Raw genomic sequence first — 138,278 nt, 5'->3', positions numbered from 1 at the left:
AGGCTCGACCCCTGAGCACAGACCCAGGAGTAAGCTCCGAGCACTGCCAGGTGCGGTCCCCAAACAAAACTCAAATGACGACTGTGTGCCAGGAACCCCCCAGTACAGGGCGTGCCTCATGCCCCCCACCCCCTAGGCCTTCAGACCAGACCCTTCGCCCAGCACCCCCCAGCTCTGTACCTCAGTTTCCCTTTGAGAGGAACCAGGGCTTGGTGGTGAATATCCTGCCGCCTCTGATTGCTGCTTTAAGAGGTGTAACATTGGATAAGCTCCATTTAACAGGCACAGCCGCATTGTTTAAATGATTCAAAGACAGACTGCTCGCCCCCCACCCCCAGGGTTTCTGCTCCAGCCTAGCCTGCAGTGAGCAGGAAATAAGGTAGGATGGAGGCAGCGGCTCCCAGCGAGGCCCCTGGCCGCCTGCAGAAAATCAGCTCCAGCCTTGCACCCCGCCCATCACACCCCATTATTCCTTGCTAATTGCGAGCCTGGTATGCAGGTTAACTCTTGGAGGACTTTGCTGGCCTTGCCAGCTGCCCCCTCCCCCCGCCGCGGGGTCTGCCTGTCTGGGAGGCGGGTCTCAGAGACAGGGCCTGGGCCTGGACACTGACCGGAAGGACGGGCGGAGGTGGACAGCCTGACAGCCTGAGATTTGAGACTGTGGATGTCGAATGGGGGAGAGTGGACAGCCCGCTCTGAGGCAGGGCCACCACTGTCCCTGGGACCCCCACATTAAAAATGACCTGCCCGTGGCCTGCGAGCCGAGGTCTGAGTGGTCAGATCCCTTCAGAGGCAAAGTTGCTGGCCCCAGGATGGGCTTCTACCTGACTACAGTTCTCAGGGACAGACAGGGCCCTGGGGGAGGGGAGGCATTTAGACCAGTGGGCCCAGGTTCTCTCCCCTTTTGCAGACCTGGCCAGAATCCACTGCAGGCGCTGCTGATCCCACCGGAGTCTGGGGTGCAACCCCCCCACAAGTTGTAACATGAACCCCATGATCTGCAGCATGGGGGGAGAAGAGGCCGGGAGCGCGTCCATGCAGTCAGGACTCTGCACCTTGCAGCGAGGTTGAGGTGTGGGCAAGTCCTGGTGACATGTTTGTGACTGTCTTGTAGGCAAGAAAATGTTCTGTCGGAAAAATAAAGTGTGTGTGTGTGTGTTTCAGTGTGAATGTGTATGTGTGTGAGTGTGTATGTGAGTGTGTGTGAATTGTGTATATGTGTGTATGTGAGTGGGAGTGGGAGTGTGTGTTTGTGTGTTTGTGTGTGTGTGTGTGTGTGTGTGTGTGTGTGAGTGACATGGTCCTGCCATTGGTGACAACACCCAGCATGTTCTCTTCCCTGTCTCCATCACAAAAGGCTGCAGTGGGATGGACAGGAGTGAGTCCTGAGCACAGAGCCAGGAGTCAGTCCTGAGGACAGAGACAGAAGTGACCCTGAGCACAGAGCCAGGAGTCAGCCCTGAGCACAGAGCTGGGAGTGAAATCTGAGCACAGAGCTGGGAGTGAAATCTGAGCACAGAGCTGGGAGTAAATCTGAGCACAGAGCTGGGAGTGTGCCCTGAGCACTGCGGAGAGTGGTGGTGGCCCCAAACATCAAGAAACCAAGAGAAAAAAGCCCTGCCGACCTTGACCCAGCCCCGCTGAAGGGCGAGACAAGAGCTGAAGCACCCGCTGGAGGCCACGGGGCCTGAGCTGGGCGTGTGGCTGGACTGTCCAGCTGACTTTCCTGGGAAGGGTCGGTGCCCTTAGCTTGTGCCTGCCGTGGATGTAGACCCCCACACAGGGTCACCCGGGGACCCCACATAGTAGAACAGGCAACACGTGGGCCTCCCCATTAGGACCTTCCCTAGGGACCTCCCCCATAGGGACCTCTCCACAGAAAACCCCCCATAGGGACCCCCATAGGGCCCCCCTGTCCCAGCAAGGGGACAGCAGAGCTCAGACCCCCCCACCCCAGTTCTCCCTTCCCCACAATGAGAAGCCTGAGCTCATGAGGCCTGCAGCGGGGCCCTCGGTGCCGTGTCTGACTGTGCCTCACCACCCCGTGCAGCTCCTCCAGCTTCTCAAACACTTTAATGAATATCCAGATGTTCAGTTTGTCTGCTATTTTACACACCTGGGCACCTGCAGGTGTCTGACAGTTTCCAGCCTTGGTCCAGGGCCCTCCCCGCCCCACGGCTGCTGCAGCCAGCACCAGCACCTGAAGTTTGTTTTTTTTATTTTTTAAAATTTTTATCTTTACAAAGTTGTTCATAATAATTTATTACATTCAATATTCCAACACCAACCCCACCACCATGACACCTTCCCACCACCATTATTTCACATTTTCCCACCACCACGCAAGCCTGCGCAAAAGGCAGGTTCTAAATAATTTATTTTGTGTTGTTTATTATGATAGCACAACGGGTAGGGCATTTGCCTTGCACGAGGCCGACCCGGGTTCGATTCCTCCGTCCCTCTCGGAGAGCCCGGCAAGCTACCAAGAGTACTCCACCCACACAGCAGAGCCTGGCAAGCTCCCTGTGGTGTATTCGATATGCCAAAAACGGTAACAAGTCTCACAATGGAGACGTTACGGGTTCCCGCTCGAGCAAATTGATGAACAACGAGAAAATAGTGCTACAGTGCTATAGTTATGAATAGATGGCTAAAAGTGATTCAAAAGAGTTTCCTTAGAAGAAAGTGTGTGAAGATTGTTGTATCTCACCCTGGAGACATTGAGCCCTTGTATAAGAGATTACTCACATGCTGTTTTAGGTTGGGACTTGTGTGCTAATATATATTGTTCTTTTGATCGAGATCAGTTGCCTTCTGCTTTACACCCCATCCACTGTACTGTGCTACGTCTGGTACATCGGTGGCTTAGAGAAAGAGATGTTGTGCAGCTGTGAATGCAGCCACACACCCAGGAATTCTAAAATTTTAAACAGGGTGATGCAACTGGAGTTAATTTTTTAACTGGATGGTGAATTTGGGGTCTGGAGGCATCTTTGCTGCATGTTGCTCTCTTCTGAGATTTCTCTGTGAGTCTCTGGGTTGTGGCTATTTTGATGGTGCCAGTTTGTGGGCGTGACCACCAGGCTTCCAGAAGAACAGAGAGATGGGGGGAGGTTGCCCATTCCCAACTCTATGAGGGTCTGGAGATTTTGGTCACAAATCCTGTGTTTTTCAGCAGATTCACTTCCAAGTGTGAGGCTTGGCCGGGTGTGCAGCGGCCAGCTGTGAGCATGGCGGCAATTGTGTTCTAGAGGTTATTGGCTGCTGGGGCTCTGTTGGGGCCGGTGCTGGGCTCACCCACCCCATCAGGGGCACCCCAGATGAGACTCAGGTGGCATCTCTGCAGCTGTGGCTCTTATTTCTGTGAGTCTTTGGGTCATGGCGGTGAATGAGCTTATACAGTGCCAGAGGCAGAGTTCATGGGTGTGACTGCAAGGCTCTTGGAACACCTGAGTTTTCTAACACACCTACCTTGGCCATCCTCCTGCACCCCAGGATTCGGAAGATCCCACAGCCCTACTCTGCTCGCTCACTCCAGGCTGAGGCTGCACGGAGGGGCTGGGGGCCGGAGGGGGAGCGGCTTGGTTTCTCCTTGTCTTTAAACCGTCTGACACCCACAGTTGTCACCAAGCCAGACCCCAGCGCACAGCTGATGCTCCAGGTCTGGCCCAAGAGGGGGGTGGGTCACTACAGAAGGCCAGGAAGGGGGCCACACAGCTTGGGTCTGCTGAGGCCACTGAGCTCAGAGCAATTTGCAAAGCCCCCCCAAGAAACATGACCAAACGCACTGGCCAGGGTTAATATTTTTATTAATTGGCTGTGCTTGCAGCTTCCCAAAAATCTGGTGTACCCCACTGGCCTCTGCCCGGCCCCCCCCCCAAAAACCTCCGCCTGTGCACCATTCATCACGAGAGCCGCCTCCAAGCCCGCCTCCAGCCCATCCATCACGCGGGCCCAGCCTGCGGGCGCTCCCTGAGTTGTTGCATTTGGGATTAAACGCAGGGCTGGGGTGGGGGGTAAAATCAACCAGGGTTCTATAAATACAACTCCTCTGGCTCTTGTGAAAGCTCTGGGGGTCACAGGAAGTCTCTGGCCTCGTACACGCCACTGAACAGAGAGTCGGTTTGCTTGAAATGTCTAGCCAAGATCTCACTTTGCCCCATTAATACTAAATAAATAATTTCCACAGAAGCTTGGGTTTTGGTCATCTTTGCCAACATTTTTGAGAAAAGGGGCCAGCACAGAAGCCTTACATGTATGTGTGTGTGTCATGTGAAAGCCAGAGAGCTTCAGTGGGACCCAGCAAGCCCCCTCCGCCCCAAGTTCCATAAGAGATAAAACAGCTGGCCAGCCAAGCCGGGAAAAAGGAGCCGGCCACCAGGGTCGGGCAGGGCCGCTGGCCACAGGAGGAGGACGTGTGCTCCTGAGGAGAGACGACTCACTCTGGGACCATCCCCAGGGAAGAGGCCCTAGCTCAGTCACAGGGTGGCTCCAGGACCCCCACAGAGGGGACAGGAGGATTTGAGGAGATACTGGGGGCAGGCCTTTAGGGTAAACCCACTCGGGCTGGGAAGATAGGACAGCAGGAGGGTACTTGCTCTGTATCCGACTCACCCGGGTTTGAGCCTCGGCATCTCCTAGCACCTCCTAATCACCTCTAGGAGAGATGCCTGAGCACAGAGCCAGGAGCAAGTCTGGGCCAGTCGAGTGTGGCCCCCAAACAAACAAACAAAAACTCCTTGCTGGCGGGGCTGGAGCGATAACACAGCGGGTAGGGCGTTTGCCTTGCACACGGCCAACCCGGGTTCGATTCCTAGCATCTCATATGGTCCCCTGAGCACCGCCAGGAGTAATTCCTGAGTGCAAAGCCAGGAGTAGCCCCTGTGCATCGCCAGGTGTGACCCCCCCCCCCCAAAAAAAAAAACTCCTCGCTGACAGGCCTCTGCTAAGGCGGGCCTGGGGACCGGGCCTCCCCAGAGGGGCATCACAGAGATGGGTGACGGCCAGGACCGCAGTCAGGCCCCTGGGGCAGGGCAGGGCTCGGCCTGGAACTCTGCATTGCAGAAAAGGGCGGCTGGAGCCTGTCTCGGAGCCCGACCAGGACCTTGCACACCACATTACCTCTGTTCACTCTGGGGGCCAGCCAGCACCCTCGTCCGGAGCGGCCGAGGAGACAGCACCTTCTCACTAGGTTTTGTTGGGGGCCACACCTGGTAGTACTCAGGGCTACTCCCCGTCTATTGGGCACTGGCCAGGGGCTTCGGCTGCTGCTGGACACACCGGGTCTCCTGCGGGCTGCAGGGGCAGCGTCAGCAGCCTTGGCTCAGGTTGGCCTCCTGGAAACAGTGAGATGCAGGCGACTCTCTCCCGTCAGCGGTGGGGGCCCGGCCTCCTGGGTCTCATGGGAGGTCCTGGTGCTGCTGTCTCGGGAGTGTCCACATGGATCCGACAGTGGCGCAGAAGGACGTGGCTGAGGCTTCGCAGGCCTGTGCCAGTTGACCAGGAGAGAAGCTTCTGGCAACCTTGTACTGGAAGAGTCAGCTATGAGGGGCCAGCGTGGGGAGTAGCACACGCTCACCACCTCTCACCTCTGCACGCAGCTGCCGGGGCCAGCACGAGATCCCCTCTGAGGGGAGAGGCCTGGGTACCCGTGGAGGGGCTCACCCCACCCCTGGAAAGAGGTCCCCAAGGGGGAAGCATCCCCTACCCACCTGGGGATGGGAAGACGGGGACGGCAGGACGGTGGGAGACGGTGCTGCCTGCTGGGCCAGAGCAACTCAGGAGGGTCAGCAGGGTCCACCGGGGACAGGCTGGCTGGGCCTGGTGCTGTCCCGAGGTCACTCATAGTCCAGCTACGTGTCAGGTCCCCTCCTGGGCTGCTGGGACGCACGCCCTGGGCAGTGTCATCGGTGCTCCCGGGCACAGCTGCGCCTTGGTTGGGCACAGTCTCGCCTGCTGCCCAGCTCTGCTGCCTGGCCAGGTGGACAGCTGTCTCCCTGCGGCCATGGCCGGCTGGCAGAGTCCAAAGCGCCCCAGAGGGGCCTGTGGAAACAGCAGGTAGCTCCTGGGACGCCCGGGCCTCGGGTCAATATTTACCCAGTAATTCCAGCAGGCAATAAACAGCTTATGGGCAGCCTCCCCGCACACCCCAGGCTCCCGCAGGGCCGCGCTGGCAGCACAGAGAGAGCCAGCCACCCTCCGCCAGGAGAAGGGGAGCCCAGCGGCACCACTCGGGGATCCCCACATGTGGCCATAGGGGGCACACGCGGCTACCCACGTGCCCGAGTCAGCCTCGCCAGAGCCCCAGCCCTGGGGGCCCCCCTCAGCACGGCAGCCTCCATACACCCACCTCTGAGAGCCTCAGAGGGAGCACTTGATCACACAGGCGTGTAGTCGGGCACAAGCCTGCACACATCTGTACCCACACACGCGCCGATAGGCCTCTGCAATACACACATGCCTCACTGCACGTATGTACCCGTATACACATCTGCACACATGCCTGACTGCACGTATGTACCCATGTACACATCTGCACACACACCCACTCCCAGGTGCCTCTGCTCACTTTTGCACACGTGTGCCTGTACATGCACATGTGCATCTACACACACACCTGCACACGTGTGTGTCTGCACACACACACCTGGCCTGCATCACAGCCTGCAGGAAACTCGCTGTGTGGCCCAGAGACTGGGCCCGGCGTGTGGAAGTGACAGGCCACACAGTGTCCGCAGCGCCCCCAGACCGGTGAGCCCCCACCCCGGCAGTGACTGAGTGCAGGTTCCTCCCTCCGCTGTCCCCAGGAAATGCCTTCCTTATTGTTGGAGAGTGGAAGGTTGGGTGGACCCTGTGCCACAGCCCAGAGCAGGCAGGGGCCTGTGGGCAGCCGCACCCCAGGTGCAAGATTCTGAGGGGTGTGGGCAGCTGGGAGTACCCCGGGAGACTGGGGAGAACAGGGAAGGGAGCACCCGGGGTGCAGGAGTCTGGGAGAGTAGGTGGTGGGAACACTCCGAGGTGCAGGAGTATGGGGGGAAGCAGGTGGGTGGGAGCACCCTGGGGTGCAGGAGTCTGGGAAGCAGGGGGTTGGGGCACCCTGGAATGCAGAAGTCTGGGGGGAGCAGGTGGGTGGGAGCACCCTGGAGTGCAGGAATCTGGAGGGAGCAAGGGATGGGAGCACCCCGGGGTGCAGGAGTCTGGGAGAGTAGGTGGTGGGAGCACTCCGAGGTGCAGAAGTCTGGGGGGAGCAGGTGGGTGGGAGCACCCTGGGGTGCAGGAGTATGGAGGGAAGCAGGTGGGTGGGAACACCCTGGAATGCAGAAGTCTGGGGGAGCGGGGGATGGGAGCACCCTGGGGTGCAGGAGTCTGGGGGGAGCAGGTGAGTGGGAACACCCTGGGATGCAGGAGTCTGGGGAGCAGGGGGTGGGAGCACCTGACCCCAGTTTCCCGTGCAGGTGCCCTGGAGTCATTACAGGACACATGTGGTGTGTTCCCTTGTCCACTGTGGGTGTCTGCTCCCTGTCCCCAGGTCTCAGCAGGCCAGCTGTGGGCTGTGGGGAGATCTGCAGGTGCGAGATGTGGCGTGCAGAGGACAGAGGCTGGGAGCAGAGAGGACAGACCCGGACATGTCTTGCCTGGTTCGGTTGGCCCGGCAGGACCTTATTAATATTTGAATGGCCGTTGGCAGGGGGGAAAATGGTCCCCAGCCCTGCTTGAGGGGGGAAATGGAGAAGCCAAGGGTGTGGGTGCCGGGTGCAAAGACAACTCAGATGCCCGTTTTGCAGAGGAGGAAACTGAGGCTTCTGCCCCCGCGGGTCCCGCTCACCAGGGGCCTCTTCCTGTTCTCTGAAACAGCTGCCTCCCGCCACCTCTGACCCACCCATCAACCACTCAGAGCGTCTCACAGAGGGGAGGCGCTTTCTGTGTGTTTCCTAGGTTCTTCCACAGGCCCGTGTCCCCTCCAATCCATGTCGAAACTCTCCCCCCACCCCCTCCATGTCTGGAGGCTGAGTGGGCGGGTGCCCTTGGGGGGACCAACATCCTTGCCCCGCCTTGATGACTCAGCAGGACCCTGCAACCCATTGAAGGCCTCCTGCTCCTGAGGGGCAGGACCCTGCTCTGTGGGTTTCTGTCCCCAGGGAGGACACTGCTGGAGGGCAGGGGTGGGGACCAAGGTCTGGCTCCACGGTGAGAGCCCTGTGCTCTGTGCTCTGTGCGGTGTCCGGTTTCTCGTGATGCCCACGGCCCCGAGAGTGGCTGGCAGAGTCCCTCAGAGAGGAACCAAGTGCACAGCTTCCTGCTGGGGGGATGGGGGCGCACAGGGACGGAGAGCTGGACGGCCCCCACTCAGGGCAGACAGGCTGAGGGGTCTACCCCCTGGAGGAGCTGCTCAGCTCTCTCCAGACCTGTAGGGCACGGGCCTGGATCACCAAATCGCCACCCGGAACCCTCTCTGGCCTGGATCACCAAATCGCTACCCGGAACCCTCTCTGGTCACAGCGACCTGGCCAGCACCCAGCTGGGCGCCTCCTGCATCCCACTCAGGGCAGATGACGTGCCATCTCGGGTCCAAAGCAACAGGACAGCGGGGAGGGCGCTTGTCTTGCACAGGTCAAACCCAGGTTCAACCCCCCAGCACCCCATGGGGTCCGTGAGCCCCCCAGGACTGAGCCCTGAGCACCTCTGGGTGTGTGCCCAAACACAAACAGCAAAGAACCAACAGGAAATAGAGAGCCATGCCACCTTACGGGATGCAGGGGTGGAGAGTGCATTCACGGTGCTGGACAGCTGCCCATACCCCTGTCCCAGAACCACATCTGTCCAGAGTGCAGTGCCCTTTCTAACCCCCGCCCTTGGCACCCCCACTTCCCTGCCTCCCTAGCTGACCCCAGGCAGGGCTGGACCATGGCCATCTTTGGGCAATGAGGCTCTTCCTCTGACCAGTACTTCCTTTGGGGCTAGAAGAATCCTTAGGGGCCCCAAGACTGGGCTTGGGCAAGTGTCACTCTGTGAGGGTCTGGGGCCCTAGCTTGGCCCTCGCCTCCTGCTCAGCAGCCCCCCTGGGCCTTCCATTCACGTGGAGAAACTGGCTCTACGGCCAAGCCTCTTCCCAGCTGCCGGCCCCCAGGCCCTCAGTGTTGTGGCATTGTTCTGGGGGCTGCTCTCTGTAGGAGCTGCGTGGCCCCTCGTCCCCTGGGGACTGAATTCATCCCAACTCCTCCAGCTTGGCCCCCCCCCAGAAGCACCCAGAGCCTCCCACCTGCCGGGTCTGTGAATTCTGGAGGTCTCGCTGCTGGAGCTGGGGCTTGGCTGGCCGGCCAGTCCTGCCCCCTCCCAGCTGGCCAGACTGTGGGGCCAGCTGCACCCTGACCTCCTGGGAGCACCCAGGGCTGATTGCGTCATGCGCACCTTTAGACCGAGGGTGCCACATACACAAGGACGCTGCTGTTTGCCTTGGCGCCGCCTCCCACGCCTGCTTTAGGGCACCATAAAAGCCCAGGATCAGAAGGAAGGAGCCAATGGCTGTTGGCACTCCCCCTGCAGGGCAGCCGTTGGGAGGGTCCTGCCAGCCAAGTTCAGAAGTGAAAATGTCACCTTTCACCTGAATAAGGAGGGGACCCAGGAGGCCTCGCCCGCCATCCCGGGCAGGATCTGCACAGCCCGCCTTGCTGGCTTCTTCTAGAAAGATCTTTCCCCAGAGCCAGTGGGCCAACGTGCCAGGGGGGTGGGGGGGGGCTTCAGGGCACATCTCCGCCTCCCCCTTCATTCATCACTCCCAGCTCTGGCTGTCCTGGCACGGCCTCCCATCCCGTGGGCCCACACAGAGTTGAAAACGGGGTTGGGGACTGCCTCTGTTCCAGAGGGGCTCTCAGCGCAGACAATCGGCAGACTCTAGGTGGTCACAGTTGCTAGTTGGGCACCGGAAGCCAGCGCAGGATTCCCCTCTGACCGGCCGAGACGCAGCCACGAGGCAAAGTCAAGGGATGCAGCAGATGAGAGCCAGAGTGACCGCAGCCCCCCAGGTTGGCTTGGGGTCTGGGCCGGCACGTCCCGGCCCATGCAGCCCCCACCACCACCATGGTCCTCCAGGGGACTATGTGGAGCTGCTGGGCTGAGGGTGGCAGCTCTGGAACCCCCAGGAAGAGGTCCCGGTGGCCACCGCCTGCCCACTGCCCTGCTATCCACCTGAGTCTCAGGCTCTGCTGAGCTCTATCCGCCGCGCCCTTGAACCTCACAAAGCAATCGGACCCGGTTTTAAGTCTCCAACATCTTAACGACTTCCCCTGCATTGAGCGGCCCGGTACCTGTTCTTCGCCGGGATAGTCTAAACAGGCATCTTAAGAAGAAGACATTTATTGCCAAGCCCATCGGAGATAAGGGAAGGTCATCTGTCTGCCGAGAGGCTGGGGCAGGGCCCGAGCCCACGTTGTCAGAGCGATTTTAGCACAGACCCTGGAGACACAGGCTCTCACACACTCGAGATAAGGCCGAGTTTTTATAGGCCTTGGAGGAGTCGCAGGGAGACAGGCCTTGCGGGCTGGTTGCCGGGGGAGATAAGAGGAATATATATTTTGTTTAAGCAAACCTGTCCTCTGGCTGGAAACTCAGAGGAGAGCATCCATCAAATCCTTTTCTGATTTACACGAGTCCCTGATCCCCCCTCTCCGATAAGGACACGTGTAAGTCAACACTGGTCTGCTGTGATTGGGCATCACCCGCCCACACACTGGACGCCCTATCTGGAGACTCTGTCACACACTCCCCCAGCTTTATCGGCCCCATAGGTGTGATCGAATGGCCTTGTGTGAGTGTGTGCAGGGGGGCACACTTCAGGTTGTGTTGGGGTGTGTGTGTGTATGATCAGGCATATGTGATATATGTGTGTGATTGCGTATGATGGGGCAAATGTGCTGTGTGTGTATGATCGGGCACATGTACTGTGTGAGTGTGTATGATCAGACATATAGGCTGTGTATGTGTGCCCATGTATGATCATGCTGTGTATGTGTGTTCATGTGTGTTTGGGCTATGTTGTGTGGATCCATGTATGATGGGGCATATGTGCTGTGTGTGTGTCTGTGTATGATGGGGCATATGTGCTGTGTGTGTCTGAAGATGATGGGACACATGTTCTGTGTGAGTGTTTGTGTATGATCAGGCAAATATGTTGTGTATGTGTGTCCTTATATGATCATGCTATGTATCTGTGTCCATGTATAATTGGGCTGTGTTAGGTGGATCTGTGTATGATGGGACATATGTGCTGTGTGTGTCTGTGTATGATGGGGCACATGTGCTGTGTGTGTCTGTATATGGTGGGACATATGTGCTATGTGTGTATGACTAGGCACATGTGCTCTGTGTATGTGCGTGTGTGTGTGTGTGTGTGTATGTGTATGTGTGTACGTTGGCTCCAAGTCGTCATTCATGCCTAAGCCCTAAATAACATCATCATGGAATGCCACTTATGAATGTGGTCCCCTAAAGAAATGCTGCAGGGAGACAGTGACGTGGATTGCACAGGGGAGCGGGGCAGGTGTCGGAACATGATGGATCTGCCAAACAACCAGCCCCGGTCACCCACAGCGTCTACCCTGCAGAGATCTCGTCTGTCGTCCATCACTCCGAACATGGGGGAGCCAAACCCCGGGCACCATGATAAGAGGCCGCTGCTGCGGTAAATCATCCCACACCCCAGGCCTCAGTTTCTCCACACATGGAAGGGAAACGTCTATCTACCAGCACGTATCTATCATGAAGATGAATGAGCTGCATTATGCCAAGTGATCGTAACACAGGAAGGCTGGTGGATTAAATAAAGATTTACAGAGAATCATGTCCGAGTGATGGTTATTTATGACGTGCCTCCCAAAGGCAACATGTCGTGTCTGCGAGGGGCCCCTGGGAGAACCTATTTGTAGTGTCACATTTTCCTGATCCAAAACTAAACAAGTGAAGAGACCCTCTTCGTCCTCCGGCAAAAGGGACAGTCAGGAAGGCTTCGGTCCGCCTGAGTCCCAGGGAACTGCAAGCTGGCCCTTCTCCCTGGATTCACTGCAGGACGGCCGTGATGAAATGCCTGTCCTCCTACGGGCACACAGTCACCCTGTCCCAGGGTGCCAGCCGTGCCAGACACCTGGAGATAGAGCACACCAGAGGTGCTCAAGGCTTACTCCCGGGCTCTGTGTTCAGGGATCACCCCTGTCCGGTGCTTGGGAGATCCTATTTGGTGACATGGATTTAAACTCGTGTCAGCTGCAAGCAAGGCAAGCGCCTTACACTCTGTACTATCTTTCTGGTCCAAAGCAGCCTTAACAAATGAATGAAATAGCTGTATTGGGGCTCAGATTTTACCTTAAAAATTGGCCTTTGGGGCGCATATGCTGCCTGAGCGCATATGCTGCCTGTGCCCACGTGCCCGAGCACATGTGTCGCCCGCATCTCCCCCCTTGAGATGTGTACTTTCATGCTTTCGTGTCCAGTGCTAGGATGTGTGTAGAGCTACCTCCACCCTTGGAGAAGCCCGCGTTCTCTCTTGAGCACGTTACTCCTACTGCTCTCTCCCACTTATCCCTTCCTCCTTCCCTCAGAAACCTCTAAATAAAATCTGTTACTTCACTAAAAAAAAAAAAAAAAGAAAGAAAAGAAAGAAAATTGGCCTCTGGGGCAGAAGAGATGGTGCAGTGGGGGTGGGGGGGGCACTCACCTTGCACAAAGTTCCATCCCCAGCATCCCAGGTGGTTCCCTGAGCATCGCTAGGACCGATTCCCGAGTGCAGAGCTAGGAGTCAGCCCCAAGCACCACCAGGTGTGGCCCTAAAACCAAAACCAAAATAATAAATTTTAATCACTTAGTATTAATAATAACAATAATATTACTGCTCTGACTAGTCAATTAGCAATGATGCATTCTCCTTGTGAAAGTTTTTTTTTTTTTGGAAAGTCATGCCATTCATGGAGCTTATAAAGCAAAAGCCCTCCCCCCGCCTCCCCAGCCACATAACCGCAGGCTCCCAGGGGCCCAAACAGCATAGCTACAGCATCTTGAACGTGTGTGTCTGCGTGAGGTGCTTTTTTTCCTTTAAGTTGCCCTCTCCCCCAGCCACCAGAAGGGTGGTTTGGTGACTCACGGAGCAGGGTGACAGGGTGACAGAGTTCGGCACCTTCCGAAGAGAAGACTTGGCTCCAGAAACACTGACTCAGCCTCCCTCCGCCTCCTTCCCCTCCGGTCCCAGTGCTCCTCCGTGTTGGCCTGTAGACGTGGCCACCAGCACTTGGAGCCTCCTCAGAGACATCGTGAATCAATGGGGCTGAGCCTCCTGAGCGAAGCAGATTCCAGGCAAGGCGGCACTGGCAGGCCTGACGCCCAGTCGCCTGAGTTGCACGTCAGAAAGATGCCTGGGAAATCCTGGCTTCACAACACAATTCAGCTCTCAGGTCAGGAGTGTCCTCGTGCACAGCCCAGACTTGGATGCGCTCACGTACATGCATCAAGGACAAGGACCTGCCCTCTGCCACTGTCCCCAGCAGCACACATGCACTCCCAGACAAGGACCTGCCTTCTCACACCATCCCCACCAACACACACCCGCCCACTCTTAACCCCCAAGTGTATGCGTCCACTCTCCATATCAAGAGTCAACAAACAAAGATAAATTAAGTTTGAATTTCAGACAAACAACAGATTGTAATTTAGTCTAAATGTTTTTAACATCACTTTTTACGAAGTTTGAAATTATTTTAATTTGGAAATAGAAAGTACCCTGTCACTGTCACTGTCATCCCATTGCTCATCGATTTGTTTGAGCAGGCACCAGTAACGACTCTCATTGAGAGACTTATTGTTACTGTTTTTTTGGCATATCCAATACGCACGGGTGGCTTGCCAGGCTCTACCGCACGGGCTCGATACTCTCGGTAGCTTGCCGGGCTCTCCGAGAGGGGCAGAGGAGTCAAACTCGGGTCGGCCTCATGAAAGGCGAAAGCCCAACTGCTGTGCTATTGCTCCAGCCCTAGAAAGCACCCTAGAAGGAAAAAAAATATATATATATATATACATATATGTAGATTTTTAGTTCATAAACTTCTCAAAGTCTCACTTTTCCAATTGTCAGATGAAAAGCATTTCCTGTAAAGGCATTCAGCCATCAACAACGGAGTTGTTAATAGGGATATGGATCAATTTCACAAAAAAAAGCTAATAATTCTGTGATAGCAGATCCTATCACTGTTGTGATGGCAACCTTCTGGAATTTTTTGCTCTCAGGTTTGGTGCACCTTTTTTTTTCTCTTTTTGGGTCACACCTGGCGATGCACAGGGGTTCTTCCTGGCTCTGCACTCAGGAATTACTCCTGGTGGTGCTCAGGGGACCATATGGGATGCTGGGAATCGAACCCCGGTCGGCCGCATGCAAGGCAAACGCCCTACCCGCTGTGCTATCTCTCCAGCCCCTCAGATTTGGTGCATCTTTTAATCAGGCGAATTGAGTCCTTCACAGGCTGCTGTCTGGGCTCTGCAGACCCATTACCTGTTCCCCATGTCTGCCACTGAGCCAGACGCCAGGGACCCGGCACACAGTCAGACAGAACAAGCTCTATCTAGGAGTCACCACCTCCACAACAGTCATTTCTGAGAAGGAACCCTTCAATCGTGTATTTTATCTTCTTGCTCATTAACTTTGAAAAAAATCCATGGAAATTTCATCCCTTGTTTTCACCCCAATTCGGAGTTTTTGATGACAATCTGAAAGACTGTTATTATTTGATGTGTTTTAAAAATGAATTACAGGGGCTGGAGTGATAGCACAGCGGGTAGGGCATTTGCCTTGCACGCGGCCGACCCAGGTTCGAATTCCAGCATCCTATATGGTCCCCTGAGCACCACCAGTAGTAATTCCTGAGTGAAGAGCCAGAAGTAACCCCTGTGCATCGCCAGGTGTGACCCAAAAAGCAAAAGAAAAAAAAAAAGAGGGATCTCATACACACACTCAAAAATAAATAAATAAATAAATAAAATGAGGGATCCTTCACTTAAAATAAAATAAAATAAAATAAAAATGAATTACATTGTGCTGTGGCCGAAACTAATTTTAAATTCTTATTTCAAGTTGAAGTGGTCTGGGGCTGGAGCGATAGCACAGCAGGGAGGGCATTTTCCTTGCACGCGGCCGACCCAGGTTCGAATTCCAGCATCCTATATGGTCCCCTGAGCACCACCAGTAGTAATTCCTGAGTGAAGAGCCAGAAGTAACCCCTGTGCATCGCCAGGTGTGACCCAAAAAGCAAAAGAAAAAAAAAAAAGAGGGATCTCATACACACACTCAAAAATAAATAAATAAATAAATAAAATGAGGGATCCTTCACTTAAAATAAAATAAAATAAAATAAAAATGAATTACATTGTGCTGTGGCCGAAACTAATTTTAAATTCTTATTTCAAGTTGAAGTGGTCTGGGGCTGGAGCGATAGCACAGCAGGGAGGGCATTTTCCTTGCACGTGGCTGACCCGGGTTCAATTCCCAGCATCCCATATAGTCCTCCGAGCACCACCAGGATTAATTCCTGAATGCAGAGCCAGTAGTAACCCCTGTGTATCACTAGGTGTGACCCAAAAAGAAAAAAAAAAAGTTGAAGTGGTCTATTCTCAGACATTGTTTTCTTAAATAACATTGCATGTGTTATTTAAGTATAGAAAAGCTGACTTTGCTTATAAATATCAGTTATACCAAATCCACAGCCCACAGTGCTCAGAGACTTCCTGGTTCTGTGCTAGGGAGTGACCCCTAGTGGAGTGCAGGAGACCCTATGCCGGGCAGGGGCCATTGAACAGAGATTGGTCTCTCGAGCCCTGAAACAGACTGATACTTAAATGCAATTGCTGAACGTGAGTAAAATAATCACTTGCTTCCTTCCAACCTGTAGAGAACTTTTTCTTTAAGCCTAGCTTGTCTTCTCTTCCTTGTCCTTCACCACTTAATATCCAATTTAGATCCCTCTTCTCAGTCCTGATTCCTGAAAGATTGCTTGCAAATCCCCACTTTCCCTTCCACTTTCTTTTTTTTTCTTTTTTTTAAAAAGTCTAATGAGAACACCATGATTTACCAAGAAGTTCATAATACAGTTATTTCAGGCAGTCAGTGTCTCAACACCAGTCTCCCTCTGAGCCTCCTTGGCCGAACCCAGTAAATGGCCAGCCAGGAAAGCAGGAGTGGGGTTTGGCGATTTCTCCCCAGCATCACACCAGACCGTAGAGGGAGTCTGACTTCTCAGCATATGGAGACCAAGAGGAAATGGCATGAAATTTTCTCAAGTGCTAAAGGAAGGAACTACCAGAAAGGACAAAAATCTCTATCAACCTTGGAGCTCTGTTTCTAGCAAAATACCCATCAGGGATGAGGGTAAATTAAGACATCCTCAGATGGAACAAAACTAAAATAATTTATGACCAAAGACTTCCTTTAAGAGAATGGCCAAAGGAAGTTGTTTAAATAGAAAGGAAATAGTAAAACACAGGATCAGTGCAAAGAGAGCTCAACAAGTTCAGCACACACTTTGTACGCAGGAGGCCCTGGTTTGATACCCAGCGCCACCTGGTCCCCTGAGCACAACCAGGAGTGACCCCTAAGCACTGTAATGTATGGATAAAAAGGAAAAAAAAACCTGAAGAAACAAACCAAAAAGCAATGAATCTAGGAACACCAGGAAGAAAGAACAGCATGAGTAGGAAAATGGTTAATAACGTGGACGTTCTTTCTCCTTTGATTTTTTTGTTTACTTATTTGTTTGTTTTCTTTATGGGTCACACCCCATGATGCACAGCGGTTACTCCTGGCTCTGCACTCAGGAATTATCCCTGGTGGTGCTCAGGGGACCATATGGAATGCTGGGAATTGAACCCGGGTCAGCTGCGTGCAAGGCAAATGCCCTACTCATTATGCTACCGCTCCAGCCGCTCCTTAGAATTTTTCAAAGGAATGAAGCAACAATCAACATTGGTATGGTTTTAAGTGCAAGTAGGGGAAATATTTAGGTTAATCATACTTAAGTCAGAGAGAGTAAAGTGTAACATAAAGGGAAGTAAGGATTCTACACTTCTCTCAAACTGGTAAAATTCTGATAACATAGACAGTGATAAGTGATTATATATATAATGTAATATACAGAATGTAATGCCTATGATCCACTAAAAATGTAGTACAGGGATACATTCAAAAAACAATATAGAAACAAAACCATTAGTGGGATAGAGTCAATGTCTCTATGGCACTCCACCCAGCCGCAGCACACACACATTTTTTTTTCCTTCTTCAAATGTTTGTGGAATCAATATGGAGACTGTATCCTGGGTCATAAGACAAACTTCAACAAATATAAAAGAATGGAAATCAGGCATATCTCTGACCATAATGAAATCAAACAAATCAATAGCAGAAAAAAAATAACTAAAATATCTCTATATACTTGGGAACTAAACAACACACTTGTAAATAACCCCCGGCTTAAAGAGGGAGACTCAAGAAAAAGTTTAAAAACTGTGTTGAGTTGGATGAAAGTGAAAATACAGCATAATGGGGCTAGAGCGATAGTACAGCCGGTAGGGTGTTTGCCTTGCACACAGCTGACCCGGGTTCAATTCCCAGCATCCCATATGGTCCCCTGAGCACCACCAGGAGTGATTACTGAGTGCAGAGCCAGGAGTAATCCCTGTGCATCACCAGGTGTGATGAAGAAAAGAAAGAAAGAAAAGAAAGAAAGAAAGAAAGAAAGAAAGAAAGAAAGAAGAAAGAAAGAAAGAAAGAAAGAAAGAAAGAAAGAAAGAAAGAAAGAAAGAAAGAAAGAAGAAGGAAGGAAGGAAGGAAGGAAGGAAAGAAAGAAAGAAAGAAAGAAAGAAAGAAAGAAAGAAAGAAAGAAAGAAAGAAAGAAAGAAAGAAAGAAAGAAAGAAAGAAAGAAAGAAAGAAAGAAGGAAGGAAGGAAGGAAGGAAGGAAAGGAAGGAAGGAAGGAAGGAAGGAAGGAAAGGAAGGAAGGAAGGAAGGAAGGAAGGAAGGAAGGAAGGAAGGAAGGAAGGAAGGAAGGAAGGAAGGAAGGAAGGAAGGAAGGAAGGAAGGAAGAATATACAGCATAAGAAGTTGAAGGGACGGGCTGGAGAGCTAGTACAGCGGGAGAGGCGCTTACCTTACAGATGGCCAGCCTGGGTTCAGATGGTCTGCCCAGCCCAGCAGGACTGAACAGAGGCAGAAGGAGGCTCTGAACACCAACACCCCAAACAAACAAACAAACAAACCAAACCCCAAAGAACTTGAGAGGAGCAATATTAAAGCAATGCTAGAAAGACACACAGCAAAAGATCTTTTTTTTTTGGTTTTTGGGTCACACCTGGCGATGCACAGGGGTTACTCCTGGCTCTGCACTCAGGAATCACCCCTGGCGGTGCTCAGGGGACCATATGGGATGCTGGGAATTGAACCCGGGTCGGCCGAGTGTAAGGCAAATGCCCTCCCCGCTGTGCTATTGCTCCAGCCCAAAAGATCATTTTTTTAGAAGAAAAGTCTCAATTCAGTAAGGTAAACCCCCACCTCAAAAAACTAGAATAAGAGCAAAATAAACCCAAAGCAAAAAGAAAATAATATAGGCAGATACCACTTAAATTGAAAATAGTGCACAAGGAGGCTGGAGAGATAGCACAGCGGGTAGGGCGTTTGCCTTGCACGCGGCCGACCCGGGTTCAAATCCCAGCATCCCATATGGTCCCCTGAGCACGGCCAGGGGTAATTCCTGAGTGCAGAGCCAGGAGTAACCCCTGTGCATCGCCAGGTGTGACCCAAAAAGCAAAAAGCAAAAAAAAAAAAAAAGAAAGAAAGAAAATAGTGCACAAAATAAATGAAATAAACATTGGTTCTTTGAAAGATGAGTAAAATTCACAAAACTAAATTTTGAAAAAATAAAACAATATTGTCCAAATTAGTATAAACCAGGAGCTATTATTCCAGACCTTGCAACCATAAAAAATGAGAATGCTATACCCAAATGTCCAGTTTCAACAAGTGGATGAAATGGACCTACCACACACTTAATATGAAGCCAAACTTTTTTTTTTTTTTTTGCTTTTTGGGTCACACCCAGAAATGCACAGGGGTCACTCCTGGCTCATGCACTCAGAAATTACCCCTGGTGGTGCTCAGGGGACCATATGGGATACTGGGAATCGAACCCGGGTCGGCCGCATGCAAGGCAAACGCCCTACCTGCTGTGCTATCCTCCAGCCCCTGAAGCCAAACTTTTAAATGATCCTATAAGTCTTAGGAAAATTCAGTTGGTAATTAAAAATTTATAAAAAAAAAAAAAAAAGAAAGAAAAAAGAAACCTCAGACACAGATGATTTTCTGGAGAATTCTAGCAAATTTTATAAATGGTGGGGGGCGGGGGAGATACCAATTCTATACAGTCTCATCTAGAACATAGTAATAAAGGGAACATTCCACTGTGTTGTATGGCACTAGTATTGCCCTAATTCTAAAACCTAAGAAAGAGGGGCCAGGGAAGGAGCTGAGAGCATGGTGTGCACGCCTTTGCATTTGGGAGCCACAGTTTGAATGCCGGGCATAGCGTGGTCCCTCAGGCACCACACCGGGGGCCCCCTCCTGGGAGAAGTACACAAAAAGGACCCTGTGGCCAATCCCTTCATTTATATTCACTAATACAATTCAACATCACATAAAAGAACTAAAATCCATGACTGGTGAGATTTATTCCAAGGATGCAAAGCTGGGGTAGTCCCTGGGAATCAGGTAACCCACCACGCTAATAGGATAAAGAGAAATGCGCCCTGGTCTCTGGCCCTTGGAGCTAACTTCCAACTTGGAGCTTTTCCTAAAAGCTCTCTGTGTAAAAGTTATCGAATAAGCTTAAACCCTGGAGTAGGTAACACAACCTGAGCTTCCTGGGAGCTTAAAGGAAGCTTGAGATGACCATTCCTGCTCACCCCCCCACAACACATTCTCTTTTAGCAAACCCTTGTTTCTAGAAACCCTGAATGACAGTTCGTGCCGAAGGACCTGCCCTTTCCTGCTGCTACACAGATGCCCAACAGGAGGTACCCAAAGGGGGCTCTGATTTAATCAGACCCTCCCAGAGGGGCTCTGCCAACCGTTGTCGGCAGTCACTCTGGACACTGCATCTTACAGAAGGAGTCGACACATTTCACAGGCTCCAGGCGAAAGTCAAACATAATGTCCTACAAATTGTCAGACTCAGTCTGCCTAACTGGGCTTCACGCAGGCAGGAGTGGCCCCCAACCCAACACCGTGACTGGTGAGATTTAGTCCACGATGCAGAGCTGGTTTAGTCCTTGGACATCAATGTAACCCACCACACTAGTTGGATAAAGACAAATGGTCTGACCTAGCACCAGGCTGTTTCACTCGGGGCACTGTGGAGGGGGTCAGATGAGGTCCCTCCTCACCCAAAAGGACACCCCAGCAGCCAAAAACCTCTAGAACTCAACCACCACCATGCTTATGGACACTCTCCACACATTCAGGTCGAGCCTCACCCACAAGTAAACCTACCCCTGGAAATCTCATACCCCATACCACTCATACCCCAAGAGTACCGCACCATGTTTGATGGGGTTTAAAGTAGAAGGCAATTGGGGCCGGAGCGATAGCACAGCGGGTAGGGCGTTTGCCTTGCACGCGGCCGACCCAGGTTCGATCCCCGGCATCCCATATGGTCCCCCAAGCACCACCAGGAGTAATTCCTGAGTGCAAAGCCAGGAGTAACCCCTGAGCATCGCTGGGTGTGACCCAAAAAGCAAAAAAAAAAAAAATTTAAAAAAAATAAATAAAGTAGAAGGCAATCAATCTTAGAGGGAAATATATTTTCCTCCATCCCTCTCAGAGAGCCCAGAAAGCTACCAAGACTATCTCACCCGCACGGCAGAGCCTGACAAGTTACCTGTGGCGTATCCGATATGCCAAAAACAGTAACAACAAGTCTCACAATGGAGATGTTACTGGTGCCCACTCAAGAAAATCGATGAGCAATGGGATGACATGATACAGTGATATATATATATATATATATATATGTATGTATTCAGACAGGTAGCATGTGAAGAGTCAAGCCATGTATTGACGAGTACTGGTGGCAGATTCTTCAGGTGTTCGGGTCTGACCTTGTCTGGACCGGGTGCTGTATGCTTCTTTACTGATGAAATGGCATGTCAGATTTTGGAGGGAGAATGCTGGAAATGACATATCCATCCTGTGGAATTTTGTATGTGGGCAGGTGGACACGGCTACCGAAGAGATCCGAGTAGAAGTTGTGGATAACCTTCTCCATTGCCCTTCTGGAAGATGTAATAGATCCATCAGGACATCAGAGGGCAGTCATCTTGGTTTTATAGTTGGCGAAGAACAGGTGGGCATTTCGAATACTTTTCCCGGCTTCTGCCGCATCAGCCAACAGTGTTGCTCTTCTCTTCTTGAGGTCTTCCTTTATCATTTTCTCTGCACAGTTTTTCGAGCCCAGACATTAGCTTGTGATTGCCTGAGGCTCACACCAAACCACGTTGGTGAATGAGCTTGAGAGTTTCCAAAGACAGGCATTTTTTTGTGGCTTTCTCATTCCCAGCATTCTTCGCACAATCATGGAGGTGCTGAACCAGTCAATCGTAATCCTCGTCGATGTTGTCAATGACAGCATCTTCCCATATTGCCGCAATAGTGCCAAAGAGCTTCCAGTTGGTGGTCATTCTGGGAGTTCTCTTCTTAAACTTGGCAACCCTTTCTTCCCACTTCATGAAGTAGAATTTCGAACAAAGGAGATGGTGGTCTGATCCCATTTGGAATTTTGGGACAACAGCTACATCAGCCAGACAAAAACACCGATTGAATATGATGTGGTCAATTTTGTTGTGGAACTGTCCACTGGGAGACTTCCATGTCCAACATTTAGATTCGGCCTTCTGGAACTGTGAGTCACCATGATGACTCAGTCTCTCACCCTGTTCGTTCCATTCTAGGCTGTGGGTCCTAATGTGGAGTTCTTCTAGGTCCTATCTTGGCATTAAAATAACTGACAATGACCTTGTAGAAGGTATGTCTTCTTTATAGAACTTCTCCAGCTCCATGCAGAACTTCTCAATTTCTTCTTTGTCATATTTGGATGTTGGTGTGTAGACGATGAAGATAGAAACTGCCGGCAATGCGCCACACCTATTCAAATGTAAGGGTCTGATTCAGGTTGTTAGGCATTCAAAAGAATTGACGCTCATGGCCAAGTTTGTGTTGACGAGGACACCGACACCACTGACACCTCTACTGTCACATGTTCTGAGGAAGAGTTCTTCTCCAGTGTCAAAAATGGAATGATGTGATTAATATCTTCTTGTCTCAGTCAGTCCAATGATGCCGTACTTGATCTTCTGCACTTGCACTATCAGGTCCTCGATGGATGCTTCTGATGCTAGCGTATGTGCATTGAAAGTACAGTCATTTTAGTCCTTCTTTGTTTTGACAGCCTATTTTGGCCCTGAGATTTTATCAGCCTCTCCTTATTCTTCCTTCCCAATGCTGCCATATTGGGGGCTCTTTCAGAGTCAGGGGAATGAGGTCCATGATTGTTACTGCTTTTGACATATCAAATATGACACGGGTAGCTTGCCAGGCTCTGCTGTGCGGGCAGGATACCTTCTGAAGCTTGCTGGGATCTCTGAGAGGGACAGAGGCTTTTAGGGCAGGCTCTAATCATCATTACAGGTGCTCCCAGTCTTCTGAATGCAAGCTTTTGGTCAGTTGGCATGTTGTAACAATCTGCGCGCTGACAAACACACACCTGCCTGCATCTCTGGGCAGCACCTGTTGGTTCACTCTTCACTGGTTGTCACCCACCTCCCACCTTGATGAGGTGGTGAACCATCAAGGAGAGTTGTCTGTGATGAAAACCCTCGCCAAAATGGGGTTTGGAGGAACTTTCCTCAAGATAGTCGAAGCCATCTATCACAAGCCTACGGCAAGCATTATCCTCAACGGGGAAAAACTAAGGGCCTTTTCTCTGAGATGAGGCACAAGACAAGGTTGCCCACTCTCACCACTCCTCTACAATATAGTACTGGAAGTACTTGCGATAGCTATTAGACAAGAAAAAGAGATTAAGGGCATCCAGATAGGAAAGGAAGAAATCAAACTCTCACTATTTGCAGACGACATGATACTATATCTAGAGAAGCCTAAAGCCTCTACTAAGAAACTCTTAGAAACAATAGACTTATACAGTAAAGTTGCAGGCTACAAAATCAATACCCAAAAATCCATGGCCTTCATATATGCAAACAATGAGGCAGAGGAAAGGGACATGAAAAAAGCAATCCCATTCACAATCGTGCCCCAGAAAATCAAGTACCTTGGAATCAGCTTAACCAAGGAAGTAAAAGACCTTTACAAAGAAAACTACAAAACCCTACTCCATGAAATCAAAGAGGACATGAGGAAATGGAATCATATACCCTGCTCGTAGATAGGGAGAATCAATGTTGTCAAAATGGCAATACTCCCTAAAGCATTATACAGATTCAATGCGATCCCTATAAGGATACCCATGACATTCTTCAAAGAAATGGATCAAGTAATCCTAAAATTCATATGGAATAACAAATGTCCAAGGATAGCTAAAACAATTCTTGGGAAAAAGACAATGGGAGGCATCACCCTCCCCAATCTCAAACTTTACTACAAAGCAGTAACAATTAAAACAGCATGGTACTGGAACAAAGGCAGAGCTGTAGACCAATGGAACAGGGTGGAATATCCCTACACACAACCCCAAATGTATGATCATCTAATCTTTGATAAGGGAGCAAGAGATGTGAAATGGAGCAAGGAAAGCCTCTTTAACAAATGGTGCTGGCACAACTGGACAACCACATGCAAAAAAATGGGTTTAGACCTTGACCTGACACCATGCACAAAAGTCAGATCAAAATGGATTAAAGACCTCAACATTAGACCACAAACCATAAGGTACATTGAAGACAAGGTCGGCAAAACCATCCACGATATTGAAGATAAAGGTATCTTCAAAGGTGACACGGAACTAAGCAATCTAGTAAAAACAGAGATCAACAAATGGGACTACATTAAACTAAAAAGCTTCTGCACCGCAAAAGATACAGTGACCAGAATACAAAGACTATCCACAGAATGGGAAAGGATATTTACACAATACCCATCAGATAAGGGGTTAATATCAATGGTATATAAAGCACTGGTTGAACTTTACAAGAAGAAAACATCCAACCCCATCAAAAAATGGGGCGAAGAAATGAACAGAAACTTTACCAAGGAAGAAATACGAATGGTCAAAAGGCACATGAAAAAGTGCTCTACATCTCTAATCATCAGAGAGATGCAGATCAAAACAACCATGAGATACCACCTCACACCACAGAGACTAGCACACATCCAAAAGAACAAAAGCAACCGCTGTTGGAGAGGATGTGGGGAGAAAGGGACCCTTCTTCACTGCTGGTGGGAATGCCGACTGGTTCAGCCCTTCTGGAAAACAATTTGGACGATTCTCAAAAAATTAGATATTGAACTCCCATTTGACCCAGCAATACCACTGCTGGGAATATATCCCAGAGAGGCAAAAAAAGTATAATCGAAACGACATCTGCACATGTATGTTCATTGCAGCACTGTTTACAATAGCCAGAATCTGGAAAAAACCCGAATGCCCCAGAACGGATGACTGGTTGAAGAAACTTTGGTACATCTATACAATGGAATACTATGCAGCTGTTAGAAAAAAGGAGGTCAAGAATTTTGTAGTTAAGTGGATGGGCATGAAAAGTTTCATGCTGAGTGAAATGAGTCAGAAAGAGAGAGACAGATATAGAAAGATTGCACTAATCTATGGTATATAGAATAACAGAGTGGGAGACTAACACCCAAGAACTGTAGAAATAAGTACCAGGAGGTTGACTCCATGGCTTCAAGGCTGGCCTCACGTTCTGGGGAAAGGGCAACTCAGAGAAGCGATCACCAACTATAATGTAGTCGAAGGCCATGCGGGGAAAGGGAGTTGCGGGCTGAATGAGGGCTAGAGACTGAGCACAGTGGCCACTCAACACCTTTATTGTGGGCCGTAGAAGATAAATAGAGAGAGAGAACAGAAGGGAATGCCCTGCCACAGTGGCAGGGTAGGGTGGGGGGGAGATGGGATTGGGGAGGGTGGGAGGGACGCTGGGTTTACGGGTGGTGGAGAATGGGCACTGGTGAAGGGATGGGTTCCCGAACTTTGTATGAGGGAAGTATAAGCACAAAAGTGTATAAATCTGTAACTGTACCCTCACAGTGATTCTCTAATTAAAAATAAATAAATTAAAAAAAAAACAAGGAGAGTTGTCTGAATGCAAGGTTCCATCCCAATGGAAAACCAGCAGGACTGTTCTGTTGTACAAGAAGGCAGACATCCACAATATCAGCAACTACCAGATCTGCCTGTTGTCTGTTGTTTATAAGTTGTTCACTCAAGTCATCCAGAATAGGATTGGCATAACACTAGATGAAGGACAACCATGCAAGCAAGCTGGGTTCTAAAAAGGATTCAGCACGGTCAACCATATCCACACAGTGACCAAGCTCATTGAGGTTTTGCGAGAGTTCAAGATGCCGTTCTGTTTAATGTTCATCTATTTAAAGAAGGCCTTTGATTCTGTTAAGACTGAAGTGGTCATCAAAGCCCTAGCCAAACAGGGCATTCAAACTCAGTACATCAGGATCCTCCATGAGCTATATTACAGATTCACCACCAGGATCTCACCATTCTACAAGGAAGTGATCATTGACGTAAAAAGAGGGGTTCGGCAGGATGATACCATTTCACCAAAACTCTTCAGTGCCACCCTCGAGAATGTTATGTAATGACTGGAATGGGAAGGAATGGGAGTGAAGATAGATGGTCGGTAAGTATACTACCTTCACTTTGCTGATGACATCGTTCTAATAACACCAAACATTAGCCAAGTGGCACGAATACTGGCCGACTTCAACTGTGAGTGTGGAAATGTTGGATTGCAGTTGAATCTCACGAAGACAATGTTCATGAGAAATGGACTAGTTCCTGATGTTCCATTTGCTCTCAATGGAATGAACATCTCTGAATACAGCAGTTATATATACCTAGGTTAAGAACTCAACATGATGAACGACCTGGCACCTGAGCTGTGCAGGAGGAAGAGAGTGGCGTGGAACGCCTTCAAGAGTGTCAAAAAAGTTGTTAAGAGGATGAAGAAACTTCGGCTCTGGGCAGATCTTTACAGCTTCACCATTCTTCCTGCACTAACATATGCCTCATAGACCTGGGCCTACAAAAACAGGTTGAGAATGCTATTCGGGTCTCCCAAAGAGGAATTGAAAGAGCTCTACTTGGAGTATCACATTTCACTCAAGTGAGAGAAGGAATCCAGAGTTCTGACCTCCATCGATGATCAAGAATCAAGGACGCTGTCTCGTTCGCCAAGGTGTCGAAAATCAGATGGGCCAGACAAGTAATGAGATTTGGAGACTACCACTAGACTAGAGCTGTTACCGACTGGATTCCACGGGATATCAAAAGAATGCCTGGCCACCCACCTACGAGATCGTTAGACTTCTTTGTCAAGACCCTGAATGAACAGTTTGATGCTCTTCATGTTCCTGGAGCAAGCAGATGCCATTAGGCTACACTAGCACACAATAGGGATGAGTGGAGACATTACTGGCACCCGCTCGAGCAAATCTATGAGCAACGAATGACAAGTGATGCAAGTGATATATATATGTGTATATATATATACACATACATATATAAAAGCACACAAGGCTCAACCCTTAACAACATATTAGTAATCTCTTATAATCTCTTAATGGCCCTTGGGTGAAATACAACAATCTTCACACACTCTCCTCTAAAGAAAGTTTTTTGGAGCATTTTCAGTGGTTTATTCATAACAAGCAATACAAAATAAATTATTTCAATTCTTCTTTGGGGCAGGGGTTTGGGTTTGGGATGGAAACATCCAAATATGGTGGTGGGAAGATGTCATGGTGGTAGGATTGGTGTTTGAATATTAAATGTAATCAAATATTGTGAACTACCTTATAAAATTTTAAAAAAAGACGAATGTTCTGAGTTAGGAACTAGCTCAAAGGGCCAGAGAGCACTGGGAGCACACAGGGTTAATCCCCAGCATGGCGGCACCAGGAGGATCCCCTGAGCACCATCAAGTTTGGCCCAACATGAAACAACTATATCTGTGTATATATGTCAGTTGGTACAGAAGAAAAAAAGATTTTGACAAAGGTTAACACCCATTCAAGACTTTTTTTTTTAAATAAAGAAAAGAGGGGGCTGGAGTGATAGCACAGCGGGTAGGGCATTTGCCTTGCACGCAGCCGACCAGGGTTCGATTTGTGACCCAAAAAGCAAAAATAAATAAATAAATAAAATAAAATGAAGAAAAGAAATAGAAGGAAATTTCCTGCACCAGATGTAAAGAGCAGTTTAGAAATCCGGCAGCTGATATTATATATAATGGTAAACATTTTGTCTAAGATTAACCACAGACAAGGATTTCTGCTCTCACTTTGTATTGAACACAGAACTGGAAGTTCTAGCTAGAACAATAAGGCAAAGAAATGAAAGAAAAACAGGTCAGAAAGGAAGAAATAAAAGTATGCCAATTTACAGATGCCATAACCATCTACATGAACCCTCACCCCTGAGAATCTATCAAATATTCTTTCAGAGAAAGAGGGTTTGGGCCACACCCAGTGGCACTCAGGGGCTATTCCTGCCTCTGTGCAGGTGAGTGAGCCCTGGTAGTGCACATGGGACTCATGAGGTGCTAGGGATTGCGGCCAGGTGAGCAGCATGCGGGGTGAGTGCCCTCCTTCTGTGCTGTATCTCCAGCCCTAGAATGGATGCTTAGAACCAATTATGCCAGCTACTTGCTGCATGCCCACTCAAAAGTCTATAATACCTTTTCCCCTTTATTTCACTTACACTTTTAAAATATTCTACTGGGTTTTGTACTCACCATACATGTAAACTAAATTTAAAATACAGCATTGCTGGGCTGGAGTGATAGCACAGTGGGTAGGGCGTTTGCCTTGCACTTGGCCGACCCGGGTTCAAATCCCAGCATCCCATATGGTCCCCTGCGCACCGCCAAGGGTGATTCCTGAGTGCATGAGCCAGGAGTGACCCCTGTGCATTGCTGGGTGTGACCCAAAAATAAAATAAAATAAAATACAGCATTGCTTATTGTTGTTAAAATTTTAAATACTTAACTGTAAATACGTATAAGCAAGCTCAAACATATATAGGACTTGGCATACTGAAACTTCCCTAATGCCGAGACCTGGGAGATAGTGTAAAGGCAAGAGCTCATTTGCATGTAGACGCCCTGGGTTTTATCCCCAGCTCTGCACCCGTGTTAACCCCCCCAAAACTGACAAGATTCTGATAATGAGATTCACAGGACTGGAGAGATAGAACAGGAAAGTGTTTGCCTTGCATGTGGCTGATCCTGGCACTGCACAGGAATGACCCCGAGCTTAGAGCCTGGTGTGAGCCCGAACATGACTGGATGTAGCCTCTATACAAAATCAAACTCAGAGCTCAATGGAAGTGGATGCAGACACCAGAAATTAGCCCACAAATGTACAGTCAAATGATTTTTGGCAAAAGTGCAAAAGCAATTCAATGAGGGAGAGATAGATATTTTTTTTTTGGCTTTTTGGGTCACACCCGGCAATGCTCAGGGGTTACTCCTGGCTCTGCATTCAGGAATCATTCCTGGAGGTGCTCAGGGGACCATATGGGATGCTGGGAACCAAACCCGGGTCAGCCACGTGCAAGGCAAACACCCCACCCGCTGTGCTATCGCTCCAGCTCAAGATAGATCTTTTAAGAAATGGCACTGGAGAAATTAATTATCTGCAGGTAAAATAAATGCTTAAATAAATCTCACACACCTTATATAAAACTACCTCAAAATGCAACGTAGGTTTAACCAAGGATGTGGTTCAAGGGGTGGAGCTCGTGGTCAGCTTGGGCAAGGCCCTGGGTGTGACCTCTGACACATATGTGCCTGTAGATACTAGTGGGCATGTCCCTGGGGGCCCCCAAGCACTGCCAGACCCCCACACCACTACAAGTGACCAATCACAACAGAAGAAAGAAAAGTCAATAAATTGGACTTCATCAAAATCTAGAACTTTGTCTTAGTGGAAAAGGGAAGTTACAGGAAGAGAAGACATGCAGACCACATGTCTCACAAAGGACTTCATACCTGGTGGGTAGGGCATTTGCCTTGCATGCGGCCAACCCGGGTTCGATTCCCAGCATCCCATATGGTCCCCTGAGTACCGCCAGGAGTGATTCCCAAGTGCATAAGCCAGGAGTAACCCCTGTGCATCTCCAGGTGTGACCCAAAAAAACAAACAAAAAAAAACCCACAAAGGACTTCATACGTGGCATGTATAAAAATTTTCAAATATCAACAGTGGAAAAACAAATAAACCAGAACATGTGAAAAGGGGACTGGAGAGATAGCTCCATAGCCTGAATGCAGACTCCATGAGGGGGCCAGGTTTGACCCCTGAGCCCCCCTAGGAGTAACCCCCAAGCACAGAGCCAGGAGTAGCCCCTGAGTACCACCAGGTATGGCCCAAAACAAGAAAACAAAATATAAAATAGGAGAAAGGTATGAATAAGCATTCACTTCACGAGGTGCGGTAGGATAGAGGGTGTGAAATGAGCCATCATTGCCGCAGCCTCCCCTGTGTGTGCAGCCTGGAGACACACATCCCACCAACTTTGGTTTTAATCATTGGCAGGGTGCTGGGTTGGGGCACCCCAGCAGCAGTGCTCAGGGGCTACTTCCAGCTCTGCGCTTGCTGGTCACTCCCGCAGTATTTAAAGCCCATATGGTGCAGGAATTGAATCGGTGCTGACCGCATGCACGGCAACACCGTGAACCAGATCCTGTGTCTCCCCCCACCTTCGGAACCCCAATACAGATGGGTTTTTCATCATTATTCCTGACTGAGAAATCTCAGAAAAATTCTGAGTTCTGACTCGGCCCTGGGAAAGAGGAGCCAGATACTGGCAGCTAGGGGAGAAAATCAAGTACTGAGACCTCCCAAGAGCCCTCTAAAAGGAAATTCCCAGAAGGCCCCGCTCCTGAAGACCCCAGGTTCGAAAGGAGACATCAAACCCAAGTCACAGTTTGCCTCAGCCTTTTCCCGAAGGGCAGGAGATTGCAGATGTGCACATGTGGAAGCTCGGCTCTTCTGGAGATTTCTGCACTGAGTGCAGACCCTGAGTTGCTCTGGGGGCCGGGCGGAGGGACTTGGAGGCACCGGCACTGGCAGGGGTTCCTGCATGGCCTCCAGAAGCCATTTCTGAGGAAGGAAGGAGTTTTGCCTCCGGACTGAAGGTGAGCAGTTTCTGCTGTTCCAGGACTGGGGTGTGGTGAGAAGATAATTTCAGAAAATGGGCCAGCGGGTCTGGAGCGATAGTACAGCAGGGAGGGCATTTGCCTTACACACGGTCAACCCTGGGTTCCATTCCCAGCATCCCATATGTTCCCCCAAGCACCACCAGGAGTAATTCCTGAGTGCAGAGCCAGGAGGAACCCCTGAGCATTGCTGGGTGTAACCCAAAAATAATAAAAGAAAAAAGAAAAAGAAAGAAAATGGACCAGAGTGGCATTTCCACAGTGTGCGGCTGACCATGCTCACCCATGAAGGCAGAGCTCTGTGTCGTAGCCTGGGGCTGGGCGACCTCTATGCTGCGGCCTCAAGCAGGAGGAGGGGGGGAGACGGCAGAGCAGACTTGAAACGCAGCTGCTCTTGCCACCAGAAGTCAGCCCCTTGGCCTTGCAGGGAAGCGAGTGCTCCCCGCTGCCGTACAATTCTCAGAGGACGCACAAGTGATGTTTTCTACAACGTTTGAGTTGTCAGAGCTGCCTGAGAAGCCTGGTGGTGCTCCCACTGTCTGCTGAGCCAGGAAGAGGAGGAGCCTGACAGTGTTCCCACTGTCTGCTGAGCCAGGAAGAGGAGGAGCCTGGTGGTGCTCCCACTGTCTGCTGAGCCAGGAAGAGGAGGAGCCTGGTGGTGCTCCCACTGTCTGCTGAGCCAGGAAGAGGAGGAGCCTGGTGGTGCTCCCACTGTCTGCTGAGCCAGGAAGAGGAGGAGCCTGGTGGTGCTCCCACTGTCTGCTGAGCCAGGAAGAGGAGGAACCTGGTGGTGCTCCCACTGTCTGCTGAGCCAGGAAGAGGAGGAGCCTGGTGGTGCTCCCACTGTCTGCTGAGCCAGGAAGAGGAGGAGCCTGGTGGTGCTCCCACTGTCTGCTGAGCCAGGAAGAGGAGGAGCCTGGTGGTGCTCCCACTGTCTGCTGAGCCAGGAAGAGGAGGAGCCTGGTGGTGCTCCCACTGTCTGCTGAGCCAGGAAGAGGACGACCCTCCTCTCCAAATTTCAGCTCTACACACGACAGGACATTTCCTCCAGAGCCTAGAGACAGAACGGCCCACACATGCTTCCCACCAAGTCCACCAGCATCACTCACAGCTGCCCAGGGTCCCTGGAGGAGTGAGTAGACAACACAAGGGATAGGATTGGGCCTCGAGAGAAGGCCCCAGGCATCCCCAGCACGGTGTCCTCAGGAGCTCAGCCTGAAGCAAAGCCGGTTTGCTGAGAATCGCCAGGAGGGGCCTGCACCCCCACTCCCAGCCCCATGAGAGTAGGTGACAGGAGAAGGGAACTCTGACACACCGGCGTCATGGGCGAGAGGCAAGGACAGGTGCCATGTTCGCCCTGTGCTCCCGAGACCTCTCCGAGAGGGAAAGAGGGGCCGTGCCAGGAACCGCTTTCAGGGACCAATGGCGAAGGGCACCCTTGTGTGAACTGTGCCACTCACCTGTCGGCTCAAAAGTGGAGAAGTCGCGGGGGCTGGAGCGATAGCACAGCGGGTAGGGCGTTTGCCTTGCATGCGGCCGACCCAGGTTCAATTCCCAGCATCCCATATGGTCCTCTGAGCACCACCAGGAGTGATTCCTGAGTGCAGAGCCAGGAGTCAACCCTGAGCGTTGTCGGGTATGACCCAAAAAAAAGCAAAAAAAAAAAAAAAGTGGAGAAGACAGGGAAGGGGTGACAGCGTGAGCCCCCAAATGTAAACCTAGAAATAGGGGAGATGGGACTGGAGAATTAGCACAGAGACTCCAGTGCCTGCCTGGTGTGCCCCTCACCCTGGTTCAGTCCCCTGAGCACAGAGCCAGGAGCAGCCCCTGAGCACTGCTGCGTATGGCCCCAAACATCCAAACCTTAAAACAAAACAGGTAGACGCATGCGTTGGTCTTTCTTGTATTTTATCGTAACCTTCCCCCGTTGGTGAGGGGAAGCCGGGGCGAGGCAGCAGCATGGCGCAGACAGGCCCCCAGGACGGGGTGCGGCTGGCTGCCTCTCCAGCCCTCACTGTTCAGGAATTTTAATGATCTGACGCCACGGGGAGTTTTACACGAAAATCTTCCTGTGGCATAGTTTCTACAAGTCATTTGGCAGCAAAAGAGTCTACAGGCAGATAACAATAATAGACACCTTATCCATCACACAGGCAAATGTTCCCGAGCAAAAGTTCTTGGGAGAAAAGAATTCATTTCACCCTGGGGTTTCCTGGTTTTCCCGGCGCTCGTCTCTCTCGTTCCTTCTCCACCAGGCATTTGCGGTTCAGTTTCTGGCAGTTCACTGACCCTCATCTCTCTCGGCTCCTGCCTGACGTTTGGAAGTCAGTAAAAACGTGTCCATTCTCTCCCTACCTTGTAGAAAGTGCCCTGGACACTGGGAAGTGTAGTGAAATGCAGGGACCTGAGGCCACAGGCCAGGCCTCATGTCTCTGTTTGGCTGTCTGGGGTGAGAGCTGGCTCACAGCCTCCAGCTGCTGCCCTGTGTCTCTCTGGGCCTGGGTCTCCCGGGGGGGCTGGCAAATGGCTATAATGCTATTGCTTCCATGAGCAGGAGCCTTCAAGGATGGTGCAAATCGGCACCTCACAGGGGCTGGAATTCTGAGTCTGTCCAGTGCCTAAAGATCGGCCGGTTTCTTTATTGCCCATTTAGGAACCAGTTGATCTGGAAACCAAAATGGACTCCAGCCCTTCTGGGCTGCAGGACGAGCTCTAAGCAGCTCCCTGGCCACTGAGCTCACTAGGTCTCTGCCTCCCCCTAGGGTGAGGGGCCTGGGAACAACCCCAGAGCCAGTGCTCCGAGGTTCCACAAGGCGAGAGGTCTGCGCAGTCGTTCCTCCCCGCCCAGTGCACCCGGGACCCCAGGAAGCAGCTGAGGGGGGCCAGGGTGCCTCCTGCCTGCTCTGGTCTGGTCCTTGCAGAAGCGTCTCTAGAACCTTGCAAACACAACTTTTTCAAAAACGTCCAACCAGGACCTCATTCCCTAGCGAGGTTTTTTTCCCCTGGTGCACATACCAAAAAAAAAAAAAGAAAAAAGAAAAAAAGAAAAGCGGCTGCTGAATTAATGAACCACTTCTCTTATCTGTTTTTCCTGTTATCTAATTCCGAGGGGAAAGCTGGGAGCTCTGAGGGAGCCGGGAGACGACTCCTAACCTCCCTCCCACCCGCCCACAGCAGCCCGGGAGTCCTGGGAGTCTGCGGCCCAGGGACGCGGGACGCGCCAGAGCCGGTGAGTCTTTCCTGGTCCCTGTGACTCTGAAGGACAGGGGAGGGCGGGAGGTGCCCAGGAGGGCGCAGGGAAGCAGCAGGGGGTCTGGCGGGCTGTGCCCTGTCTGTCTCGGAGGATGAGGCCTTGGGACTGAGAAAAGGGTGGCCGGCCACAGAGGCAAGGCCTCCCCCACAACTCCAACCGCCTCCCCCCTTCCTCTCTCCCTCTCTCTTTCTCTCTTTCTCTCTCACTTTCCTTTCTTATTCTCTCTCTCTCTTTCTCTCTCTCTCTTTCACCAACTCAGTGGCATTTTAATTTTTCCATGTCGTGGATTAGCTTGCTAACAGCCAAAGATCGTTGACAATGGTTAGTCTGTCAGTTAGATCTAGTGGGTGCCGGGCCCTCTGGCTGCTCCCCTCAGCCCAGAGGCTTTCCCTGGAATCCCTGTCGCCCCTGAACCTCGGAAGCTCTGCCCCTGCCTGCCCCAGTCAGCTCCCAAGCTACCGGAGGCAGTTGCCTCCGGCCACTTGGCTGGGCCTCAGGGCCTCTAGTATCGGGTATTTCTCGGCCCCTTCAGAGGCCTGGCCTGACTCCTTGGTGCTGGGCACAGTTTCCTGTTTCTTTCGGAGCTGGCCCTGTGACGGGAGGGCACCCCAAGGCCCTTTTCCTCCCACACTCCAAGACCAGTTTGGAAGCGAGTGGCATGCATGGGAAGCACCCCTGCTTTCGGTCTGTGCAAACACGCACTGGGTGGGTCTCAGAGAAAAGCAGTTGCTCAGTGAGGGAAGACCCTGAGGCCCTGAGGAGAAGAGGGAGACAGGTTCAGGGGGGCACCACTTCACGCTGAGACCAGGTTCAGGGAGGCACCGCTTCATGCTGAGGAGACCAGGTTCAGGGGGACACCGCTTCATGCTGAAGAGACCAGGTTCAGGGGGGCACCGCTTCATGCTGAGGAGACCAGGTTCAGGGGGGCACCACTTCATGCTGAAGAGACCAGGTTCAGGGGGGCACCGCTTCATGCTGAGGAGACCAGGTTCAGGGGTCACCCCTTCACACGGCCCCGTGAAATTGAACCCCAGGTTAAATCCCAAGATGGGGCTTTCTCACAGGCTTTGACTCTGGTCTCCTGAGGCTTCTAGAACTGAACAGTTTCGTGCCAAGTGATCAGGGCAGGGCTCTGCTCTCAGAGCAGGTTCTTGCTGTGCAAGAACCCGTCCCTGGCTTCCGGCTTCCCTCTGCACCCCAGAGCCCTGAATCCCAAAGGGACTCCCAGCCGCCCTCCTGGTGCTCGCCTTCCTGCACGCTGACTGGCACGCTCTGTCTGCCAGCACATGCTCCCCGGGTGCTCTCCCTCCTCCCTGTGTCCTCCCAATGCAGGGAGACAGCAGGAATTTTAGCAGGCTCTGGCTTAAGGGAAGTGTGGCTCAGGAGGGTCCTAGACCCTGGGGTTTGTCACCAAATACAGGACTGGGTCATTCTCCTCTAGCTACATTGCTGTAGGCTAGAAGGATAAAGTCACACTCTGAACTTAAAAAAAAAAAATCACTGGAGTTTTTTTTTTTGTTTCCTTTTTTTTTTTTTGGCTTTTGGACCATATTTGGCCACACTCAGGGCTTACTCCTGGTTCTGTGCTCCCAGATCAGTTCTGCAGAGACTGGGGACCATATGCTGTGCTGGGTGCTGGGGATCAAATCAAATCCTGGCTGGATACGTGCAAAGCAAGCATACTTCATTGCAATTATTTTTTTTAGCAGCAAGGGTGTTATCAACAAATTTCACTTTGAATGAGTTGCCCTCTGGGGAGAGATTTTGCTTTGGTGAGTGGAGTTGGCAGGTCCAGACCTTGTAAAGAGCCGTTTGTGTGGTCAGTGTTTGGGATATGGTAATAAGTTGTTCCTTATCCCGGTTCTGTTTCTCCAGCCCACTTAAACACCCATTTAAAATGACTTTCTAATGCCTTACTAATATTTGCCAACTGATTTATGGGAGGGAACCTCACAGTCCGCATGAGCTCAGGGCCGAGCTGCCTTCTGGGTGGGGCCGCAGGGCTGGGGGGCGCGGAGCCAGAGACGCGCAGACTGGAGAAATCTTAGTGATCCATCTCGGGTTGTCTAAACACAGCACCGAGCGGAGATCCGACGCAATTATCCCAACAATTGGGGGAGGGCACAGGTTCTCTGGACGCGCTGCTGGCCGGGCGACACCGGAAAATGGCCCTGGCCAGGGCCTACTCCACCCGCTCCCGCGGAGAGTCCACGGCTTGATCTGGGTGTTGGGGCAGTCTGGAGGGGAAGGAGCTTTCTAGAAAATCTTAAAGGGGCCCCGGGCCGCGTGCGGGGGACGGAGGAGCCCCTGGTCATCCCCCGGGTTGATAACTCCACGGGCAAATCTAAGATCTTCCAGCCCAGCAGGGAGCCACCCGGCGGGTGCTGGAGAGGGCGCGGGGAGCGGGAGGAGCCGGGGCAGAGGCGCCGCGCTGCAGACCCCCGCGCGGGCGCGGCGCACCCCAGGGATCCCCGATAACCCCGGGGGAACACTGCCCAGGTTGCAGGGGGGTCGCCGGCACGGAGGGGCGTGGAGGGAGGGATGAAGCAGGACCAGGCCGGGGGAGCTGGGGGGGGGAGGGCAGGGGGGGTCGGTCCGGAGACTGCGCCCACTCGGAACCCTCCGTATGGGGCTAAAAACCCCAAACCCGGTTTCCGCCGAGGTTTTCGTCCCGCTTCTCGCGGAAGGAGGAGGAGGAGGGACACTGACAAGGGCTACCCGGGACTACACGCCGAGAGGAGCCAGAGCCCGCGGGGAGCGCCAGGGACGCCGGAACCCTCTCGAACCCGCGCGCGCTGCCCGCAGCTCCCAGCCCTGCAGCCCTCAGCCCCGCGCGTTACCCACAGCCCCCAGCCCTGCAGCCCCTAGCCCCGCAGTTCCCCAGCCCCGCATTCCCCCAGCCCCGCACGCTGCCCGCAGCCCCCAGCTCCTCGCGCGGCTGCAGTCCAGGCTGGGTGGGGACGAGGCGGCAGCGCGTCTTTGCTGAGCAACGACCCGGCAGACCCTGGCGGCTCTGGCACTCGCCCCCCACCCAATCTCGGGCTCCAGGACGCAGCACGGGCAGCAGGGCCCTGCGTGGGCCTCATCGGGCTGCTCCGCACGCGGTATCCAGGCAATGCCGCGATGCGCCCGCAAAGCGCCAGGGCTCTCCGCTTTCCCGCCAGGCCGAGAACCGCGGGGGTCTCACCCCGACCCTCTCGCATCCAGGCTCAGGGAGGCGGCTCTGGACCTCAGTCCCCGCTATCGGCGAGCTCCTTCGTCCCGCGTTCACCGCCCCCCTCCCCCCCCCACACACACATACACACGGCTCACACCGGGCACCACCGCTGGCCACGGTGGCCGCAGATGCCCGCACGAGGCGGCAACGCCGGCTCTTCCCTGCCCTCCTCCTGCGCCCCTGCCCGCGCGCCCCTCTGGGGCGTCTTTTTTCGTTAGCCTCGTGTCTCCCAGGGCCGGGGTTTTGCCTTTCTTGTGCGCACCCTTGCCCCAACCCGCCCCTCCGTGCCCTCTCCCTAATTCTGTGCCAGGCTGGGGTGCTGTTTTGTTTCTCTTTCCTCAGCCCTCCGCTTCCTTCGTTCCCCATCTGCGCGCGTCCTTTCTCCCCACGCCGCTGCAGCCCTGCATCTCCGCGGAGTTCTACTCGGACCCCAGCTCTGCGTCCTCAGCGGGATTCGTTATGTTCCCCGCAAACATAACATCCCCTGGTCTTTCTGGTCGCAGGCTCTCGAGCTTCCCCATTAACACGTCGTGTGGGGCGACCCAGAAGCCTCCCCTGGCTGTTCTTTTAATTTCTGGGTGCTCAACTGCCCAGTGATTGTTTTGGTTGTCTTAAGGGATTTCTTTAGTTTACATTTCTAAATAAATAGTGTACAGTGAAAGCATTTTTCAGGGGTGAGGGTATGTCTAAGGAGATTCGTTCACTCTGAAACATGACGCAGATTTCCCCTCTTACTTTGTGGAAACTTTTAACACCGTGCCTATAATTTGTGTTTCCAGTAAGCAAAGATTTACTAGGGAAATGGTTTGTGCAGATAGACAAATTATCATTGTCTGTGAGCTAAGATTCTATTTGCTTTTTTATTAGATCACTGTAGTTCTAGCATAATAATGATAGAATAGTGTCTTCTTAGAAACACAATTCTGAGCATTTGTTGTTATATGTAGAATTTGTTGTTACAATGTATGTGGGAAAATGGGGGAGGGTGGATGTCTGCGGCTGCTCACAGGGGTATTTTTTATTTCCTCTAACAGTGCTGCTGGTCAATGGGTCCTTTCTGCTTTCAAAAATAACTAGAGACCCAAAAATAGCTTATATAAAAAAAAAGATTCTTAAGAAATGTCAATCTTGGGGCTGGAGAGATAATACAGCAGCTAAGGCACTTTCCTTGCACATGGCAAGCCTGGGTTCGATCCCTAGCACCCATATAATCCCCTGAGTCCCACCAGGAGTAATTCCTGAGCACAGAGCCAGGAGTAACCCCCGAGCATGGCCAGGTATGGCCCAAATACAAACGAAAATAGAAATCTTAAAAGAAACTAAAGGCACCCTTCCTTAAAAATCAAAGTCCTTCACAGAGAGAGGGATTCAGGAGGGTGGCACTTCTCTGAAGATTCTAGAACAAGATTCCCTGGCTCTGGCAATGGGGGAGAGCCCCCCTGGGGATGAAGAGAGGAGAGTCTCAGGCTATCTGGAGACCCAGCGGGCAGGCGCTTGCCTTGCTCTCAGCCTACCCAGGGCTCATCATGATCTCACACCACACGGTCCAGGTCCAGAGCACTGCCAAGAGTGCCTCTGCCTCTCCTCTCAAAAATGAGTAAATAAAAAGAAGTGACTCTTGGAACTTGAGAGCCCACTTGCTTGAATTCAGCCGAGATCCCCCTCCCTCCCTGCAGTGAATGCAATGCTGCAGGGGGTGGGTGGTGGTGCAGCCTCGGGTTCAGGACTAGCTCTGCAGGAGGTTCAAGGTGGGGGCAGCTGGGGGGCCCTGGATTTCTCCCTGCAGTCTGGCCTCTAGGTTCCCGGGCTTCGTGCTCACCAGGCTGCCTTAGAAGGCTCTGGGGTTTGCTCCAGCCGCGATAACAGAGGGGTTTCCTATCTAATCTGGACAGCAGCTTGAACAATCCATTAGACCGAGGCATTTATCCGGAGGCCAGGAGGAGGAGACTGGGACCCGATGCCTAGCTCCCCTGCTGGTGGGAGGTGGCGGTGCAAAGCTGCCCCTTTGTGTGGGCTGGGGGAGGAGTGTGTGTGTGTGTGTGTGCATGGGGAGGAGTGTGTATATGTGTACATGTGTGTGTGCTCCCATGCATGTGTGTATGTAAGATTTTTCTGCAATCCAACAAGGCACTTGCCTCCCACTGATGTGTATGTATGTGTGTTTTGAGCGTGTGTGCGTTTGTGTGTGAGTGTATGTTTGTGTGCGTGTGTGGTGAATATGTGTGTGTAGGGTGAATGTGTGTTGTGTGTATGTCAGGAATATGTGTGCAGTTTGTGTGGGGTGTGTGTATGTGTGAGTGTCATGAGTATGAGTGTGGCGTGTATATGTGTGAGTGGAAGTGTGAATATGTGTGTGGGGTGTGTGTGTGTGTGTTTTATGTGTTGTGAGTATGTGTGTGGTATGTGTATGTGTGAGTAGAAGTGTGTGGTGAATGTGCAGGTGTGGTGAGTGTGTGTATTTTGAATATGTGTGTTGTGTGCATGTGTGAGCGAAAATGTGTGGTGAATGTGGGGTGTGTGTGTATGTGGGGGTGTATGTGTGTATCATGAATGTGTGTGTGAGAGAGACAGAGACAGAGACAGAGACAGAGAGAGACAGAGAGGGGGCAAGAGTTTTCTCCAGATCAGGCACTGCCTCCCACTGGAGGTGTGAAGTGTGATTCTCGGAAACAGCCCCAGGACCCTTCAGGTTGGGGGATCCCATTTTCTTTTGGGAAGGTGAGTTCACTTCCCCACCCAGGAAAATGGCCTGTGGAAGCCTTCTTTCCACCAGTGGGACGTGGGAGACTTCCATCCACCCACCTAGCCTGTCATTCATTCATTCATTCGGCAAACATTTACAAAGCTTTCCTTCTGCCTGGAGCCAGGCATTGTGCCTTGTACTGACAGGTTAAATTATTTGCCCAAGATGAGGACTTGCTGGCCAGGCGGCTGGGCGGCCCCTAAACCAACTATTCCTGTCCCGTGACTGCCTTCCCGGAGAGGTTGGGAGCTGGAGGGGCCCAGAGGTTATCTGGTCCGGCTTTCCATTCAATGCAGGAATCCCTCCCCAGCGGGTGGGACAAGGGCCCTTTCTCTTCCCTCCTTTCTCCACTAGCCCCAGCTCCTGAGGGGGCTCCCTGCAGGGAAAGCGGGAAGGACCCAGGCTCCACAGGGGCTTTGCCAAGGCCAACAGAAGCAGCCCCTGGTCACTGCGGAGTTGGCTCACAGACACACAAATTCCCAAACGAGACCTAATGGCTCCTTCCCAGGGAAATGTGCCGGCCTGTCCACTCAATGCTGGAGCCAGGAGGGCTGTGGGCAGCACTGCCACCTCCCCTTCAGCCTCAAAGCAGGAGCAGCCCGATGCCAGGCGCCAGCTGAAGCACGGAGACACCTGCGAACCCATAGTGGGGGTTGCTCCCTTCATTGCAGCTGGGGCTGGGGGTTGCGGCCAGGACAGCAACAGCACCATCACCTGCAAAATTAGCTCATGGGACTTTCTGGAATGTTCTAGACATGAGACAGGTGGGTGTGCTTCCAGAGAGATGAGGATGCTGCCTTTCCCAGAAATAACATTTTTCCCTTAGGTATGGCATGATCACTCCCATGTGCCAGTCAGAAGCTGAGAAGCTACAAAAAGCAGTTCATCCCAGAGAACATTCTGGAAACTTTAGCTCTGCTAAGTACCAAGTGTGTGTTTCCCCGATCACACTAAGAGTTTAGATGGGTGTTAGAAACCCGCCTTCCCTGCTAGCGACTCTTTGGCAGATCAGTCAGCATTTCTGCTTCACATTTCTGGCTTTCCTTACATCCTCACAAAACTTAGGGGACAGATGCTCCCTCCACCCTTGGGGGCTCCTCCGTGGGGCACCAGGTCCCCTCTACCTATGTGGGCACCTCCATGGGGCACCAGGGATCCTTAGCTTTGTTTTGCTACTTAGCCGGTGACTTCAAAACACTTCAGAAATCCAACTTTTCTAATGAGGTAGAGATTTACCTGAGAAGCTGAAATGTGTTATTAAAATTATCTGACCCAAACTGACATGCTGCCGGGGTATAGGGTATTCTCGGTATGACTCTTCTGGAAGATGGTTTGTCTGTCCCCACGGCACTGCCAGGGCTCATATTCTTAGGTCTATTGTATCTAGTTCCGGAGACCTGCCCAAGGAAATCATCAGAGGTTTACGAGATGTCTCACTTAAATGAGACATCTCTCAAATGATGTCTCACTTATCTCACTTACTCCAATGTGTTTTTGGGGCTGGAGCAATAGTACAGGGGGTAGGGCGCTTGCCTTGCACATGGCCAACCTGGGTTCGATTCCCAGCATCCTAATATGGTCCCCTGAGCACTGCCAGGAGTAATTCCTGAGTGCAGAGTCAGGAGTAACCCCTGTTGTGACCCAAAAAGGGAAAACAAAACAAAACAAAACAAAAAAGTATGTGTTTTTGAAAAGGCCATGCCAAACACTTATTTATAGTAAAAATAGAAAATAACCAAAGTAATATATAGTATAGATGGTAAGGAGTTTGCTTTGATCTCTGGCACTGCAAGGAGTATTGTCCCCCTCCCCTAAAAAAAAAAAAGAAAGAAAGAAAATAATCTAAACTTTGAACAATAAAAGTTTGGTTAGGTTTGCTTAGATCTCTCAGCTATGTTAAATCCATAGTGTAATTTTCAACTTGTTTCTTAAAACATTCAATGATTCTAAAATTTCTCAGTATAATTTTATTTCTTGAATATCAAAATTTTAAATGTAAAAAGTAGATTGCAGATACTATAAAATGTAGAACTGAGGGCAAAGAGAGGAAACATCTATTCTCAATGACTTCTCAATGGTTCCTTCTGGGTGGTGGATTAAGGATGGATTTTGTTTTTCTTAACTTTCCCTTTCTCCCTTCCCCTCTCCCTGAAGTGAACTACAATGAGTTCCTGTTTCTGTGAAGTTAGAGAAAAAACTTGGGAGAAACTGGGAGGACAGACTAGGTGCAGGGAATGTCTTAAATCCTTCTATTTTGATTTCATGTGCTTAAGACAGTAGAGCTTATCTGGCGTAGGGAATTTGGCTGTAGAGTTCTCAGAACTCAGCAGACCCGCCCAGTCCTGGCGCTTGGCTGGGTGATGTGTCCACACGGCCACCCCACCACCTCCCCTTCAGCAAATGTTTTCTCAGCATTCAGATTGTCTCCCCGATCACTTGCAACCTTGAGTGTTTCAGAAACAGAAAACAATAGTGGAGGTTCTTGTAACTTTTTCCTCTTTAAACTCCCTTTGCTGGCAGAAAGATGTGATGGAATGTCAGGCCAGGCCAGGTGCTGGTCCAGCTGCAAATAGCCCCTGACTGTTGAGGCCTCCAGGGAGGAGGAGGAGGCAGGGAGGAGGTGGGCTAGCAGGGGGGGAGGGGGAAGGGGGGTATCTTTCCCCGGATGGACTAGAGAGTTGGCTCCAGTGCCGGGAAGGAAGACCCTTGTGAAAGTAAGAAGGCTCAAGGCTCAAGGCTCGCAACCAAGTAGAACAGCCACCAGACTAGATGCGTCCCAACTGTTAGGGAAGCCGAGCATGGGTTTGGGAACTGGAATTATTGGGGGCCCGAGTGATGTTGTAGCTGTCAGGGTGTTTGCCTTGCACACAGCTGGCCCAGGTTCGATTCCTGGGTCCCATATGATCCCCCAGCACTGCCAGGAGTGCAGAGCCAGGACTAACTGCTGAGCAAATCTCCCCATGTAGCAAACAAACAAACAAACAAACAAACAAAAAAACACCAACAGGAAAAATAAAAGACCCAACTTGGAATTGTTCTAATTGCTGGTTGCAAGCAACCAGCAGTTTGCAAATAGGACAGCTACCAGACCCCTCTGTGGGGCCTCCCCAGGAGCGGGATGACAGGGAGATGGCAACACAGAGAATCAAAACCTCACCTTCAACGCAGGAAATCATCCCAAGATCCCACCTGCCTCGCATGTAATGTAACTAACGATAAAAGTAACCTGGCCTTACAGACCAGTGTTAGATTGTCATTCATTATTAAATATTCAGCAAGGAAGCCACTGCAGCCTGAAGGGTGTAGAACTTACGGCCCTCCTTTCTCTTTAACCCTCGTTTTATTTTATTTTAGTCTTGGGCCACACCCGGCTCTGTGCTCGGGGACACTCCTGGTCTTACCCGGAAGACTGCTCAGGGCCAGGGGCGGCACCTGAGCCTCCTGTGTGCAAATGTGGGCTCTGCACCATCGACCCATCTCTGGCACTGAGCTTCGTCCTCAGCTTTGGGGTCGGCCTTTGCTCTTCAGCTGGTTGGCTAGTCTGTGTTTGGAACATAAGTAGAATTTGGGCAGAACTGCAGCATTTTGGTCAGTTCATCTCCCGCCTCCTCCACCTAAGGACCCAGGATGGACCCCAGCCAGGCACAGTGAAGCCACTGTTCTGAAGGCGATTCACATAGGTATGTGCTCCCCACACAGAGAATCACAGCCGGAACTCAACCCAGCCCTGACCAGACCAGGGTGACCCTGGCCTGGCCAGCACGCAGCCCAGGGCAGTGAGTGTGAGGAGGGGAGCCAAAGAGTGTGAACAAGAGGGGGTATAGATATCTATCTGCTGCCTCCAGCTGGGGGCTCTGGGTCCATGTAGTGCACCCCCTCGGGTGGGCTCAGTCAGGAGGAGGCCGCGTGGCTGCTGGGAAGAGTGTTATGCCCGTTTGTTGACGAGAAAGCACTGTCGGAGCTGTGTTTCAAAGATCACAGCCCTAACAGAGCAGACGAGACCCAAATGCCCGTCACCAGCCACTACGTCCCCGTCCCAGGGAAGCCAGCACCCAGGAGGGGTCTGCACTCCTCAGCTCAGACCAGGGGTCACCAGCAGGCATGGAGAAAGCCAATATTGGCTTCCCCCACTCGCTGCCGCAAAGCTTCGTCCTGCAGGTGGGGCCCAGGGAGGCGAAGTGATTTGCCAAAGGTCACCCGTGAGTTAGTGGAAAATGACCAATGTCATTTTTAAAAATTAGTCAAAAGAACTGCCTACCAAGCCCATTTTTATGGCGTATTTTAAGCAGGTTAATAAGTATACCAGGCACAGCTCTAAACCCAACTGAGTAAATGCTGACACTAGTTTATAGATTGGACAGATAAGTAGCAATAAGGAATTATTCATCTCTCATTTATCACCCAGCCTCTCCAAGGTGCAAGTTATAAAGGGAAGCAAATAGCAGTTTAAGAGCCCACACATGTGAGATCAAGACAGTGAAAATAAAGTGGTTTCCAAAGCCAGATACCGGCAATGCGGCGCCTGAGGTCTCCCGCGGTGTGAAACGGAAGGAAGTGGTCGGGAGCCCTGGCCTTTGCCCATGGTGCGTCCCTGGTCCTCTGTGTCCAGATTCATCCAGCTGTCCACCTGTTCCTCCTTCTGCGCGCATAGGGAGCACCTATATGTGCAAGGCCCTCAGCGTGGTTAAAAGCAGGAGACTGACAGGAGCAGGGCAGGAAGCAGCTCACAGATCTGTACACGGCTTGACCCTCACAGACGGCGGGGCTATAGAGAAGAAGTGGTAGCACAGGAGCCAAGGGGTGCGGGGAGCAGGGCTGCCCCCAAGAGCACCTTGAAGGCTCCTTGCCATGGCCCTGCCCTCACAACCTGTCTTCCTCATGAGAAAGCAGTAGAAAAAAGAGTGAATCGAAGACTCTAATCAGAGCTGACCCTGTTGGTCTGTTCCTTAAGCACAAGCCAAGTGTGGGAGAGCTGGGATCCCGCAGACTGATGGACACGTTTCTTCCACAGGAAGTGAGCACGGGATTATTGGGTTCTTGCATTTTGTGTTGTTTGCTCACTCCCAGTTTGGCAGTGGTGGACTGGAGGCCAGGGCTCAGCATCAGGAACAGTCACATACTCATTAGGTCACTGTTTCCACAGAGAAACGGTGAGGCTCCTCCTATGCCCTGTTCATAAATACGGAAGCTTTTCTGGAGGATAGAGAAGGTGGAGAATATAGCGGTGCTCAGGGATCACTCCTGCCAGGGCTCCGGGACCATTTGGGATGTCAGGGATCCAAACCAGGCTGGTTACCTGCTGGAGAAGCACCCAAGCTCCTGTACTATCTCTCCGGTCCCATGGAAGATACCCACTCAAAACTCTGCCTTTGTAGATGAGAAACCACCCCAGGGGTTCGAGATGAAGAGACAGAGGGTGGCCATGGAGTTTCTGTGGCGTGGTGTGTGTGTGTGTGTCTGCGTGTGTGAGTGTGTGAGTGTGTATGTGAGTGTGTGTGTGAGTGTGTGTGTGATGGCAAGGCAGCAGATGCCCTGGTAGCCTCCTGAATAGTGAGTACAGCCTCCTGCCAGTGTGAGAGGTACTGAGTGCTCCTGTGGGCTCGGGGCAGCTTTAGCAGAAGGATGCAGAGAACGCAGGACACAGGGGACCCCAAGTTTGGAACGGGGCCTGAGACCTGACCTTGGTCTCCTGCAGCCACTGCATCCCCCCACCAGGAGCAGGGGCTGAGGTGGGTTCAGTCTCCACCTTCCTGCAGACAAGGGAGGGCATGGAGCAGCTCTGCAGGTTCCCAGACTCCCTAGCTGCCTTATCACTAATCCTCCCCCTCCGCGATTGCATCAGCTGAGGAGAGCCTGGCCTTGGGGTTCAGATTTATAGAGGGGAGAGATCACTTCCTGCGGCAGCGTGCTGAAATGCAGGAGCAGGAGCTCGCTCCCAGTTCTGCCCTCAAACAGCCACAAGACTCTGGACCCCCCTGTACCCAGACCAGCTTGTTTCCAACACGAGTGCACTGGTTCTGGTAGCCACGGGGTGCCACACTGCCCTATGTCAGTGTTCACAAGGGGATGTCCTGTGGCCTGTCTATCAGGGCCCTGGCCACGCAGCTGCTGCTGAGGCCAGAGGAGCTTCTCCATGCTTGCCCAGACCAAGGGACCAGGCCCTGTTGCATGCATGCCACGTCCCTGCCACTGCAGTACCCACCAGCCAGACATTTATGCTGGAAGAGAACACTCTGGTGATGCCGTTGTTCCCAATTCCATTCAATGGCTTCCAGAGACTCTGCTCCGTTTTAGAGATGGCAGAGAGACAAGATGTGAAACTCAGGATTTCTGTCTCAAGAAGCTGTGTGTGTGTGTGTGTGTGTGTGTGTGTGTGTGTGTGTGTGTGTGTGGTGTGTGTGGGGGGGTGTTGTCCATCCAGACTGACACGTGGAAAGATCAAACAGAAGTGCTCAGGGCTGTAGGACCTGGGGGGGAAAGGACTGATTCTGGAAGGAGAACGGAAGGGAAGTGATTTTACTTTAAAAGCAAGCCACTGCAGGGGCCAATGAGACAGGACAGCCTATAGGGCACTTGCCTTGCATGTGGCCATTCTGGGTTCATTCCCTGGCATCCCATACAGTCCCCTGAACCCTGGCAGGAATAACCCTTGAGCATCACTAGGCTGGATGTGGCCCCAAAACGAAACAAACAAAAAATAAGCTACTGAGAAGAAAGCTTTATTTCCTCTTATCCATGCTCATGGCTTTCACTACCAGCCTTGTACACAGTGGCATTATTTGGGTTTTGGAATACTTTCCTGTAAGTCTTGCCTCTCCCACCTTTTAAGCTGACAAGTTACTTAAAAGCTTTGTGCCTTGAGGAGCCAGTGGATGTTTGGAAGGGCTGGATCCGACATGCCTGCAGACCCAGTGCCCAGTTCTGGGGTTTGATGAGTATTTCCGAGTATGGCCTGTGGCCCCAGCACCATTGGCGGTGGGGGTGGGGGCACCACAGCAGCAACATGGGAAAGCTTCCTGCCTTGTTTCTGCACCTGGAGTGTGGGTGCTTGGGAGGAGCTCAGCTTCCGGGTAGGTTGAGTGGATGGGACTTGTCCTGCATCCTGAGGAAGGTCTGTCCCTGTGCCAGATGCTCACCACATTGTCTGGGGCTGAGGCTGAGCTCAGGCCTGAGGCCAGAAGTCAGGGTGCAGAGGTCCGAGGGCCTCCAGCTTAGGGCAGGGATTTTCAGGCAGGCCACTCCAAAGTCGGGAGGTGGGGGGCGGGGTGGGGGGCAGAGGCAGGACAGAGCCAGGGCCACCTCCCTTGCTGCCCCACCACTGACCCTGGTCTTCAGTGAAGCTTTTTCCAGACCTGAGCCTAGTCTGATGGTGCATGGGACCCTCACTGCGGGCTGGCCTGGACTCCGTTCGAATGGACCGCCCATTCACACACCAACCTCGAGCCACTGGCCCTGTACGCAGTGACGTGTGCGGTCCTCATCCCAGTGGCACTGCAGTCAAGGTGGCCTTGGCGTCCCCCGGACGCCAGAGGCCCAGGACAGCCTGCCCTTGCGAGGGGGAGGGGGGAGGCGGGAGGTCACAGCCGCGCGCGCGCGCTCGTCCCGAGACCCACTGTCCGCCCGGGGTGGACAGGGTCCCGCGGTGCGCGCCCTCCTGGACGGGAGCCCCCTCGTAGGGGCGGGCGGCGGGCGGCGGGGAGGAAGCGGGGCCGGGCGCGGGGCGCCAGGCGGGGGCGGCGCTTCCCACCGCGGAGCCGGTCAGGGCGCGCCGCGGGGCGGGGGCGGCCGGCCAGGGGCTGACCCCGAGCGCCGCCGAGTCTGCGCCCGCCTGCCCGCCGCCCCGCGCCCGCCTCCCGCCGCCCGGGTTACGCGGCGGCCGTCAGCGCGCACCCCATCAATAAGGCCTGACAGGTCGCTGGGCCGCGGCCATCCATCACCGCGCCGGGCACCCCGCGGGCCGACCGGGTGCACGTTCCCGGAGAGCCCACGCGCCGCGTGGCACGGAGGCGGCCCCTCGGCCCGTAGGCGCGAAATGGGTTCCACCCAGCATCCCCTTCCCCATATGCGTTCTGGCCGCGGGCTGGGACTGGGGCGCCACTGGAGCCACCTGCGGACCTCCCGCGCGCCAGGCAGCCCCGCAGCAGTCCTGGTGACTTTCCAGCCCGCTCCCACTCAGGACTTTCTGGCGAGCGTTTAAGGAGCCGGAGCCATCGCAGACGAGGCCGAGTCAGGGGCCGGGCAGGCCTGAGCCTCCCCCACCCCCAACCCTAGAATGCAAATGAGAGTCCAGATCTGATCCCCAGCGCTGGGCACTGGTGTCTTGCCCGAAGCCCAGCACCTTGCAGGGCCCTTGTCCGATAGTCCCGTCTGCCGTGGCCTCCCATGTGAAACGGCATTAAAGGGGAGATTGATGAGGGCCCTGGAGGTGCCTGTGCAGCCTCACAGGCACAGCCAGGGCGTGCGGGACTCTGCCTGCTTCCCTCTCAGAGCTTGGTGGGTCTGCCCATCTGCACCAGGAATAGGTACCACCTGGAAGGGGCAGAGCACACTGAGGTTGGAAGAGCTCACAGATGCCCGTATGGTTCCGTTACCTGCACAGCCTTTGATCTGCCCCTGGCCACAGAGTGGACATCACATCCACCATGTTGGCAACTCCAGCCCCGCACTGCGGCACCCCCTTCCCCCTCAGCCTTTACTCCCTTCACAGCTCCTCATAGCTGGAGGTGGGGTGAGAGTAGGAAAGCCTTATTCCAGCAGAAACACAGTTGATTTTTTTGTTCTGGCTTTGTGACCGTAGGATTTTGTTAGCTGGTGTGTTGGATTTTTAATCCAAGTAACAAGGGAGAGAAAAGCAATGTTAAATCCAATGACTTAACATTGATTGTCCCTCCATGACCCGTGGTTTGGCTGTAGTTAGAAGCAATGACATTGGGGTAAGAGAGATCAGTGGGTAGGACGGTCACCTTGCAAGTGGCTGACCTGGGTTCGATCCTGCCACCCTTTCTGGTCCCTAGAGCACAGCCAGGAGTGAGCACAGAGCGAGGAATAACCCCTGAGCATCGCTGGGTGTCGCACCCAAAACCAAACCAAACAAAAACAAGCAAAGAAACAAAGAAACAAAGACATTGTCCTCATTTGTGGGAAGGGGTAGAAGCCACACACACACACACACACACACACACACACACACACACACACACACTGAAGAGGGAGCAAAGCCAGCCTGTGGCCAGGTAGCCCGTGGCTTCCTGGTCCTCTGTGAGGTCTGATAGACTCTGGTCGTTGTAACTCAGCTGTGGGTTTATTTTAATTTATGGGGAGTCCTCCCCTGCAGTGTTCAGAGATTGCGGGGAGGGGGACCCCTCTGTGCAGTACTTGGCCATCCTTGGTCATCCCGAAAGGATAAGTCCGTGCTCGGCCGAAGGACATGGTACTGCGTGGGCCACCGTGCCAGGTGGGCTGAGCTGGCTCAGGTCCACTCTCCCACCCCACGGCCCCACAGTGTGGCCGGAAGGGGCATCGGGAACTGCAGCCCCCTTGGTCAGCATTGAGAACCCTGTCTGATTCTCCTTCTCAGCTTTTACCCAGCACTGGGGCGTGGGAGGGCCAGATTTCACCCGCATTTTTCACGAGTCCGCACTTTTCACTGAGTCGTGTGGAAATCGGGTCTAGCTCCCAGGGGCAGACTCCTTTGTCAGGGCCAGCCCTTGGCATACACTAGCCTTGAGGGACCAGCTGGAGGAACCGAGACTGGCCAGGGCCAGGCTGCCCAATGCTCTCCTGCCAGTGAGTTGCTGAAAGCAATTCGAGCAACTCTGAGCTTCTGCTCGGTGGTTGCTGCCTCTCGGGACTGAGAACAAAATCTTGCCCTTTCTGTGGCCACATTGAAACAGGAGTGCAGGTGCCAGCTGGACAATGGAGCTGTGTCCAGAGGGGCCTCTGCAGCTCTTCCAGCAGGCCACACCAGGAGAGCCCAGGGAGGAAACAGCATCTTCCCCTATATAAATCATGAGTCTGAAGTATCTGAGTGGGAGTGGAACATGTACCAGGGGTGTGGACTCTCTAAAGTGTGTGTGTGTGTGTGTGTGTGTGTGTGTGTGTGTGTGTGTGTGTGTGTAAGAGGAGCCAGGGAAGAGAAGGAGAGAAGGAGGGAGCAAGGGAGGGAGGGAGAACAGATAAAAAATGGGTACTTCTCAAGTGGCAGCAGACAGGTTTCTCTGTGATTGGGGGGGCCCCCCTGGCTGGGGCTGGGTGAAATGGAGTTGGTTTCCCTCCTCCCACTCCAGCCCACCCCACGTGGAGTGAGGGGTGCCAGCCAGCCCCGAGCACCTCCAGGGAGCTCTGTAGGCTGGATCCCCATTTGGGTGGGGATGCGGTGTGGGGAGGATCAGCGGAGCACTCCTGGGAGCTCTGTAGCTCCCTTCACAGTATCTGCCTGAGGCTTTTCTTTCTCTGTTTGTTGCCCTTGGCGTGTGCCCCTCTGTGGCAGAGGACATGGCTGAAGGGGCCCTTTAAGGGCACAGCACCCCAACCAGACCCCCATGGTGGTTAGGGGGATGGGGACACTGGGACTCAGGGGCCCTCCTCTCTGCCTCTGCAGAGTCGGCTCCCGACCCCTCCTTGGAAGAAGAGATTTTTCCCAGGACCCCTCTGGTTGTGGGAGGAGGTGGACTTGCTGTCCCCGGGCAGGGGTGACGGACTGGCAGACGCGATGGCGCTGCGCCCCTGCCCCCCTCCCCAGCGGCAGGCACTGTTTTCGCACTTGGGCTTCGCGCTTCCTCGACACTTTCCTGTCTCTCGCTGGCCGCGCCACGGCCCGGCGCCTGCCTGGGCGTCTTCTCGCTCGGGGTCACCTCGGGCTGGGCCCTTCGGCCAGGGGAAGGGTAGCGGGGGAGGGGCGCCCGGGCGGAAACAGGTTGTCACTCAAACGCACACGTCCCGGGGCACGTGGGGTGGGGTGCTGCTCACCCCAAATCTCCACTGCCTGGAGGGAGAGGGGGAGCCCTCCCCAAGGCTTGCCCCCATCTCTGCCTCCTTCCCTCCCATCCCTGGGCCAGCTGGGCGCCCTCCCTCTTTCCTCCAACCCTCTCACAGCAGGGAATCCCTCCTCCCTGCTGGAGTCCAGTGGGGCAGCCTGAGGCCGGGTGCTCAGTGCTGGAGCGAATGAAGGGACAAAAGGACCATCCTGGCTCCCTCAGACCAGCCCCCTTACCCCAGCCCTCCTCCTTCCCCAGCCTTTTTCGACTTCCTCCTGTCTGTCCGGCTGTCCTCTCTCCCTCCCTGCTCCCTCCAGGTTTCCGTCTGGCTCTCTGATGGGCTGCCTCTGAGGTTCATTGTCTGCCTGACCTGGGGAGTTCCGTGGCTTAAAGCTCATCCGAGGCCACCCAGTCCCACAGTGCCTGAGAGTCCCTTCTGCCATCCCTCCCAAGTATCCTGGATTTTCACGGCGTGGTCCTGGGGGAGTTGAGCTGTGGGCGTCTCCTGGTCCCCTTTGAGGGTTCTTCCTGGCTCTAACTCCTACCATCCCTCTTTGCGACAGTGACCACCTTACAGACGTGCATTGGGCATAACTACCTGCCATCGTGACCAGAGGACCTCACTTCTGGGGGCAGAGCAGGGAGGGGAGTGGAACCTCACTGATGGGTGGGTGGGGGAAGTCCAGGCAGAGCCCCTGGCTGGTGGTAGGAGGCACAGCCTAGGACGAAGGATGTGTCAGCTGGGTCCCAACTCAATGGCAGGAGCCCGAGGGGGGAGCCTCCCCAGCGGTCTGCAGGCCAGAGCCGACCGTGGCCGTGGCCGTGGCCACGCCGGAAGTCCGGCTGCTGCGGTTTCCCAGGGCCTGGTGTGCTGGGGCCTGGTGGAGTGGAGCCGAGTGCAGGGGCACTGTCAACGCCTGCTCCGGCTCCCACAGAGAGGCGAGACCGGCTTTGAGTCCTGGCCACCGCTGGTGAGACAGAGAGGTCCCCCCCACTCCAGAAAGCCGCTGGCGCCAAAGGTGCTGGAAATGCCCTGCTCCCTTTCGCTTTTCTTTCCCTCCTTCCCCACCGGCTGGAGGCCAGGAGACACCAAGATGTTTGACCTACAACTGTGATTAATTTTCTAAAGGACGTGAGGGAATGCTTGGAAAGAAAAGCGAAGGTCCACGTTCGTTCTAAGAAAGTCCAGATATTGAATTGGGCCAGGAAAGTCACAGCGAGGCAGTGTCCGGAGGCTTCTCAGCAACCGACTTGGGCACCTGTCCCCGGTGGCCGCGTCCCTCTCGGGGTGCCTTCCCGGGGCGCAGGTGGGACAGCTGTACCGTTGGCGTACGGGGGTCCCAGGGGGCCCGTGCGTGCGTACGCCCCTGCAGAGGGCAGCGTCCTTCACGCCCGCGCGGAGGAAGCGGCTCCTTCGCTCCCCGCGGGCCCGGCGCTGGAGCCGCTTCCCGGGCAGAGCTCGGTCCCGGTCTCGGGGCAGGGGGCAGGAGGCAGGGGGCAGGGGGCAGGGGGCCGGGCCGCGGTGCCGCCCGCGCCCACCAACACATCGCAGGGTGGGAAGACCGGGAGCCCCGGGGCAGCGAGGGCCTCGGCGGCCTGGAGCTGAATTCGTTGTGCGGGTTTCCCCGGCGCGGGCCGGCCCGGGCGGGCCCCGCGCTCCCAGTCTCGGCTGCAGGGGACCTGGCGGCGGCCGGCGCGGGCCGGGGTGGCCAGGCAGGAGGCGCGGGCGCCCGGGAAGCTGCAGGCCGGGAGCGGACGGGCGGGGTTTCGTTGCGGGCGGGTCTCGGCGCCCTCCGCGGAGAGGCGTCTACGCGGCCAGGCGGGAATCGGGGAACCAGTGCCTCGGGCCGGCCGCCCTCCTCCCGCCCCCGCTCCCTGGAGGCGTCTTCTTCCCGCAGGGGCTTCCCGGGCCGCGTGCGCTTTGGGCACCTCGCCGCGCTCCGCTGCGTCTCCCGCTCGCCCGAACTTGAGAATGTGAGCGGGTGGCTTAAACCAAGACTTATTTATTTTGGCGGTGAGGATCCATCAGAAGCCTTGGCCTGGAGGGAAGAGACCCGCAGGTCTCTCGGTGAACCCGTTGTTCCCCGTTTGAGCGTTTTCCAGGGAACTGCAGCTGGAATCTGCTGCCCCGCTCACAGCCCGATCTCACTCGCTGCGGCAGGAATCGATTAATTGTGGGGGCCTGGAGATCTCTCTGCCGCTCCCTTCCTCCTCCCTCGCTCCCCCCATCCCACTCTCTTTCTCGGTGGGCCACACTTCGTAGTGTTCAAGGCTACTCCTGGCTCTCGTGCTCAGGAGTCGTTGTTCCGGTGGTGCTAAGGAGACTGAAACGGATCAACTCCCCTTAATGCAGGCAAGGCGAGATTTCTTTTGTAAGCAAAGAATAGCTCTAAATAATTCTTTTTTTTTTTTTGGTCCCAAATCTCTCAACATGACCTCTCTTTAGCTATCAGGCCACTAGCAAGAAAAGGGGGAGAAAAGAGATGTTGAGAGTGTTAAAATCATCCCATGGACGCTGACCCAAGAAAAGATGTAGGCACTGGGTAGAGTGGGGTGGCCACCTTCGGAAGCAGACCCAGGGACACTTTCTAAAAAACATCCAAGAGTTTGAAACTCAAGACCCCCCCCCCCACACACACACACCCCGCGGTGGGCTTCTGAGCGGGGACAAGCCTGGGAACATCGATAAACCTCTTCCCGCCCAGTCTGCAAGGCCTTGAAATGCTCCCAGCTCCTGGCAACGCTCTGTGGCCAGGCTCCGGCCTTCCTAGTGGGGGGTTGGGGAGGGGGGGCACTGGGTAGGGAGGTGGGTTAAGGAAGGAAAGAGGGAGGAAGCCGGGAAGCAGAGATCTAACCCCAAAGAGTAGATCACTCGCCATTCCTCCTCTGGGCCCTCCTGGAACTGGGTGGAAGTCGGGGCTCTGGAGTGGAGGGGGGAAGTCACAAAATTCTCTGCCCTTGGGTGCATTCTCAGAGAAACGATTCTTTCCTGGAATACTGCTATGGGGCATCGGGAAACAGTCCAGCCCGCCGGGAACACCAGGTCGGGAAAAGACTTAGAAAAAAATAGGTTCTTCTATGGTGGAGAGGGGGGTCTCACCAGGGGCACACAGGACTGGGTCTATCATTATCCTCCTTATATGCTGTTCCCACTAGGACAGCTGGAAGAAGCCCCCAAGTGGGCGGACAGCCGTGTCCTTGGCCTTGGAGAAGGACGCTCAGCTGGCGGGTCTGCCAGACGCGAAATTTCAAGGCTTGTTGTAAAAGAATTCACGGCTGCCCCAAATCAGCCCTCTTGGGCCTTGGAGGCTCGACTTGGAGAGGGAGAGTGACCAGGACCACCCCCACGCAGGAAGCCCAAATAGCCACTGAGACGAGAGGCCAAGGCAGCTTTTTGTCCCGCTGGGTCCAGATTTTCGTGTTTGGGAAGATGTCAGCTCAGGCTACAGGCCTCGCGGTTCTAGCGTCTTTCGCCCACAGAGATGGGAAGGGGGGCGGGGGTCGCTTACTGTAGCGCGAGGGTCGTCCCTTCCCCCGCCATGTCCGAGTAGGGCCAGTTAGTATCCTCGGGACCTCCTCCCCCACGCGGCTCCCAGATTTGGCATCTGCGATCCAGATCAGACCTGCAGGAGCGCTGGGAAAGCCGGCGGGGTTGGGGGGTGGTGACAGGGCCTCGGGCTTGGTACTCGCTGGGCGCCCGGGCGGAGCGGCGCTCAGCTCTTCCCTGGGATTTTCCCGAGACTCCCCACTAGCTGGCCCGGAACCCTTGGGGGGTTTCCTTCCCCCGCGCCCGCGCGTCGGCCTCCTGCGCACCGTCGGGGCTCCGGTCGCGCCGAGCCAAGCCCACGCCGGTCTCCCGCCAGGACGCGCCTGGGCTCCGCAGGGGGGTCTCCGGACCCAGCGTCCTCCGCGCTCTGCGCCCCAAACCCAGCACCCGGCGGGAAGGACGCGCGGTGGGGCCTGGCGGGGTGGGGGCGAGCGTGAGAGCCGCGACCGGCTGTTATCTGGGGCTGAAGGCTGCGGTAATCGATGGGTTATTTTTACGCGGTAATAGGGCCCTGTGATTGCTCTATTAACCTTTAGACCTGTCTGAGGGACCCGGGCTCGCAGCCCCGCCGCGCTCCAAACCCGGTCTGGCCACGCTCCGGGCCCCGCTCGGGAGTGTGTGGGGGGAGGAGAGGCCTCGTCCCGCAGCGCCGTGGGGAAAAGGGGGCGCGCGTACTGCCGGGGCTCCCAGAGCGGGGGTGGGGCTGCAGCCGGCCAATCTGTCCGCACGACCCCCGGGGCTGCCCCTCACGAAGCTGGGCTCTCCGCGCACGGCTGCCGGCGGTCAGTCGCGGGGGGCTGAGTCCGGGGGAGGAGGAACTGCATGAGCACGACCCTGGACGCGCGCAGCCCGCCGGGTCCCCCAGGCGACCCCCGGCCACGGGCGATGGGGGGCCGCGCGCGCCCGAGGAGGCCCCCTTTACTCCCGGGACCCCGCCCCTCGAGCGTCGCGCCCGGGTCGGGGCCGGAGAGGGGAGCGCGGGGCGCCGGGAGCCCGAATCAAGGCCGGCGGGCGACGGCGCGGGCACGCGGGCTGCTTCCGCGGAGCGCCCCGCGCTGGACTTTGCCTGCGGCCCCGCCGCCCGCTGCCCCGCGGCGCCCCCGCCCCCGGCACGTGACTCCCGCCAGCCAGTCAGCGGCGGCGAGCGGGGCGCGGGGGCGCGGGCACCGGCGCGGCCGGGGGAACTCGGAGGCGGCCAGCACTGCGGCCGCCAGCGCCCGCCGCAGCCGAAGCTCCGGGTGGGCGCGGGGAGCGCCCGGCGCGCCAGGACGCCGAGGCCAGCAGGTACCGCCGCCGCCGTCCCGCCCATCCGCCGCAGGGCGCGGGGAGCGCTAGCGCCTCCGGGAACGCATCCGCCCCGACCCGCCGCCCCGGGAGCCGCCGCGTGGCCGGGTGCCCTCGGCGCGGGGAGCGAGGCCCCGCGGCCCGGCCCGAGCCCGGGGACGCTTCGGAGTCGTCGCGTGTCCGCTCGGGGCGCGCCGGCCCCGCCGAGTCACCCGGGCCCGGAGACTGACCGCTGGGCTCGGCGCTGGGCCTCCCCGGGGCGCGAAGGGACGTCGTGACTTGCCCCCAGGTTGTGTCGGAGGTGGACGGCCAGGGACCGCCGCGGGGCTCCTGCGGGATGGCACGGGGGCCTCCCGGAGCTCTGAGGATCCCGGGGTACAGGGGCAAGGCCGCCTTGCACACCCTGTGTCTGGGGGGTCCCCCGATTGGGCCCCGTCTTGCCCAGCGCCAGGGGCCAGGAAGACCCTTTTCGGCGCAGCAGGCCCCGAGCCGAGGTCCGCGAGGAGGCCGGGTGCACGGACGCGACGTTTGCGCGCTCCGAAGGAGTTGAAAAAGGGGCGGTGGGCTGCCGGGGCGACTGCGGGCCTGGCCCGGATGGCTGAACAGAGAGGGATCGGGCGCAGGCCCGTGCGCCCCTGGGAGGCCAGGCCTCTTCAGCCCCGGGGGAGTTGGCGGCGCCTAGACCCACTCTGGTTTGCAGAAACGGGCCGGTCGTGGTTCGGATTGTGTTACGTTGTCTTGTACTTTCTGCCCAGCCCTGCGCCGGCCTGGAGGAGGTCACGGGTGGGCCACTAAAGGCAGAGAAGGTGGTCTTACGAGGGTGCGATTTGTGGCATTCGGAGCAGTTGCTTTTAGTTTGTTGAGTTTTTTTTCCCCCCACCCTGTAAATGAGTTTTAGGCCACCCGGGGAGGTGCGTTGGTGTGCTTGGAGGGGTCGCTCCAGGCGGTGCTAGGATGATCCGACCGGCCCTCCGCCAGGGACCGGCCCTGGGGGCTTGCTGGTTTTCAAGCCCATATTTTAGCATATGTGTCGAGAGAGACTGGAAATTGGGTTTCAGAATTACAAAGCTTCCCAATCAATTTCCACAGTTGCAGGAACTGAGTATTACAGAAAACACAGTGAAACAAGTTAAGTATATATTTGCTCTGTAAAATTAAATATGGAACATTTCACCAAAGTGGACCTCTTAATTTAATTTTTGAAGCTTCAACATTCCTATGAGATATTAATAGTTGGCCTTCGCTTTCAAAGGGGAAAACGCGATCTCAGATCTCAGTTAAGGTTTATTATTATTATTATTATTATTAATCCTGTAATCAAACATACTGGAAAGAAATGTTCATCAAACCAATAATTCATGATATATTTTGAAAACTAAATAATAAATCATTTAAGACTAATATAACCAAAGTGACACAGTATAGTGCTATTAATTTCACAATAATTTTATTAGTAGCACTGCAAAAATGAAATGCACTTTATATTGGAAGAGTTACATAGATTAGAATTAGAATTCTGATGGATTAGAATTGAATTTCTAGAATTTATTATAGAGGTGACAGTTTCTTTTAATGCAGCTGAGATACTTTCTGTGGCATGTTAAGTTACATAGTAATGCTTATATGTGACTTTATTTGTGCCTGTTGTAACAGTTTCATAAAACCTAGCTGTACATACATTAAATAGATTAATTTAAATCCTCCCTCATAATGACTACAAGGTAGATTCCTTGAAAATGTGCCTCTTGCAATGAGAAGACAGGCACGGGTTTAAATAATGCACCTGGAGTCATTCAGTAAGTGGTGGAGAACTTTTTTGTCACGACTTTGGCATGACAAGGAAAGTGCTCTTAGCCGGCAGGAGAGATGGGTGCTGGCGGGTGCCTTCCCCAGAGCCTGGAGTTTGTGGGGTTCTAGAGTCCATCCTCATGTCCTCTAATCATACTAGAGCTTAGACAAGTTTTCCAGTTATTTGGTAAAATGTGGAGAGGCCTTTGGGCCCTGTGGGCTTCTAGAGAAGCAGGTGCTCCAGAGCACAGACTCTTATTTGACCAGAGAAGTGGATGGGAAAGCAGAACAGGGTCGGTGGGTAACGCTGCTGTACTTCACCCCCCACCACCATGGCTGGGGGTCTTCTGAATGAGGCAGTCCTCTTTGAAACCCCTTCTGAGACCTTCGGGACCCAGGAAGTTGTTCTGTGCAGTGACCTTACCCTGTGTCTCTCACTGGACTGGTTGCAGTATTCACCCTGCAAAAGTGGAAACCACAAGTTATTTGCAAGAAACATTTCTATTGTTGGGGCCAGAGCAGAAGCAATACAGCGGGGAGGGACATGTGAGGGACCCTTACCCAGCACATGGCCAGTCAGGGTTTGGTTCCCGAGCCCACCAACGGTGAGCCCCGAGCACCACCAGGTATGGCTCAAAATCAAAAAGAGGAAGAAAAAGGAAAAGGAAACGTTGGTCTCAATAGTTTCATGTCCCCGTGCTGTAAGGTCTGAGTCACGGCCGCACGTCGGGCCGGTTCAGGAGCACCAACCCTAGGATAATTTCTAACCAGCCAGAGAAGACAATTCGTTGTTTCTGTTTTGAAGGGTCTTAGACCTCTGCTGTTTCATGCTGTTCCACGGGCAGCTGAAGCTTTTCCAGGCTTGTGCATGGGGGTGAGAACAGGGAAGCTGAGCGCTGGAGGTTGCAGACCCTGCTCAGAAACCCTGGCCCCTGGGACTTAAAACCTGCTCGAAAATCATCTAAAAATTAAGTGCTTCCTGAAGCAAAGCAAAAGAGCCCCGACTCACAACTTACACCTGGCCCCGGATCCGGGATGCCTGGTTTCTCTGCAAAGACGCGGGACCCGGGTCGGCCTGTGGGAAGCGAGCCTTCTCGGTTTTTTTCCCGTTTTTTTGGGCCGCACCTGACTGCGCGCGGGGCTCCCTCCTGTCTCGGGGATCACGAGTGTGGGGGAGCGGTGGGGGGAACCCTACGGGGGCGCGAGGGATCGAGCCGGGCCGTGCCGGGCGGGCGAGCGCCTTCCCCCGCGGCCCTGCCTCGGCCCATGCTCCCCCAGGCCCGTCTGAACGTGTCTCCTCTGTGTTGCGCCCCCAGGACCGCACCGTTGCGTGGAGCCCGTCGGACCCTCGGTTCGGGGCGTCGGCGCCAGCCCCGGCTCCGCACGCCGAGTCCCAGGCCGCGGGGCGGCCCGAAGAGGAGCGCGCGCGCCGCCGCGAGCCACCCGCGCGCCCGGAGCGACAGCCGCGGAGAGCCGGAGCCCCGCGCCCCCCAGCAGCGGCCGGGCCCCGCGGGGCGGCCCGGGGCCATGTACCAGAGCCTGGCCATGTCCAACCACGGGCCCCCGCCCGGCGCCTACGAGGCGGGCGGAGCAGGCGCCTTCGTGCACGGCGCGGCCGCCGCGTCCCCACCCGTGTACGTGCCCACGCCGCGGGTGCCGTCGTCCGTGCTCGGTCTGTCCTACCTGCCGGCCGGAGGCGGTGGGGGCGCGGCGGGCGGCGGCGCGAGTACGGCCCCAGCGGGCGCGGGGCCCGGGGCGCAGCAGGGCAGCCCGGGCTGGGGCCAGGCGGCCGCCGAGGGTGCGGCCTACACGCCTCCGCCCGTGTCCCCGCGCTTCTCCTTCCCGGCCACGTCGGGCTCGCTGGCTGCGGCCGCGGCGGCCGCTGCGGCCCGGGAGGCGGCGGCCTACGGCGGCGGCGGCGCGGCAGCGGGCGCGGGGCTGGCCGGCCGCGAGCAGTACGGGCGCGCTGGCTTCGCGGGCTCCTACTCCGGGCCCTACCCCGCCTATGTGGCCGACGTGGGCGCGTCCTGGGCCGCCGCTGCCGCCGCCTCGGCCGGCCCCTTCGATGGCCCCGTGCTGCACAGTCTGCCCGGTCGCGCCAACCCCGCTGGCCGGCACCCCAACCTCGGTGAGTACCGGGCGCCCCGAGGGCGCGGGCGGGACGCGGCGGGGCAGGGTGGGGGGCGTTCCCAGAGTCCCTGGAGGGCGGGCGGTGGAGAGGGTCACCCCCTACCCCTCCATCTCCGGACACCCTGAGCCAGGGCAGCGCCTCTTGATCCCCCCACTGAAGGGGTGGCTGCGGGCGGGGATGGCTGGGCCCTGCGTACTGGCCATCCCGAGGCTCCCCATGGAGACCTCGCGGGTAGCAGACTGGTGCCTGGCTCTGGGTCCCCCAGATCTAGGCCATTTGGCGGCCTGGTAGGACCATTCCGCTGGCAGTGTCAGATGGTTTACCGGGGGTGATGGGGGTCTCATGCTGGCCACCAGGAAGGAGCCAGAGTTGGTGCTGCACGTGGATGCCCCAGCCCATGTCGTCCAGCCTCAGGGGACTGGGTCCCTGGCGGGGCATCCCCTGGGGCCTCATTCGCCCTACACTTGTCGATTTGGCAGGAACCAAAGTGTGGGGCTGAAAGCCAGGGGCTTTCGGAGGGGAGGGCAGAGGGGGGTTGGGCCGCTGGAGACAGTTGGCATGCACTGACCACCTTCCAAGTGCTAAGCCCCTTGGCGTTTGTTCTCACTTTGCGGAGGAAGGCCTGACCCTTGGGCTTTCCAGTCCCCCTCTGGCGTGGAGGGCTGGGGCTTTGAAAGAGTTTTTAAAGGACCCTCTGGGCCTGGTGGTGGGTCCCAGCCAAATACACATCCCCTGGCATCTCATTGACCCTGGAGGTGGCGCCGAGCTTGAGAGCCAGACGGCACCCTGGGGAGAGCCGGGTGGCTGAGGCTCCTGCCTCTGGGGGTCCAGTGGAGATAACACAGCACCCATCTCCATACAATGGAGCAGCCAGCGGGCTGCCTGCATTCTCTGCGGGAGGGGTGGATGGTCTCCCCTTCTAACTAGGGGCTGAGGTGACCCTGAGACACTTGAATCCTGGAGTGAGAATTTGCTGTTTGATTAGTGGGAAAGAGATGCAAAATCCAGAGGCTTCTACTCACCAGTACTGCCCTAGCAATGACAAAGGGAAGTGATGAGAACTGTGTGTGGTGGTGGTGGTGGTGGTGGGGTGGGGGTTACCTCCAGGGTGCTTCTGCCCAGTGAACACAGCCCCCAGCCAGCCCACCACTGGAATAGCTGGGAGTCATGTGTGGCTTCTTCAGCTTGTACTGCAGGCTGAGTGGAACGTGTGAGGGTGAGTTCCCTTAGCCAGGCTGGGGACGCTGCGGGGAGGATGGTGGATCCCCTGGGTGCTGGTGTTTGGCGTGGGCAGGATACAAGCCCACCTGCCTTCCTTCGGGTCTCCTGAGCTGGAGGGTTTGGGCAGCGTCTGTCTTCTGCCCTGTGTGTGTACTGTCTCTTCTGTGAAACGTAACCCTGCAGTAGTGGGCCGAGGGGAAAGCTGGCGCGGTGGTTCTGTCTTCTCAGAACCTTCTGGAAGGCTTCACCTAAGGCCTGACATCTGCGTTTGATCCCGAAGGGTAAGCACGCCTTAGCCGGGAGTCGCGCTTGCACTGGAATATGAATGTTTATGTCTGCGTGTGCCCTAATGCACTGGCATCTCCAAGCTGGTCTTTGTCCAAGTAGCTCTCCCAGCCAGGGGCCAGAGGACCCACTCTAGGCCTCAGATGATAATCCTGGGAATGGGGGCTGTGGTCTGAGACTAGGGGGCCAACCAGCAGGTCAGGGGGCCCACAGGAAGGACATTTGGGAAACGGTGGAGAAACGCTGGTTTTAAAAAGTGTATTTGTTGCCATAGGCAAAGCGTCTCCGGCTTAACTCATGGGCTCAGAAACTGGTTTTCCTTTTGGTGAGAGGAAATGAGCGGCCTTCCTGCCCCGTGTCCCGCTGACCGCCTTCGTGGCAGCGTTAGTGAGTGGCCCTGTGTGGGCTATGGGAATGAAGCAAATGCAGACACCCAGGAGAGAAGGCGTACGAGCCCCTGGGAAGCCGCCGCCGCCCAGCTGAGGTGGATGTGAGACCCGCCCTGCTGGCCTGGTGAACTTTAATTCATTCCAAGTTCAGCATGTGCTGTGCCTTGGACTCCCGTGGAAATCGCCAGTTAGGCACATTAGGGGAATTATGTGACCTTACCAAGGGCCGGGACAGAGTCTTACTCATATTTAAGTGCCTGGCACATGCTGGGCACTTAGCAAATATTTGAGCAGAGATGTAGCAGGGAATTGGCTCAGTACTCACGTGGGCACGCCACAGACAGTGGCTGCCGGAGAGGCTGACCCCCGAGCGAGCAGCGGGGAGCGAAGGGATGAGGGGAGGGAGGGCTGCCGACAGAGCCCACTTGGTGCCAGCATGGCTGAGCACAGCCCAGTGCTCATGGCCCAGGACCCGAGCTAACTTGGTAGCACCCTGGGCACTGGGTGACGGCTCTGCCATCAGTTTGTGGCAAGGACCAGGGTGAGGCCCACGTCTGGGTCAGTGGACACAGGAGCTGGGGTCCTGCGGCTACCTCCTTGTCACAGCAGAGACACGGCATCTGACTTGGCAGCGTGTCTTAAATCAGGGCCTACACCACCTTGATGTTGATTTTCAAGACGAAGAGTCCTGGGTCCAGAGAGACAGGACAGCGGTGGGGCCTTTGCCTTCCATGTGGCCGACGCAGGTCCATTCTCCAGCATCCCATGTGGTCCCCCTGAGTTTTCCTGAGCACAGAGCCAGGAGTATTCCATGAGCATCACCGGCTGTGCCCCCCCCACCCCCAAACTGAAATAAAGATGAAGAACTTCACTGTGTTTGCTGAGTGAGTTCGGGGTTGGGGCCATACCCGGTTGTGCCGTGCTCAGGGGCAAGCCTGGCAGTGCCCAGGGACCATGAGTGGAGGAGTAGGTTGTTTGCAGTAGACGCTTCTGGAAGATCTATGAAAATAGATTCTCTCGTGGAATGACTGTCCTCTTGGGTAATAGAGGAACAAACCATTGTTCTGTTTTCAGAAGCGCTCAGAAATTCTGAAGTATTTTAAGGGTCAGCACAGTGAGATCCGCCTCTGGGTTACCCAGATGCCCCCCTGAAGGTCGCACAGGGGCTTCGCAGTGTTCATGGTACCGGGCAGTGGAGCCTCGGGGGCCTGTCGCTTATCAGCGAGCCAGTGTGGGCCTTTGTGAGATCAGCTCTAAAGTGGCCTGTTTGGCTGGAGACCAATTTGTCAGTCTTTGAGAAACGCCAAGTTGTTTGACTTTCCGGTCACCACCCTGAGCCGGTCAGTGTGAGCTGGGCTGGTCTGTGTGCTGGGGTGACAGCCAATGACGGGGGGCGGTGTGTGTGTGGAGGCCCTGGGCTGAGGCGTGTCCCCGCTTCTAGTCAGTGCTGTCACCCGCCTGATGTCCCACTGAAAGATCAGGCCCATTCACCCAACACTTTTTCTTGGTTTTGGGGTCACACCTGGTGGCTCTGTGCTCAGGGATGACTCCTGGAGGGCTCGGGGAACCATATGGGACACCCAGGGGATGGAACCCTGTCTCCTCATGCAAGGCCCAGTGCCCTCCCCGCTGGCCCCTCTTCAGGCCCTTTCTAAGCACTTGGGGGGATTACACGGAGGGGAGTTTCAGTTCGATGCTTTTGTTCTGTTCCCCCTGTTTTCTTGTTTTTACTTAAATAAGGAAACAGACCTCCAAAGTGTGGGAGATAGAAACCATGGGGTCTGCATCGGCCTGTCCTTTTCAGGAGCCCCTGACGATACCCCTCCAGTCCCGAAGTCGCTGCTCAGGACCCAGAAACGTCATTTGTAGGATTTCTGCAGGTCTGCTTGGAGTAAAACTCAGACAAGACCTGGGGTGCCTGATAGGCATTCACTGGGATTGCACCTGATCCCTGCAAACAGCAGGGTGTTGGGTCAGTATGAAAGATTAGGAAAGGCATTACATGGCATGATGGCGTTTTTTCTAAGAGGTTTACAGACTATATTTATGCAAAGGAAAAAAAATACAAATGTATTTGAACACAGATGTTTTATATCTGGAGATATCAGCAGGAATGTGTGACATTGCCTGCTCTGAGTGCGAAACTGGGGGCTGGAGCAATAGCACAGCGGGTAGGGCGTTTGCCTTGCACGTGGCCGACCCGGGTTCGATCCCCAGCATCCCATATGGTACCCTGAGCACAGCTAGAGGTGATTCCTGAGTGCAGAGCCAGGAGTAACCCCTGTGCATCGCCAGGTGTGACCCAAAAAGAAAAAAATGAGTGCGAAGCTGTCTTCTCGGGGGCAATGCTTGGAGCATTGCTGTGGTGCTGTGAGGCTAGCCTGGTCTTAGCCACGTCAGCGGGCCTGCACTACCCTTTGAGTTGGTCTGGCCGTCTGGTCCTTCTCAACCACCTTAATCATTTTTATAGGAATTTTTGTCATGCTTTAAAAATAAAATAACATTGAACAGTAATTAGCCAGAAATTAAAAATGATAAGGAAGTTAAAAGTTTTCAAAACTTGTTTTTAGTATGGTAGAATGGTTTGTGAGACAGATTTTCAGAATGTTGTAGCCTGCCAACCTCAAGCTCTCTGTCCAGTGCCCGGTCACTCCTGAACTGGACTCCTTGTCCCCTGTGGGAGGGCCCTGCCCTGCCCTGTCCCTGTGAGCCTGCAGCTCCTTCCTGCTCGTGGCCCTGTAAGACTCACCGCCTGGGGCCCCGTTCATTGTCTGTCAGCAGCAGCTGAGTCCTTCCCCTCCTTGCTTTGTGCCTACGGTATCTTTTTCTCTCAGATCGGGGTGACACACAGCGCCTAGGCCTCCTCAGCAGTTCCTCAGTGGGCTCCGGCCACCTCCATCCTGCCCCTGCCGGGCTCCCACCCAGCCCTGTCACCTCACCTGCGGAGGGCAGCTCTCTCGGCCCACCTAGGGCTGGAACCAGAAGTCACTGGCCATCAGCCCCGGGCGGAGTGGAGCAGGTGTTGGAGAACCAGGTGACCTTCCTCAGGGCAAGGTCAGGCTTGAAAGAGGCGTCTCAGCCGCTTGTTTGCATAGGAAAGAGGAAGAAGGCAGCTTTCCGGCTGCTACCCTAAGCCCCGAGGGTCTTTCCTGGGGCCTCGGAAATGGGAGTGGGTTGGGAATAAGCATCCCTGGACTGTTCCAGGCACACACATTTTATGGAGAAAGCAGGAGTGGAGGGGCTGGGCAGGCAGCACTTGCACATGGCCAATTCCTGTTCCGTCCCCAGCACATCCCCTGAGCACTGCCAGGAGCCACCCTTGAGTGCCACTGGGTGGGGCCCCGAAACCCCTTCCCATCCTGTCCCACCAAGAAAGCCCAAGTGGAGCTAGAGTAGAAATAACCTCTGGTCTCTTTGAGTTCTACCAAATAAATGCATGAGTCAGGCGACATTACGGCTTGGCTAATGGCCACCCGGGGTCTGCAGGGATGTCTGGGTCCCCCTGGGACTGTATGTGCGACTCTGTGAGCCTAAGGGACGCACCTGACTCCAGCCCTCAGGTGAGGACCCACTGTCCTGCGCACCAGAGCTGCTGGCGTGGGGCTCAGCTCCACCTCAGACTTCCCAGGTCAGCTCTGCCCCGTTCCTCTCCCATGTGGATGGTCTTCTGGGTCACCCTGCAGGACCCTGTCCCCGCCGCTCCCCCCAGGATTTATCTAGAATCCCTTCGCTCCCGATTCGCCCCCCGACTGCAGCCGAGGACAATGCCACGTTCCCCACTTCCCCGAAGAGTCTCATGTGCCCTGGTTTGGGCAAATCTCAAAAATGGCATATTTATTTATTGACTTATTTATTTTCCTTTCTTGGTGCTTGGATCTCCCCTGGCTGTGCTTCAGGGCATACTCCTGGCTCTACTCTGATCTCTCCCGGGGGCCTTGGGGGCTTGGGGCCCAGGGGCCCAGGCCTGGTGGTGGGCTAGAACCCTGGCCACTGTGTGCGGACAGGAGGGCCGGTGCCATCCCCTCCCCCATGTGTGTCCTTTGGTCTTAGAAGGATGGTGACGCCCTGCTTTCTCGGTTCTGCTCCCCTCCCCCAGTGCTCCTTAAAGTGATTCTGGGCTTTATTTGTTCATTTGTTTGGTTTTGTTTTGGGGGGGTCACACCCCGTGGTGCCTAGGGATTACTCCTCACTCCTGGCGGTGCTCAGGGCACCCTATGGGGTGCTGGGTCAGCCGGTACCAGGCAAATGCTCTCCCCACTGTCCTATTGTTCAGGCCCCAGAGTGATTTTGTTTTTAGTAAAGATGCGACTAGAGCACAGCCCGGTGGCCGGCCGGGAACGAGGGCCCCTGGGAAGCTCTGACTCTGGGTTGATCTCACTCTGTAATCAGAATCCAGCCGGCACCATGGCTCTTATCTCAATGAGTGGAATCTGATTTTTTGGCCTTTGGCATTTTGCACGAGGCCAGCAGTTGACTTCATGTTTCTCGCTGTCTTCTCCTGTCCACCCCCAGAAGGACAGGGACAGGCAGGAGCGCTGTCCCCAGCTTTTGTAGGTCATTGGCTGCTCGAGAGTGGCCTGCAGGTCCTGCATTCTCTCCTGGACGGTCACCCACAAACTGGAGGTTGGAGCCTGAGAAATCCAACTGTGAGGATCATGACTTTGTGAGCGCTGGAAGGCCCCAGTCTGGGCCCACTTTGGGCTCCTTAAATTTTAACCCAGGGCCAGAGAGCCAGTGCGGGGATAAGGTGCTTGCCTGAAAGCCGCTGACCCTGTCTCAGATCCCTGGCACAGCGCTTGGTCCCGCCAGGAGTCAGCTTGAGCACAAAGCTGGAAGTCAGCCCTGAGCACAGAGCTGGGAGTCAGCTTGAGCACAGAGCCAGGAGTCATCCCTGAGCACAGAGCCAGGCGTCATCCCTGAACACAGAGTCAGAGTAGCCCTAGAGCACTACAGGGTGGAAGAGTGTAGCCCAACCGCTTCCACCACCACCACCACCCCCTCAAAAAACAAACTGAATTCAGTCTTTAAACTACTTTTCAGTCTTGCTTTTTTTCTTCCCAGTTTAAATCTCCATTTCTACTTCTAGAAATCCAGTCAAACTTTATCACCTCCATTCAGAATTGATCGATAGCAACTGGTGAGCAGGTTAATTATAATCGCAGAATAAACGCTGGAGTCTCAAAGTTCACCACTTGTGCAGTGTTCCAAACCCCTCAGGGACCCTGCCAAGCCTCTCATTGACCCCCTGAGCAGGTGTGGGGGCTTGACCCAGCAGACAATCGGACCTGATTCGGGACTGCTCATTTGGTTGCTTATCGGGAGCTTTTCCTATCTGACGATGTCTGTCATTTCAGATAAAACAAGTTCAGTCAATTGAGTTGGGAAATGGCAAGTTACATTTTCTCCTGATAAAAGTTTTCTAGTTGTTGTTTTATCAGATTGGGTTGAAATTGTATGTGTTTCTGTCAAGGTCTGCAGTGACCTTTTGAGATATTTTATCAGGTATTAGGTGGGGGGGGGGAGAACATTTTTTTTTCCTTTCTTTCTTTGCCCTAGCAAAGAATGACCTTACTTCCAAGATCATAAATCAAACCAGGCAAAGAGAGGCAATAATATAAGTTATCCCTCAAAATTGAGTAGGTGGGGAAAACAAACAGCAAATACAACCTTCCCCAAGCCTCTCCAGGGAACTTAACTTGACCCGGAGTAAAGAATGTGGTTCTCATGAAGTGTAGGCTTGCTGGGGAAATCCGGCTGACTTGCAAGAAAGGAGATACTGGCGAGGCCAAAGATGGCTGCAGGAAAGCTTTCCTTTCCAAGGAACGGTCAGAGGACTCGGCAGCAGGTGCGGCCGTCCCCTGAAGTGAAGTTTCTTTTTTCTTTACTGAATTCCATGTCCATCGAGCAGGAGGGGACCTGTGACGGGCTCCCACAGTCCCGTGCACGCACACCAGGCAGTCTGGCCACCCCGAGAGACCCATTGGAGGCACCATGCCCGGACTGCAGAAGGTCCCTGATCAAGTATGGCTGTGTCTGTGAGTGTGTGTGTACGAGTGTGCACACATGCATGTGTGTGTTTGCGTGTATGTATGCTGAAGAGGTCATAAAAGTAACTGGCTAGTCATTTCAGCATTGAGGAAAGATTTTATAAGATTAATGACCCTGGGGACCAAAGTGCTTCAACAGGGGTAGCGTGATTGCCTTGTGCTTGGCCTGCTGGGGTGATTTCCTGGCCTCTCTGGTAGTGATCCCTGAGCACAGAGCCAGGAGTGATCCCCGAGCAAAGATTCAGGAGTGATCCCCGAGCACAGATTCAGGAGTGATCCTCGAGCACAGAGCCAGGAGTGATCCCCGAGCACAGAGCCAGGAGTGAAAACAGTGGGAAAACAGTGTTTGCACACTCCTTTGGGTTTGCTACTTAAGTCTGTAACTTTTCGTGTCCCTGGTGCTGGGGGTCCCCCAGCTCTGCTGGTGTGTGAATTTCCAGGGGCCCCTGTGATGGCCTGGCACTGAGGCTCGGGGGCTCAGAGTCTCCTGAATTCTGTGAGATTAAGAACGGGGACTGGCACTTTGGGGCTGGGCGGGCTTCCCTGTAGCAAGGTCCCTGCGTCTTTGCCCTTCCTCATTCCCATGAGCCGTGAGCCTACCACTGGGGTCTGTCTGCCTATAGTCTGTGCCCTTCTTCAGCCGTGGTCTCTGCCAAGGCCCAGGGGATGGGCTCGTTTAGCTTTTTCTGATATGAAATTCAAACCCTTGACCCCTGAAATGTAAAACAGATTTGGGGAACCGCAGGTTGCAGAGTTGCCCTGAGATTGTCCCGCTGGTTTGGCAGCCGGGTTGGAGTATTCGGCAGCAGGGGGGCATCTGTGCGGACGTCCCAGCCGTCTCTTCCTGCCAGCAGCCCACAAGGACACGAGGACACATGAGCCTTGCCCCCTGTCCTGAGCCTGGCGTGTCTCAGGCTGCACAGCTGGGAAACTCGAGGAGGTCTCTGTGGCCTGACTGGGAGTGAGTACATACACAGACTTGAGTGTATGTATGTATGTATGTGTGCGGGAGCATGTGGGTATGAGAGTGAATGCGGGTGCAGGTGTGCACTGGGTATATATGAGTGTGTTTGTGTGTGAGAGTGTGTACACTGGGTTATGAGTATGTATGTGAGTGTGTGTGTGCACTGTGAGTTTTCTGAGTGTGTGTGCTCTGTGGATTATATGAGAGTGAGTGTGTGTGCTTTGTGGGTTATATGAGTGTGTGTGTGACTGTATGTGCTCTGTGGGTTTTATGAGTGTGTGTAATTTGTATGTATGAGAGTGGATGTGGATACAGGTTTGTCTGCATGCACTATCGGTGTATATGAGTGTGTGTGCATAAGCATGTGTTATGAGTGAATGTGTGTGCAGGTGTGTGTATGCACTGTGTGGGTATATATATGTGTGCATGAGCATGTGTGCATGAGAATAAGTGCGGGTTCAGGTGTGCGCACACATGTACACTGGGTGTATATGAGTGTGTAAATGACTGCAACATGCATGTGTGAATGTGTCATCGTATATGAGTGTGTGCGCACGTTTGAGTATATGTGTGTTTGAGTGTGATCATGTGTGAGTGTATGTGAGATGAAAGTATGTGTATAAGCATCTGTGTGAGTGGATCTGAGTGTGTGTGCAAGGCAGGTCATGAGGGTTTCTCACCTGAGCCCTGAGTGAGCAGGGCTGACCTGGTCCCTCTACAGGGTGATTAGGGACTAAGGGTTGGGTGGGCCGTGGGAAGCTGGCAGAGGCTCCATATGTGCGTCCGGCTCGGGGCACATATCCACCATCCAGCTGTAGTGTGTCAGCTTCCGAGTTCCGCGGCCCTGCTTGGTTCGGCCTGGCCCTGCTCCCTCTGTCTTTTCCAACTGGGAACAGACCCAGATGGAAGAAGGGCAGGCTGCAGGTTCCTTCCAGAAAGTTCTGTGTCTGTTGTCGGGCTTGTGTGCAGGTTGAGTGAGATTTCAGGAGCAACACCCCAAGATCTCGCTTCCCAGAGGGGGTCCTGCAAGGCAGGGGGTGCTTGGCTGGCTGACGAGGGCTCAGAGCCCCCCTCTCTGGGGGGTCTCAGAAGGTCACATCCGGAGAAACAGTCTCTAGGCCTAGGGGAGGGGGTGTCTCCCAGTGTCTCCCAGGAGGCTAAAGGTGAAGAGGACATTTTGTTTTAGGAAGTGGGGTGCACAGCTCATGGGGAGCTTTGGGGGGGCCACACCCCGTGGTACTCAGGGCTGCGCCTGACCATGCTCCGGAGACCGGATGTGGGGCCCAGATTGGAGCCAGCGTCACTGGTGCAGCCGCACACAGAGTGGGTGGGTGCCTTCACCTCTGCCCTGGGCCTCTGGCCTGCAAGTTTGATTCCCGCTGTTGCAGCAGGATGGCCAAGTGTAAAGATCTGAGCATCGGGAGGTAGGAGAGAGCGACTCTTCACTTTCCCGGACCTGTGTCCCGCTGGCATTCGGGGCCGTGCCTGGCCTGTGTAGCGAATCCTGTCGACTTACTGGGTCCTGCAGATGCAGGCCCAGAGCCCAGTTCCTGTGGTACCACGTGAGCAAAGACGAGACAGAGGACACATAGAGAATGCCCCTGATGTCACCCCAGTGTCCCTGGGTCCCCGTGTCCGAAGTTTGGGGGGTCCCTCCCCGGCTCCTCTGCCTTTCACGAGGCTTCTCCCACGTGTCCCCAGCCTCGGGTCAACTGTCACATGTGTGTGGCCCCTGTATGTTCACGGGGTTCTGACAGGAATAGGCGGGATCATGCCTGGGACTGTCTGTACTTTCAGAGGCTGCGCTGCCCCCTCCCTTGGAGACTGGCAGGCCTCAGCCCTCGTACCCGTCACCATGAGGTACTCTGTACAGGAAGGGGGGCCGGACTCTTCTATTCTGCTTCACAGTGCTCAGTGAAGTGCTTTCCTAGCACTCACCAGTAATTAGTCATGAGGGAGAGATTCATTTTTTTAATCTTTTTTTTTTTTTTCTTTTTGGGTCACACCCGGCAATGCACAGGGGTTACTCCTGGCTCTGCACTCAGGAATTACCCTTGGCGGTGCTCAGAGGACCATATGGGATGCTGGGATTTGAACCCGGGTCGGCTGCGTGCAAGGCAAACGCCCTACCCGCTGTGCTATCGCTCCAGCCCCTATTTTTTTAATCTTAAAAAAAATGCTGGCTTAGGGGCCACACCTGGCGGTGCTCAGGACTTCCTCTTGGCTCTGCACTCAGGAGCCACCCCAGGTGGTGCTTGGGGGACTCTGTGGGGTGCCAGCCTCATGCACGACAAAGACCCTCCCTGCTTTTCTCTCTCTGGCCCTAGATAAAGATCTTTTAAAATAATCTTAAGGAACTTGTGAATTTCCACATAGGATGTTCCGATTCCCCATCTTTGCCCACAGGAATGTCTTCAAATGGGACCCTCAGTTTTTTTTTTTTTTTTTTTGGTTTTTGGGTCACACCCGGCGATGCACAGGGGTTACTCCTGGCTCTGCACTCAGGAATTACCCCTGGCGGTGCTCAGGGGACCATATGGGATGCTGGGATTAGAACCCGGGTCAGCCGCGTGCAAGGCAAACGCCCTCCCCGCTGTGCTATTGCTCCAGCCCCCTGGGGCCCTCAGTTTTTTGACAAAATCTTTTTGTGTGTCTTTTAACAAGTGTGTCTGACCTTCCTGCTCTCCACCCAGAAGGGATCGCTGTCCCCCTGTGTCCTGGCTGTGACTGTTTCTCCCAGAGGACCCGCACTCAGAGCTCCCCCTGGAACTAGCTCTGCAGGTTTTGTTCCTTCTGTTGGATTCCTCCTCCTGAGAACTGAACGCCCTGTCCGGGCCAGAGCGCAGATAAGCCAACCAGTGTCCGTGCGGTATTTCCAATTCAAATTCAGGATGAAAAGACTTTTGCTTCCAGTTTGCATCTTTTAGGAAATTTGTGTAATAGTATATATAACAAAATTGGCAACATTACTCGTTTCCCCTCTTGCTGCCGCTGCTGCTGCTGTCGTGGTCAGGGTCGAGGTGCCTGGCTACTGTGGCGTGTCGGGGGTTGCATGCCATGACATGGCCACCAGGATGCCTCTTGGATCCCACTTGGCAAGTGGACACTTCCCAGGGTCAGACTCCGAGCTGCTGCCCCCTGTGGTGTTTGGGCAGTGACACCCATGGACCCCACGGCCCCCTCATCTCCAGCCCCGCCCTGTCCCTGGCCACTCCCACTCCTGCCTCAGTCTCTGGATGGTTGTTCCTCACAGTGTTGGCCCTTTGCCGTGGGGACTGTGACAATGCAGCCCTCTGCGCTCTCCCCACCGTGGCCTACTGAGAATCCCTTCCTCTGGGAACATGCAGCCCATGCTGTGTGCTGTGTGTCTGTCCATCTGCCCCCCCGGGGGCTCCTTCCTATGCGGCTGTGTGCCTGTGGCTTTTGGCTGGCCGGGCAGGGAGGGCAGCAGCAGGGAGCCATGGGACGAGGTAGCTCTTCGTGTTTGGGAGAGCACCCTGTGCTCACCACCAAGATGCTCGGTCACATCCTTTGCACATCGTTTGCACCTAAACTCGGTGACCCCAGACTCCCCTTCCCAGCAGCTGGCACAGGCTTCCTGGTGGGACAGCACGGGTCTTGCATGCACCCAAGGTCCTGGTTTGCTTCATGGGATTGTTTGAGCCCCGGAATATTGCCAGAGGGTGAGCCCGGCGGCCCTCACCACCACCACCACCGACCTTCAGCATACGAGGCCCCCGTGACAATTTTAAGACTGATTGTTTTTAAATGCATGAACTTAAAAGAGCACATGAAGATCTGCAGTGACAGGACCAGCCTGGGCCCTAACACGGTCTCCACCTGCAGCCGGGGCACGGCACATGCCCCCTGGGCTTCTGACTGTCCGGCTCTTGCCCAGCTCCCTCCTGCCTCACCCCAGGGTGTGTCACTTCCCTGATGCTCCTGCAGCCTGGATCCCGGGGGTGGCCTGGCTGGCCATGGGCAACGGTGGGAGGCCTTCCGTCAGGCTTGAGACGAGCAGGTGCCACTGGAGCCGTACATGGGAGTCAGCGGCCATGGCAGGAATTGATGAGGGCAAGGCGGCCATGAGCCAGGTGTCCTCCTCCGTCGGAGCCTTCGCTGGGTTCTGAGCTGGGTCTGGAGCAGCTGGCCTGTGTGCTGAGGGGGTCTGGTTCTGACACTCATGGAAGACCCACGTCTGACTGTCGCATCCTCTGAGGATCATGGTGAATCTCGGGAGATGACGCTGTCAGCAGAGCACCCGGCTTTGTCCCGAGTGTGCGCCACCCTTGGCAGGCCTTCCCAAGTGTGAACCGTCCTGTGTGGGCTTTCCCAGCTGCCGGCGTCGGTCACTCACTGGAAAGGTTTCACCTCGGGCTGGTGTTGAGGTGGGTCTTGGGGGCCCCGGGAAGGAGGCTGCAGAGGCCGAGTGGTGGTGAGCGCTCTCCTTTCTCAGCCTTCCTCCCATGTCCAGCTTTGTGCCTTCAGCCCCGGCCACAGAGGGGTGTGTCCAGGCACAGAGGTCGCTGGGGTTGTTGACATAGAGTGTGGCTCTGTCATGTGTCACGGATCTTCCTGAAGGAGGGCGGGCACGGAGAAAGGGGGAGATGGGGGCACTGTGCAGGGTGAGTCTAGGAAAGTCCAGTGGGGGCATCGGGGATCTCAGAATGTGGCGCGCGCGCCCCCGCCCCCCATTGCCTCTTTCCCAGCCCCGGGGGCCAGTGCTTCCCAGGGCTGAGGCTTTGCTGGGTATGGAGGAGGACGTGAAGGTGAGAAGGAGCTGAGTGGCCGGTGGCCACTCGTCTGGCCTGTCCTGCACCAGGGCCTTCGGGTGACACGTGTGTCCCTGGACACAAACAGAGCTGGGGGCCAGACACTGTCACAGGGTCTGGTGGTGGGGGCGAGTGCCGCCTGGGTCTGGAGGTCTTTCCTGCCCTCACCCCTGTGGGCATGGCCAGCAGGGGTTTCTGGGGCTTTTGCCACCCCCAACTCGGCCTTGGAACGGCGGGAAGGAAAGGAGGCAGCTCGGGCTCCTCCCAGCCATGAAGGACGTGCCTGGTCCTGCCGGTGAGCAGCAGGAGGAAGCCGGGGTGTCGGGTGCTGTCCAGGGTGCCCTGGCCCTACCGCCCGCCTCTGCCTGGCTTCATTATCGATCCTGGCAGCTGCCCTGTGCCAGGCAGAGAGGAACCTGTGGTGGCTGAGTGCCTGAGGCCGGCAGGCCAGGCCAGCCTGACACCTGGCCCAGTGCTCACGTCGCCGTGTCCCCAAGCTGGCTGCCACTGACCGGTGCTGCTACTCCCACACTCTCCCTGAGGAGGTGCCTGGGTGCATGCGCTAGGGCCGTGAGCCTCTGAAGGCCCAGCCCAGCACCTGTCCCTCCCCAGGTCTCACTTTTTGTAAAGATGAAGTTATCTCTGGTAAAAAGCTACCAGTGCCCTAGAGGGGTGGATGGCAGTGTGGTCTGCACACGTGGTATTCATTCATCTGGAAGTACCGACCCCAGGGGTGGGGGGCTGCCTCTCCTTTGCACCTGGAACTGCCGGCTGTGATGTCCCCAAGCCCCCAAATTAATACATTAAAAAAAAAAATACCAGCACGTGTGACAACATGGACAAATCATTCTCAACTTCATGTAAGTGAAAGAAGGACAGATTCTGTGATTCCTCTTCCCTGAGCTCCAGGAAGTGGTTGGGAGCAGAGGCGGGGAGTGGGGGCTTCCCCCTGAGGTGGGGGAGATGTGAAGTGGTTTGAGAGGACCCGGGTCAGCCCACCCCTGCACTGCTGGGGGGTGAGGCGTTGTGAGCGATTATGAAACTGGATGTGCTGGGCCCTGGGAATGGGCTCTTGGGAGTGGACACGTGGTCATTTCATGTTATACATCTCTTTCATGCACGGTGAAAAGTACGAGGAAAAATAGACTGCAGAAGCTTGGCAGACAGAGCAGACTGGGGGTGCCCCAGAGCCTGGTCAGCGGGTGGCATCGTCCCTTGGCGTCCGCCCTCGTCTGGCCTGGACTCCTGCCCTCCTGGGGGTGGCTGTGCCGACGAAGTGGAAGCAGGATGGAAACTCTCGCATGAAAGGCCAGGCTGGGCTTCAGATGCTGAGCTCCGGGCTGGCAGGGAAGCCAGGAACGGGCCTCTGGGGGTCCCGCCGGGAGCTGCTTCTTTCTCCTGGCTTCCACAGTTTGTGACCTTGTGCTGGGCTGCAGAGTCCAGAAGCTAGAGCAGGAACAAACAAGCCCAAAAGCAAAACAGGCAAACCCCAAACCCCAATAAACAAACAAATGAGATAAGAGAAAGTTTAGAAAACAAATCTGGGAGACTTGTGACCATCTCTGATGGGGCCTAAGAGAAGCTTGTGGGTTGGGAGCTGAGCGTGAAGCAGCATGGAAGCCCTGGCCTAATGTCCAGAGGCAGCTCCGGAGGGCAGAGATGGTGGCACCCACAAAGGATGTGAAGGCAGCAGGACACTTCCTGTGGTGCAGCGGAGCCTCGTCCCTTCCTGCCCAAATGCTCCCAGGTCACTTGAGAGAATCCCCAAAATAAAACCCGAATTTATCTCCTACAACCCTCGGAAGCATCCGAGTGCCCACATGTACAAGTACTCAGGCCTCGGCCTCCTGCTGGAGTGAATGTGTGTTGGAAAGTCGAGCCTTGGGAGAAGCCACGATGTTTTCATCTGCAGGTGAGAGAAGGATCCACTTGGGTGAGCAAGACAGGTTTCTCTGGAGAACCCGTGATACTGCACAGAGCCCCAGGGAGAGCAGCAGTGAGTGAGAGGGAGAGTGGGTCCCTGTGTTGGGAAGTTGAGCTGCTTTCTCCTGACCAAGGCCCCCAAACCCATTGTACATTATGCAGACCCAGCTGGAGTGGGGTGGGGGGTGGGGGCACACCTGGCGATGCTCAGGATTGCCTCCTGGCTCTGCTCTCAGGAATCACTCCTGGTGGTGCTTGGGGGACCCTATGGGATGCCGGGGATTGAACCCGGGTCAGCTGTGTGCAAGGCACATGCCCCACCCACTGTGCTATCGCTCCAGCCCCCCAAATTGGATTCCTTAGCTGCAGCTTTCTAAGCTATTCCTAGAGTTTATGTGGAGGCATAATTGTTTAAGATAGCCAAGGTAATTTTGAAAAAGAAGACAGAAGGGGCAAAGCAGCAGCCCACACAAGGATCCTAAGGGGGGTCTTCTCGGGGAGAGCGCAGCCTCCAGGCCTGCGTGCGGGTGCTGGGCTTGCTGGCAGGGGGTGCCGGCAGGGAGAGGCCGACACGAGGCCTGGGCCCTTCGAGATACCGAGGTCTTGCTGCACTGTGGGAACCACAGGGCCGGGTGCGAATACTCTCCCTTAACAGACAACTGCTCTGACAAGGGCCTTAGTCATGGCAGCTCGCCTGCGTGGACAGATGCTGCTTCTCGGGAGATGCGAAGGTGCCCGCGCCCGCTCACTTGCATCAGTAGCAGCTGACTAGAAGTTACATTGAGACATCTTGCGGCTCTGATATCACTTTTTTTTTTTTACCCCTGTCTTGAGGCCAATGTTGCCCAGACAGAGGCTTCACCTTCATCCTGAGCGCTGGAAAGAAATGTGCCCCGAGAACTCTACTGACAGCTGGTGGGCACGGCACCAGAGCTGTCGGGAAGGAAGGGCTGAGATTTGGGGAAGTTTGGCCTCCCATACTGGGAAAAAGCTAATCCGGACAGTCCTGAGTAGCACCAAATCCAAACAGGAGTGTCCTGTAAATTCAGTGGTGGCTGTTTGTTTTTTTTGGGCCACACCTTTGGGGATGTAGCAGGTGCCTATCTTTCTGGCTCCCTGTTGGTGAATTTTTGAAGATGCCTATAAATATAATACAATTAATATATCATAGAGAAACTTCTCATATATACAAACAGATACGTAGAAAGATACCTTTTGGAACATTTGCTGCATATAGAAACAACTTGAATATCCATCAACACAGAAGCGAACCATGTGATATTTAGTATAATGAAAACCTTATTCAGCAACTCAAACATTAATCCTATGTAGCAACATAATTAAAACCCAGAAGCATAATAGAAAAGAATACTTTGTAAGATACATTTAATATGTACTTCCCCATACTATCTGTCCAGCCCAGTCTTTTCAAAAAATAAATTTCAGAAACAAGTCCTATTTTATTTTATTTTATTTTATTTTTTTTGCTTTTTGGGTCACACCTGGCAATGCACAGGGGTCATTCCTGGCTCATGTACTCAGGAATTACCCCTGGCGGTGCTCAGGGGACCATATGGGATGCTGGGATTCGAACCCGGGTCAGCCAAGTGCAAGGCAAATGCCCTACCCGCTGTGCTATCACTCCAGCCCCAACAAGTCCTATTTTAAAAACATAAAGCTGTAAATGTAACACATGGTTTGAAGACATTTGTGTAGATTAAAATGCCACAATACTTAGGATGTGCCAGTGTCCACTTATATGTGCAGGAGAGTGAAAATGGATCGAAAAGGGTAGCATGAAGTTTAAAGTAGTGGCCAAAGAGGTCATCGAGGGGCTGGAGTGATAGCATAGCGGGTAGGGCGTTTGCCTTGCACGCAGCCGACCCGGGTTCGATTCCCAGCAACCCATATGGTCTCCTGAGCACTGCCAGGAGTAATTCCTGAGCGAAAAGCCAGGAGTAACCTCTGTGCATCTCCAGGTGTGACCAAAAAAAAAAAAAAAGCAAAGAGGTCACCAAGAGGAAAAGGGACGGTTATATTATTCTGGTACTTTCCTGGCCTTTTGAAATTCCTAAAATTAAGCGTGCTTAGTGATAGAGTAGAATATTCTGGAAAAATGAAAATCTTGTCAGCCCCATTGCCTCTGGGAATGAGTGCATAATGGCCTTATTGGAAACTATTTTTCGTCAGGCCCCTTCTGTGCTGTGTGGAATTGTCTACTAATTATGATTCAGACAATTTAGATATAATTTGGGTGGGTGACTTCAAAATATGCGTCATTTTATTTATTTTATTCTTTGTTTTCTGCGGCTGCACCTGGTGATGCTTAGGGGTTACTCCTTGCTCTGCACACAGGAATCTCTTCTGATGGGGCTTAGGGGACACTGTAGGATGTTGGGGATGGAGCCTAGGTCAGCTGTGTGCAGGCAAGCGCCCTGCCTGCTTACTGTTGCAGCATTTCACCTCATGGGTTTTGCATGCATGATGTGCAGTGCGTGTGTTGACGCCTGGGACAGTGGCGTTGCAATCTGCTGTGCCTGGTGGCCGTCCAGAGATGGGGTTCAGCTCACGCTGCCCTTGGCAGATGGGTTTCCCAGCTCTGATTCTCTGTGCGGGTCCCAGCCTTCCTGCAGCTGTTTCTGACCTTGAGGCCAGTCGTCCGGCACCGGCTGGTCTCTTGGCGGTGCGGCGGCGCCCTCTGGTGGCCGGAGGCCCTTCCTGAGACAGGCAGCGATCTCCCTCCCTGGCAGTGGGGACTGTGCCTCTCCGCTGGGGGGATGAGGGGGGAGGGCGGGGGTGGGGTGGGGGGTGTTCCCGGAGCTCATGCAGGCAGGCGCCCTGTTCTTGGGCAGGCCCCCCTCTCAGGTCTCACACTCATGTCCCCCCCTGAGTCTCACACTTAGGCCCCCTCCCTTAGTCCCCCACTCTAGCCCCTTCCGTCAGAGTCACACACCTGTCCCCTCCCTCAGAGTCTCACACTCATGTCCCCTCTCAGAATCTCACACTCATGTCCCCTTTCAGAGTCTCACACTCATGTTCCCTTAGAGTCTTGCACCCGTGTCCTCTCAGAGTCTGGGACATGCATGTGTCCCCTTCCTCAGTCTTTCACTCATGTCCTCTCAGAGTATCACATGTGGGTTCCCTCGGAGGCACCCTCATGGGCTTGGTTCTTCACTTGCGTGTGTCTGGGGTGGGGGGGCGTGGGAGCGGATGTGAGTGCTGAGGTGTCATCCCGCTGCAGGCACTGGCTGTATGCGGCTTCCCCGGGACCCTCCCCTCCCCTAGAAGGACGTAAATCTCCCCTGCATGCCTGGCAGGCCATAAAGAGGTCACATTATATCTCCATAAATCTCCCTGGCCACCCGCTGCTGCCATTCCCGAGGCCAAGGGGAAGTTGTTCCTGCTGCGGCCCTTTCCCTGCGGACTCATTGTCTTGTCCCTGGGGAACTGGCCTGGCCATTTACTCAGTATTTCCTTCCTGCCTGCCGGCATCGGGCAGTGGTGCAGCGAGGGCCATGGACACAGGAATGGGGGTCGGCCTGGCTCTGCAAGTGGCCAGGCACAGGGTGGCCCCCCGGAAGCCGATCCAGAGCTGCCTGTGAAGTGCCGGCTGTGGGCACCTCTGATCCCGTGACCCAGCGCTGAGTTCTGGCTAAGAAGTGCCCAGTGACTGTCCTTGCGGATGATCCTGGCCCTGCCTGCAAGCTTCTGGAGGCATATTTTCTAGACCAGCCTATGCTGCCCTGCACCCACCCGCCCATCTCCCCGCCGCCAGCTGGATGGGAAACACTCGCCTCGGTGCGGGGGCTGCCCAATGCGTGGCTCTGGGGAGTGATGTCCAGGGTGGGTGTCCCGACTCAGCCCAAGGCCAGGGGCCTGCCTTAGCAGTTACTTTGTTTGTACATGTTACTTTGTTGCCACTTCATTTCTCTTCTGTGAATGCAGCGATTCATTGTAATGGGCAGTTCAAGGTCCTACTTGCATTTCACGGTAGATTTTAGAACATTCCCCTCACTCCATAAAGAACCCCCAGGTCCTCTTTACCCGCTTCTGCATCTGCATCACGGGCCCTAGGACCTTTGCTCCTCCAGTCGGCCTGGACTGCGCTCTCACAGACCAAGCCTGTGCTCAGGCTTCTACACTGTTGCAGGAAGGGGGAGTCTTGTTCTAAACCACGATTTAGTTTTTTCTCTGGCCCTAGCAGTGGACTGTGGGGTTCCCACCAGCTCGCCTCTTACAGACCCGTGTTTCCCTGCCTTTTGGGGCTAGGGGTCCCTTTAGGGTACTCAGCTGGTCCCTGACCACTCTGTCCTCAGAGAACCTGGGCTGGGTGTGTCCCCGAGTCAGTTCGTGTCTGTGTGTCCCAGATCCCCATGTCACTCCGTGTCCATCTGTGAGCAGATCCTCTGTTCTTGAGTGCTGGTGGTCCTGGAAATGCATTATGGGGATGCATCATGGGGCAGGAATGGTAGGTGCGGGACCTTCAGCCAGCTCCCCACTCCCCCACCCCGTGATGCTGTCATGTTAGCGGGAGCCCGGTGGCCAGTGTGGGCAGCTGTGTCATGCCTGGATGGCCGGATCGGGTCAGGGACCTTCTGTACGCTTGCCTTCGTGGACTCGCCCGAGTGTCCCCGTCCCTCGTGGTCTCCGTGGCTCTGTTTGAGCCTGCGCTGAGCCCCTGGCCGGGTCCCTCACCATGTGTGTGGTGTCCAAGGACCTCTGTTTGTGTCTCAGGGATGTCAGAGGGTATGTCGAGGACACTCCAGGCCCACGGAGGAGGACGGCCCATCCCAGAATCCACACTGTGTGGAACTCACGTCCTGTGGGCAGAGGTGGGGTGGGGGACGCTGGGCAGGAGGGCAGGAAACAGTGGCAGGAAGGCCTGAGAGGTCGAGGCCACCAGGGCAGCTGGGCAGGGCAGTGTCCACGAGTCCTCCCTTTGCTGGCCGCCTGCTTCACGGCCAGCCACACTCTCAGCATGGCTGTCTCGGGGCAGGGTCCAGATGCCTCCAGGAAAGACCTCGGAATAGGGACTGTGCTTTGGGTGGTCTGTGGCCCTGTGGCTGGACAGGACAGGCCAGCGTGGACAGGCTATTGTGCATCCTGGAATTGGCCTGGAGGAGTGAGCCACAGACCTCTTCTAGCTCCGCATCTTCTGGGCGGTGCCACACACCTTCCCCACATGCCAGTGCCCGAGCTGACGGTGGCACCTTGCAGTAGGAAGCAGCTGTGAGCAGACAGCTGGGCTCGCCATCAGCACCCTTGTCCTGGGCTCATGGACTCGGTGCTCAGCTCTGGACTGAGGTCGGTCCTGCACTGATAGCTGGGCAGTCGGGCTCTGCTGGCTAAGCTGGGCCACTACGTGTGTCTGGCCACACGAGGCTTTTGCTGTCTGCGCCGCGTAACCTGCCCTGATTTCCTGACAGCCTCCCGCCTTCCTCCCTTTCTCCTGTCCCTGGACACTGGCCCCTGAGCACAGACCCCCAAGCCAGAGGCTGGCACAGAGCCGAGCACCCACCACATGGTACTCCAGCTGCTGGCCTCCGCAGGGACAGAAGCTTGGATCCTCCGCAGTCTCACAGCTTGGTTGCCTGGGAGTGAGTGTGTGTGTGTGTGTGTGTGTGTGTGTGTGTGTGTGTGTGTGTGTGTGTGTGTGTGTGTGAGTGGTGTGTAAGTGGGTAATGTCAACAGTCCCTTCCATGCCGACATGGCCCTGGGAGTGAGTGTGTGTGTGTGTGTGTGTGTGTGTGTGTGTGTGAGTGGTGTGTAAGTGGGTAATGTCAACAGTCCCTTCCATGCCAACATGGCCCTGAGACCCTGGCCTCGGGCGCGGCAGTTCTGGCAGACCCGGCAGAGGCGGTGTGGGCACCTCAGCCCCGGAGCTCCCAGAATAGGGCCCCCCTCCTGCCCCCACTCTGGCTTGGCCACGCTGTCACGGCCAGGCCTGACAGAGCCCAGGAGCCGCCGTCTGGCTGCTGCCAGGAAAGCTTGGCACGTGCTTCGGCGCCATCGGGCCGGCCTGGGTCCTGGGAACTGGGGCTGGGTGGTCTCAGCCAGGGACGCACGGGTGGGCCCGGGGGAGGGGACTCCGGGCAGTTTGCACACCCTCAGCCCATGTGCACCCAGAAGCAGTGTTGGAAAGCCAGCATCCCGCACTGCCCTCGGTCTACCCCCGCGCCCACTCCTGCTCTAGCCCGGCCCCTGGGTGGGCCCCGAGATGCCTGGCAGGGTGGGTGTGGCCACAGTCTTGTTGGCTGCTGACCAGGTCAGTTCTTTCTGGTCACTAGGATGGCCCCCCCTGTCTCTGCTCGGGTTCTGGCTGGGAGTGACCTGCACTCGTTCATTCATTCATTTGTTCACTCATTTCCAGCAGTGTGGACTGGGCTGACCGCATGATAAGCATGGCCATCGTCTGTTGCCATCGTCTCTCTGTGGCCACTGTCTCTCAGTGGCCATCGTTCATGTGTCTTCCCCGCTGCTGAGTCTGTAGTCCATCCTGTTCACGCAGGGGTGCCGGCAAAGGCTGGCTATCTCCCATCTCTTCCCCCCAGCCACTCCTCAGGGCAGGGGCCCCTGGTGTCCCCCTCAGCCCAAACGAGCATGCCGCCGTGTCATCTGGGCTGCTAGCCAAGCACTTCATCGCATTGTTGGGAGTCCCCCCCAATATTTGTACAGTGCTTTGCGATACTATTACAAGTCTCCTGCAGAGTGGCACTGCCCACACCCACCCAGCCCTGGCCGCATTCCTGTGGCCTCCTAGGGCTTGGAGCGACTCCCATGGTGCCCTGCTGGGCGGGCACCATGCCCTTGGCCGTGCCCATGTCTGTATACAGGGGCGCCCACTGAGCTGTGGGCCTTGGACTCACTCTGGGGAGAAAAGATGCTCATGTGAGCCAAGTGTGAGCGAGTAGGAAGGGGCCACCCCCAGCATCCGGGAGGTCATTTTTGCTTCCATTTTTAATGTGGACGAGGCCTTTTGGTGCTGGGGCTTGGGGCTCACCGTGCCGTGTCAGGGCTCCCTCCTGGCAGGACTGGGATCCAGCCCCTGTGTGAACTCTTCTCCCCTGTGGCTCTTGGGACACACCAAGTAGCACTAAGGGCCACTCCTGACTCAGTGCTCAGGGTCAGGGCTGAGGCTCAAACCCAGGCTCCAGCATACAGTGCTCCAGCCTCGGTACCCCAGTTGGAGTTTTTAAATGCAGGGTGGGGCTTTACTTTAAATACAGGGTGGGGTGTTCTTGGCTTTGGCTTTGGGGCCACACCCAGCGGTGCTGGGGGCTTCCTTCTGGTTCTGCATGCAGGGATCACCCCTGCTGGGGACTTAGGCTGCTCTGAGCAGGTGCTTTACCTGCTGTGCAGTTGCCCTGGCCCTAAGGGGTCTTCATCTTTAACGGCAAGTGTTTTTTTATTGAGGGGCAGACCCTACTCAGGGCCTCTCCCGGCGTGCCAAGGGACTGTGGGGTTCAGCTCCTGCATATAAAGCCAGTCCCCTCCAGAGGAAAACTCACACAGCGTGACACTTCGGGTGCCCAGGGGGCTCAGGGGCTGCACTGCTGGAGGCAGTTCTCCGGCCCTCCCTGGCTGGGGCCTGACCTCCCATGCCCAATGTGCGGCATGGTCATGAGGAGCCAGCGGGCAACAGCAGACCCACTGCCCACACGCCAGCCTAGTGGTGAGGCGAGTGTGGCCCCTTTGAGAGTGGCCTGGGGGTTTCCTCAGGGGGGCTTAGAGGGGCTGTGGCCAGGCCATGGTGCAGACATGGCTCATGCAGCAGGAGAGGAGGGTCCTCCCTCTGGGTGCTCGTCTCAGGCAGGCATGCTTGCGTCAGAAGGAGAAGGGGGTGTCCAGGGGCTTGTGGAGGCTTCTCTTCACCAGTGCTAGACGTGGGGTGTGGTGGACAGAGTGTCTCCAGAATACACTGCCCACGAAATCTCGGGCTACGGTTTTCTGTCTGTCCTTTGGGAAATCTGCCAGCATCTTCCAGAATGAGGCGGGCAGGGTGGGGGCGGGGGCTGGGGCTGGGACTAGGGGCTGCCCGCTGGCTCAGGAAGCTGGTGCAGTCACTTAGCATAGAGGGACACCATGCTATGGTGCCACCTAGTGTCCGCAGCTCCTTCTGGGCTGGCCACTGCCCCTCCCCACCCCTGACTCTCTCTTGCCCACTTCCGGGAAAGCCAGGCCTGGGGAGCCGAAGTGGCCTGGGACTTGCGTGTGGGAGACTGGTGACCTTCCCTGTGGCCAACATGGGACATCTGGGGGCCTCAGGAGGCACCTGTTTGTTGTGTGGAGTGGGGTTCCCTGCCAGCCCCCATTCCCAAGAGCAGGAGGAGGGAAAATGCTGAGCCCTGACCTCAGAGAGCCAGCCGGTCCCTGGAAGGAGGACAGGCCACAGTGGAACGTGCCCTGGGGAGGACATAGGTTGTTTGGAGGATGTGGCACTGCAGGTGCAGCCGGGTGCAGTGGTGGGGAGGGCGCCGCGGGGCGGTCAGCTCCCTCCAGCCTCCCCCTGCTGTCCTCCATGGTGCAGAGACATGGGGGTGGCCTGTGAAGGCTGCTGGGCACAGGGACTGGCAGACGCTGAGGGGGTGGCCGGGGGAGTTTATGAAGGGCAGGGGAGTGAGCAACGCTGCGGTTCTCAGGGACTAGGCTCAGCTGGACAGGACGGGCCTGCCGGGCACGCTGTCTGGCTCCGGGGCACCTTGGCTGTGTCCCGGTGCTTGCCCATCCTGCCCAGCAGGGACCATGTTTCGCCCAAAGGGGAGAGAGAGGGTCTCGGGGATGGGCTCCCATGCGAGTGCTCCCCTGCTTCTGCCTGCAGATATGTTCGACGACTTCTCTGAAGGCAGAGAATGCGTCAATTGTGGTGCCATGTCCACCCCACTGTGGCGGCGGGACGGAACCGGCCACTACCTGTGCAACGCCTGCGGCCTCTACCACAAGATGAATGGGATCAACCGGCCCCTCATCAAGCCGCAGCGTCGCCTGGTGAGGAGCCCCCCGGCCAGGCCCCAACACCCTCCTCCTGTCCCCTGGGCAAGCCCCTCCCCCCGGACATGCCCTGGGCACCCCTCCCTCCCCGCCATGCCCTGGCCACTGCCCAGCGTGCAGCGATGGCCTTCCTCAGCCTTTGGCTTCCAGTCTCACCTGCCCTTCTCCCGCCTTTAGGTCAGCATGGGGGCCCGCCAGTCTCCCTGCCCGGCGCGGGAGGACAGTCCTTGCTGGGGGCTGCCCCCGGGCTGACTTGTTCCCATGTTCCTTTGGCTTGGAACTATGGCCCTCAGTGCTCAGAGCACCGGGAAGTCCCACACGCATGCCCTTTGAGCCTCTCCCTGACCCATGGTTGGGCCTTGACCACTGCCCACTGGCTTCTCTCCATGGGGGCAGTGGACAAGGTAAATTGGAGGTCACCATCCTCCAGCATCTGCCGTCCACTCAGGTGACCTGCACCCGCTGAGCTTCCACAGACCCTGAGTCAGACCCCAGCTGACGTGGGGGTGGAGTGGGGGGCATCACACACCCGGGCGTGGTGTCGGGTGCCCCTGGCATGGTCTGTCTCCTGACTCCCTGTTTCCCGTGTCGCAGTCTGCCTCCCGCCGAGTGGGCCTGTCCTGCGCCAACTGCCAGACCACCACCACCACCCTGTGGCGCCGCAACGCTGAGGGAGAGCCTGTGTGCAATGCGTGCGGTCTCTACATGAAGCTCCATGGCGTGAGTGACAACCCCCCACCCCCCTCCCCGGTCACCCGCTCTCCCCCAGCTGCCCTGGGCTCCCGGGGACCCTGAATGGTGCCGGGCATGGGGGCTGGCTTGTCTGCAAAAAAGGCCAACGCCCAACCACCGAATGGCTGGCTACAGGAGAACTTCCGGAGCAAGTTTTCCAAGCTCTTAAGCCGCAAGGGAAAAGTTGGACGTATTTGATTGTATTCAAGTGACATTTAACAGGAGTATATAAAAAGTCAAGAAAAGGAAGTTAAAACCAATATGCACGTGTGCTAGAAGGGTGGATTTCCCTTTAGTTCAGAGAGCCACATAAGTCTTCGTGTGGATTTGTGTTGTGTGTTCTTGCGCCACACGCAGTGGTGCTCAGGGCTGACTGCGGGCCACTCTGGGCGGTATATGAGACTGACCTACCTGCTGTCTGGTCACTCTGGCCCCTATAGTTTTTATGTTTTTATTCAGAATAATTTCTCTAGAGTTTGTTTGTGAAATACTCACATATAGAACACGGCACATAGCATGTGGCCCCCCCATTCTTTGGTCTTGTTGGTTTGGGGGCTATGGTGCATGGGGCTGCTTGTGGTCAGCACCAGGGCCATGCTGTTAGCAGTGTCTGGGGTCCCTGCAGTGCCGGCCTCGAGCACCAGGCTTTGGGCCTTGCCCTGTGCCCCCCTGGTATTCCCACACAAAGAAGGGACACCGTTGGTTCCTGGCCACCACCACAGGGGCCACAGCCACTTCCCATTTTGTACCTTTTCAGCAGTCTAGGTGGAAAGTCTGGCTTTAAATGTTATTTAAATTTAACAAGCCAAACCAAAGAAACATGTGTATAATAACATAAAGTACACAGTTCTTTTCAACTGCTGACCTGCCAGTTGATGCTAAGCTGCTGAAATTTCCTGCCAGCCCAGGAAAAAGTGGTTCTAGTGAGGCTGGAGCAATAGCACAGCAGGCAGGGGCCTGGCCTTGTACACAGCCAGCCCGGGGTCCATTCCTGGCAGCCCCTAGGGTTCCCAGAAACCCCAGGAGTGATTGGCTAAGCCCTGAGCATTGCTGGCTGGAGCCCCTGAACAAACAAAAACATGACTGTTGCTGCTCTATGACTGTATTAAGTGGCATCAACTCTCCAGGGTCTGCAGGGAACGGATGCACTGTCCCCAGTGTACAAGGTCATGCTGTTGCAAGCCTGAGTGTTCACATATGGGCACGTACACACAGAGGCATGCACACACACACACAGAGACCTGCATATACACACAGGCATGCATACATGGGAACACATACAACATACAGGCACACACTGGCATGGGCACACACATAGGTATTCACATGCAGACACTCATACACAGGCGTGTATACACACGGGCACACACAGGCACTCACAGGCATGCACACACATACAAAGGCATAGACACATACCTCTGTGCACACATATAGGCACACATGTGGTTAGCACAGACATGTACTCCAGATGTATGTTTGAGATTTTTCAGGCATTGACATCAGCGTGAGGGTGGGGCTGAGTCTCCTGCTCGCTTGTCTTGTCACAGTCCCCCCGAATGCCTTAGGGACACTCCTTGCAATGCTTGTCTTCCTCAGAAGGTCTGTTTCTTTCTGCTAGAAGTGTTGACCCTGAAGCAACACTGTTTTGTTCTGTGAGAATAAAGGACAGCGTTCAGGAGGAAGATGGGGCAAGACACTGGTTCTGTTGGAGAGTTCCAGAGTCTCAGGGCTGCTGTGCAGGTGTTGAAGATTGTCCTTCGGCTGCAGCGGGGAGGGTGTTTTCTTTGCATGCAGCTGACCTGGGTTCGGTCTGATCCCTGGCACCCCGTAGGTCCCCCAAACCCTGCCAGGAGGAATGACCCAAAAACAAAGTAAAAGATTGTCCGCAAAAAATGGGGAGGTGCTGAAGTAAGGCCCCAGCCGTGTGCACGCGTGCTGGCGCGCATTCACGGCAGAGCCCGGGGCGACGGGACAGCCGGCTGGAGGACAGCAGCTGCACTGTCTGTGCTGGGCCCTAGGGCACCTTGACTGGGGGGAAACCGGCCACTTGCACAGGACAGACACTGGGCAGATGCATCTGGAGTGGCCAGGTCTGGAGAGAAGAGCAGAATGGGGGTAGCTGCGAGGTCAGAGGGAGAGGTAAGGGGTTCTGGGGTCAGGCTGTGCCCCACTGCACACAGTGCAGGAACCCCACTGTGAGGGCCGAGGTGGGGCTCTGCCTCCCTCATCCCTGCTGAGTGGAGGCTGGGGTCCAGCAGCCACGCATGCTGGGGCACTGCTGGAGCAGATCCCCGGCCACACCAGTCCCCATGGGTCCCTGTGGGTGTGGCCTTTCTCAGGACACTGTGGACACTGGTTTTTGGGGCAGCCGCAGGCCCCAGGCCTCCTGGCATGGCCTTCTCTGCCCCCACACTGCTGCCTGCTGAGTCACTGGAATGATCCTTTCCACGTGCCTGGTGTCCCAATGCCAGACAGATGAAAGCTCTGTGTGTCCGGGGAAAGCCTCCCCGACCGGACATCACCTCCCCCAGAAGCCTTCCAAGATTGCACATACCGTGTCCCTCTTCCACTAGCTCAGGTTTCTTCCTTCTGTGCCTCTAAGGAGTCTGGTGATTTCCTGGTTCTTGTCCCAGTAGACCGAGCACTTCTGGATGGGAGGAACTGTGTCTCAGACCTTCCCTGCAGGGCCCGGCAGGCCCCTCGGTGCTCAGTGGAGCATACCCTCCCCCCCCCGGTTTGGGGCCCTGCAGTCACTCCATGTCCCCGGGTGGGTCTCAGTGAGCCCTGGGATCCAGCTGAGGGAGCCCCCTCCGCCCCTAGGTGCCCCGGCCTCTCGCCATGCGGAAGGAGGGGATTCAGACCAGAAAACGGAAGCCCAAGAACCTCAACAAGTCCAAGACGCCGGCAGGTGAGGGGAGGGGCGGGCCCCGGGCAGGGACTCTGCGTGCCCCATCCTGGTGCTCACGGTGCCCCCTGGCAGGTCCCTCCGGTGCCGAGAGCCTGCCCCCCGCCAGCTCAGCACCCAGCACTGTCAGCAGCGGGGCAGCCAGCGGCAGCGAGGAGCTGCGCCCCATCAAGACAGAGCCTGGGCTGGCAGCCCACTATGGGCCCAGCAGCTCCATCTCCCAGGTACGGGGTGTGGGGGAGGAGGGGGGCGGGAGGCCCTGAGGGCACAGCCAGCACTGCCCAGGCTGAGTGGGGGTGCTTTGGCCGGGTCTTCAGGATGGGAGTGGGCCGGCTGGGGCAACCCCTGGACCTCGCCTCCACTCTGCCTTTCAGAGCTTCTCCGTGAGCGCCATGTCTGCCCACGGCCCCCCCCTGCACCCCGCCCTCTCGGCCCTGAAGCTCTCCCCGCAAGGCTACACGTCCTCGGTCAGCCAGTCCCCGCAGGCCAGCTCCAAGCAGGACCCTTGGAACAGCCTGGCCCTGGCCGACAGCCACGGGGATATCATCACAGCCTAAGGCTCCTCCTGATGCCCGCGCCGAGTGGACGGACCGGGGGTCCGGCCTGCTCCGCCTGCAGCGACTCCACAACTGGGAAGAAACTTGAAGTCACCTGGCGGGGGTGCGGCACCGGCTCTGAGCACAACGCCCCGAGGTGGGAACCGAGAGCCCTTCTCGGGGGCCAGAGACTCCAGCCTGGTTCCCCGCCCCCCCGCGAGCGTCCTTGAGCCTCTCTGGGTGCACCCAACACTCCCCGCAGACTCGGCACGCCCCGCGGCCGCTGTGGACCTCATGCAGACACGGGGCACTGTGTTACTGAATGCTCCATGTGACAGGGGGGCCAGGCCGCCTCCCACCCCCGCCCGACCCCTCCGTCCTGGGGACAGACTGGGCTCCCCTCTCCGCTGCCCCTGGCTGGTGGCGGCAGTGCTGACCCAGACCATGCGCCGTGCTCACCCAGGGGTCCGCGTCAGAATCACGCCTCGCTCTGTGTCCACGGGGCCTTCTGAGATGCACCCCTGGGGGGGCCCGCCGTGGGCCTTTGTCCAGGACGACGAAAGCTGGGGGTGTGCGACATGAATTAAAGCAGGCACCCCCACTCCCCCTGAACTCATGGGAAGCAAGATCAGTGAGATGCCCAAGAGCCCCCAAGCACTGCGCTGCTGAGGAATGTTCTGGAATTGGCCTTCTCCTCCTGCCCCCCCCCCCCACCCGGCCTCCCCCCTCCATCCTGCCATAGCAGAGAATGTCTTTCAGCCGAGATTCTGTTTTGATCACCACTGACATCGTTTTCTCCATGAAGGCCGCCCCGTGTACCTTCCCTAACCCACAGCCTGCTAACATTGTCTTAAGGTGAAATGGTTGTAAAATCAGTATTTAACTAATAAATTTATCTGTACTCTTTCCTCTCTCGTCCTGCTGGGGGAACTGGGTGCTGGGCACTGGCGTCCATGGGGGACACAGCCCAGCCCTGCTCTTAATTCCAGTCCCCTCTGCCCAACTGCCGTGGCCCAGGAAGGGGCCTGAATCTTCGGCCACAGAGCTGAGCGGGGAATGTCCATCTGTCCTCTGGGGGCTCTGAGCCCCATGCAGCACGTCTTTGCAATGAATGCTGAAAGGACCCAGCTGGCCTTGGGGCCTGAGATAGAGACCTGGCTGCCTGGCTGTGCCTGGCTCTGCCCATGCCGGCCTCAGCTCCAAGTCAGACATGACAGCAGAAGGTCGGGGTCCCCGGAGACCCCCAGTGACCAGCCTCCCCATGGAGGTTCCGTGGCCCCCATGGGCCTCTCCAGGGTGGCCAGATGGGGTGGGTGAGCAGGAGCCCCCTCAGCACCTCAGGAGGCACCACGGGGTGCTGGTGGAGGGGGGGGCTTTCCATGAAACCCCTCGGCCCCCTGTCCCAGCTCTAAATTCCACTCAGGCACTGAGCCCAGAGAATAGGCCTCGGGCTGGGGGTGCTTAGTGTCACCGTGCTTGGCTGACATTCCAGTACCCGGGCAGGGCTGGCTGCAGCTGGAACCCCAGTGTGCCATGGCCGTGTCTCCCCGGAGGCCCGTGGGGGACATTGTCAAACTGGGTAACCATCCCAGGCGGCTCAGGCTTGGGTCACTGGTTTAGATCTGGGGCCCAGCTGAGGTGTCGGGGGGTGGGGGGGATCAGGCAGGGCTAATGCGCCCTGCAGACTGTCCCACAGCTGCACCCTCACCCTGGCACTGGACTCTGTTTCTGGGGGACCTGGAGGTGCTCTGGGATGCCCATGCAGCTAGGAATGGGGGTTCCCTTCTCATCAGGTGATAAGGGCTCCTGATCAGCAAAGCGCTGGTTGCAGGCAGCTGTGGATGGTCCTGGGGACCCAGTGTAGATCTGGGGGCCAAGGAGAGGCGTCCCAGGATGGTGCTCATGCCTGGGGCGTAAGAGACCCCAGTCGGAGTTTCCACATGGGACTGAGCACTGTCCAGGAGCAGCTCTGCAAAAGGTGCAGTTGAGAATCCACACGAGACTGAGCACTGTGCCGGGAGCAGCTCCAAAAGGCGCAATTGAGAATCCACAGAGGACTGAGCACTGTGCTGGGAGCAGCTCCCTAAAAGGTGCATTTGAGAATTCGCCCATGGTCAGGGTCAGCGTCTGAATGGACAGCGAGCTGGGCAGGTGGGCAAGGCCTGGTAGGACAGACTGCCCGGTAAGTCAGAGAGTATTTGAATCATCAGTGGGAGCCAAGTGGGTTTCTCTGTCTTTTGTGGGTGGCTGCGCCCACCCGCTCCAGGGACCATCTGCTGTGCTGGTGACGGGGCTAGGGTCGGGGGCAGGCAGGGCGGGGCCAGTGGTGGGCAGTCCTCTCTCCAGCCCCACCGACACCTGCCACTGACTGGCTCGGGGGCTGGGCCTGCCTTGGCCACTCTCCCAGCAGAACCCTGGGTTGACCCGTTCCTGGGGCTCTTGGTGCCCACCCGGGTCAGGGGCTTTGCTTAAGCGCAGCTACCCCGCCTGGCATGACCACTCCTGCCACTGGGCGCCCACACCTACTCCCCACCCTCGGCTGCAGGGCTGAAGGAGCAGGAGGGAGGGGGACAGTGTGCCGCCTGCATCTTGGCCTCCAGATGGCGCCAACACGAAGTGTGCTTGGAAAGTGGCCCCTGGAGCCGCGGGCCGCCCCCTCTGCCCTGCCAACCCCCAGAAGAAGCGAGCTCGAGAGGGCCCAGCGCAGGAACGTCTTCCTCACGTGCCTGATCATGTGCCCAGGGCAGGTTTAGGATGGGCAGTGGCTTCCCCACGTGCGCACAACAGTCAGGATTGGCAACGCTTCCCTCCCCCCCCCATCACGTGCAAAGGGCGTCAGGATTGGCGGGTTCTGCTCACGTGCCCTCATTACATGCACACAAAGCAGAGTCAAGGTTGGCGACGCAGCCCATGTACCCAGAGTCACGTGCACACAGGGCAGGTTTAGGATTGGTGATTCCCAAGGCTCACATACTCTCAGGGCAGGCTCAGGATTGGCGGCTCCCAGGGTTGGTCACATGCTCCCAGGGGTGAGCTCAGGACTGGGCGAGCGGCTCCCACAGACTCTGGGTCACGTGCTCCCAGGGCCGGCCCAGGATTTGGCTCCCACGTGCCCTGGTCACGTGCTTCCAGGCAGGCCCAGGATTGGCGGTGCTGCCTAGGCCGTGGGCACTGGCGGCTGGGTTGGCGCTGCTCTGCATGCTTCTCGGGACTCGGCACGGCTCGCACTCACGGGTGAGACGCGGTGGGCTAGTGCCAGGGGCCCGCGGGTTTGGGTTGGTTGAGTCCTAGCTGCCCTCGCGGGGGACGGGGCGGTAACCACGAGCAGCGGTGGGCACTGGCCAGGGTGGCGGGGTGGACAACCCATGCGCTCCCAGCACGCCCCTCTGCAGCAGGCATGCCCGAAGGCCCGTCCGTGCGCGTGTTCCACCAGCGAGTGTCGCCCTTCGTGGGGCAGCGCGTGGCCAGCGCCGGGGGCAGCACCAGGAAGCTGGAGCCGGCTGCCTTGCAGGGCCTGCGGCTGGTGGAGACCCAGGTGAGTGTCCTACCAAACTGCCCTTTCCAGGTGCCCGTGCGCCCGCAGCCCGGATGACCCGGCTCTCTCTGGAGCCCTGCAGTAAGGCTTTGGGGGCGGGGTCCCCCGGCCCGTGGTGCCAGCTGATCATCCGGTGTGCCTGGGGCAGGCCCTGCTGTGGTAGGGGCTTCGTGGCACTTAAAACGTGTGTGTGTGTGGGGGGGGGGCTGGAGAGATAGCACAGTGGGTAGGGCGTTTGCCTTGCACGCGGCCGACTCGGGTTCAAATCCCAGCATCCCATATGGTCCCCTGAGCACAACCAGGGGTAATTCCTGAGTGCCGAGCCAGGAGTAACCCCTGTGCGTTGCCAGGTGTGACCCAAAAAGCAAAAAAAAAAAAAAAAAAAAAACCAAAACAAACCTGTGTGTGGGGAAGTTTCTCCTGGGGGACCCTCTGCCAGCCTGGGGTCATGTGGGGCCGAGCAAGCGATGCTGGGGGCGGCGCGGGCCTCGCCAGGGGTACTAGGACTGAGTGAGGGTCGCCGCCCGCAAGGCTGGAGCCTTGTCCCTGCTCTAGGGCCACCCCCCTCCCCCAGATGTTTAGGGCGCCTCCGTGCCACTCGGGGTCTGCCGGGCCCTCCTAGAGGTCTGGTCTTTGCATGCGCTTTAACCCCGAGCCGCCTCCCCAGCCTGCTTGGGCTTCACCTCTGAAAGTTTGTGTTCCTTGGACTCTTACCCCACGTGTCCGGGTGCTAGGTTGGAAAACAGAGGCCCAAGCAACCGGAACGTTCTCTGCAGCTTCCTTTTCTCACTTCCTTTCGCTGAGACACTTTCCATTTCTGTAAATGAGCTCAGCTTTTTGTGGTGTCAGTATGGGGACCTACCCTGGCTCTATACTTGGGTCACTCCCGAAGAGCTGGGGGGTCAGGTGGGATGCTGGGCATGGAATCCGTGCCCTGCCCCAGCCGAGCTGAATTCTTGGGTCTTCCTTGGCCAGCACAGGACTCAGGGCCCCGTCAATAATCCGCTTGTAAACCTGAGTTCCTCTGAGACCTGCCAGCGGGTTAGCGCAGACTGCATGAACGTTGGCTGGTGTATCATGACCACTGGCAGGAGAGTGCGGTGCTCACCTTGTATGCAGCGTCTGAGCTCCTGCACCAGAGAGCGCTCAGAATCCTGAGTGCTTGCTCTGTGGAGAGTGGGGCTGGGGGCAGCGAAGGGCCCTGGTGGCTGGTTGTGTCCTCCGTGAGCCAAGAGGCCGCTGGCTTTCCCGAGATGATGTTCAGGTTCCGCGTGCGTGGATCAGGGACTAGGGTGACCGCTGCTGTTGGTCTTTTCATGGGTGTGGGTGTGGCTCAGATGGCAGAGCAGGTCCCCGCCAGCAGTGCTGGGGGAAACAGGAAAACAAAACAGGCCAGCTGGGGGCACCCCTGGGATCCCCTGGCAGGGTGCGTGTGTCTCCCAGCCCCAGCCAAGTGCAGCTCGCTCGGGCTCTGCTCGTGGCTGGTGGTTTCTGTCCTCATGTGGGCGAGGACGACCCTCCAGAGTCCTGGGTGCCTCTCCATGTCCCACCTGGCCCCCTCACGCTGGGAGGAGGTGGGGGACACTGCACGAAGCAAAGGCTGAGGCCCCCGGCTTTCCTCCAGGTCCACGGGAAGATACTGTTCCTTAGGTTTGATCCAGATGAAGAAACGGGGGGCCAGAGTGCACCTGAGCCCCTGGGGCCACAGGCCCAGCGGGAGGGACCTGGTGGCCAGGAGGGCCCTGCCCGGTGCCCTGGGGGCACAGCCGGCATGTGGCTGCAGGTGCGCTTCGGCCTGTTCGGCAGTATCCGCAGGAATGAGTTCTCCAGGGCCACCCAGGCCAACAAGCGAGGCGACTGGAGGGACCCCACACCCAGGTGAGTCTGGTCCAGGCTGGTGGGCTGGTCATGGGTAGGGGACTGCGGCCGGGGTCTGCACCCCCTGAGTGGGGCGCTCTGCCTCTCAGCTGGAATTCTTTGTTTTTTTTTTTTTTTTTGCTTTTTGGGTCATTCCTGGCTCTGCACTCAGGAATCACCCCTGGCGGTGCTCAGGGGACCATATGAGATGCTGGGAATCAAACCCAGGTCGGCCGCTTGCAAGGCAAATGCCTTACCCGCTGTGCTACTGCTCCAGCCCCTCTCAGCTAGAATTCTTTGGAATATGGGTGGTTGTTCCTTGTGCTGTTGTTTGGGGTTCTCTGCACTGGGTCATGGTGTTTGCTTACTGAGTTGAGGTGTCCCCAAGTGCCGTGCCCACTGGGATGTCCTCAGCACATGTGGGCGCTCTGTCCTGGGTGCCCTGAGATGCTCCAGTCTGATTTTGCTTTTGGACCACCCTGGGCAATGCTCAGCATTGCTCCTGCAGGCTGGGCCCAAGTCCAGGTCAGTGGCCTTCCTACTGGACCCTAGCTCCGGCTCTTGCTCCAGCTTTTCATGTTTTTGTGGGGATGACTCTCTTGGTCTGTGACATGGTTTCCCTGGGGGTCCTCGTCAGCTTCTGGGGAAAGTGTGGCTGGCAACAGGGAGCAGGCGCCCCACCACCAGGGGTGCTGAGTCTGGCTATGACCTTGAGGTGGTGGACCTGTGGCTGATGGTCTCTGAGTGGTCTTTTTTTTCCCCTTTTTGGATCACACCCAGCGATGCACTGGGGTCACTCCTGGCTCTGCACTCAGGAATTACCCCTGGCAGTGCTCAGGGAACCATATGGGATGCTGGGAATCGAACCCGGGTCGGCCGTGTGCAAGGCAAATGCCCTACCCGCTGTGCTATTGCTCCAGCCCCACTCTGGGTGGTCCTTGATCTTGAAGCTGGGTACTGCTGACCCCACCCTTGCACCATTGGTTTTTGTACTGCTCAGTCCTAGCTCTTGTACTCTGACTGCTTCCTAAAGTCCTGAAATATCTTTGTGTTTATAGCGTCAGGCCCATACCCCTAGGTGTGGGGCCCATGTCCCTTGCAAGTAACCCCCAGCCCACCCACTGTCCAAGCTGGGCTGTCTCTGCGACCCGATGCTCTGGGTGGTAAAGGTGCTGCCCAAGGGCAGTGAGCCCCACTCTTTGGGGTCCCATGGACCTCATACCCCAATGCACTCATGCCTGCACGTGGGGACAGACAAGAGGGTCCGGGGGGCAAGCAGCAGAAAGGGTTCAGACGCTGTGTGAGTGTGTGTGCATGTGTGAGGCCATGTGTGAGTGTACTTGTATGTGGGAATATGCATGTGTGTGACCATGTGTATGTGATTATGTATGTATGTGCGTGTGTGGGAATGTGTAGTTTCCCAGATCCTATCCACTGGAGCTGCCCCCAGCACGACCAGGCCCAGAGCTTTCCCCGGCCTTCTCTGGCCTGACTCCAGCCTGAGCCAGAGCCCAGCCTTCGCCACCTTACTGGCAGTCCCCAGCTGTTCTGGGCATGTAGTCCCCTCGAGAGAGAGGGGGCCCTCACCAGCCAGCCCCCCACTCCAGGCTACTTCTCAGATACACTCTCAGAGGCAATGAGTGAGGTTGATTAAAACACTTACCAGAGACCCCACATGCTGAGAAAGACCCACCCAAGGCTCAGCCAGATGGGTGCCTTTCCCATCACAGCCATAGCAAAGGGACAAGAAGCAGGGAGAAAAGGGGATTTTGCTTCTTTGAATGAAATTTTTAAGACTTGCTTGGTGCAAAAATGACTTTTATTTAGGCAGTGTTGACTTAAAAAATCCCGACCAGTAAAGTGAAATTTACCAGTTACACATGCGGGGTGGGGGGCTGGGGAGGTTGGGGGAAAGGGGGAGGTATATTGTGATTCTTGGTGGTGGAATATGTGCACTGGTGAAGGGATGGGTGTTTGAGCATTGTGTAACTGAGACTTTAACCTGAAAGCTTTGTAACTTTCCACATGGTGAATTAATAAAAGAATTAAAAAAAAATAAAATAAATATATAGGTAAATAAAAAAAAATAAAAATAAAAAATCCAGACCAGCTAGAATGATAGTACAGCGTGGAGGGTGTTTGCCTTGCATGCAGCTGACCTGGGTTCAATCCCTCGTATCCTGTATGGTTCCCTGAGCCTGCAAGGAGTGAGTCCTGAGCACAGAGCCAGGGGTGAGCCCTGAGCACAGAGCCAAGAGTCAGCCCTGAGCACAAAGCCAGGAGTCAGTCCTGAGCACAGAGCCTTCAGTCTGGAACACCAATGAATGTGATCCCAGAAAGGAAAGGTTCATTCCTGCATAGAGGACAGGAAGAACTTGATTCTCCTTGGTTTGGGGGCCACACCCCCTGTGCTCTGGGATTCCTCCTGGCAGTTCCCAGGGGCTCCTGTTTGGTGCTGGGGATCAGACCCCATTGGCTGTGCACCAGGCAAGTGCCTTTCCTCTGGCCCATCTCTGCCTTCTAGGAAGAACTTGATTTTGCCAAGTTAGGGCTGAGGCTAACATGGAGGAAGAAGGCGGCTGGGTGTGGCCACTGTGTCCATCCCCCAATCATCCTCAGAATGGATAATGGCAAGAATGAGGGCCAGTTAAACATCACATTCACTGGACTGTTATGGGTCCCAAGGTTTAGCTGTGGACCTACCTAGGTCCGGTCTTAGCAGTGAGGGTCATAAATTAAAGGAAGCGCTGGAATGCATGCAGGGGCCTCACGTGATGGATGGTGCACGCGCCACCTCCTTTGCCATTGAAGCTTGGCATGAGTTTTCTGGTTACATGGTGACCTCATCGCTTCCCTCAGCTCCGAACTCTGTACTGGGGCACTTGGGCCATTTCCATGACGTGGCCATTTAAAGTGACAGCGCAGGGGCTGGAGTGATAGCACAGATCCCAGCATCCCATATGGTCCCCTGTGCATCGCCAGGTGTGACCCAAAAACCAAAAAAAAAAAAGTGACAGCACATTGGAGGGGCATGGGTCACCCCTCAGGTCCAGGCAGAATCAGAATGTGGAACGGAGCTGAGAGGTGTGATGTCTGAGCCCCGAGGGCTGTGAGGGGTGTGAGGAGAGGGCCAGATCCTAGGGTGGTCCTGTTCCCACAGCACAGACACTGTCTGAGGCCAGAGCCCTCCCAGTGCCCTTGCAGTGCCTGCAGCCACGCTGCTCTGGCTGGGCCTCGGGTCTCTGCTGGGCTTTGCTGGGCACTTTCCCTTCTCTTCTGTTCCTCAGTAAAGACCGGCGGTCTTTGTTGTGTTTAGCTTCGCACAACACTTTCCAGTTCCTTCTGGGGGGTGGGGGGTTCTGCAAAAGGCAAGCCATCTTCCTCTCCTTCTGCCACACCTGCTGCGTGCCATGCTTGGTTGCGCTCGGCCCTAGCGTCTCTCCCCACCGAGCTGTAGCTCCTGTGTTTGCCCCAGCTTGGCTTTCTGCATACTTGGGGCATCTCCAGATCTCAGCTGTTAATCAGGCTGTGGTGACATGGGTGCACGTGAATCTCTCCTGGGGGGTGTTGTGTGTTCTTTGGACATGTTTCAAGCATGAGTGGCTGGAGCATGTCCACCCTCATTTGCAACAGCTCCTGTCTGGAAGATTATAAATCATCTCTGTGCTGCTCAACACTTGACATCCCCATTGCAGATGTGGTTCCTCTCTCAACCCCTCAGCCCTCGTTGTTCTGGTGCAGTGCCTAGGGCTTGTTCCTGGCTCTGCATTCAGGAGTCACTTGTGGCAGGGTTCAGGGGAGCTTACAGGGTGCTGGAGGTGAAGCCTGGATCTATTAGGAGGAAGGAAGCTCCTCCCGATGTACTTTGCTCTGACCCTATTTGCTTTCTTTATGTCCAAATTTCCCAATTTCTTTCTTCTTTTTAAGACTTGGGCATCTTCTCTGTTGCTAGTTATCAGGGGTGGTGTTTTGTGCTGGTCTGTTCCCGACACCATGGGATCAGGGGATGTGGGATGGACCCTGCACTCGGCTCTCAGGGCTACGGGGCTGTGAGCGTGTACCGGAAGCGGGTCCTGGGATCAGCTGAGTCTTCAGAGTGACTGGGTTCGTCCCGAGTGGCAGTGTCCAGCAGAATCCAGCAGAGCCCCTTCCCTTATATGGCCCCTGCCCTGCCGGCTCTCTCCCTCCAGGCTGCTCCTGCGCTTCGTAGGCGGCAGCTTCTTGACCTTCTACGCCTGTCAGCTGACCTGTTGCCCAGGGCCCATGGGCACAGCTACCTCTGATATCCTGTCACAGATGTTCCAACGAGGACAAGCCCTGGAGGCACTGCGTCAGGCGAGGCCTGTCTGCTACACGCTGATGGAGCAAAGGCACTTCTCGGGCCTAGGTAGGGCATGCTGGGGGCTCAGGGATCACATGGCCCCTTTAAGCTTCTCTCCCCTTCTGTTTTGGGGTTTGGGGGTGGAGAGTGTACTTGGAGGGCTCTTGATTTGCACACAGCTTACCCTGGTTTGTTCCCCGGCATCCCATGTGGTCCCCCAAGCCAAGCCAGGAATGATCCCTGAGCGCAGAGCCAAGAGTCTGTCCTGAGCACTGTGGGTGTGGCCCCCACTGCTTTCATAGTGTCCACACTCCGTGGTGGTCAGGGTGCTGAGGTGCCAGGGGACTGGACTCGGGGCCTTTTATGGCCGGGCAGGTGTGTTATTGCGTAAGCCGGCTTCCTGCTCAGGCCCCAGCACTCAGATGAAGCAAGGGACTAGCAGGGCATCCACCACCTCCCACCATGCTCAGTCGCTCCAGCCAGGCCTCCGGGTTCAGCCCCTCAGTGGAGATGAGGAGAGGCCTGGAAAGTGAGAGAGTTGCTGATCAGGGCACAAGGCTGGGGTGCCATTCTCCCGTCATCACCCGAGCAGGGTGAATGCCTGCTCCTCACCCCCAGTGCTCACCTCTCTCGCCTGTGGCTGGGGCCCTCACTGCTCCCTGGAGCCAGATGCAGAGGTGCCCCATTTCCCAGAGGAGGGACTCCCCGGGGTTAGCCGGTGTGGGTGATGGTCAGGCCTGCCACTTCGTGCTGAAGATGGGTTGATGCTGGGGGTACCCAGGCATGCTCAGCATCACTCACTGCTTTGTCCTATCCTTGTCCCAGGGAACATCATCAAGAATGAAGCCCTGTACGAGGCCCGAGTGCACCCGCTCTCGCTGGGCTCCATGCTTAGCCGGGCCCAGCTGGAGGCACTGCTGGATCAAGCCCTGGCATTCAGCGCAGATTGGCTCCGTGGCAAGGTCGAGGGCCACCGGCAGCACACACATATCTACCAGAAAGTGCACTGCCCTGATGGCCACCCGGTCCAGAGGGAGGCCCTGGGCCCACCAGGGGGCTTGAAGAGGCTCACCTGGTGGTGCCCACAGTGCCAACCCCAGGTGTCCCTTGAGGAGCAGGGCCAGCAGCAGGCCTTCTAGGGCCCAGAGTTGTGTGTGTGTGTGTGTGTGGGGGGGGGTCTGTCAGAGGCTGGGTCTTTCCTGCGTCCACACTTGCTCTGGGATCGGACCATTGTGAGGGGTGCAACCTTTCATGCCCCAAGGCCCAGGGCTGGAGCCCCAACATGGCAGAATAAAAATGGTTTTGGATCCAGCCTTTGTGAACAGCCCGCTGCCCCATTGCCCGTGGAACCACCGCCCAAGCTGTCCTGTTTGGGCTCAGGCTCGCCCCTTGTCTCTGTCCTCTGGGAGAAGGGTCCAGCAGTACACAGGGGGTCCCCGGGCTTGCCGCTAGTCCTGTGTGCCCAGTGGGCTGCAGAAAAAGCAGCTTCTGACCTCCTCCTGCTCACTTGTTCAACTGAGAAGCCAGAGGCAGGTCTCAGACACCTCTGGTAGGTTCCTACATAGCAGGGCACAGATACCCATGGGCAGTTTCCTACATAGCAGGACACACCCACAGACGATTATTTGGCAGTACATGGATACCCACAGGCAGCTTTCTGTGAGAAACCAGGCTAGGGATGCAGAAGTGAAGGCCTTTGTCACCATATTTTGTTGAGCAGAGGGTCCTAGTGCCAGGAATGAGTGTGCCAGGAGCCAGGCAGGCAGGCAGACACCCCCCCCCCTCTTAGTAGCCTCCTGCGTCATCGTGGGGGCGCAGGTCCCGGCTGCTACCCGTGGTGCATATGAAGAAGGCAACTTTCTCGTCTCTTCCCCCTCTGTGCCTCTCTCTGTGATGATCACAGGGACACAGGGACGAAGTCTCACTGGACTAGGACCTCATCTTACCATCCTCATTTAATGACTCTTAAAAGGCCCTATTTTTAGTGGCCCCTTAAGTTGGGGTTTTCCCATAGGAAAAGCCAGGAGACAGTTCTCCCTGCCAGTTTCCCTTTGCTTCACACAGCAAACGCTGCTTCAGACCCGGTGCTAGAAACAGCAGGTTGCTTCTCATGTTGAGATGTCAATACTTGCAGGTAAAAAATGGTGTAAAAATTTGCCCCTTATATTCCCAAGTTGGCAGGAGGCTGGCCAGGAGCCAGGGGATGAGTGGGAAAGGCAGTCCACTGAGACACTGAGACGGACCTATTCGGAGGCCTCGAATGGGGCCAGGCCGGGATCCATGTTTGAACTCTGTGGAATGACTGGGGAGGCTCCAAGCCCAAAGAGTGTCTTCTAGGGCCCTTCACGGAGTGGACGGGTGATTATTTTTTTTCGGGCACCTGGCATGTGAGGAAGGTGCTCTACCCCTGAGCTGTGCCCCCAGGCTAGCAGAGAAACCGCCTCCAATGCCAGAAAGCCCACTTTGGTTTCTTTTTTAAAAGACCTGCTGAATTTGGGGGCGGGGGGGGGGCGTTGGCCTACACCTGGAGGTCTCAGCTACAGTCTCAGTGCCTTAGCTGTGAACTATCTGTCCCTTTGCAGAATTTTACTTTAGGATCAGGATCAACATTTATGACCATTATAGTTGAGATAATGGGCACACTAGAATGTACAATATGATCTGATGAACTGGTGTATATTTTGCAAAAAAAAAATGAGCAGGATAAATTTAGCTAAATGTAGCTAACATCACTCAGTCAGAAAGTCTTCCTGTGAGAACTTTCAAGATTTGCTCATGGGGGCCTCCGAAGGCCAGAGTGGTCAGAGCGCTCACATCCCCTGCCTAGAACTCAGAAGCTCTGACCTTCTTGTTCCACCATCCTCTGACACCCATCCTCACGCAGTCTGCAGTGAAAGGACTGGGCAGGAGACGGGCCTCAGAGAATTTTCTCACGATGCTGCTTGGAGGTGGGTGCAGCTGAACAGAGGAGGGTCAGAAGAGAGATGAAGACGGGGCTCAGGACCCGGGAGAGGAAGCATCGCAGCTGGGTTTCCTGAGGAAGCTGCTGAGGGGCGGGTGGCTTAGCCCCACGCCACAGTGAAGCAGAGCCTGTGAGGGCCGGGGTCACGGTCTTCGTCTGGGATCATCCCCACCGTGGGTGAAGGCTCAGGTAAGCAGGTGGGTGTGACGGGAAACAAAGATGAGGCAAGTGCGCGGAGGAACAAGTCGGCTTGTTCCTCCTTCAGTCGGCTCTGCCAGGCTCCTCTCTGGTGACAGCTCGGTAGCCAGTTAGGACCCAGCTGATTTCTCAAACGATGGTTTGGTCGTTTCCTAATAGAAATTCTGACCCAGATGAAAGGCATTTGGCCTGGTTCAAACCACAGTTGCTCGATGCAGCGTCTGAGCCCCTTTGTGGGTGACTCCACTGGTGTCAGCCGCCCACGGGCCTTGTGGCTGGGCCCTTCCCGGAGCGGCCCCGCCTCCCGCAGACCCTCCCAGACCCGCCCTCGACTCCCCCAGCAGACTCGGGCCTGATGCTTCTCTTCCCACTGCTCCCTCACGCCCCCCCACGCGGCTGGGCGGGGCCCGGGACCACCTGACCCACACGGCATCTGCTGTGCGGCTGGGCAGGGTCTGACCCCGGCATCACCCAGGGGTCCCGAGCCCCACAGTGGTCCCCAAGCGTCGCCGAGCGCGGCCCCCAAACCCACCCCAGAGTGTGGGGCAGTAGCACAGCGGGCGGCTGAGCCGGGGCTGACTCCAGGCGCCCGCGCGGCCCCTGACGAGAACAGCTACCCCTCGCCCCCGCCCCCACCGGGCCGACCCGGCACCCCCGCAAGTGAGCGATCCCAGTCTGGACGCCCGCCCGCCAGTCCCCGCGCCGAGGCCCGCCCTCCCGAGCAGCGCTGTTGGTTTGCGCCTCTCCCGCTCGCCAATGAGCGACCAAATGCCGGCGTCACGCCAGGCGCGTCCTGCCGCCGATTGGCCAGAGTCTTCCTGGTTCGAGGGCGCGCGGCCAATGAGCGCCCGCCCGCCCACCGGCGGCCCCGGGAAACGGCGAAAGGGGCGGGACTGGAAGGGCAGGACTGGGCGGGGCCCCGACAGGCCCCGCCCCGCGCGCCCCGCCCCGCCCCGCGCGCCGGCAGTATCCGTCCCGCGGGCCGGCCGGCCGCCGTGTCCACGCCGCGCGCCGCAGGTGAACCCGAGCTCTGCCCGCCGCCGCCGCTGCCGCCGTCGCCGCCGCCATGGACTTCGTCAAGTGCCTGGGCCGCCCCGAGGAGTTCTACAACCTGCTGCGCTTCCAGATGGGCGGCCGGCGGAAGGTGATGCCCAAGATGAACCAGGTGGGCCGAGCATCCCGCGGGCAGCGGTGGCCCGCAGCCGTGTCCAGCCGTGTCCAGTCGTGTCCCCCGGGCCGGGGTCGGGCGCGGGGCCTGCAGTCCTATCCAGCCGTCGTGTCTCGTCGGGGTCGGGCCGTGGGCCCCGCCCCGGCCAGCGCCCTCGAAGCCGCCCCCCTGCCCCGGCGCCCCCCAACGCCGGAGCGGCTCCCGGGAGGGGCCTCGCGGCCCAGCGTCCGGCAGAGCCTGGAAAGGCACCTTGGACCCTCTGCCCCCTTTAAAGCATGTGGCTCATCTCCCAGCCCATCCCACAAACCAGACCAGGCTCCCCGTCCTTCTCGGCTGGTCACCTCCAGCCCTGCCCAGCGGTGCCCGGTGTCGGGCGCTGGACTGGCACCTTCACCCGCCGGGCAGGGCCAGGCTCCTGGGAGATGCCCGCAGGACGCCGGCTTGGGTCGTTTCTCTCCTCCCGGGGTTCGGGTTTTGATCCGGGATCTTCGGGTTGGAAACCACCTGACCGGGCCTGGGGTGGACCTGCTCTCAAGGAATTTCTGGCTTGTTTGGGGCCACACCCGGCTCTGACCCAGGCCTGGTCCCCTGGCGCTGTGTGGGCTGTCCTCTCCCGGGCCTGCTGGACCCGGCTACCAGGGGCACTCCAGTGGACCGGCAGGCAGGGCAGGCATGACGGTGCCCGCTGGAAACAGCCCTGCGCTGCCCTGTGCTTGCCCAGGAGTTCACGAGTCTCAGAAGAGACCCTTGGCGCTCCCCCACATCCCCCCCAAAAAAAGTAATGGCTTCTGTAAGTGTGAGGGAGGGGGACAGAATTCCCAGATTGTGACCTCCCAGTCCTGAAGAGGGCAGGGGGCCGGCCTTAGCACTGGGTACATCCAGAGAACTGAGACCTGGGTACTCCCAGAGAACTGAGACCTGCCTCCCCAGAATAGAACCCGGAAGACTCATTTTGAGCAGAATACCGTGTCCCCTTCCCTTCCCTTCCCTTCCCTTCCCTTCCTCCCCTGTGGCCTCTTAGCCAGCAGAGCCCAGACAGCCGCACCTGCTCACCACAGGGTCCTGTCCTCTCGGGCGCACAGTTGTGTTCAGGCGACCAAGAGGTTAGTTTGTTTTGGGGTGCCCTCCCAGCGATTCTTGTACCAGAAGTTGGCAGACCCCAGCAGTCCTCGGGCCTGGAGGGCTGTGCCCAGGAGTGCTCAGAAAGGCCCGTCTCTGGGCTGTCTCTGGACCTGGCATTGCATCTGGAGAGGTGTGTGGAGGGGCCCGGGATCCTCAGAGGGGGCTCGTGTCTAGCAGGTATGTGTGAGGCCCCAGGTTCCATCTCTTCCTCCACCAAAACAAACACTCAAGCAAGCTGCAATTCCATTTTTTTAAATAATTCTGAAACAAGTAGAAAAAGCCTCTACAACAAGCCATGGTAGGTCTGTGCCCGAGTTTAAACATATATCTCTCATAGGTCTTTTTTTCTTAAGGTAGCTGGAGACAAAGGCCTCTCGCAGTGATCACACACATGCTCACTGGCTTCCATTTGATTTTTTTTTATTTTGTTTCAGGCCACACCGGGCTGTGCCTCAGGAATCGCTCCTGGTAGTGCTCAGGGGACCATATGGGGCTCTGGGGATTGAAGCCGGGTAGGCTGTGTGCAAGGCAAACTCCCTTGGTCCTGGACTATCGCTCCAGCCCTCCTTTGTTTTTGTGGTGCGAAAATCGAACCCAGTACCTCACACAGGTGAGGCAAAAACTGTGCCACTGGGCTGCATCTCCGGCTCTGGTCCCTGGTGTTTTCGGACGAAAGGCAGATGTCCTCTTCCTAGTACTGGCCCCAGATTGCCCTTGCCCCCTTCAGGAGTGTCTGCCTGGGCGGCAAAGGTGTCTCGACCACAGCCCCTTGATCTGTGCCATTTTGGACTTAAGCAGCAGCTTATGTGCTCTCACTTAAACACAGCTCTCACAGCTCTCACTCAAACACCCAGAACCTTCCAGAGAAGCACCTGTTACTGCTCCTGCTTTACAGGTGGAGAAACACTGAGAGGGAGGCCAAATGTCTGAGCCTAGCTTGGGCCTGGCCTCGGAGCCTGCTGCTCCCTCCCCACCCCTCCCACTGGCCACCCGCAGCTCTGAGTCAGCGCACGCACGTGTGATGGGTCAGGGGGTGAGTGCCCATGGCCCCCAGTGCCCATGGTACCGGAACCTGAATGCAGCCAGGAGACAGCAGGTGCACAGGGCCCCGTGCTCGAGTAGAAAGTTCATTCGTGGGAGGCAGTCCAGAGGTTAAGCGGCCAGTGTCCAGTAGTGTTTCCAGACATGAGCGTGGCGGGACCTGAGGCTGGATATCATAGCCAAGTCTGTCGTCTCTGCCTTCGAACCTTCCCAGGACTGGTGGACAGCAGTTGGGTCACTTCCCTAGGCTCACCCAGCTCCTAGCCCTGTTAGGAGAACTTGGAAATTTGGTTTGAGACCACCCACGCTCAGATGCCCCAGACTTTGGTTAGCCGCTGGTGGTGGCCTTGCACACCCCCCCTCTTCCTGCTGCCGCCCAGGATTAGCGCCCACTTGCCTGCCCACTTGCCTTCCCACTTGCCTGCCTCCTTCCTTTCTTCTTCTTCCCTCCCTCCCCTCCCTCTTCCTTTCCCTCCCTCCTTCCTTCTTCCCTTCCTTTCTCCCTCCCTCCATCCCTCCATTCTTCCCTTTCTTCCTTATCTTCCTTCCTTCCTTCCTTCCTTCCTTCCTTCCTTCCTTCCTTCCTTCCTTCCTTCCTTCCTTCCTTCCTTCCTTCCTCCCTCCCTCCCTCCTTCCTTTCTTCTTCCTTCCTCCCTGTTGCACTTATTCATTCATCAGACAAGGCCACCAGTTGCCTTCATCTCTCGCTGCAGGTGCTGGAGAAGAGGCAGGATGTGATGTGTGTTTCTTAGGGGACAGGGCAGGGGGTCTGGACTAGACCAGGTGATGAGAGTTTCTGGCTAGGAAACAAGAGCAGACAGGGCTGAGGTCTGAAGTTGGGGGCACACTTGGAGGCTGTAATCTGGCCAGGAGTGTTTCCCTGTGACTGTTTTCCTCTAAAGTGAGACTCCTGGGAACACAGTGGCCTCATCCCTGGAGAGTGGATGGGGAGGGGACAGAGAAGCCTTTTCACTGGCTGTTCATTCGTTTTTGTGGGTTTGGAGTTACCCCACTCAGTTCTGGGTGTTCTCTGGTGACCATGCTGCAGGGCAGGGGGGGGCGTCCTGGACCCCCGCGAGCTCCCAGCCGGTTCAGTTCTCTGACCTCACCTGGACTGGAGGTCCTCCCAGGCAATGTTTGGGAGCTACCTGGGCTGCTCCCCGAAATGCAGGGTCCCAAGGCTGCATCGCTGCTGGGGTCTGTGGAACCCGGAACCCAGAATCAGGGGTTTCCTTGGGGAGCGGACCGGGGCCGGCTGTGTGCATGGCGCTCACCTGACCTGACCATGGGCTACCCTAGCCTCATGGAGTTCTTCGGGGTGGGGGGGTGGGCACTGGCAGATCTCAGGGCTTGCTACTGGCTCTGTTCAGGGATCATTCCTGGAGGAGCCCAGAGCCAGGTCACCCCTGGTGGTGTGCGAGCAAGGCCAGTGTCCTCCCCTTTCTAGAGTGGGAACAGGTCCTCCGCCCCATGGTAGCAGAAGCTGGAGCTGTGCTCTCAAGAGACGCTGGGGCTGACCTTCTCTGTCATGAGAGGATTCGTAGGTTATTCGGGTTGGTAAACTGGACTTCTAATTACAATTTTAGGGGCTTTTCAGTATGTCCAGGGAAATAGCCACTTCCACTCTAGCCCAGCCAGAGTGGTGATCTTGGCTGCCCTGGGCTGAGTGCCCCCGTCCTGTTCAGTGAGAGGTGCAGCCCACAGTGAGGGGGTCTCTGTCCTGTTCCCACGCTCTCGCCTGCCTTCTGAGCTGGAACCCCTCTCTCCACCCCCTCTGCTCGCCAATTTCTGGTGAGACTAGGCTGATTGTCTGCTTACAGGCTTGGAGAGGGTTACAGGTCACATTCGCACTGTGCAGTGTTGCCCTTGCCCTGTGCTTGGTCGTTCTTAATCTGCTGTATAAACTCAGGGCTTGTGGGTGCAACCCCCGAAACCTTCTCACTGACCCTTGAAGAAGGGAAGGTGCAAACTGCGAGTGCTTGGTTCAGCCTGAGCCATGGCCCTTCTAAAAGGCATTCCTGGAGCCAGAGAGAATCTGGCACAGGCATGCATGGGACCAAGCCGTGTTGGGCCCTGGGCACGCGTGTGCAGGGTGAGAGACCCCCAACAGCCCCGCAGCCCCGCTCCCACTCGGCCACTGGCACCAGGAGGGGCAAAGGTGTTCGTGTGCCTTGGCCCCTCTTTCTCTCGGGGCGCCCTGAGGAGCATTGTCGCGAAAACAGCGCAGGGGGGCCCCAGGGCATTGCCCGCCTTAGTCTCCTGGGCTGTGCTGGAGGCCAGGGGAGTGGGGCCTGGTAGGGGCGGGGCAGGAGGGATGTGGGCGGGGCTGAACTCGGCCTGTGCGGAGCCTCCGCCGGGCAGGGGGCGGGGCGTGGGAGGGGCGGGGCCTCGCCATAGGGAGCCGGGGCGGGCCTGGGGGCGGCCCCTGGAGGGGCGTGGGCGGGGCTAAGCGCGGCTAAGCACGACCTGTGCGGGGCCGGGCTGGGGGCGGGGCCCGGAGCGGCCTGGGCGGGGCGGAGCGGGGCTTCGGGCCCTGCGGCCGCGCCCCCTCAGGTCTGGCCTCTCGCCCCTTGGTGGGCGCCTTCCGGCCGGGTCTCCCTCCGGAGGCCGCCGCCCGCGGGCCCACTCTCCCATGGCCGCCAAGGCCCTGTCCCTCTTGCAGCGGTCTCTGGGACGACCCCCGCCGCGCGGCTGCCCCGCGCCCGCCGCCGGGCCCTGCAGGCGCTGGCCGCGCGGGGCCGGCGGGGGTCCGCAGAGCTGCCTGCCCGCGCCCCCCTGCCCCAGCGCCTTGTGTCTGTGCCCGCAGGACGCGCTCAGCAGCAGCATGAAGACGTGCTACAAGTATCTGGATCAGACCAGCCGCAGCTTCTCGGCTGTCATCCAGGCGCTGGACGAGGAGCTGCGGTGAGTGGCTGGGGAGGGCGGGCCGGGGCGCCCCCTGCGCGGCCTTTGTCCTCTCCTAGGGCGTCCAACATGTCCTCAGCCCCCGCTGCTGAGCCTGCTCCAAGCAGGACATGCGTCTTTCTTGGCTTCTGCCACTTTGCGTTTGCAGCTGTCGTTCTGAAGTTCCCAGAGGGTCAGAGACTTGAGCTCAGGTCTGTTTTCTTTCCTCCTGAATGACGGTGTTCTGAGACATGCGTGTCTTTAACTTGCTCTTTATTTTTGTTATGGGGCCACAACTGGCACTCCTTGCTCGGGGCTCAGGGATCACTCCTGGCAGGACTCGGGGACCATATGGGGTGCCAGGGATAGAACTAGGGGGGACTGTGTGTGAGGCTGTGCGTTACCCGCTGTGCTAACCTTCAGCCCAGACTTTTTTTTAATCTGTCAAAATATTCAGTCTCAGCAGTTGGTCTTCAGTTGGGTCTCACACAGTTGTTCTTCACAGCTCAGCTGGGAGGGTAGTGATGTCCAGCTGGCAGGTTCATCTTGCTGACTGCAGAAGGCCATCCAGCCTCTTGCAGAAAGTGGGAGAAGGCACGGGTCCCCCTGCCTGGCCTGCTGGAGCCCTGCGGGGTGTTTGCTGACCTGACTCCCCTTTTCCAGCCACGCCATCTGCATATTCTACCTGGTGCTCCGGGCTCTGGACACAGTGGAGGACGACATGACGATCCCCTTAGACCGGAAGGTCCCCATTCTGCAGAACTTCCACTCTTACCTGTACGAGCCAGACTGGTGCTTCCTGGAGAGTCAGGAGAAGCACCGCCAAGTGCTGGAGGACTTCCCCACGGTGCGTGCTGGGCTTGCGGCCCTCCCCATGCTAGCCCAGCTGCCTGGGCCTGCAGCACCCTCCTTAGAAAGGGGCTGGTGGCAGCCCCAGCTTCTGCTGTGAGGACTGAGGGCTGAGGTAGTTGGCTCTGAGCACACCAGGCGCGGGTCCCTGAGTGCAGGACGTGGAGCCAGTAACGTAGGGCCAGCAGGTTTGCAGGCCATTAGGATGGGGGCCCTGCTGAGCTGCATGTGCTTGCTCTCTGCTTGTGCCTGTGGGGTCGGTGGGTCCTGATGAGACCTTTGTGCTCAGGTAGGTAGGCGGCTGGGTCCTGCTCGGCCAGAATATGCGTGCGTGCCTGGGAAGGACTTGCTCCTCTACCTGGTTGGTTCTGCGGCATTTCCTCCTCATGTCAGGGCCCAACCCAGCAGTGGTCAGGGGCTGCTCCCAGCTTTGTACTTGGGGAACCATTTGGCGCCAGGGATCAGACTGTGGCCCCTGCTTGCAAGACATGTGCTTGGCCTACTGACCTCTCTTGGGCATCCTGCTGCGATTTTGCACAAATCCCCCAGTGTGTTGCTATGGAAGATGGACACAAACGCACCATTCAGAGTAGACCCGAGTTTGACGGGTGGTTGTGAAAGGTTGAGCCTGGTGTGCGGGTCTGCCTCTGTACCCCAGACCCCCAATTTAAGGGTACCCTCTTGCGAACTCTAACCTGTCTATTCCTGGTTGGCCCGTCTTCAATCGGAAGAATGGGCCTGGGCGCCTTGTGCCTCGATGCCCTCAGTGTCCTGGCCAGGCTCTCTGAACCAGCCTAGATAAAGAGCACTGTAGCTGGAGCAGGGCCCGAAGCCTCTCTCCACCATGGTCCCATCCTGACCTTGTTTCCTGCTGGAGGTCCCATTTATGTGGTTTTTCATCTGTGACCCCCTTGGACTATGCCGGGGCTCCAGGGACCTCACGGCCCCCAGTTGAGACTGGAATAGAGTCTCTTTCCCTAGCTCCTCTGCAGGACTGCCCAGGAGGGAATGTAGGTGAGCAGCACAGATCCTGGACCCTAGCACTGACACTAGTGCCGCCCTTGCCTGAGAGCCCTGAAAGGAAGTGGCTGGACCAGGGCTTGAACTGGGCACTGGGGTCATGGGTGCCCAGAGCAGAGTGGGACTCCAGGTGAGGCTGGGGGCCCCCAGCTCCCTTGACAGCATCTGAGGGGGTTGGTGCCTGTCTTGTTAGCACGTTGACAGAGCCCCACTGCCCTTCCTCCACATGGCACGGGTCCATTCCACCAGGGCACTCGCTACACTGTCTGGGACCCGAGGGCCCTCGTTGTGAAACAGTGACCGGGACAACAGAGCTCTGCCCTCTGCCCCACCCAGTGACTGCCGGTGGCCCACACCCTTGTCCCCCACTCCTGGCCAGTGATACTACAGGGCGTGCGGCTCTGGTAGGTTCTCTTAGTGCCCTGTTCCTGGCAGTGACCTATGCTTCTGAGTCCGTGGGAATGAGGAATTGGCCCGCGGAGTCCCGCGCGGCCAGCCTCTGTGCAAGAATTTCCTCTCTTAGAGCTGCAGCGTCACTGTCACCGTCACCGTGGTCAGGCTCCAGGCCAGACTCCGGCGAGTCGCATGTGGCTTGTTCCGCACGTGCTTTGTGCTGTCACTATGGGGGGTGGCCATGGTGTCACCAGTGGGGGTGCTTAGCTCTCGCTTTCTGTTGCTTGCGACATTTCAGATCTCCCTGGAGTTTAGAAATCTGGCCGAGCGATTCCGCACCGTGATCACCGAGACCTGCCAGAAAATGGGCTGTGGGATGGCGGAGTACTTGGAGAAGAGTGTGACTTCGCTGAGCGAGTGGGACAAGGTCGGTGTCCTTGGGGCAATGTTGGGGGCTGAGAGGACGGGGCCACCTGAGACCTTCTGGTCCACCTGTTTTGCTGCAGGGCTGAGAGTAGGGTGCTAACCCTGGGTGGCTGCGCTGCCTTCAGACTGAACGTGAAACTTGGCTGTGTGGCCCTGCCCACAGCACATGATCTGGAGATGTCAGTAGTTTCAGATTTCAAAACTGGTGTCTGTTATTTTCTTCCCTTTCGTCATTGAGTGTGTGGGTGTCCCTGATCCACATCGTGTGTGCCACCCGCTGTCAGGGTCACTGTCATTGCACCTCACACAGGACCTGGGGTCTTGTTAGCCCCGAGAGTGCCAGGACTCGGCCCTCTCCTCTTCCTGTGCACTGAGGAGCTCCCCTCACCGACTTTTGCAGTACTGCCACTACGTTGCTGGCCTGGTGGGCATTGGTCTTTCCGGTCTGTTCTCGGCCTCCGGGCTTGAAGACCCCCTGTGTGGTGAAGACACGGCAATGTCCAACTCTATGGGCCTGTTCCTGCAGAAGACCAACATCATCCGTGACTTCCTGGAGGACCTCCAGGAGGGCAGAGTGTTCTGGCCTAAGGAGGTGAGGGCAAGCAGGGGCCGGGGGCTCTCAGCTCAGAACCACCGGTGCTGGTCAGGTCGCCATGCAGCTGGACTGGCTCCCTCCACGTGCATGGCTGTGGAAACTTCCGGGCTCTGGGCTTTGGGCTTGGGCGAGGCTCTGTGTGCTCTGCCTCTTGACAGGCTTCCCCCGTGTGACTGTAGGTATGACGGTCTGTATCCCTTGCCTGCCAGCTTCTGGCCCCCAGCCACTGACTGTGGCTAGAAGGCTGCGTATTCTTGGCAGAGGCAGGTTTTGTCTGCCCAGCACACAGAACAGAACAGGAAAGAAGGGGCTGGGCCAGGCCTCCCATCACTCCATACTGGTTTGTGTGGGGAGAGAAACAGATCCTCCAGCAGATGGTTCCGCAGGAAACGGGCATTTGTCCTCCAGGGCAGCTCGAGGTCCTTCCCCAATGTCAGATTCAGAGAAAGGACAATCCTGGGACCTTGGGAGTCACAGTGCCCTGGTCCCAGTGCCTGAGCCTCCCAAAAGCCTTGTTGGCAATGCTCCGGCCAGCTCATTGCTGGCATTATTGTGGAGGTCTGGTCAGCCAGTCAGCCCTGCAGATGAGGATTTGTTCCAGAACTTGAAATCCTGTGCTATATAAAATAATTCTTTTTTGTTTTTGTTTTTGTTTTGGGGCCATACCCAGTGATGCTCAGGGCTCCTCCTGGCTCTGTGCTCGGGATTACTCCTGACAGGACTCGGGGGACCATGTGTGGTGCTGGGCATTGAACCTGGGTCAGGCTCTGTTGCTCTTTTTTCTTTCTTTAGTCTTGTTTTCTGTTCCTTAGATAAACAGATCCTTGAGAGGTGGCACCCCCAGTGCTATAGTTGGGGTCCACGCTCATGGGGCACAGGCACCCCAGCTTGTCTGCCCCATTCCTGGGGTGTGTGTTGTGGTTGGCGCGCCTTCAGTATCCTTCTCTGCCCAGGTGTGGAGCAAGTATGTCAAGAAGCTGGAAGATTTCACCGAGCCCCAGAACCTGGACCTGGCGGTACAGTGTCTGAACGAGCTAATCACCAACGCACTGGAGCATGTGCCCGACGTCTTCACCTACCTCTCCCGCCTGAGGAACCAGAGTGTGTTCAACTTCTGTGCCATCCCGCAGGTGCGCGGGCGGGGGTTCCTCTTCCTGCTTACTGCCTAGTGGCCGGCCATGTCTGCTGTTGCAAGCTGGATGTGCTGTACTTCAAAGAGGACAATTGATTTTCTTTCATGAAGCTCATAACCTTGTCTCTGGCCCCAAGCAACACTCACAGCCCTTTCTGGAACCTGCCGCTGTTCCTCCACTTTTCCGGCAGCTGTTCTGCACTGGCCAGAGCCTGCTGCTCAGTCGGAAGCCCAGACCTCAGGTTCTGGGGGCTTGCAAGAGACGGGTAATACTGGTGTCAGTGATGAGATTGAATGAGAAGCACATGGTCTTGTCCCTCCTGGATGCAGATACTGAGCCCCATCCTGTGGGCCTCGTCCTTTGCTTTTTAGGACATGAGTCCTAGAATATGCTAGAACATTCCAGATTCTCATGATTTAAGTGAGCCTCCCTGACACTTAAGAAGGTCACCTGGAGGGCCGGAGCGATAGTACAAGGTACAAGGTAGGGTGTTTGCTTTGCACGCAGCTGACCTGAGTTTAATCCCCAGAATCCCATATGGTTCCCTAAGCACCAACAGGAGTAATTCCGGAGTGCAGAGCCAGGAGTAAGCCCTGAGCATTGCAGGGTGTGCCCCCCCCCCCAAAAAAAAAGGTCACCTTGAGGCCAACTCATGGAAAGTGCTTCCTGGCTTGGTGGTGCTGAGCTGGAGTCTGGCTGACTTGGCCCCGCTTACCTGAGCAGCCCCAGCAGGGGATGCTCTATGGCTTGTCTCTGGAGACACCGCTCACCTTCACCGTGAGAATCGCAGATGAGGAAGCAGCCTCGCTGGGCATTTCCTGTCTGGGCAGAGTTGGGCCAGGGTGCTGGCCTGGTGCTGAGTGCCTCCACTTTGTTCTGGGGGAAACCTTCTGTGCTGGGTCTGTCTCGACAGACATGCTCCTGGGAAGGACGCAGGCCAGCAGGCCCCCACTGAGGCCCAGCCTCGTGCTGGGATGGTCATGTGGACACAGGGCCGGCCCGGCCCAGTGGTGCTTACATGCTGCCAAACAGACATGCTTCTCTTCTGCCTTTACAGGTCATGGCTGTCGCCACGCTGGCCGCCTGTTACAACAACCAGCAGGTGTTCAGGGGGGTGGTGAAGATACGCAAAGGGCAGGCGGTCACCCTGATGATGGACGCCACAAACATGCCGGCTGTCAAAGCCATATTCCAGCAGTACATGGAAGAGGTGGGTGCCTTGCTGGGCTCTGTGGGGCTGAGGGGAGGGCGTTGCCAAGGCTTGGCCCTTCCAGTCTCCAGGGAGAGGCTGGGCAGGAAACCAGAGTGGACTGCCAGCGTGGAGGCATCCAGGTGCCTCAGTTTCCCCTTGTTCCCATTCCTGGCCCCAGAGGGAGCCCTAACCCTGCTTGACCTGGTAGCTGTTCCTTAGATGCCAATTTCTCCCGTGGGCCAGGAATCGTCTAGGTGTGAGGGGCCTCACTGGGGCCACACCTGGGCCAGGGGTTCAGTGCTAGGACATTGAGGTGTGTTGAGGACAGATTAATTCGGACTTCCCTGGCTCCGTGCTGTGCAACCCCAGGGCAACACTTGGTGATGCTTAGGAGGTCTGGGGTGCTGGAACTGGAACCGGGCTGAGCGCATGGGCCCCTCAGTCCATTCCGGCATCAGCAGAGCCTCGTGCGCTGCAACCCTTAATGAGTGACCCCGTCCAGGACATGCGTACAGTCCACTGGCCTCTCTTGCCATCTGCCTGCCTGGCCCAGTCCATGGCGGATGCTATTTATATCCAGGGAACTGGATGCTGACCCCAGAGCTAGGGCCATAATCTGGGCCCAGGGCCTGCTCACCTCAGCATGATTGCAGGCAGCTGAATGGCCCTTCCTCAGCCAACCAGGGTGGTGCCACCTGGCCCCGGGCCACTGCCTCAGTGAGCAGGAGCTGGTGCCTCATGGAGAGGCACTTCAAAACCTGTGGCCTGTCCACTTGGCTGGGGACAGTGCGGGTGGCCATGGGGCTGCTCTGCTGGGCAGTCAGACTGGGCATGGGGCCGCCTGCATACTATACAGACTGGGCGTGTGCCTGCCTATGTGCCAGAGACGGGGTGTGCACTCGCCCCTCCCAGCTCAGCTCCAACCGGGCTCTCGTGCTTCCTGGTGACAGGAGTGAAATTTGCTTGCGTGCACAGATGATGTGGTTGGACACTCTTAGGTGCCTGAGGCCCAGATGAATGTCCATTACAGGCTGTGCAGACTCTCTGGCCTCCATCTGACCCCAGTGCAGCACAGCTGTTTGCCCCTCCCTGGGGCTCAGCCGACCCCTTCCTGTGCCTCGAGTGATAGATGGTGACCCTAACAGCACATGGAGGGCGCAGCTGAAGAGTGTTTCCATGCAAATTCGCTGTCTGTGGGGGCTGAGGCCTCCTTCGGTTTTGCCACAGGAGGCCCAGGCGCAGCCCCTCTGGCTGCACCCTCGTCCCGGGTGGTCCCAAGACCAGTGGACAAAGAAACCCAGACTGTGAGGCCCAAAGGAGGCTTTGGGTGATGGATGCAGCCCGCAGTCAGCCAAAAAGTGTAAAGTGTCTTCCTAGTGGTGCCTGCTGGTCTAGCCTGAGCCATGCTCTGCGCCAGCAAGCAGCAAGGCGGCCACTCACGCCTCTCATGCTCCTCTCCACAGATCTACCAGAAGATCCCTGAATCAGATCCGTCCTCCAGCAAGACGAAGCAGCTTATCTGCAGCGTCCGCACACAGAACCTCGCTAGCTGCCAGCTGATGTCCAGGAACCACTACTTGCCCGTTTACCTGTCCTGCGCCATGCTGTTGGCCGCCCTGAGCTGGCAGTACCTCAGCACCCTGACCCAGTTCATGGGTGACTACGTGCAGGGTGGGGAGCACTGAGATGTGCGGCCAGGCTGGGCCTTTCTGGACAGTGCTGCCCCGGCCACGATCCCTAAAGGACTTTGAACTCAGCTGGACACGGGCGCTGCTATGAAGGGTTGGCCCTCTCCGAGCCGGGCCTGCGGGTGAGCCCAGCTGGTAGGTGGTAGCAGGGCCCTGAGGAGGTGGCCCGGTGCAGCGTGATAAGATGTGACTTGACGCAGATGTGCTGTGTGGCAATGAATAAATGCCGTGCTGCGGGGCCTCCTGTTCTCGGTGTCTTGTTTCCCCACAGGGCAGAGGGGCCTCCTTCGCCAGCTCCTGTGGGGTTCTGCTCTCTGCCTTTTGCAGTTGCCCGGTTGGCTTAGGGGCCACACCCAGTGGGGTTGAGGGCTCCTGAGTGGGGGGCCCCTCGGCTGCTGGGAACCTCTAGGGCTGATCGTTTAGGGGGATTCCTCCCGGCCCAGAGCTCTGCTCCGCTGTGCCAGGCACCAGGGTCCACCTTTCAAGTTAGCTGCCAGGTCTCTGCCATTCATTGGCTCTTCATGCCCAGCAGTGGACAGAGTAACCAGAGAGCAAGCGCAGGACACAGCCCCTCCCCAGGACCTCTCACCCACTGAGGGAGGGGCTCCGGGCACACAGACAGCAGGACAGCCTGCACAGGAGAAACCTTTTATTGATTGGCACAGCCATGCCCGTTGGTGAAAGCAGTGATTGAACAGTGGGGGGCTCTCCCTGCACCGCTGCCTCCCTGGGGGTGGAGTTTGCTCTGCCGGAAAGAGACCATACTTCCGGCCAGTCTTCAGTCCACATGGTTAGCCGAGGCGCCCAGCACAACCTGGGTCAGAATGCCATGCGAGGGCAAGCTGGAGGCGGCAGCCGGTGCCCTTTCCGGTGCCCTGTGAAGCCTAAGTCGCCCCTTTGTTCGTGGGGGTTGGGGGGTTATAGGAGCGACAGCACTATGGGGGCGGGCGTGTCGAGACCCTCCCCAGGGCTGCTGCACCTGGTCCGGCGCATGCGGGTCACAGCCCACGCAGGTAATGCTCCGTGCAGGGCAGGCCGGCCACGATCTCGGACTCAATGCCACAGTGGTCCTGGCCACGCAGGATCTTGAAGAAGCCTGGGGAGCGCCAGGCGGGATGGTCAGCGCTGGGCAGCAAGGGCACCAGGAGGGTGCCCTCCCGCCCTGCCCCCACACTGCCACTCACCGTTGTCACCCCAGTCTGTGTTCCAGGAGTTGCCCACCAGCCAGTAGGGAGTGCCATCCTCCACACCCCAGCCCAGGATACGCACGGCGTGGCCGCCCATCATCTCCCCAGCAACGTGCTGGTAGACTCCTGAGAAAGGGGTGCTCATCGGGTCAGCAGGCCCCCCACAGGGACGGGCCCAATCTCAGGGCAGGGGCCCGTCCAATAGAAGGTGCTGCTGACCAGGCGCCAGAGACAATCCTTCCGTGTTAGGTCACTCGGGGTGGCCAAGAGAGAGCATAGCGGGGTGGGTACTTGTCTTGCATGTGGCCAACCTGGGTTTGATCCCTGGCACCCCATAGGGTCCTTGGGGTCCTGCCAGGAGTGACCCCCTGAGCACAGAGTCAGGAAGAAACCCTGAGTGTTGCCGGGTGTAGCCAAAAACAAAACAGAAGGTCCCAGGGAAACAGGTGGGAGCTGAAGTCCAGGTTTGGTCCTTGCAGACTCACCCACGACCCAGCCCTCAAGAGCAGGGAGTAGAATGGAAGCGGGGTGTGGGCCTGGATCTGGGAAGGGGGTCCTGGGTGCCCGCTTCCTCGCCCTGCTGAGGCCCAATGAAAGGGTGTGAATGGCTGGCAGAGAGCCCGTAGTGAGACAAGGGGGCACTAGGCCCAGGAACTCTGAGTGGATCCCTGGCAGGTGTAGAAGACGCTGGACCCCCACCCCGCCTGGAGCACATACCTGACTTGTACGCGAAGAAATCACCATAGACCGAGAAAGCCGCCTCCACGGGGCCGTTCTTGTAGATCTCAGCCTTGATCTCCTCCTCGTCACTGGACACGCTGTATGAGCTGCAGCCTGCGGGGCCGGGATGTGTGAGGGGCTGCTGTGGCCCGGGAGTGTCAGCGCAGGACCCAGCCCATGTGGCCGCATGCACACGCAGACATGTATGTACACAGGCACGTACACACACACTCCCTCTAAGAGGCACCCACCGCCTTCCCCTCCCCGCCCAGGAGAAGCATGGGTGCCAGCCGTACCAAAGTGCTTGTCCTCCTTGTAGGTGGAGCCGTAGCCGGCCTCACAGATCTTGCTGCACTTGGGGGTGCCACCCCCCTCTCCCGTGCAGGGGGGCCGGGAGCCGTTCACATGGTGCTCACAGGGCGGGATGGAGTAGGGCCTGCAGCCTGGAGGCCAGAGGGTGGTCAGCCCGGTGGGGGGGCACACCCTCCTGGCCACCGCCCCCCGCCAGGCGCCAGCCACTCACCCACGTGGGAGTCGTAGAGACCCCCGGACACCAGGCCTTGTTTCTTCCAGAAATTCCATGCTCCAGACGGGAAGCCCCCGTTACAGCTAAGGGAAGAGCCGCTGGCTCAGCACATAGGCCCACGGGCGGTGGGGCAGAGGGTACCAGGGGCAGGGGGTGCTGGGCGGGGGACTGCTGGGCTGGGGGCACTGGGGGGGCCTTACCCCTCGCCACACTGGAGGCCACAGCAGGTGAGCAGGTCCTCGGCTGACACCTCCACGCTCACCCGCCCGTTGGTGTGGATGCAGGTGCGGTCAGAGATGGCCTCGGCTGCCCCGAAGGCCTGTGGGCAACAGTGCGGGCTCAGTGAGGCCACCCAGCTCACCCTCTGGCCCCTGCCGCGCTGGTGACTGTCCCCACAGGCCTCACCCAGCAGGAGCCGCAGGAGCCCTGGTCACGAATCTCCTTGATGGTCGGGCAGTTGGGCCACTGCTCACGGGCGTCAAAGTTCTCGGGCAGCTTGATGGGCTCGGTCAACTGCACCCTGAGAAGGAGCAGGCAGGGGTTGCCGTGACCGAGAAGGGGTGAGGCCAGTGGCGGGGGCGAGGAGGGGAGGACGGGACAGGTAGGGGTCACTGTGTCTGGGAGGGGGTAAGGCCGGCGGAGCAAGGGGTGCTGTGGGGTGGGGACAGGCAGGGGTCGCCGTGTCCAGGAAAGGGTGAGGCCAGTGGGGTGGGGCGGGGGCACAGGTAGGGGTCGCTGTGTCTGGGAGGGGTTGAGGTGGGCCTGGGGGCTGCACACAGCCTAGGGGGTGTCCCAGTCAGATTCCAATCCACTCTAGAAAAGTCCCAATGTCCACTGGGGGCCCGTTTCCAGGAACAGGAGCCAAGTGCAGAAACTACTTCCCGTCGCTGCCACTGTCCAGCTGTGCCCCCAGCCCACACTTACTTCTGGGGCAGCCGGGGCCCTCCCAGGACGGTCCCGCACAGCTTCTTCACGTAGCTCAGGTGCGCATTGGGGAAGTTGTGTCCTGCCTGCAGGAGAGCTGCGCATCGGTCATCCAGCCCCCTGGGGGCCGGATGCCTCAGATCTGGGCTCTGGGCCCCAGGGTGGACGCATCATGGGTACAGCCAGGGTATCTGTGTCTGGATACTGCCACTGTCCAGCCGTGTCCTCAGTCACACCACAGCTGCCTCCCTGGGCAGGGAACCCATGGCACGCGCCCTGCTCCCCGCACACACACCTGCATGCACCCCTCCCCCCTCTCCCCGCATAGCTGCACACCCCCCTGCACACACCTGCCATGTGGTGTTCTGCTTGTTCACATAGTTGACCAGCTCGTCTGACAGTGCTGGGAAGTTCGGGGCGCCCTGCACCCCCACCAACAGTGTCACGCAGCTCAACGTGGCCAGCAGCTGCCACATTTTGGAAGCGGGTCCTGGAATCCCCTACGAGGGAGCGGGGTCAGCTCGGCTGTGCTCAGAGGCCCCTGTGGGTTTCCCTCCCAGTCAACCTGGGCGCACACACGGCAGAGGGTCCTCCAGGGGCGCTGTGTCCAGGTCCCACCACTGCCCCCCACACACTGTGGGGGTGCAAGTGTCCCTGACCCTTAGGCTGGGGTCCAGCTCCCAAGGGGAAGGTTCCAGGACACGGCACCCCACGGGGGCAGCAGCTTCCCACAAGAGACCCCAACAGCCATGAAAACCTGACCCCACCGTGGCCACGGAAGCTGAGGGGCACAGGACACGGCCGCCCAACCCCCACCCCCAACTTGTGGCCTGCAGACTCGAGGGACCAGCTGGTGATGAGAGCTGGGGTCCCCGGGCCAGGCCTTAAGGGGTCCCCCAAGGCCACAGCAATGGGGAGCTGGCCCCCTGCTCCCGGGCCCATGTTCATGGAGGAGGGAGGTGGGGCAAGGGGGCGGGAGGCAGTGGATGGGGAGCCCCGGCTCTGTCCTTCCCACAGGGAGTCCCACGGTCCCATGGTTCAGACACGCCTCTTCCAGCTCAGCCTGACTCACACGTGCCGCGCGGGGGATGACGCACCCGGCCTGCCAGGCAGCTCCTGCCTGCCTTCCTCACTGCCCCAGAGCTCCCCAGGAGGGGAGAGTTCTGGGAATGGGGGGAGGGGGCACAGAAGCTGAACTCCACCCCCACCTGGCCTCCTGGGGCAGGGAGAGCTCCTCGCAGTGCCCACACTCAGACGTGTGCACAGAACAAAGGCCTCCTCATACGGAAGTCAAGATGACAAACACTTTCTGCTAACAGGAAGAGTGCTGCCAGGAGGGAGCCCCGAGCACAGAGCCAGGAGTCAGCCCCAAGCATCATGGCATGGGACCCCAAAGCCAGTTGGGAGGAGGCCATCAGAAACAGTAGGCGAAAGGGCGCCCCGGAGATGGACCCAGCCATTTCAGAGTAAGCCCACACCCAGCTGTGCCCACCTACTCTTGTGGCCACGGGTGGCCACGCATGGTGCCAGGATCGTGTGCCTGGTGAGCGCCCTGCCCACTGACGATCCTTGGACCCCCATTTCTCTCACAAGACCAGCAGCCCCTGCACCCCCAAGAGAAGTGGCTGCCCATGGACCTCCCAGTGCACTTCCTGCCACCCGTGGGCTCCACACACCGCCTTGGCCGCTTGGGACTCAGGAAGGTGCCCCCCACGGGATGACGTGCCGGGCTCCTGACTATGGGACAAGCCGTGTCAGGGCCGAGGTGGGCGGCACTCTCAGTGGCAGGCCCACAGCCAGCTACTTTCCCACTTCCCTTTTCAGGAAAAAAGTGAGGGACCTGGACCCTTAGCCTCAGCCTTCCTGCTTGGTCCCTGGGGATGGGACTCACCGTCTCCCCCACCCCTAGTGACAGACCCTCTGTCACCAACCCCTAGTGATGGCCCCGCAGCAGGAGCCACCCCAGCTCAGCACACCCCATCCTGTCGCAGGAGGAAAGTCCCCTGGGACACGGCACAGCTGGGCCGATGTCACCATATCCAGGAAGAGGAAAGTCCCCTGGGATGGGGACAGTTGGCCGTTGGCACTGTGGCGCCGCAGCAGACTAGAGGGCACACAGCACTCGGCATCCTCCCGGGTCATCTCAGGGCCCCCATTTCTCCCCTTGGTTGCCAGGACTGCATCTTCCATGCAGGCTCTGCAGAAGGTTCTGGAAGTGGTGTCAAGTGGCCAGGGACCTCCCACAGACGGTGGCCTGCCTTTGACGGGCAGTGGGCCACACCCTGCCTGCCCAACCCCTGAGCCTTACTGCAGCACCCAGTATCATGGCCCCGTCAGGACCCTGCTACACCGATGCCCAAACCTGAGGGGGCGGCAGAGGTGGCACGGGCACATGGCTGCTGACAGGCTGACCCCAGCTCCATCCCAGAACAGCTGGGAGTGGCCAACAATGTGGCACCAAGAGTGCAGCAGTCTCCCCCGCCCCCGGCCCCCAAAAAGGGAAGGAGCGTTCTGACACACCCACACAGGTACCCACAGCCATCTGCACCCCAGGGACAGAAACTGCCTGAGGAGTGGGGGCAGCGGGGCTGAGGGTACTGGGCCCTGTCCTACGGCCGCTGGCCTCCGGGTCCCAGCCCAGGTCACTCAGGTGGGGTGGCTGGGACCCCAAACACTGCCCACAGACTCCCCAGGGGATGGAAGAGGGGGGAGAGGAGGATGTCTGACACCCACCCTTGGTGCTGTCAGCCCCCTAGCCCCCTGCTCCAGGGTGCCCCTTGGCGGACACCCCAGAGCAGGGCACCCCAGCTCCCTCTCCCACTCGGTCAGCCCTGACATCACCAGCCCAGATCCCACTGGATCCCAGCTGGGGCACATTGGAGCTGGGCACAATGACGGAAAGTTCTGGAAGCTCTGGCTCACTGGGAGCCAAGTTAAGTTTGAGGCCTCCTGCCTGGGTCCTGAGTGTTCTGAAGGCCTGGTCCCTTCCAGGAGCTTCCACAAACCCATTTCCTCCACTCCCTGCCACTCTGGGGGTCTGGGGCGGGGGTCCTGGGGGTGGGTTTCCTCTGGGAGGGCCAGGGAGCAGCAGCTGCTATCCAGCCAGGCTGGGGCGGTGGGGGTCGATGGGAAGCCCAGGGGCACTGGACTGTCAATGTACCCCCGCCCCCATCTGGGTGAAAGTGCCCAGCGCGCGCAGCTCTGCCCTGGGCACTGCCTTCCCGGGAGTCTGTGACTGTGTGAGCTGGTGGTCGGGGGCCCAGCCCGGGGCCGAAAGGCAGCACCTCTGGTGTCTGCTGGCCCCTCCTGCAGTCCCACACCCGGCTTATCTCAGTGACCCACACACGGCCGGGGCACCGCGCCTGCGAGCCAAGGGACAGAGCCAAGGGACAGCTCCGTGGCCTCCAGCAGCTGCCCCCACCCCCGGGGAAGCTGGAGCCTCCTCCTGCAGGCCCAGAGGCAGGGTCTGCCCGGAGTCCCAGCGGCCGCACAGGTGCCAACAGGCAGGCGGGCAGCGCGGAGGAGGGCCCAGGTGTGGGCTCTGAGCCTAGGAGGGGTAATTACGGCCAGGCACTTCAGGGCACTGCTCAGGCCACAGGCAGCATCAAAGGCGCCGAACGCTCCCATCGGGGCGGCTGCCCCGCCTGCAGGGCGGCCAGGCCAGGCCTCGGGTCTCACCCCGTCCCGGGCAGCACCTGGGGGGTGGGCGCACAGCTGAAACCCCGGACTCGGGGCCGGGAGCGTGCACCTGCCCGGGACCCCGGACGGCCCAGCTCGCCGGCTTCTAGAACTCTCTTGCCCGACGCTCCGAGGCAGCCGGCTGACGGGGGGCGCTCGGTCCCCGGGCGGCCTGGTGTCCACGAAGGAGGCCTCCTGCAGCCCCGCCTCGCGCCCCCGCCAGGCTCTAAGCCCAGAGGCCGCCCAGTGACCGGCGCCAACCCCCCTGTGGTGGGCCCCGCCGCCCCCGCCGCCCCCGCCGCCCAAGGTCAACCGGAGCTGCACTCACCGAGCTCCGCCCGCCGGGATGCACAGTGCCGGGCCCCGAGCGCCTAAATACCCCCGCGCCCCCACGTGACCGCCGCGCCCCACGTGACCGCCTCCGGCCCCGCCCCACGAGCACGTGACCCGTTCCCCGCCCCGCCCCGCGCGCACGTGACCCGCCGCCCGGTCCGCCCGGGCCGGTGCCTCTTTGTGTCGAGCTGTGTGTGTATGTATGTGTATATGTGTAAGTATGTGTATCTATATGTATATATGTGTGTATGTACGTATATATGTATGTGTTTATGTATGTGTGTATAGTGTATATGTGTGTATAGGTATGTATGGGTATGTGTATATTGTGTGTATGTGTATATATGTGGTTATGGGTGTGTTTGTGTGTATGGGTGTGGATGTGGATGTGTGTGGATGTGTGCATATGTATGTGTGTATGTATGTGTATATATGTGTGTATGGGTGTGGATGTGTGTGCATAGTGTGTGTGAGTATGGGTGTGTGTGTGTATGGATGTGTGTATATATATATGTGTATGGGCGTGTATATGTGTGTTTGTGTGTCATGGATGTGTATATGTGTGTGTGCTTTTTTTTTTTTTTTTGCTTTTTGGGTCACACCTGGCGATGCACAGGGGTTACTCCTGGCTTTGCACTCAGGAATTACCCCTGGCTGTGCTCAGGGGACCATATGGGATGCTGGGATTTGAACCCGGGTCGGCCGCGTGCAAGGCAAACGCCCTACCCGCTGTGCTATCTCTCCAGCCCCAATGTGTGTGTGCTTTTATTTAAGGGGTGCCGGGTCAGCTGTCCTGAGTTCCGAGTGCACAGGTCTTAGCTTGTGGCCCCCCTGGAGGGCGGGAGTGGGCTGTAGGTGCTCCTGTGCCCCCGCCTGGCCCTGCCGTCCATCGGAGCCAGGAGTATGAGGTGCTGAGGGGGGTCGGGGGTGTCTTCCCAGGCTGCCCAGAGCAGCTTTCTGACTCCTGAGGGCCCGCCTCTGCGTTTGTGCAGGTCGTCCCTCTTGGCTTACTGAGGTGGGGAGCACAGAGCTCAGGGCTCTGTGCTCAGGATGGGCTGGGTCACCTGAGTCTGCTGGGCCTGGCATCACACCTGGGCCAGATCCCCGTCGCCCATTCTAGGTATGAGCCGCCTGCCTCCCTGAGCAGATCTTCCTGCCTTTGGGGAGATCCCCGCCGTGACCAGTGCTGCGGTCCTGGCGCTGGTGCCCGAGTCAGACCCTAACCAGGTGGCCTGCCAGGGAACGGTGCTTCAGCCCAGGCTCCTTCCTCCTCCTGAGAAGGTGGGGGGCGGGGAGGGAGGCTCCTGAGCCCTGGGGGCACTAGGGAGCAGGTCAGGGCACGGGACAGGCCTGAGGGAAGGAGGTGACACTGATGGAGAGATAGAGGGGGAAACAAGGGTGACTAGCAGGGAGAGGATCCCTAGGGCGGAGAATCCCTGGCAGGGCTTCCCCTCTTGCCCGTGCCTGGGAGGCAGCTTGAGACACCTGCTCCCCCAGCCCCTCCCATACCCAGGAAGCACTCACCCCTCCAGCTTAGGGAGGTGAAAAGAGCTTCTCTCCTGCTCCCTGCTTAAGCAGCCCCCAAGCCCACTTTCAACTGAATCTCGAGTCTAGCTGGTCCCCTGCTCGGCCCTGGCCATCTGAGGACACGTCTGAGCACGTTCCCTCTTCCCCCGGGCTTCACCCTCGTTCTGTGGAGACAAAGCCTGGAAGGCACAGACAGATGCGGGGGTGGACATGTGCATGTCCCCCCCTCAGGGGCTGAACATGACTGACCTGTACCCCATGAGTCACCCAAGCCCCAGCTCATGCCCCGGCTCCTTCTTTATGTGTGCCCCTGTGTCCTCTCCCCCTCCCCCCTCCTCCCTCCTGTCCTGCACTCCTCTCTCTCCCCCTCTCCCCACTTGCATGTTCCCTTAATAACAGTATTTCCTTTACTATTTGTCTGCTTGGGAAATTTTTTCTTAAGCCAGTGGTGATTGGGACCAGCATCACTTCCCGTGAACAGCCTCACCTTGACCTGGGCACCAGGTTTGCTCCTGGGCACCAGCTCACTCCCAGGCACCACACTTGCTCCCAGAATGTTCTGGTGGTGGCAGGGACCAGCTCTCCTAGGGCTGCAGATGAAGCGGGTCGTGGGTGCAGGCTGGCCACCCACAGCCCTTGCGTGCATGTTTGAGAGCCCTGTAGGCTCTCCACTCCCACCTGGACACTCGCCGGCCAACACACCTGGCACTGCCCACTCCCTGCCCCCAGTGCTGCCAGCATGGCCTGCGACCCCTGTGCAACCCAGACTTCATAGCAGGGCATGTTGGCAGGCCCAGGAGACTGAAGGGGCGAGGGTTTTATTTTAAGAGCTCCCCTAACAGTTTTGATTTTTTTCTTTTTAGTTTTGGGCCATACCTGGTGGTGCTCAGGGCTGACTCCTGGCTCTGTGCTCAGGGATCACCCCTGGAGAGTCTCGGGAGCGTATGGGGTGCCGGGGATCAAACTAGGGTCCGCTGTGTTTGCAGCCCCAGCTCTGATTTTCTCACAGCCTAAAATCTGTACACTCGGTTCCACATTCACGCATTTTTCCACGAGGAATCGAAGTATCTGACCCCAGAAACATGCCAGACGATCCCTGTGTCACTCAGCAGCCCGGAAATGACGCTTCCTATAGGGAGTGGGGCTTGGTGAGGCTGAGTGGGGTGTGAACCCCAGCACAGCCCCCAAAGCCAGGCTCTAGGACAAGTAGGAAACCCAGGATTGAGCCGGAGCATGGCTGGGCTGGGGACAGTGAGTAGGTTGGGTCCAGGAGAGGCCTGAGCTCTGGGAAGTGACCAAACACTTGGCTCTAATGGGGGTGGACGGCCCGGAGGGCACACTTCTCACTAGGTGCATACCCGGCTCTAGTGCATGAGTCTGTCAGCGCGGCGGAGACTTCCTAAGGCAAGAGAAACCATGAGCAAACACGGCTCTGCTTAACAAGGGACATGCTCAACGCAGCTCTCCATAATCCGCACTGGATTGAAAATGCCTGGTGGGGCCGGAGCCAGAGTATGCAAGAGCACTTGCCTTGCACACAGCCAGCCCCCTCATAGGGTCCCCCAAGCTCCACTAGGAGCACAGGGCCAGGAGTCAGCCCTGGGCAGGGCCAGGTGTGGCCCCCAAACAAACAAAATTAAAATGCCTGGTGATGGTGGGTGGATAAATGGATGGGATATGGGTGTGGGCAGAGATGAGGCACCTCGCCCCCAGCAGCCCCGTGAGACAGGCTTTTCCCGGGTGGGGACAGCAAAGGCCTTGGCCACAAAGTGCTTGGCAGCTGTACATCGTGGCCTGGAGCAGGGCTGGTGCAGAGGCCTGCAAATCCGCTTGAGGAGTCCCAAGTGTCCCAAGTGGAGGTGTCCTGGTGCTGCTTCCGGGGGACAGACCCCAGGGTCTGGCAGGGAGCCCGCCCACACTGCCAGAACGTCCAGTCCACTGTCCCCAGGGCGGGGGAGAGAGAAGCCTCCTCACCCATGCCAGGGTTCTTCGTCAGGCCCCTGTGCAGGTGGGCTGGGACAGCAGCTCAGGGCACATGCTGCGAAGAGGGCCGTGGGGACTTCTGCTCAGTCCACAGGGAGGCTGGAGCTTCTGCTCGGGGCATGGGGAGGGATGCTCGGAGGCCCCCTTAGTGCTGTGCACGCTGTCCCTGAGTCCTGGACACCTGCCAACTCTCATCTGAGGATGCCGACGGCGGGAAGGGCAGAGTGCAAGCAGACTGGAGACCAGGTGAGATGTGGAACTGTTCCCGTTTGCCTGTGAGCTGCTGTGGGCTTATTTCTCTGGGTAGGGGAAAGAACCTCCGGGAGGGCGAGTATGGGAGGGGACTGCACAGACATGGTTTCTTGGTGCTGAGCCTCTCACGTGTGTGTGCACATGCATGTGTGTATGTGTGTGTGCATATGTGCGTGTGTGCATGTGTGCATGTGTGTACGTGTATGTGCATATGTGCCCGTGTGTGCATGTGTGTGCATATGTGTACATGTGTGCATATGTGCATGTGTGTGTGCATATGTGTGAGTGTACAGGATCAGACACCTGTGTCCTGCTGAGCCGCTCACAAGTATACATGTATGCATGTGGGTGTGAGTGTGTGTATACATATGCATATGTGTGCATGTATGTGTGAGTGTATCCATATATGTGTATGCATGTGAGCATGTGTGTATGTGCAAATGTGTGAATGCATGTGTGTGAGCAAGTGCATGTGTCCATGCATGTATGTTTGTGTGTGTGTGGAACAGACCTCAGCGAGGAATGGGGAGGCAGGAGCTTTCACGCCAGAACCTGGAAGGGCTCCCCCCCAGGGAGACGTGGTGCCCGTTGGTGCCTCCCCTGGACCCCAGGGTGCAGCCAGGCCGGCGTCTGGCCCGAGGCGTGTGGGAGGCCGCACAGCATGACCAGACATGCTGCAGATGTAGGTCAGGAGGCTGAGGGAAGGCGGTGTGGGGCTCAGGGGCTGGAAATCCTGCCCAGTGCCATCCCCCCCTGCCGCCCTGAGGTCTGGATGCCCTGGGGCAGAGGGTGCCTGTCCCCCACACCCACAGCCTGGCACTAGGCCAAAGCCCCTGGGCAGGGGGAGACCTGGGGCTCCCACAGGATTCTCAGCCCCCTGGGTCCACACAGGATGAGGGAGGGGAGCTGCAGGAGACTGCGGGAGAACGGGGAGGAGGCAGCGAGGACAGGTGGGGGGAGAAGCGGAGGAGAGAGGAGGATAGGATGGGGAGGAGGGAGGAGGAGGAGAGGGAGGAGGATGGGGAGGCAGGGGGTGGAGAGGGAAAGGGGGATAAGAGGAGGAAAGCGGAAGATGCTCCGGGATACCAAGGCTCTCAGGAGACCCTGACCCGTCCCTAGGACACCCCAGTGTGTGCTTCCTGGTGCTGCCACCCAGCCCGGCTGCCCCTGGCTGCCCACTCTCTGGCGCTGGCCTGCAGGGAGGCGGGCAGTGGCCTGGGTGCGAGTTGTCTCCAGCTCTGGCTCCTGACTGGCTCCTCCGAGGCTGCTGAGCCCGGGCTAGAGGCCAGGAGGCCTTTTAGTGTCTGAGCTGGCTGGTACTGTTCGGGGCTAGCCGCCATGGGGTCTGAGTGTCCAGGACACGCTCACCCTCGCGAGGGATGGAGATACTTCCTGTTGGGTGCTCAGGCTGAGTCTGGCTTCCACCAACAGAGAAGTAGGGAGGGAGAAATCTGCTTACTTGCACTCCCCGACTTTTATTTTATTTCATTTTTGGTTTGGGGGCCACACGGGCGGTACTCAGGGCTCTGTGCTCAGGGGTCACTCCTGGCGGGCTCAGGGCCATATGGGTGCTGGGGATGGAACCCGCCTGAGCCCTGTCTTGTGTCACTGTCCCTCTCCTGCTGCCCGAGAGATGGCCCCGAGGGCTGGCCCGCCGCAGGCTTGGGTGCAGGAGCCTGAATCCCCGCAACGCTTGCTCCCCTGAGCACGCCCCCTGTGGCCCCAAGTCCAGACACCAAAATCCCAACCATCTTTCACATGACGATGTGACTGAAGACAGGGTTTGGGATGTTTCTGGAGGAGCTGAGCTCTGGGGCCAGTAGGTGCAAGGCCAGGGGTTGGTGGGTCCCCCGATGTGGTTGGGTGGGTGCCCTCGCGGGAAAGAGAAAGAGAGGGAAGACCTCACTGTGATTCATTGGGAACACTAGTGCTTGCAGCCTTGGCGTTGGCGCTAGCTTGGGGCCCCCATCCCACCCCGAGCCTCAGACCTCGGGGCTCCCACTTCTCCTTTCCGCCCTCTGTGTGACTCATCCCTGCAGCAGTGGTCACTGGGTTAGGGACAAAGCCCAGGGCCTGGAAGCCCTCAGCGGAGTTAGAGTCATGGAGCTTCTAGGAAGGCTGAGTTAACCCTTAATGAGAGACAATTACAGAGATAACAGGCCACTGGCACTTCCAATTGGCGCCTGCCATGCTGTTTCCTGGACGGAGCTTCAGGCTGTCCCTTCCAGGCACACTCGGTGACCAACGTCCCATCAGGTCACCAGCACGAGACAGGCCTCACCTGCTCCCTGTCACCGTCACCTCTCGGGGCCATAGCCCGGAGCTGTTTCTCACAGCTCCTGGAGAGCAGGGCTGGCTGGCTCCGGGGCCCCTCCCCCCGAGACCGAGGCTGAGATGAGGGGATACCCCGAGGAGCTTATCTGTCCCACGAGCAGCATCCTTCTCAGATTCGAGGGTTCTGACTTTTCTCCCCCGGCCCCTTCACCATGAAGCCTGTCTCCAACTGACACCCTGGACGACAGACGGTGAGGACCATGCTGCTGCCTCCAGCTTGCCTGGGGGACCTGGGCTGTAAAACCTGGTGTGGTCAAAGCCAAGTTCTGTCCTTCCAGAACAATCCCTGGTACCCGGAGCTCCAGGTCTGGCCAGAGCCACAGGCCCACCAGTTCTCATCTCCACACTCTGCCTTTGGGGTTCCCGCCACCATGTTCCCATCTGAGTTCTGAGCATGTGGCCACGCCCCTCAGACTGTGGGGCTCGCAGCCAGGTTCACGCACGGCTCAACACAAAGTGCAGGAGACCGGGGTCCCCTCCTGCCTGCCCCCCGTAGAGGCACCGTGAGCAGCAACCATGGAACAGGGAAACTGAGGCTGAGGGCTGCTTCCCTGCAGTGGTGGGTGCGCTGAGGGCCCCGTGGGGAGCTGACATCTCTGGTGCCTCTCGGGGGCTCTGAGGCCCTGGCAGGCCACTCTTGTTCTGCCAGAGGCACCTCCTGCCCTGAGGGAGCTCAGGGGTCGTCTCTGGATCCTCCTTGCCTCCCCCGTTCCTGCTCAGTCCCACACTGACCTCGGGAGCCCCCCCCCACCACCCCCAGAGCTGGGGCCTCTGTCCAGCATGGGACCCCCACAAATACACAGGACGAGACAGGCCACCGAGACCCCAGGGAGAAAGCTCCGAGTGGCGCTGCTTGGGCAGCTCTGAGTTTCTCTTCCTACTTTCGAGGAGAGTCACTCTGAGTATTTCCAGAAACAAGGTGGGGGGTGATGGCAAGCTGGGGCTTGTGGTCACGGGGCTGGGGAAGGAGACAGAGTCTGCGGCCTAGGTAAAGGGGCACTGCCTTTCCCTTCTGGAAGGTTCTTGCCCTGCATGGTGCCGAGGGGGTGCCTCTGTGGTTCCGAGGATTTCCGTAGCCTGAGCAGCAGTGGCGGGGCTGTGAGGGGCAGGCGGGCAGCCCTCAGGGCTCCACCTCGTGACGTGACCCTCCCGCTGCACCCAGCCTCTGAGGGCACCTACACCTCTCCTGCTTGTTGGCAGAGCCTGCTCCAAACTGGATTGCTTCGGAGTTTGGCCCAGGCATCTTGAAACAAAGGAAGAGAGAGGAAAATACAAAAAAGGAAGAAAAAAAAATCCAAATCTGGAGGAAAACGTCCAGAGCAGAGCTTTAGCACACAGGACCTGGGGGCCCGAGGCGGCCCACCAGCCTTATTTTCCTCTCTCCCCATCAGGCCCTGGTTCCCCCCGGCCCCCCGCTCCCTTTCCTGCTTCCCCCACAGCCTCCAGCCCTGGCTTGTTCCCATTTAAGTAGGGGGCTGCCCCCGCTGCTGCTCCCCGGGGACCTGACAAGGCATTTTCTCGGTCACTTCCCCCTGGGTGCTCAGCCATGAGGTGACCCCGGGTGTCCTGACTGGGTGTTGGAGCCTCAGGAAGCTCTTGGGCAACAGCTGGCATGTGGCTGTGTGTCAGCAGAAGCAGGACAGATGGACGCAAGTGCTTCCTGATGGACTGGGCACTGGGGGCCCCATGGCGGGGGCCTCTCCAGAGCCCTGGTGTGGGCAGAGAGGGGCCTCCCGGGCCCCGGCTTGGTCTCGGGGCTGGCCCTCTCGTGCCCCTCTGCAGAGGATGGCCTTACCCTGTCTGAGGCCACTGTGGGGGCGCTACACTGCATCCCAAATCCCTCCTCCCCTCCCCCCCCCCGCAGTGTGATGGTACTAGGGGGCCCTGCTGTGGGGAGATGGTCCCTTGCCCCAGGGGCAGGGATCTGTGCTGGGAGAGACGGGCCAGGCAGCCAGCACCCCCTCCCTGGGGGGGTTAGGCGGCCCCTCCTCCCTTCCTGCTAGCGACCTTCTAACAGGATGTCCCCAGAGGCCAGAGGGGCTGGCGACCCCTGGACAGTGTGGCACACACAGAACTCGGGCTGGAGACAGGCCTGCGCAGGCGCCATCATGTCAGTCCATGGCCCGTCTGCCCGTCCAATTGTCTGGCTGTGTTCACGGCGTGCTCTGGTCTGGGTTTTGCTCCAGGAGCTGGGATGGAGCTGCCATGTGTCCGTGAGTGTGGCCGTCGGACCGGTCTCGCCGCTCCCCCCACCCCCCACCCCGGGTCTGTGTCCAGGCCCTCCTCCAGGGCTGGCCGCACTTCCTGGATGGTGACTAAGACCTCGCTCCTGCCCCACATGTGGCTCACCCTTCATCTACCCCTGGCCGGGTTTGCTCAGGCCCGCGGCCCCCTGGGTGCTGAGCCACATCAGGTGCCCTGTGAGCCGTGCGGGTGAAGGAACTTCTCTCTTCATGACCTCACGGGCAGCCTGAGCTACGCGCCGGTCAGCCCAGCCATTGAACAGGATGCGGTGGTTCCCGACAACCCGGCGTGCCCTCTGGATGGGCCCCACGCGCTTCACAGAATCTCTCCGGGACCCCACAGGAGCAAGGCTTGCGTCTAGGTCCTTGAGACGGAACTGTCCCACAACTACGACAGTCTATTCTTTTTTTGTGTGTTTGGGGCCACACCTGGTAGTGGCCAGGGCTTACTCCTTGCTCTGTGCTCAGGGCTCTGTACAGGGTGCTGGGGATGGAGGCCTGGCTGGCCTTGCAAAGTGCCAGTGCTTTCATTGTTTTTTTTTTTTCTCTTTTTGGGTCACACCTGGCAATGCACAGGGGTTACTCCTGGCTCTGCAGTCAGGAATCACTCCTGGCGGTGCTCAAGAGACCATATGGGATGCTGGGAATCGAACTTGGGTCGGCCGCGTGCAAGGCAAACGCCCTACCCGCTGTGCTATTGCTCCAGCCCCCCAGTGCCAGTGCTTTTATTTTTATTTCGGGCCATGCCTGGTGGTGCTCAGGGATCCCTCCTGGCTGTGCTCAGCATCTCCCGCTCACGAGGTGCCAGGGATCAAACCAAGCAAGGTGGGCAGTGTGCCAGGCCGGTGCCCTACCCGTCCTAATTACCTAGCCCATTCTCGAAAGCCGCTTGACTCCAGAGGAAACCTCTCTTCTGAGTCTCCTGAGAGGGACATCCAGGCTCGGGGTGTGGGTCCCATGGGCTCCCTCCAACCCCCAGAGCTTGTGGCAGTCCTTGAGGCTAGGAGCTGGAAGATGGGGTGTCAGGCCCTGGGAAAGGCCAGTCCTGCCATCCCGGATTGTCACCTGCGGGCTTGCAGGAACCCTGGGAGAGGCAGCTGAGGACTCGGACGTGGAGTGGGGCCACTCAGCTGGGCAGCAAAGAGCAGAGTTTGGCCAGGCACCAGGGCTGCAGGTGGGGCGGGTGCAACGAGGCCCCTCTGCCCTCTGCAGCCCCCAGCTCCGGTTCCACCCAGAGCATCAGCCTCTGTGCTCACCTCTGCTCTAGAAGCTTCTGAGGGACCTGGGGCCTGGCCCTGCCCCTGAAGGGTAGAATGGAGCCCAGGGGTGTGGAGCCTGCGCCCTCGGCCACAGGGAGGGGACAGTTCCCGGAATGGGGAGCGGTGAGGCGGGAGGAGGTGAAAGGGGGCTGGGGACAGGGCTGTAAGGATAGGACATGGCCTGGCACAGCCCCCCACAGCCACCCCAGCTCTAGGGGGCAGCAGGTCCCAGCACAGACGGGTGCAGGAGATGGAGGACAGCAGGTCAAGCGCTGCCTGGCACATGGCTGCTCCTGGGGTCATCCCGGCGGGACTGAGCCCTGAGTACATAACCAGGAGTGAGCCCTGAGCACAGAGCCAGGAGTGAGCCCTAAGCACAGAGCCAGGAGTCAGCCCTGAGTGCAAAGCCAGGAGTGAGCCCTGAGTGCAGAGCCAGGATCAGCCCTGAGCACAGAGCCAGGAGTGAACTCCAAGCACAGAGCCAGGAGTCAGCCCTGAGCACAGAGCCAGGGCTCAGCCCTGAGCACAGAGCTGGGAGTGAGCCCTGAGCACAGAGCCAGGAGTCAGCCCTGAGCACAGCCACACCAGGCTCCAAAACAAAAGCATCTAAACACCCCCAAATTTCGAAGACCTCGGGAAGCCCGTCTGGCTGTGGCTCCTGCTGCAGGCTTGTGGGGGAACTCAGGACGGGCGTGGGGGCCTCGCTGGGCCTGAGGCAGGAGGGGTGAGGACATGCTTTACAGAGACAAGATTCTCAGCCTTCCCAGGAGCGGCAGGCTGGGGCCAGGCCCGGGGTGTCCTCGGGGTCAGGAGGAGGCTGTGCTCCCTGCGTGGCCTCCCGTCCTCACCTGCTGCCTCCACCCGCCCGCCCGCCCACCATGTCGTACCCGGGACTTCCCCAGGGCCGCCCTGCACCTCGCCACGGCTGCACGCCACTTTATCGTCATCCCCTTCCTGTTTGCCTCCCCCGCCCGGCGCCTGCGTCTCCGGGCCCCAAGCACATCCGCAGACAGAGCTGGGGACCAGGAGCAGCCCCGGGAGGGAGGGAGCCGCTGGGGAGGGAGCATGTGGGGGCATCTGGGGGTGGGGGGGCACAGGGCAGCCACCGGCCGTCCATCCCTGAGTGCTGCGGAGCCATGTGACCGGTGCTTGGGGCTGGGGGCTCTGACACAGCCCTGCTCCCTGGCCTCAGGGGGCTCAGACCGTGTCAGACCCCAGTATCCTCCTACTCCTGAGCTCAGGGTCTGAGCCGGGCATGGCTGCGTTTGATTGAAGCATTGTCCACTCCCCCGGGTGGTCACTGATGACTGGGGCAGGACACAGGCAGTAAGGACCCCCGTCATCTCATACGGAAGCTCCTTTCCCTGGAGTGAGTGACCAAGAGCGCTGCCCCTTCCAGCAACTGTCCCAGAGTTTCCTAGAGCTGGTGCGCCCACCCCCCTCTCCGCGGAGCTCACAGCCCTTCCCTGGGTGGACAGGCATGGGTCGCAGGCATCGTTCCCATGAGAGATGGGGCCGGTGGGCAGAACAGTCCTGGAGGTCCTGTGGCAGGGAGATTTTCCAGCTTCTGGCCAGCACCAGTGGGCAGCGAGGCCCTCTCCACTGTCCAGGGGGCTGTACCATGCGGCAACCAGCCCACCAGCCCAGCCTGCGAGGCCCAGTGCTGGCCAACCAGTGACGGCGGAACCTTCAAGAATGAGGCTCTTGTGAGTTGGACCGGGCTACCTACGGATACTGGGAGGCCACAGTGGAAGTAGCTGGACTTCGTGGCAACTTGTTCGATGGTGCGAGGTCATAGGGGCACGCACTGGGGGTCTAAGTGCTCAAGGGAGTTAGAATTCAGGACTGGACCCATTGGTGTTGGGAAGCTCCGAATCACAGAGATGGCCGTTTCAGAGTCAAGCAGTTCTCCGTCATGCAGTGCCCCTTGGACTGAAGCAATAGGCAGGGCTTTAGGTGTGCGGCCAGCCCAGGTCTCAACCCGTGCACCACATCTGGCCCCCAGAACCGGGAGAAGGGAGCCCTGAGCACAGAACCAAGAGTGGGTCCTGAGTGCAGAGTCAGGAGTGGGCCCTGAGTACAGAGCCAGGAGTGATCCCTGAGCACAGAACCAAGAGTGGGTCCTGAGTGCAGAGTCAGGAGTGGGCCCTGAGCACAGAGCCAGGAGTGAGCCCTGAGTACAGAGCCAGGAGTGATCCCTGAGCACAGAGCCAGGAGTGAGCCCTGAGCACAGAGCCAGGAGTGAGCCCTGAGTACAGAGCCAGGAGTCAGCCCTGAGCACAGAGTCAGGAGTCATCCCTGAGCACAGAGCCAGGAGTGAGCCCTGAGCACAGAGTCAGGAGTGAGCCCTGAGCACAGAGCCAGGAGTGAGCCCTGAGCACTGAGCCAGGAATGAGCCAAAGTAAACAAACACAGACTTGCAAACATTCCTCTGAGACAGAGCAATCTTTGGTGACAGAAACCACCAAGTCATCAGTTAAATGTCAGACGCGCACAAGGGACGAAGCCAGAGACCGCAGGCTACTGGATGGAATATCTGCTGCTGAAACCCGTCCTGGAACTAAAGCACACTGGGGCCCAGGGCCCCGGGGGACAGGGCAGGGGGGCCTGGGGCCCCCTGGCCCCGTGAACACGCCCTGTGCTGACAGGTGGACAGAATTGTGCCGGCCAGTCTCGGGCTTCAGGAGGAGAGTGGTGGAGTCACGCTCCATGAGCTGGGCCCTGGGGGTGCCACGGTGCAGCCAGAGACCAGAGGCCCACCGGCCATCCCGGGGCCTTCGGCAGCTTCTCAGCCTTTTCCTGCTCATCTCATTTCTCCATTTCAGCCCCCAGCTGCCCCTTCCCCTGCTGTGGTTCCCACCTAGGGCCCTGGGAATCTGTTGGCTGTGGTGTGGGAGACGCAGTGTCGGGCCTGGTCAAGGTCACTCTGGGGGGCCAGGGCAGTAAAGCCAGTCCACGCTGCTGCCAGGGAGTGCCTGAGGGGGCAGTGACAGGGGAGGCAAGCGTCCCCCCCCCCAGTTTCTTTTTCTTTCTTTTTGGGTCACACCCAGGTTACTCCTGGCTCTGCACTCAGGAATCACTCCTGGCGGTGCTCAGGGGACCATATGAGATGCTGGGAATTGAACCCGGGTCGGCCGTGTTCAAGGCAAATGCCCTACCCGCTGTGCTATTGCCCCAGCCCCCCTCCCCAGTTTTCTTTCCATGGAACCCCTTTGGTATTTGGGGCCGCACATGCATAACCGGCCCTCCCCCGCTGGCCTTTCCTGTGAGGGGACGTGCGGGGGGGCCCCTCTGGGTCCCGGGAAGAGGGGAGGTGGCCCCAGCCGTGTGTCTGTCCGCGTTATCAGCGTTGCTATTTCAGTGAGGCGTGATGGAGCCTGCCGGGCCGGCCGACGCCGGGCGGGAGTACGGGGGGCAGAGGGCAGGGGGCCGCTGTCGTCAGAAACATGAGCTCCTGCCAGGGTTCCTGCAGGTCAGTGAGATAGCCCGGCTCTCTGGAGACAGGCGTGACCCCCAGAGCAGCAGTCAGTGGACTGAGTGGACGCAGATAAGGGCCGGAGAATGGTAGCCAAGCTCCCACGGCCCTTCCCCAGCGCCGAGGCCAGAGGGAGGGCAGGGCCAGGAGGGCCGGGCGGGGGCTGGGCTGGAGCCTCCTGCAGCCTTCTGAGATCACCTGGGGGGACCCTGGGCCTCCCCGGGCCCCAGCCTGGGCCCCACACCCTGCCCGGGTCTGGCTCTCGCGCCTGGACAAACAGCGGCCACCGCACTTCCTTCCCAGCTTCATCTGCTGCGGAGAGTTGGCTGTGTCCGAGCCAGCGCCAGAGGGTGCGGAAGTTGGGCACTGGGCCCAGACTCCATTATCCCAGCCTCCGCCTGCAGCCCCGCCCACACACGGGCTCCTTCTGAGGGGCCAGACCCAGGCGTGGCTGCCCACAGGTGTCCTGGCCCATCCCAGGCCCGCCCGGATCCCCTGGGCACAGAGGGGAGCACAGAGCTGGGAGTAGCCCCTGAACATCTCCAGGTGCAGCCATGGTCCCCGCCTGGGTGTTCTGGGGGCAGGTGGTAGGTGGGTGGGGCCCGAAGAGAACGTTCTGGATAAGCCTCTCCTCTGTTGCTGCCCCTCGTAGAACCTTCTCTTCCTCTGCCCAGAGCAGCCCGTGGTCACTCTCAAAGGACCAGGGAGGAGCCAGCACAGCGCACCGACCCTACACAGGTCTGCCTCCTGCCCCAGGAGGGAACTGGAGAGGAAGTGCCCCCCGCTGCTGCTCCTGTGCTGCGCCCCCCCCCCCCCCCCCCCCCGTCCCAACCCCAGGATGCCCCCAACCCCCTCCACGCTGGAACCTTAGCGACATCTGCTGGAACAGGCCCGGCTGCAGAGCCACTGCACAGTGCTCCCCAGCCCCTATCCCAAGGCAGAACAGGGACTGTCCATGAGCTCAGGGAGACCCAGGTTCCAGTCCCAGCATGGCTAGAAGCACTCCCCAAGGCCCAGGGAATAGCCCCTGAGCACCATCGGGTTTGGCCTCCAGACTCACAGAATTAAAGCCAGGGCAAAGCAAGGAACTCTGCATTTTGTGCTCTGATGCACATGTTAAAAAAAAAAATTACAAAATATACTTGCCACCAACAGCCCTGGTCCAGGGACGCCCAGTTGAATCCCCAAACGGATTCAATATCTCTGGAACCCAACCATCTACAATCTAGGATTCCAGAAGCGCGCGGCCGCGGCACCCAAGATATTCTAAATGAGCAATGATCTAGCATCTGCCCCTGGCAGGCAGGCTTGAATGGTGGTGGGAAAATTTGAGCAAACCATAATGCCCCAAAGTAGAGGGATTGGGGAAGTTGTCTGCCATGGAGGCAGGGTGAGGACTGGAATGGGGGAAGGGGGATATACTGGGGACACTGGTGGTGGAAAGTGTGCACTGGTGGAGGAATGAGTGTTCGATCATTGTACAGCTGAATCTCAAACATGAAAGCTTTGTCACTGTATCTCACGTGATTCCATTAAAAGAAAAAAGTAATGTAGAGTTCATTCCCACTTCAATCAGCTTAATCAATGACTGAACAAGGAGCAGTACTCCTACATTTAAAAACAAAAACAAGGGGCTGGAGCGATAGCACAGCGGGTTGGGCGTTTGCCTTGCACGCGGCCGACCTGGGTTCTATCCCCGGCATCCCATATGGTCTCCCCAGCACCGCCAGGAGTAATTCCTGAGTGCATGAGCCAGGAGTAACCCTTGTGCATCGCCGGGTGTGACCCAAAAAGCAAAAAAAAAAAAAAAAAAAAAGCCAAAAACAAACCCCAAAACAAAATATGCTTGCCAGTGGCTATCGTAATTTCAGGTAGGAGTTACCTGTGGGGAGTGGGGTGGGGGAGCATATCAGCAAACTGTCAGTGAATGCCTCTCCCTTAAAAGGGCTCTGCAGCTGGGCACAAGAGGACAGGACGCGGGGTGGGCACTTACACCCAGCTGACCCGGGCCAGATCCCCCGAGCCTCAAGTGATCCCTGACCGCAGAGCCAGGCATGGCCTCCAAAGCAAGCCCACACAGACGAGGAAAAGCTGCAGCCAGTAAGGCGTGGTGCAGACCTAGGGGGGACTATCTCTGCGCTCCTGCATTTTGACTGGGGAGCCACACCCAGCGATGCTCAGCTCTTACTCCTGGCTCTGCACCGGGAATTGCTCCCGGCAGTGCTCGGGGGTCCATTGGTGGACACACGTGTGCCCTTCCCGCTGTCCCATCTCTCCAACCCCACTCTCTGCATGTAAACCACAGGAGCTCCTGGCTCGCAGGCATGAGACCCAGGTCTCAGCAGCCACAGAGATGTGGGTCAGAGGGAACATGCTTGTTCTGAGTTGCTTTGCATATGCTGCTCACTGGGCCTTGCACACTGCCCTCTGTGAGGACAAAGGTGAGGCTGTCAGGCTCTCCAGAGCCCAGGCTGCCCAGGCTTGGTTCCCAGCACTGCTGGGGACGTGAACTCCCAAAGTAAAGAAAACCCGGGACTTCCCTTCCCAGGAAGGCAGCTAACATTTCCATGGGTCGCCACTGTTATTATCAACCTACTGGGGTCCACGCAAGTTTCAAAACTGGAGCGAAGCCTCCCCACAGGTCACCAGAACGGGGGGGTCAAACCCACGCAGACCCAGGTGTGGGCAGGGTAAGGAGACCTGGGGTGTGGATCCGGAGGGGCAGGAGTGAAGACAAGCCGATGGTACCAGGTCCAGGCGGTGCCAGCAGCGCTTGGCAGGAGACTGGGAACTGAGGGTGGATCATTTCCAGATTTAGGGTACCTGGGTCCCAGGTCACTGGAGGATACAGGGTCCCCCGCACAGTCACGCACCACATGGGAGGGAATGGGCACAGCTGGCCAGTGGTGGTTTCAGTCCTGCTTTGGATGGACACCTGGCCCCCCTCCCTCCTTTCTTCTCCCGAGGATGAAACCTCGGCCTTCTGCTGTGGCCTGTGGATCCCAGATTCCCACTTTCTGGAGGGAAAGGGGTGCTGCCCACTGCCACAGGGCAGCTGGGCTCTGGGGAGGGGTGGGGGGGGGCTAGGCAGGGGTGGGGGCTGTGCTCCGGACGCTCCTCTGACACTCCCCAGCCGTGCCAAGGTAACAGCGAGTGGCTACAGCTCCCCGGCTCCAAGGGCTGGAGCCCAGAGCGAATGAAGTCATCTGTTTTGGTGCCAGGGAGGGGTGGGAAGGGCTGGGGGCAG

General features: G+C 57.2%; 4 protein-coding genes across 6 annotated transcripts; 3 read left to right on the top strand and 1 right to left on the bottom strand.

Moving 5' to 3' along the window:
* Nucleotides 1-58,841: 58,841 nt before the first annotated feature.
* Nucleotides 58,842-88,228, top strand: GATA4 (GATA binding protein 4). 2 transcript variants are annotated; one of them, XM_055122592.1, is made up of 7 exons: nucleotides 58,842-59,442; nucleotides 59,815-59,817; nucleotides 83,865-84,031; nucleotides 84,629-84,754; nucleotides 87,587-87,674; nucleotides 87,747-87,895; nucleotides 88,046-88,228. In XM_055122592.1, exons 1-7 carry the CDS (start codon nucleotides 58,842-58,844, stop codon nucleotides 88,226-88,228), a joined length of 1,317 nt encoding a protein of 438 aa, XP_054978567.1. The 2 variants fall into 2 exon arrangements, with proteins under 2 accessions (XP_054978567.1, XP_054978557.1); XM_055122582.1 differs by lacking the exon at nucleotides 59,815-59,817.
* Nucleotides 88,229-91,353: 3,125 nt separating this feature from the next.
* NEIL2 (nei like DNA glycosylase 2) lies at nucleotides 91,354-99,059 on the top strand. Its single transcript, XM_004614755.2, has 5 exons — nucleotides 91,354-91,441; nucleotides 91,603-91,742; nucleotides 93,367-93,620; nucleotides 97,790-97,986; nucleotides 98,746-99,059. Exons 2-5 carry the CDS (start codon nucleotides 91,605-91,607, stop codon nucleotides 99,057-99,059), a joined length of 903 nt encoding a protein of 300 aa, XP_004614812.2. The 5' UTR covers nucleotides 91,354-91,441; nucleotides 91,603-91,604.
* A 2,974-nt stretch (nucleotides 99,060-102,033) lies between these two features.
* Nucleotides 102,034-114,829, top strand: FDFT1 (farnesyl-diphosphate farnesyltransferase 1). Its single transcript, XM_004614705.2, has 8 exons — nucleotides 102,034-102,245; nucleotides 107,218-107,315; nucleotides 107,958-108,141; nucleotides 109,855-109,983; nucleotides 110,383-110,574; nucleotides 111,531-111,707; nucleotides 112,768-112,920; nucleotides 114,366-114,829. Exons 1-8 carry the CDS (start codon nucleotides 102,147-102,149, stop codon nucleotides 114,585-114,587), a joined length of 1,254 nt encoding a protein of 417 aa, XP_004614762.1. The 5' UTR covers nucleotides 102,034-102,146; the 3' UTR covers nucleotides 114,588-114,829.
* A 395-nt stretch (nucleotides 114,830-115,224) lies between these two features.
* Nucleotides 115,225-122,035, bottom strand: CTSB (cathepsin B). 2 transcript variants are annotated; one of them, XM_055135166.1, is made up of 10 exons: nucleotides 121,954-122,035; nucleotides 118,298-118,437; nucleotides 117,948-118,033; nucleotides 117,429-117,543; nucleotides 117,224-117,342; nucleotides 117,021-117,106; nucleotides 116,794-116,940; nucleotides 116,495-116,611; nucleotides 115,775-115,903; nucleotides 115,225-115,686 (listed from the first exon to the last, which is right to left on the bottom strand). In XM_055135166.1, exons 2-10 carry the CDS (start codon nucleotides 118,421-118,423, stop codon nucleotides 115,589-115,591), a joined length of 1,023 nt encoding a protein of 340 aa, XP_054991141.1. In that variant the 5' UTR covers nucleotides 118,424-118,437; nucleotides 121,954-122,035; the 3' UTR covers nucleotides 115,225-115,588. The 2 variants fall into 2 exon arrangements, with proteins under 2 accessions (XP_054991141.1, XP_054991134.1); XM_055135159.1 differs by having other exon boundaries at nucleotides 118,298-118,447; nucleotides 121,954-122,024.
* Nucleotides 122,036-138,278: the final 16,243 nt, after the last annotated feature.

This window comes from Sorex araneus, chromosome 1 (genome assembly GCF_027595985.1).
Source record: "Sorex araneus isolate mSorAra2 chromosome 1, mSorAra2.pri, whole genome shotgun sequence".
NCBI classification, from domain to species: Eukaryota; Metazoa; Chordata; class Mammalia; order Eulipotyphla; family Soricidae; genus Sorex; species Sorex araneus.
Note: the sequence above shows the minus strand (reverse complement) of the source record. Positions and strands in the feature narration are given on the sequence as shown.

Coding starts and splice junctions, on each gene's coding strand:
- GATA4 (XM_055122592.1), top strand. CDS start 58,842: ATGTACCAGAGCCTGGCCATGTCCAACCACGGGCCCCCGCCCGGCGCC. Junction 84,755..87,586: donor TCTACATGAAGCTCCATGGC/GTGAGTGACAAC, acceptor CTCCGCCCCTAG/GTGCCCCGGCCTCTCGCCAT. Junction 87,896..88,045: donor CCAGCAGCTCCATCTCCCAG/GTACGGGGTGTG, acceptor TCTGCCTTTCAG/AGCTTCTCCGTGAGCGCCAT.
- FDFT1 (XM_004614705.2), top strand. CDS start 102,147: ATGGACTTCGTCAAGTGCCTGGGCCGCCCCGAGGAGTTCTACAACCTG. Junction 102,246..107,217: donor TGATGCCCAAGATGAACCAG/GTGGGCCGAGCA, acceptor CTGTGCCCGCAG/GACGCGCTCAGCAGCAGCAT. Junction 112,921..114,365: donor TCCAGCAGTACATGGAAGAG/GTGGGTGCCTTG, acceptor TCCTCTCCACAG/ATCTACCAGAAGATCCCTGA.
- CTSB (XM_055135166.1), bottom strand. CDS start 118,423: ATGTGGCAGCTGCTGGCCACGTTGAGCTGCGTGACACTGTTGGTGGGG. Junction 117,107..117,223: donor GGCCTCCAGTGTGGCGAGGG/GTAAGGCCCCCC, acceptor CTCTTCCCTTAG/CTGTAACGGGGGCTTCCCGT. Junction 115,687..115,774: donor CACAGACTGGGGTGACAACG/GTGAGTGGCAGT, acceptor GGCGCTCCCCAG/GCTTCTTCAAGATCCTGCGT.
- NEIL2 (XM_004614755.2), top strand. CDS start 91,605: ATGCCCGAAGGCCCGTCCGTGCGCGTGTTCCACCAGCGAGTGTCGCCC. Junction 91,743..93,366: donor TGCGGCTGGTGGAGACCCAG/GTGAGTGTCCTA, acceptor GCTTTCCTCCAG/GTCCACGGGAAGATACTGTT. Junction 97,987..98,745: donor AAGGCACTTCTCGGGCCTAG/GTAGGGCATGCT, acceptor TCCTTGTCCCAG/GGAACATCATCAAGAATGAA.